This window comes from Sander vitreus, chromosome 18 (genome assembly GCF_031162955.1).
Source record: "Sander vitreus isolate 19-12246 chromosome 18, sanVit1, whole genome shotgun sequence".
Taxonomy (NCBI): Eukaryota; Metazoa; Chordata; class Actinopteri; order Perciformes; family Percidae; genus Sander; species Sander vitreus.
In genome coordinates, this window is record NC_135872.1 from 23,839,939 (window position 1) to 23,984,117 (window position 144,179).

The 144,179-nt window shown below is 39.6% G+C and overlaps 4 protein-coding genes and 1 long non-coding RNA gene across 10 annotated transcripts in view; 1 reads left to right on the plus strand and 4 right to left on the minus strand.

The window, feature by feature from the left end:
* The first annotated feature begins 13,697 nt into the window (after positions 1 to 13,697).
* On the plus strand, positions 13,698 to 14,699 carry LOC144533685 (trace amine-associated receptor 1-like). The gene has a single exon (XM_078275218.1). The coding sequence runs from the start codon at positions 13,698 to 13,700 to the stop codon at positions 14,697 to 14,699; it is 1,002 nt and encodes a 333-aa protein (XP_078131344.1).
* A 4,779-nt stretch (positions 14,700 to 19,478) lies between these two features.
* On the minus strand, positions 19,479 to 72,872 carry LOC144533010 (uncharacterized). Its single transcript, XM_078274024.1, has 51 exons — positions 72,819 to 72,872; positions 71,426 to 71,578; positions 70,611 to 70,781; positions 70,307 to 70,351; positions 69,924 to 69,983; positions 59,412 to 59,480; positions 59,141 to 59,197; positions 58,906 to 58,959; positions 58,733 to 58,801; positions 58,264 to 58,323; positions 58,056 to 58,124; positions 55,517 to 55,570; positions 55,338 to 55,406; positions 54,362 to 54,418; positions 54,126 to 54,179; positions 53,947 to 54,015; positions 52,962 to 53,018; positions 52,726 to 52,779; positions 52,548 to 52,616; positions 50,010 to 50,063; positions 49,834 to 49,902; positions 44,249 to 44,302; positions 44,068 to 44,136; positions 43,166 to 43,228; positions 42,885 to 42,956; positions 42,721 to 42,789; positions 41,702 to 41,755; positions 39,068 to 39,136; positions 38,164 to 38,226; positions 37,883 to 37,954; positions 37,718 to 37,786; positions 36,688 to 36,741; positions 36,548 to 36,592; positions 35,706 to 35,777; positions 35,564 to 35,602; positions 34,433 to 34,495; positions 34,152 to 34,223; positions 34,025 to 34,045; positions 29,011 to 29,117; positions 28,854 to 28,912; positions 28,626 to 28,765; positions 28,334 to 28,540; positions 27,713 to 27,922; positions 27,455 to 27,607; positions 27,176 to 27,351; positions 25,202 to 25,369; positions 23,681 to 25,081; positions 23,522 to 23,563; positions 23,232 to 23,291; positions 22,963 to 23,029; positions 19,479 to 22,885 (listed from the first exon to the last, which is right to left on the minus strand). Exons 2-51 carry the CDS (start codon positions 71,520 to 71,522, stop codon positions 22,815 to 22,817), a joined length of 5,238 nt encoding a protein of 1,745 aa, XP_078130150.1. The 5' UTR covers positions 71,523 to 71,578; positions 72,819 to 72,872; the 3' UTR covers positions 19,479 to 22,814.
* A 1,519-nt stretch (positions 72,873 to 74,391) lies between these two features.
* LOC144533011 (uncharacterized) lies at positions 74,392 to 97,565 on the minus strand. 6 transcript variants are annotated; one of them, XM_078274027.1, is made up of 27 exons: positions 97,476 to 97,563; positions 96,653 to 96,702; positions 95,805 to 95,882; positions 90,687 to 90,790; positions 90,533 to 90,584; positions 89,705 to 89,857; positions 87,162 to 87,326; positions 86,763 to 86,906; positions 86,502 to 86,672; positions 86,214 to 86,255; positions 85,910 to 86,059; positions 85,102 to 85,272; positions 84,798 to 84,842; positions 84,413 to 84,472; positions 83,014 to 83,166; positions 82,199 to 82,369; positions 81,895 to 81,939; positions 81,511 to 81,570; positions 80,121 to 80,273; positions 79,306 to 79,476; positions 79,002 to 79,046; positions 78,617 to 78,676; positions 77,223 to 77,374; positions 76,406 to 76,576; positions 76,102 to 76,146; positions 75,719 to 75,778; positions 74,392 to 74,478 (listed from the first exon to the last, which is right to left on the minus strand). In XM_078274027.1, the coding sequence occupies exons 4-26, from the start codon at positions 90,786 to 90,788 to the stop codon at positions 75,722 to 75,724; spliced, it is 2,538 nt and encodes an 845-aa protein (XP_078130153.1). In that variant the 5' UTR covers positions 90,789 to 90,790; positions 95,805 to 95,882; positions 96,653 to 96,702; positions 97,476 to 97,563; the 3' UTR covers positions 74,392 to 74,478; positions 75,719 to 75,721. The 6 variants fall into 6 exon arrangements, with proteins under 6 accessions (XP_078130153.1, XP_078130151.1, XP_078130156.1 ...); XM_078274025.1 differs by having other exon boundaries at positions 95,805 to 95,937; XM_078274030.1 differs by lacking the exon at positions 95,805 to 95,882.
* A 12,748-nt stretch (positions 97,566 to 110,313) lies between these two features.
* Positions 110,314 to 115,815, minus strand: LOC144533681 (uncharacterized). Its single transcript, XR_013503454.1, has 3 exons — positions 115,662 to 115,815; positions 111,275 to 111,402; positions 110,314 to 110,488 (listed from the first exon to the last, which is right to left on the minus strand). It is a non-coding gene; the product is annotated as an uncharacterized LOC144533681 (long non-coding RNA).
* A 760-nt stretch (positions 115,816 to 116,575) lies between these two features.
* Positions 116,576 to 144,179, minus strand: part of tnfrsf21 (tumor necrosis factor receptor superfamily, member 21) — a 64,684-nt gene continuing 37,080 nt past the window's right edge. Inside the window, exons 4-6 of the mRNA XM_078274605.1 lie at positions 137,603 to 137,868; positions 123,092 to 123,395; positions 116,576 to 119,101 (exon numbers count right to left, since the gene is read on the minus strand). Coding sequence (XP_078130731.1) covers positions 118,872 to 119,101; positions 123,092 to 123,395; positions 137,603 to 137,868 — 800 coding nt within the window. The 3' untranslated portion in view covers positions 116,576 to 118,871. The remainder of the gene's footprint in view (positions 119,102 to 123,091; positions 123,396 to 137,602; positions 137,869 to 144,179) is intronic.

Sequence of the window (144,179 nt, forward strand, 5' to 3'; positions counted from 1 at the left end):
TACTATCTAACTGGGACGTTTTGGGACCAATTGGTTGGGATTACTTTTCTCATATCTAGAATTCTGACCGAGTTTATTAGCGGTCCTAAACCATGACAACCCAGAGTTGAGACCAAGAAGCAGACACCACTCTGTGCTTCCATTGGAGCAGTTACCCACTCATAGTTCCATAACCATGGCGTCTGTCCCCCCGGCTCAGATCAATTAAATCAAAAGTAAACAAAAAAGGGCGGTATACACAAAAACCTAATAAAAATTAAAAGCACCACTGCAATAGTAGAACATAATTGGAGAATTAAATGTGGACATTTAAATATCAGATCTCTGTCTTCTAAAGCAGTACTAGTAAACAATTTGATATCATAACCATATTGATCTATTACAACTACTATTTCTAGTCATAGTTCCATTATTTTTATTGTGACTATAATTGCCACTGTTCATCACACCCCCAACCGGCACCGTCAGACACCACCTACCAAAAGCCTGGGTCTGTCCGAGGTTTCTCCCTAAAAGGAAGTTTTCCTCACCACTCGAGTTTCTGCCTAAAAGGGAGTTTTTCCTCGCCACTGTCGCACTAAATGCTTGCTCATGGGGGAATTACTGGAATTGTTGGGTCTTTGGAAATCATAGTGTGGTCTATACCTACTCTATCTGTAAAGTGTCTTGAGATAACTCTTGTTATGATTTCATACTATAAATAAAATTTAATTGAATTTAATTATTCTGTCTTACCAAAACATGGCTGTGTCATGAAAAATATGTTAGCCTTGGGAGATCACGTGACTGACGATCACATGGCTGCTCGAGGCTGAAGCTCCTCGCCCCATCTCCACATTTTCATAAAAAATCAGGTCTATTATTTTTTATTCAACGTCAATCATTTCATTTATTAAGACAGTGACTTAGTGGAATGCCTGCAGGAGCGAAAAAACAGGCGTTACTGCCGTTTAACTGAGCACAGAACTCTGCCAATTCTGCTAACATGGCGACGGCTAGCAAGGATTCTGATGCTAACGCGGACCTACGTATGGAAGAGGCTATGACCAGGGTCCTGGAAAAGCAACAAAGCGGGCTTCGGTCCGCATCTCAATGAAGGAAGCGTTAGCAGAAATTGACACCTCGCTACAACACATCAGGACAGAGCTTGAGAGGCAGGGAATTACAGTAAGAGACCTAGACAAGTATTGCAGGAAGGCCCAATTCGTGATTCCAACGCAACACTGCGCTTTAAGCCTGACTACAGCGCTTCAGAAACTGGTAGCTGGTTGGAACGTGGTGTGTGAGTTTGAGAGTCAAGCTGTGGAGAAATATTTAATTAGACTGAAAGAACATGATAAACACTTATCTTATAATCTATATTTACTACTCTTACATGGTTTGTTTCCCACACAGCCTATTTCAGAGCGTAATAGCTGGTCGAAACACAATGTATGAGCTTGGGAGCCGAGTTATAAGGAGCATTTGATTAGACTGCATTTTATAATCTATGTCTACTACTCCTACATGGCTGATTTGTTTTTCATACTGTTTATTTCAGAACTTAATAGATGGTTGGGACTTAGTTTTAAGGTTTTTTGTAACATTGTTCATGTTTAATATAGTAAACCTGTGACTTTAGACAGGAGGGGCAGTTTTGAGCTGGAGTTTTTGTGCGAGCTGCGTTTGATGCGGCCACGTATGTTACAGATGGGGAAGGGGGTCTGCGGTCTCGGAGGGCTAGGAGATTTATTTTATTTTTTATGTTTTCACCACACTGTGCTTAGCTCTAACAGCTCACCCTATGCTACAAATTTATCAGTGAATTCCGGTAGGGTACTCAACACATGTATACGTGTAAATTTTGAAGATGGCTGAACTTTCAATCCTTTCAGTTAACATCACGGGGGCTAAATGGGCCGATCAAACGAGCTAAATTCCTGCACTATTTAAGAAGGAAGAACATAGACGTGGCGCTTATTCAAGAATCACATTCATGTAAAAGAGATGTAAATCGTCTACAACATAAATATTTCAAAGATGCTGCTTCATCTAGTGATGACACCAAAACCAAGGGCTCTATTGTGTTGCTGTCACGGAAATGCGCACTTACCATAGACAAAAGTAGTAAAGACCTATCAGGCAGGATATCATATATATGTACTACGATAAGGAGTAGGAAAATAGTCTTTGTTTCGGATACGCGCATAGAAAGTGGCAATTTAATAATTCCCTTCTGCAAAACACAGCTTTTGATACAGAGTTTAGAGCCAAACTGGCAGAGTTTATATCAATGATTGTGGGATGTGGGAGGATTAGTGTCCAGGATTTATACTAAACTGATGCAAGTATCCGTAGGAGAACTCCCAATAGTAAAGAAATGGGAGCGAGAGCTGAACCCTGAGGGGAACACAATTAATTGGGAGACAGTTTGGGACAACATTTCCCACTGTTCCAAGAACCCAAATCACCAGCAGATCCACTTCAACAAATTTCATAGGACATGTGACATGCAAAATCATATCCATTACTTCCCTCCAAAAAGCCTGGATTTGTGAGCAGTCCCATAGGCAGTGATATAATGTGCCCTTTCTACCACATTTGTAGCACGTGTCTGGATTATTGGGGCTGAATTTATTTAGCTGAGTTGGTGTTACATATGTTCTCATTATCCACTTATACTGAAGTAATTTAAAATGGGTATTTGTTTGTGTTTGAGATTTTAAGCAAATCTGTAATTCCTCAGTTGAGATTGCAGAGTTTAAATCCTCACACCATGCCAATCTCTTACTCTCTGAGGAAACCTTTGATCCATCCATGATTATTGCATAAAAACTTGACGTCAATCCCCTCTTAGGGTGATGATTTGTTGCTATTTCTTCTATACAGCTTAGCGAGCCAATCTCAGTTTTCCATTGATCTTGTAAGACCTCCAGTTCCTGTCACACTCATGAACTCTAATCATTCTTTTGAGATTAATGCTTTGATAGATTCAGGGGCGGATGACAGCTTCATGGACGCCAATCTGGTGGAACAGCTGGGGCTCTCCAAGGAATGTCTCCCGGAGGCCATTGAAGCTACCACACTTAACGGCAAATTATTGGCACGGATAACTAAGAGAACTGGACTACAAGCATGTTAACATGCTGATATCAGGAAATCATTCTGAGGTCATATCCTTTTTCATCCTGCACTCTCCTCGCGCCCCTCTGGTTTTGGGTTACCCCTGGCTCCAAGAACACAACCCCACTATTGATTGGGTCACTGGCAAGGTAACCAACTGGAGTATTAAGTATCATGCTGTCTTAAAACTGCCTGTGCCCCCTCTGCTTCTAAACAGGATCTGCACTCACCACCTCCAGACATTTCCATGGTTCCCGACGTTTACCACAATCTTAAGGAGGTGTTTAGCAAACAGAAGGCCCTGTCTCTGCCCCCCCGACCGACCTTATGATTGTGCTATCAATCTTATACCTGGAGCTGCCTACCCTAAGGGCAGCCTCTACAGTATATCTAAACCAGAACGCGAAGCCATGGAAAGCTGCATTAAGGATTCTCTTGCTGCTGGCCTCATTCGTCCCTCCTCTTCACCCCTGGGGGCAGGGTTCTTCTTCGTAAGTAAGAGACAGTTCCCTGCGGCCTTGTATTGATTACCGTGGGCTTAATGACATAACCATCAAGAACAAGTACCCTCTGCCCTTGATGAACTCTGCTTTTGACTCCCTGCAGGGCGCTACCATTTTCACTAAGCTGGACTTATGCAATGCTTACCACTTGGTCCGTATTAAAGAGGGAGACGACTGGCTGACGGGGTTCAATTCTCCTATGGGCCACTTTGAGTATCTGGTCATGTCGTTTGGACTCACTAATGCCCCGGCAGTTTTCCAGAGTATGGTTAACGACGTTCTGAGAGACATGATCCAGTGTTGGTGATGATGGTTGATGATGTTATTGAGCCAATTCTCACGGTCTGTGGTCTGTTGCTGAGAAAGTTATGGATCCAGTGGATGAGAGGTGGGGGGATGTTGAGGTGATGTAATTTTTTGATGTGCTGGTGACGTTGGATTGTGTTGAAAGTGGAACTGAAGTCAATGAAAAGGACTGAGGCAAAGTTGCCAGATGTCGGTAGGTGTTGAAGGATGGGATGGAGAAGGCATGCCACGGTGTCCAGATGTTGTCTGCCAGTTGGCAGTATGAGGTGGGGGATTAATTTTTCCAGGCATTTCATGATTATGGGTGTGAGTGCAATTGGTCAATAGTGGTTGGGCTCTGAGGGGCGGGGTTTCTTTGGGATGGGGGCAATGGTTGAGGTTTTCCAGAGTGGGTATTGAGGCTGTCCTATATGATTCCCAGAAGATGGGCATCCGTGGCACAAAGCTTCAGCACCCTTGCTGGGATGTCGTCTGGCCCTGTTGCCTTGCCAGGTTTGCACCTGGCCAGCTCCTGTCAGACATCCTCCTCTGTGAAGGGGGGGGTATGTAGGGTCTTGGCAAGGGAGGGCGCTGAGCAAGTCCTCACATGTGGCAGAGTAGTCGTGGGTTTCAAACCAGGCAAAGAAGCTGTTTAGGGTGTTGGCAGAGGTTAATGGGTCTGGTGATGTGGTTCTGTTTTTATTCCTGTCTGGTTAATATTTTACTACTCTTTTGGAAAGCTTGTTTTGTGTTCATGTTACTAAATGCTCACTCCAGTTTATCTTTGTATTTCATTTTGGCTTTGATGATGTAGTTTTCTTTTCTGTCTATTGAGTAGTTTGAAAGTGGCCCAGTCCTTCTGCTTGAAAGCTTTCTGTTTTTCGTTGAGAGCGTGCTTGATATGGGTGGTGATCCAGGGTTTAGAATGTGGGTATCTGGTGATGTTTTTTGTCGGAATAGTGGTGGTGATGCAGAACTTTATGTAGTCCGTTATCAGTGAGATCCGCTCATCCAGACTTCACTGAAAAACACCCCAGTCGGTGCAGGCGAGAGAGCCCTGCAGCTGTGCGATAGTGTCCTCCGATCACTGGGTGATGCTGTGGGTTTGTAGCTTGATGCGTTTCAGTTCTGGTTTGTATTGCCGGAGGAGGAACACAACATTGTCGTCAGAGAAGCCAAGTGGAGGGTGAGCCTGAGCGCTGAAGGCATCAGTTATATTACCATAACACAAGTCCAGAGTGTTCTCTTTTCTTGTGGGAACATCCACGTACTGTTGAAAAGATGGCAGTACATCGCCGAGGCTGCAAGTCCCCCAAAATGAACGCCGGGGTACTTGGCCAGCATGGACTTAGCCATATCAGTTATTATCCCTGCAGCTGCCTTGGTGTTAGCACTAGGTGGGATGTACGCACAAGTGACAACCACAGCAGGGAATTCCCTCGGGAGGTGAAAGGGGCATAAGGACAGGGTCAGCATCTCCACGTCCTGTGTGCAGACCCTGTTATGGACATTGATGTTCTCACGCCACCTGTTGTTGATGTAGACACAGACCCCGCCACCGCTGGCCACTGAACTTCCTGCAGATTATCTCTCGCCAGTTTATTTGCATGGTACAACCGCTGTCTGAAACCATTTACAGTACATAATCTATTAAATTGGTTGGAGCCTCCTCAGCTTGCCAGTCATTATGTAGTGAGGCTAAAGGGCCTCTAACTTTGTTTGTGACCAAAGACCAGGTCATTAGAACTAAAGCCCAAACTCTCTTGAGACACCTCTCTGGCAGCTAACATTAGCCACGGTAACCCCTCCTCCCAGTCACGGTCCAGCTTAGTGCAATATGCACGGAGAAGAGACTATAGGGTTTGATGAAACCTTTCTAGAGCTCCTTGGCCCTGAGCATGGTAAGCGCTGGACTGAGAATGTTTGACATTTAGCTGCTTTAACACCTCTGCAAACAACTTTGAACAGAAGTTAGAACCCTTATCAGACTGAATAACCTTTCGGATACCAAAAAAAGGAACTGTGTCAGAGCTTTCACAACTGATTTAGCGGTAATGTTTCTGAGGGGATAAGCAGCAGGATCACGTGTAGCCTGACACATCACTGTAAGCAAAAAGGTATTTCCAGCTTTTGAGCTGACCAACACAATCAATGATCAGATGCTCAAACGGTTGTCCAGAAACTGGAATGGGATACAGATGGGCAGGCTTAATTACCTGATTTGGTTTACCAGTTAACTGACATGTGTGTCTTAATAAAAGCTGAAATGTCACTCTTCAAATGAGGTCAGTAAAAATGTCGCATAACTTGATCATAGGTTTTCCTTACCCCTAGGTGCCTGCCATGCTATCCTGAGCCATCTGAAGTACAGTAAGTCTTAATGTAGAGGGAAGAACAATTTGCACAATTTCATCCCCCACAAAACAGTCCCCCTGGGGAACCCACCTTCTCACCAAAAGGCCTTGGAGAAAATAACCACAGGCTGCACTCTCCACCTCATCATCTGGAAGAACCTGAACCAAAGTGTTGGGTCATCTCTTTGCTCTTTTAAAAGATAACTGCAAGGCAGAGGCACAGGAAATACAGGCTGTCTTTTCTTAACTGGGCTATCAAGACAGGAACCATCACTGGCTTGACTCATAGCTCGTGTCCCTGCACAATTGGAAAGTACCACAGAAATATTTTTGGGTGACTCAGAACCTTCTACCTGGTGAGTTGGAGTATTTACCGGAAGAGATGAAACAGGCCACATACGATTTCCAGCCAGGTCATTTCCTAGAATGACGTGTACTCCCCCCATAGGCAAGGAAGGGCACACTCCCATGGTCACTTCACCTTACACCAGATCTGAGAAGAGTGTCAATTTATGCTGTGGGACAGAAAAAAAAACAGTCAAACCCATCCCCCGGACAGCAACACTGGAACTGGTGTCTGTCTCAGAGGAGAAAGATAGCACAGAGTCCACAATAAATGAGTCCAGTGCCCCTGAATCTCTTAATATATTTACAGGAACTTTCCTGTCACTCCCAACCAGTGAAACATAACCATCAGCTACAAATGCAGCATAACCGGGATCAATCTCCTCATTAGCTGAGGAAATTGTCTGCAGTGGCTCCATCACAGGAACCTCAGTCCCCGACTCTGATAATGAAGATTTTGTGTGTTCCCGTACAGCAGCAATGACACGACTTTGCTCTGCACACAAAGATAGAGCAGCTGCAGATGATTTTGCTGGCGAATACCCAGGCTTCAACTTTTTCTTCAACACCGGGCACCCATTTCTCTAGTGACCACACAGTAGTTACAGACACAATTGGGGTCCAGCTTTCCCTGGAAACCCCTGTCTGCTTTAACTGAAAACATTTCTGTCCCTTCTGACAAACTCTTGTTAGAGTGGGCAGCATCTCCATGACCATGGTTCTAACCAACAAAAAAAACTTATGGGTCAAGACAAACTCATCTGCCAATTTAGCAGCATCTGTAACCTTGCTTACTTTCTGTTAATTTATGTAAGTTACAACATGGTCAGGCAGAGTATTTTTAAACTGTTCAAGCTAAATTAGTTCCTGCAAGTCCTCCAAGGTTTTTACCTGAGACACAGCACACCATCAATGAAAATGAGTGGCTAAATCATGAGCAAATTCAGTGTGAGACTGCTTCTCTTTTTTGTGTGATCTGAACCGCTGACGATATGCTTCCGGCACCAATTCATAGGCCCTAAGTACAGCAGCTTTAACCATTTGGTAACTACCACTACCACCTACCTTCTGTGGCTCAGGCTGAAGCTTTCCCTTACTTATAAGGTCCAACCTATAGTGCTCCAACTCTACCTGTTGTCTTGCCTGAACATGGGCTAGTTCAGCTTCCCGAAGACAAACATCTTGTCTTGCCTTTTCTAACTCCATAGCGTCCATGCTGCAATTGTAGCAGGAGTAGCTGTTTCTGCTCCTCAAATGACAACCCAGCCCCAAAACCAGTCAGAACAGGAGCCATGTTAGACACTTTAACGTTCCCATTTACATCAGACAAACTAGTCACTACCACAGGCACGCTAGCAGTCTCCACTAGGACAGGCAAAACATCCTGCTCCACTAATTTGGCCTTTTAAGGTGTCCAACAACTCATCTTTGTTTAACTTCTTAGAGAGATCTATGCTGTTATAGTCAGCCACTCTAAAGAGCCTTTTTTGTAAGAATTAAGCAAATCTTCACTTGGACTCTGAACAAAGTCCTCAATTGAAGCCATTTTCCCAGACAGAGAACCTTCTTACAGCAACAAATACTTTACCAACACACTACAGGTAGGCAAGAATACAACCAGAAACAAGTTTTCACCACCACTAGACAAGGATGACAGGCTGCTTTAATTATAGAACCTTATTCCTCTGGCTAACTGCCTAACCAATACAACCTCTCTCACTCAACCCTAGTCTTCATGCAGGCTAGCGGAGGGATACATTTAGCACGGGAGCGTGCCTATGTTCCCACATTTCTAAGATTGTTTTTTCAAAATTAAGCCCTATGTTCCCACATTTCCTTGTTCATAAATTTGTATCAGATTTTATCCCCCTAACCCTAACCCTAAAAAAATGTGGGAACATAGGGCTGTGGGAACATAGGGCCTAATTTTAAGAAACTGTTTAGAAATGTGGGAACATAGGGCTGTGGGAACATTGGGCTATGGGAACATAAGGCTTTGGGACCATTGGGCTGTGGGAACATAGGGCTGACCCCATTAAGCACAAGCCCAGTAACCCGGTTAACTTTCAGCATGCTGAAAATTACCTAGACAGCCATAGAATGCACCCGAGCAAAAAAAAAAGAGCTAAAACAAAAAAAGGGTCAATGGGGATAACGGGTGCCCCTCATTGCTTATGCCTATCAGGAATAAAGGTTCCAAACGACTTACCAGCCCTCAACTCTGCCTAGCAGTACAGGGAAACAAGTTAACATTAACAGGCCAAAGACACTAAAACACACCTACTGGAATATAGCTAGTCTAGCAACATAAAGTCAACCTGTTAACACCTACAGATACCAGAGCAAGTCAAAAAGCTGTGTGAAACACTCCCTAAATAGTAATATATATTTTTTACCAGTTTCCCAGTACTAACAATCCGGGACGAGCCCACATTTGTTACCGCCTGGCTCAAGGCCGACAAAAAAAGGGAGGTCACACACACATAGATTAGTCAAAAAGTAGTTTTTTTTAACGAAGTAGACTAATAACAGAAATTAACTCAATATAAGTGTAATAGTGGGGTGTGTAAGTGTAGAAGACATCAGTCGTGTTTGTAATGTGTGGATGAGTGAATGCATGGTGTGATGTGTGTTGTAAGGTGCAGCAAACCAAACAAAGAACAAAATGGTAAGATGGATGCAGTAGGCCCAGCTGAGAGAGAGTGAGACTCCCAGGAGGGCATCAGTTGTATTCTTCCAATCATTCAGTCCGTCATTTATTTAAGTTTTTAGAGGGGAAACATTTGCAGCAGAAACAAAAGATACTGTTGTTTTTGTATGAGTAGGTTAACCAACTTCTTTTGATCCTGTCCCTATTTATCTAGGTTCTGTTAAAGTAAGCGTGGTGGCAACTTCTTCCATCACCTCTTCTTGGAAATACTACATCAGGTTTTATCTGATAAAATAATGAAATGTCTTACGAAGAAAGATTGAGAAAATTAAGTTCACCGACTTCTGTATACAGGAGATACAGAGGAGATATGATTCAGGTGTATAACCTTCTACATGGCATGTATGATGTAACGGTTAAGCCTATCTTTCAGTTTCAGGGCAATAGGTATGATTTTATTTTGTTTTTTTAAAGATTATTTTTTTGGGCATTTCCGCCTTTAATGGACAGGACAGCTAGGTGAGAAAGGGGAGAGAGAGGGGGAAGACATGCAGGAAATCGTCACAGGTCAGACTCAAACCCTGCACTTCTGTATCGAGGCATAAACCTCTATGTATATGTGCGCCTGCTCTACCATCTGATCCAACCCGGCCACGCAATAGGTATGATTTACATGGGAATTCTTTAAAGCTTTACCCTAAAAACATGCATGTCTGAAAAGAGAATTTCTTCAGACTTCGTGCATGGAACGAGCTTCAAGAAGAAGTTGTTTCCCTTCAGTTAACTCTTAAAAATAGGTTAGTTACATTTTGTCTGTCTAAAGAGTTGTAATGTACAGCTATAAAGTAAAAAATAGTTTCTGTCAAGGACTGAAAGTTAAAACATTATGAAAATGCCGTGTTGTGAAAGCCGATAAGGAGTTACCGTTAGCCTTAGCCTAACGTTAGCCCTCCTCTTTCATTTTAACACCACAACTGCGTGGATTCACTGATTTATTTGCATTTTAACATCATAATGTTAGCTCCGACATTTGCCACACGCTGTGGTACTGCTCCCTCACTTGGGTGAGAGAGGTAGAAATGTGACAGTAGAGAGCGGAGAGCGGAGACCATATGAAGAAAAATACATATAAGCTGCATTGGCCTGGCCATAAGCAAACGGCACGTTACTTTAAATTTGAGATTGAATACATACTTGATAATCAAATATATAGCCTATCCATTCATCTTGTCAAAACATGTGCTTGTGTGTTTTGAGTGTTGTGTTGGTCAATGGTTAACATTACATTACAGGCTACCACTAAATTAGTTTGGTCTAATGTAACTAGTTTGCCAGCTGGTGCGCCCATTAACTATTATGTCTAAAACAAAGCAAAGGTCAAAAAAAGGAATGAAATTACATTCCTCTGTTTTTAGCAGTCTTCTCTTCATGTTCTTTTTTTCCAAATTAAGAGCCTGATGGCTTTTGCCTCTTTATTTTGAGTTCTTCTCTCAAGGTTATGATGGTTATGACGTGATTCTTCACTCACTCCACACATCACTGGCCGCCGCACGATGGTCTTGTCAATGATCTAAATATAATATTGCATTGTGACAGCCAGAACTAACTTGCACAGCGCAATGGTAGGCCCTATTGTGTTTTTGGTGTGTGACGCTGCAACTTACTGCCGCCGCATCCAGCGCCTGGACGCAATTCCGAGCAGAGTCGGGACTTTTCCAGGTGGGCCGGTAGTGTTTCGAGGCTGCGAGGGCCGGTCTGATAATAGTCGCTGTAAAAAGCTGTGCAGCTTCAGGTTTATTATGGATGCGCTCTGCTGTCGACATGCTGCGGCAGATGTGACGCGTTTGTGCACCGTGTATTTCTGCCGTAGTTTCGGTTTTCCACCTCCAATGTATGGCAGCGTTCAGCCACTTCCCTAAACGTTGTCTCATTCAGAGACCAGAGACCCAAACGGGGCTCTGTGTCTGTCAGGTCTGAGATCTACCGTATCAGTAGAGCAATCATTTAATGCACATCAGACTATGGTGCAGGTAGATTATTTTCTGAAATATAGTGACTTTATTCTTGTAATAGCCTATTATAACTTTATTTTTCTCAAAATATCACGACTCCAAATCTCAGAGAACACAGATGGGATGAGTTATATTTTGAATGAGACAAAGTTTTGAACATGAGCAGAAATCTTGCTCAAACACCTGAAAATGAGGTGAATACAATTATTCACCTCAATTATACATTATTCATTTTAATCTATTCATATATAATGCACATTTAAGGAGGTTATGCAAAAGAGGAGGGAGGAGTAAATTATGCCTAGGCTACATGTGTGCTGACTCAGATAATTAGAAAAGCCGATCCAAAGGAGAGACCAGTTATGATTAGGCCAAATGTTGGTGCTAACATCTACAAAATGGAAGCTAAAATGAACATACACTGACTATTAACAAGCTGCGCAAGCCGATCGCTGTTTTGCATTGCTTTCAGTTTATTTAAATGGGTCCGGGCTAAGCCCCGAACCTCCTCAAGTCCTAGAAACGCCCCTGCCCGGGGCCGGTGGTCTACGAAATTTCCCGGTACATTTTTTGGTCCCACTCCGCCCCTGATTCCGAGTGGTGCTCAACGCAGGGCTCCAGACTAACTTTTATTTTACTAGGACCACTGTAGCATACCGTGGAAATCCAGAGTTCTCGCGAGAGCACAATTTGAATTTGCTCAGCGAGTCACTCTGGCATTCAGTCATGATGCTCATTAACTATGCCCTTGTAGCCGAGCTGCACCAATCACATCAGTGTATCTGATATAGGCGGGACAGAGGCAAGCTAAACAGATGACAGTTTAATCTACCAGTTAGCTCCGCTGGTATCTAAGCGTATGGAGCTCTGGATACGTCACCCCGTGTATTGTTGTGATTGGTCATAGTGTTATCCAATTGCGTGCAGTGAGATTTTCAAATGCATGCTTGGTGCCGCCCCTCGAGTTGGGCCATTAGCCCCTAACTGATAATGCTTTGGGTATAAATACACAAACTACAATGCGCTTTTTTATTTTAGTTGACAGTAGGGCTGGACTGGGACAAAAAATCAGCCCTGACATTTTTGGCCCAGGCGGCCCACACCCACCGTGATTGGTCAGACACATTCCCTGCAGACAGTCCTCTTAAAATATGCGTGCATTCTATGATATGAGTTGCCTAGTGTTCTGCGTTCATGTGATAGTTTTGGATCCAAGCCCACCCACGACCTTTTCCTTAACATAACTGCGTCAAAAGGGACGGCAATAGTCCCGACCAAGCGCGTTTACTTAAAGCGCTAAAGGAGACTTTTAGCGTCAATAAGAACGACAAAGGCACCTGACCAAGCGTCCATATTTTACGAGATGAGTGTGTGAACGTGTTGAAAGTCAGTGCAGGCTGACCTGATGTAGCTCCTGTCCCCTGGCAGCAGCCGAGACTGGGTGACTGTGAAAGAAGCACGGTCCACCAGATGTCAGATCCATGAAAAAACTACGGCAAACTGGTTTGTAATTAATATTAAATATTTAAAATTAACTGGAACTGATTAACGGGCCCAGAGTCTATTTGTACAAGTGTAGTTCTGAAGGCAAGTTAAAAGTAAGTAGTGAAAATTGCTTTAATATTGGTGTAGGACAAACCAATCGCTGATCATCCCTTCAACTGTCCATCCCACGTGATTAAATACAAATGCACACAATATGATCCCGCAATCAAACTCACACAATTAGCGCCATTGCACATGCACCATTAGGATTCAAAAATGATAACACAGTCAATAGCACACACTGTGCAAGAAATGCTTTGCCATGTAAGTTGCAAGATCTGGCTTTAGGTTAGCTGGGTATTACAGCCATCATTTTCTTCAAAATGTTCAGAATTCATTTTTTTTACTGTTTAGGAAATAACTATATTTGTATCCATATATTCATTAATTCTGTGCCAGTATAATAGCTTCATATCACAAACTAATGATGTATAATGCTGCAATAAAGGAGACAGTATATCTTATTTCAGTCTATCTCATTTCAAAAACGTTTACACACACACACACACACACACACACACACACACACACAGTTTGCACAGTCACTTTGCATCTTTGTATCTCATGCAAACCCACATCTGATTGGATGACCACATTTTCTGTTGATTTAGGTAATGAGATAGGGGTTTATACATACTGAATGAAGTCCAAAACCTCAGCACAGTGGCAGGGAATAAGAACACGTAACACTGTCCTTGCATGGATTATATTGAGGTGTTACATTTACCTGGTAAGGGACACAAACTTAATGAAAAGCTCAAATTAACTGAAAATTATCATGTCTTGTTTTCTTGAAAAGGATTGCTGTTGCTGTAATTGTACATATATGCTGACTCAATAGATGTTAATGCTTAAATATTAAATAAACATCATAGATTATTATTTCAGAAATCAAAAAAGCATGGAACCAGAAGTGACTGTCAACGGGACTTACACTGTTAATAGCATACATCCCTGCTATGAATCAGATAATACAAGTTATGTATTTACAAGCAACCCTTCCATAGTATGTGTTTCATTATATATTTTCCTTGGTATACTATCTGTCGCCACAATATGTGGAAACCTTCTTGTAATAATCTCCATCATTTACTTCAAAGAGCTCCATACTCCTACAAACTACCTTATTCTATCTCTGGGTGTGGCTGACCTGCTTGTCGGAGTTTTAGTTTTTCCTTTTAGCATGGCATTCACTGTAAGCTCATGTATGTATCATGAACATGTACTATGTAAAATACGAGACAGCTTTGATGTATCGCTGTGCACATCTTCTATTCTAAACTTGTGTTGTATTTCGATAGACAGATATTATGCTGTGTGTCAGCCTCTGACCTATAAAACTAAAATAAATGTTCACGTAACTGTGGTTATGATCCTTGTGACTTGGGGGGTTTCTGTTCTAATTGGAATTGGCATCATAATTGCAGGATTCAGCCAAGGAGCATGTGAAGGGATATGCTCAGTTGACGTTGTAATGGCAAACACTATTGGACCTGTTCTCTCATTTTACCTGCCAGCGATCATAATGCTCTGTATCTACCTGAAGATTTTCCTTGTTGCTAAGAAACAGGTAAACAGCATCCAGAAAACAACATGTCAGAGAACAAAGTCTGGAGCAACTGTCAGTAAGAATGAGAGAAAGGCTACCAAAACTCTGGCTATTGTAATGGGAGTTTTTCTTTTATGTTTGACTCCTTATTTTCTTTGTATTGTCTTTCAGCCTTTATCTTATAATCCCCCACCAGTTCTTGTGATTGAAACACTCAACTGGCTTACACTGTCAAACTCCATGCTCAATCCCTTTATTTATGCTTTCTTTTACAGCTGGTTCAGATCAGCTTTCAAAATGATCATTTCAGGAAAAATATTTCAAGGTGATTTTGCGAACTCAAAATTGTTTTGATTATTTTAAGGTTTGCTAAAATATATCATTGCTTATTAAGATGGAACAATAGATTATACTTTACTTCTGAAGTGTACATTTTTAAGCATCATAATATTGTGCACTGACAACACAAAATAAAGCTAAAGTTTCACCTCTGTGTATTGATGCATGGTATGGGATAAATTAAAGGTTCCATATGGATACATCTTCAGTAGGAACAAATATTCCTCAGACAGGGAATGTTGTGAAGTTGGAAAGGATTTGTCAACAGTATAAAAACATAGACTAATAACCTTATTCTGTAATGCTTTAAGCATGTTTCTAGGCTATGTTTTTATTATCTAACTAAGTGTATTTGGGCTTTGAGAACTTAAACTTTAATAGAAACATCAAGGCAAAGATATGTAGTCGATTTAAGATGAGTCATAACGCGGTTCGTGGGCCATGACAAAAAAACGTGAACAGACACTTAATGCTAAATAATGAAGGATTAAATTTGACCGGTTCTGGTCTGGCCCCAGTGGCCAGACTCTTTCTGACTCCAATTGGTCACCTCAAAGACTGCTCCTTTAAGTTCTGTGTTCGTTGAACCACAAAATCAATACACAGGATTCGCTCAGTTAGTCTATAACAAACTGAAGTAAATGATATTGCAAGGTATAACAACTTACGCATAAGGATCAGATTCCCTTCACGACAATTCTTTCTCGCCCTAATGCCAACATGTCCTTTCGGGATCTGATCCCGTCCTGTTTTTTCCCTACTCTCTTATTCTCTCCTGGGCCCCCCTCCTGCAATCGGTGCATGTGGCTGTGCCAGTGCACCTGGTCCAAACGGGACGTTTCCCATCGCAGATCGCGCAAAACCATGACTGCATCTTTTGTTCTCTCCGCTTCTCTGGCCATGAGATTGTTTGCTACTGTTAATAATTATTTCACGGGCGCCTTCAATTCCAGCGCACCCTACATATGTCTTATCACTCACAGGCCTCATGAAACGGAGAGAGCAAGGTCAGCATGGCTTGAGGCTTTTTACTACTACTCTAACAAAATATATTCATCAATAATACTATCATGCTAATGAATAGCTAAAAATGTCAGTCTATGAGATTAATGCAGACTATCATGCTAAGCAATAAAATACCTAAAAATATGTCTGTCTATAAAATAAATGTAGACTATATACAAACTTGAAAACCATTTTATGGCTGCAGCCTGGAGCCTCCCATCTCATACCTGGTGACGTCCCCGTTCATGCTAATGAATAAAATACTTTCAAATATGATATCTAAAAGATAAATACAGATGGTAAACAGAGTAAGAATCCATTCTGTAATCATATCGTACTCCAGCAATCTGATAAAAAGATAGTATCAAATCCTGCTCAAGGTATTCCTATCCACTATTGTTACAGGATGTTGTATCTCTGTAATACTTATTCCGCTATGCAAATAGCTGGCAGGCTCTGTGGACTCCTGCCTGGCACTGCTGCTTATCTGCTGTGTATGTGCCTGTGCACACAGACACACAAACAACAGGATAAGTTATTGTATTTGCTTCAAGTTCCCTGTGAAGTGTGTGAACAATATAGAATAAAGAAATAAAAAGTAGTCATGGAAAGAGTGTCTCGTTTATTATTTTATTCTTGTGTGTACAGATCCTCATTATATCTCTCGTCATTGTCCTTTCCAGGAAATTCTGCACTTAATTGGCAGAAATGGCTGCAGAATCCAGGGTGGGGGTCTTTAAAATACTTCCCCCCCGCAGCTCACCCTGCCTTTCTCTTCCAGCAAAAACAGAACAAAAGCATATTCTTGATCTGCTATCATACAGTGTTTAGATTTTTTTTTTTAAGTAATTTTTTTGTTAGCAACAAGTAATCACTTGTTGCTAACAAACAGCCGTCCAGTTTCAAAGCACAGTATACAGTATAAATACCCGGCATGTTGCTCTTGTATGGACAATAACACTGGGAGCAGTTCAGCAATGAGTACATTTTCTGGAAGTCCTGCTTGTATTTGTTGGAGCACCTGCTCCAATCAGTCATACCTGTATTACAACAATTGGGATTATCAAATTGACGTTCAAATCGGCAACTATCATAAGCATAAGTTACTGTCAAGCCACAGAAAGTGAGCTCTTTTCCAGAAGTATTCATCAGTGACAACGTCTCTGAAGGAGGAGTAAACTAGGGCCAAGTCATCAGTGCCTGGTGGCATTTTGTTATAAAGAAATCTATGAAGAGACAAAAGCATTATTTTTTACGTTACGCATGGTTGTAGATTGAACCAGTTTGTCAATTTACCCAATGTGGCTGAGTCACAGGCGAGTGAGTTACATGTTCGCTACGTCACAACTTATTCGGCAAAGCTGTTTCCATCTCCCATGTTGTGCATTGGCTCTTTTTCAAAAAAGGCAAAACCACCTCAAGTGAGCATAAAAACTTTTTTGCTTTTTTCGAATTTTTCCGTTTCCGTCACCATTTTCTAATGTGATACTTCAAAATGCGCATAAAGATACGTTGATGGAAACATGACTATTGCCAAGGAGTGAAATTATAAAGGAAATACACAAATTACTGTTTTACAGGAAAGGGTCTTTCATATTCTGGGATTACTACTTAAGGGGACCAGTGTTTTAACCCAAACTACAAACTTTTTTCTATAAGTTTTCATAACATATAACATGAACCAGTTAATTAGTACACACACACAGTGCATGGCAGGATAACAGCGACTTCTCGATCTTTCCATAATGTTGTCAGACACTATAATAACAATCTGAGCCTGACAAATTCATGGTTCTCAGACTATTATTGGTTGGGGAAGGGCCAGGCTGCTCTCAGCATGCCAGGTATGCCTGAAGAGAAAGGCAAGGCAAGAATGTTATCTCAAAAAAACTATACCCAGCTCCACATAACACATTTGCCAGTTAAAAAGAAGAAGGAAAATCCGCCGTACATCATATTTTTCTATTGACATTTTAATGCTTATGTTTTGTCGTGAAACAGGGATGGCATTGGAATCTTTGGTTATTGTTGAAAATCCAAGCTGCCTACAACTGCTCTACTTCACGAAAGGGAAAGCTAAAAATCTTTTTAAGCCACCTATTATCATGAAGGCACACTGTTTTTGACTTCCTAGCTGCAATGTCAGCTTTAGAAATTGACATGACGGACATCATTCAGAATCAAAAAAAGTTTTATTGCCAAGTACGTTGTCACACATTCTCTAAGTATAAGAAGGTTAAGAAAATCAAGAAAACGTAACCCTTCTTAGCCCTTGCACAATAGTCCATGATAGTGGCTTTTTTAATTGTATTTATTTATAATCTTTTTTTTAAGATGTCTTTTTGTTGTTTTTTGGCCTTTATTAGATAGGACAGCTGAAGACAAAAAAGTGGGAGAGATGGGGGGGGGATGACATGCAGCAAAGGGCCACAGGTTGGAATCGGACTCGGGCCGCTTCGGTCAGGACTGAGCCTCAGTACAGTAGTTAGTTAGGTAACAGTAACAGTAGTTATTTTTGCAGTCACCATGTCATTGTTGTTATTACTCAGCTGCTCTTATTTTGTTCCAGTTTGTAACTTTGTTGGAAAAGTTTCACATATAAACATAACATAATCGGCTGGTGATAATTAGAGAGTTTGCTTAAAACGTACTGTACCTCAGGGAAAAGCACAGCCCTGTGCACCACCTGAGCCACTCAGAGACTAAAATCTCAACAGTCATTCACACCTCTAATGGGAGAGGTCTCTGTTTGCATAATATCATGGCAACACTTTAAAAACGCTAAATGTATAACTGTAAGTTAAGATTTTATGAGTAATTATTTAGTAATCTAACAATATATTGGGGAATCTGTGTGTGTGTGTGTGTGTGTGTGTGTGTGTGTGTGTGTGTGTGTGTGTGTGTGTGTGTGTGTGTGTGTGTGTGTGTGTGTGTGTGTATGTGTGTGTGTGCGCGCATGTGTGTCTGTTGTCTTTGAAATATCTCATGAACTGTTTATCCCATCTACCTCACACGTTCCTGGGTACCCTATGAACATGGCGTTTGGAATTTGGAACTTTTTGGACCATTTGGACCTCTGTCAGCATGATCTCCTTTTTTTCCATCAGTGTTGACTTCAGTAAGTCACTGTGTCAGAGCAATGGAATTCGTGGATGTGGGCTTTACCACTGCAACTGCAGTTAGGTAGCACTCTTTACAAACACCAGAAGCAAAATCCTTCAAATTTAGATCACAGTCAATGGTATCTGCCTACTCCTCTACATCTTTACTGGAAAGAAGCCCACAATTGTAAAGACTAGAGGACATTAACTGTATGTTCTTGTGTCTTGCACTGACAAGTTTCCCTGACATCTTCAGTTGATGCTACATCCCAAAATGCCCTTTGACTGCAGAAAAAGGAGGACGACACTTTGTGTGCACTTCCAGAAACTGTCCTGTATGTTCTTCCTGATGTCTGTTAGCAACCTCTAATGCATTTTCTTTTTCTGAAGAGTGATGGTTTGCCTTTTGCCAGTTGTCATTCAGTGTGTCAATAACAACGCCAAAGGCACCTGACCAAGCGTCCGTATTTTACACGATGGGAGTGAAAATGTGTTTTTCTTTCGATCATTACTGTATATGTTTACTGCATTTACTGTCTAACTGGGACGTGCTAGCAGTTATGAAAAAGTTTTATTTACCAAGCAAGCTTCAAAGCAATATGTAATAAAAGCAATAACATGATAGATTGATCACAGAAAACTTTTCACCCTCATACCTGCTTCATCATCTCAAATAAAAGAGTTGAAGTAGAGTCAAATAAAAACATTTATTACAAGCAAATAGTCATTGAACATGTGCAAGACAAAAGATAATTTCATATGTGATAATGCTATAAATAATTGGCAACTATCGGTAACACAATGGTTTTGTGTTTTAACAGGGTTAGCAATGCATTGCGTGTTATCTTGCATGTTATAGAGTAAAAACACATCCTAAAATGTATAACTCAAAAAATACAATTAAAACAAAAACAAAATGTAACTGCTACTGTTCATTCACATTCACTACAATGATGGCAATGCTTGTGAAATTACACATTGCTGCTACTACGCTAATGTACATTACTGAGCTACACTACTACCAAGACTCAATTTACCTTTCCATACCAATGTGCAAACTAGATTTTCTAGTACAAACTTACAGACTGATTTTGGCATAGTGCAAAGCAGTTAACTGACAGTGCTTTTCAAGCAATGTACATCCATACATGGAGAATATATCACAAGATACATCACATTTTGTCCCTAAAATAAGTTATAGATTTCAGCCTTCCATTAAATAGTGGTATTAGTGATACTCTGTTAAATCCTCATTAGCTACTTTTCAGATAGGAAGTATGATGCTCTACTTACTTAAGGGGATATAGGCACGGTAGGTAATGTCATGAGAAACCTAATAACTAGTCAGGACTTAAGTTTACGTACAAATATTTTATGATTACATACATTCGATTTTTGAGTCATCGATTCAGAGTTTTTCAGCATCGACTTGTACAACACTCTCAGCGCGTCAAAAAACGATGCTTGATCAGGGGAGTCTCTTTAGCATCTCAGTCAGACGCAGGGGGCTTTCAACTTATTCCAATGTAATCCCATCAGCAGCGATATTCGAGGCTCTGGTTACCCTCTACCTCTTTGGTGTCATTTACGACGCGCTTGGTCTGGACACTTGATGTCACTTTTTTGACGCTCTGGGTCGATACACAAGCCTATTAGTTAATGGTTTGTTCATCATTATTAATTTATTGTTCATACATAATTCATCATCAGTAAAGAATTTGTTCATATAGTTATAAATGGTTTGTTCATAATAAATAAGCCTATCTTGAAAAATGTTTGTAAGTACATGATTTATACTTAATAAATAATGAAACAGCCATTTGTAAATGAAATAATTTTCCCATTATAAACCAGTTGCAAACTATTACTAAATGCTTTGTTCATCATTTGTAAAGCATTGCTCCTATGCTAATTCTCATAAATAAAGCATTTGTATACACACTCATAAATGGTTTGTTCATAGTAAATAAGGCTCTCAATAATTATGTTTATAAATAGAGGTTTGACACTTTCTAAGTATTGCAAAAAACATTGGTAAATTAAATAATTTTAGTAATTTTATTGGTTTGTAAAGCATAGTTCATAGATTCATTCTAATCAGTAAAGCATTTGTAAATACAGTTAGTAAATGGTTGGTCTATAGTAAGTAAGCTCATGTAAAATGTTTATCAGTTGATGTTTATAATAATTCCAAAATGATGCATTAACCATTTGTAAATTAAGTAATATTACCATTATCAACTAGGTACTCAGGAACGTAAAAGGTTGTTTAAAACTAGGAAGTTAATGATTAACAGACTATCTACACCTACATTTGTTCATGTCTTAAATAAAAAAGGCCTGAACTAATAGCTGGGGTGTTAACACATCTGTTACAAATTCTTACCAATAATGTAATCCATGACTAATTCAGGAGTTACTGATGATTAGTTAAGTATATTGTGTGAGCCCATCTAAAATGAGTACCTTCTATGCTTTACTTACTTTAATTTATTTTGAATAAACCATTTATAAATATGTGAACAAATGCTTTACTGATGATGAATTATGTATGAACAATAAATTAATAATGATTAACAAACCATTAGCTAATAGGCTTATTTACTATGAACAAACCATTTAGAACTGTGTGAACAAATGCTTTACTAATGATAAATTATGTATGAACAATAAATACATAATAATGAACAAACCATTAACTAATAGTTAACTAATGATGAATTATGGATAGTTATTATAAAGTGCTACCCAATAACTTATAACAATAACTTATTTCACCAGTAAATTCCTGTTAAACTACAAAAACAACCACTGGATGGGAAAAGGGTATTTTACAACAACTTTGAATGCACCACGAGGCTGGCGAGGCAAGGCTGAGTCTGTGTTTTTCAGACAATGGCAGCTACAGTCTGGTGTTACAATCGTCTCAGGTGAAATACAGTCACACTTTTACACCGTTTAGATGCCAGCATTTTAACCGTGTTTAATCCAGCTGCTAGCTAACAGTAGGCTAACGTTAGCTGCTGTCGAGTGTAGTGTTAACTAACTAGCGTCCCGTGCGGCAATGTTTCAGTTCCCTCTAACGTCCGTTTTCGGAGCATCAGAGAGAAGAGCAGGCATTTAAGTGGCACCGAAATAAGGCACCGAAATCTGCGTTGCTATTCGGTCCAGTAGATAACGGTCGTTAAGATGCCGTATTAGCACTGGGCCTCCTCCCCCCCCAAATATAAACTCTTTGGATCTACACGATTCACGTGGATGACATTTTCCCATTCAAAACGGCGATTTTCGCCGAAAAGCGACTAGTTTGCAGGTATGTAACATGCTCTACACATAAAAACACACAAAAAACCCTAGTCTCCTGGGTGAAAAGTCCTGTGTTGTTTTGATTTTCGTTTTTTTGATACTACTCGCTACGGTTGTCGCTCTTCATACTACGACATCCCACAGCGCCATGGTTGAGCTGCTGCTATGCCCATCGCCCTCCCTACAGATGCTAAAGGATGAAAGTATCTGACGCTGAGAGCCACCAACCAAATGTCCGTATTAGACGAGTTGGGAGTGAGAATGGCTTCGACATTCATCCAGAGTTATTCAGGATCTACTTCTACGACATTCGTTAATTATAAGTTGCTTAAGTTGTCGGCTAACAAAGCAGCAATGGACTTCACATTTAAGAATCAGAAATAGTTGCTTCATGCTGCATGAAGCAACGTTTGAAAAAATACCATTTCAGTTACATTCACAATATAGTATATATGAACTTTTTCAGATATGCCACACTTGCTTTCCTAGGGCTTCTCATTACACAAATGGGAACAGTAACATTACCATGCAATCATTTTGTAATGCTGTTTGTTTTGAACCACACCATTTTCTTCTGATTTAAATGAATTAAAAGCTTTTACAATATCATCCCAGTAAGCTTTTTCATTTCTTTACTTTCTGATTTTATACTGAAAAATCTTACAATAACTGCCACATCTTTTGAATCAGTAATTAAATAACAGTTTGATTCGTGAATTCAGATATTGACGAATGACTCTGATGCACCAGTGCTGCTTGAGTTTGCAGCTTCTGACACACGATAGACATCTGAAAGACAAATAAATTGTTAATAAGACAGCTTATTCAAATAAACGGCAAAAAAGCCATATTAAATCGCAACTTACATCTTCTTCCACGCAGTCGATTTATCCAGTTTAGGCCACTGAGAGAGGAAATGCCTCCACTTGTACTCTATAGTAGAAAAAATAAATATGTGTAAAATAAAGTTATTGCAGGGAACTTTAATAATGTCTGTATATTTTCCATTCTTACAGTATATTCATTTCAGATCTGTAGATTCAACCAAAGGTAGGCTACCTTACAAACAAGGAAAACCTGCACAAACTCAAAATGTTTATGCAATGGTTTTGGGATATTAATAACATGCACTTACTCTTGTTGTATTTGAGCCTGTGCTTGGTGTAGGTAATTTTCTTGAGAGGATAGAACGGATCTACAGGCACAATAAAATGGATGTCAATGTCAAAATCATTTTGAATCCAGGAAATTAAGTTGTGAATGATTTGTTTTACATTGTGGTTCTGCTACCATTATTTAATAAAAGATTTAAATAATTTCTCCATTACTGTCAGAGTGATATCTATCTTCTCATCTACGGCAGCACTCTCACTGAAAAGCAAATAAGTATATTTCGCAACATGTCTTTCTTTGAAGTCAACATACCTTTGAATCGAATAGTGTCCCAAACACTAAAATGAAGAAACCCTAAGAAAAAACAGATGACATGCACATGTTTTATCATTGGAAAAACACAAAATGTTTTATTACACAAAATACTGCCACAAGTATTAAATAACTTTGTATTTCAATGAATGCAAATACCTGTAGTGAATTGAAGAATGCAAAAGCAATGTGGATTCCCTTATTTGATGACGATATCATGGTTCCCACTCCCAAAGCCCAGGTCAGTCCAAATAAAGGAGTCAAAATGGCTAAACACCTGACAATGACCACCAGCGTTTGCTTTTCATCTCTTTGGGTGGCGTCTCCTACACCTCTTCTCAGCATTTTGAATAATACCACGATCACGATTATAATGTTGATGAAAACTATAGTCAAGGCAGGTATCACTAAGGCCAGCAGTGCATGTGTCTCGATCCAGTTGAGCCAGCAAGCATTGTCTGCCCTGATGTATCCATTTCCTGGTGCTGTGACAGCAACAGTAATAACAGCTATAATCAGAGGGCACCCGTAGCCTAATAAGAAGCCAATGGCCAACATGATTGACTTGGACATGTGGGAGAAGACCATGACCGTGCGGTAAAAGAGCAGAAGGCCTGACACAAGCATCCAAAAAAACAGAGCAAGGTAGAAAAAGTGCATAAAAAATGTTGCTGTGCTGCATGGTCCTACTGGAACGCTATAGTCCTCCCCTGGGTTTTCAAGGGGGTTCTTGGCAATAGAAGCTCCGATGATGAAACAGATGTCAGCAATCAACAGAGACAGGGCAGTGTTAATGATGGAAACATGGCGCATGAAGGAAGTGCTATTTCTAGTAACGTCTTTCCACACGTATCCTTCGATAATGAGACATATAACTAAGCTTGCCAGAGATATCCCAACTCCAAAATAAGTGATTATATCCAAAGCTTCTCTCAGTTCTGGAGGGATGTCTGTTGCCATCAGAATTGAGAATGAGGTGAGATGGTTGCAGCTGCAGGTTACAATGTTGTTTATATCGGAAACAAACGTACAACCCTCATCATCCCAAAGCCCCAAATTATTAAAGAGTGTGAAGTTCCAGAAGACACACTGTGGGTTTAGTAACAGGGAACTGTTAAGCTTGTTGAAGCTCAGATTAACATTCTGAACTGTTGCATTTGTTTTGACTAGCACCACAGCAGCGTTTATTGCATTATCTGTGACAGTGTCATTGCTGGTGGTGTTGAAGCGGATGGCGTCAAAGCTGGAGTTCCGTGCTGGCATAACATTATTAAGGGTGGAGAAAGTGATGGTGGTGAAAAAGACATTACCGTTGATGTTTGGAACTTTTATGAAAATGCTGTTGTTCAGATTGGCCGTAAAGGAGTTGTTAAACGTAGTGATTCTGTTGAGCAAGATCCGTGGAGTCGCAAAGGCAATCTCCCCTACCAACCTATCAGACAGGGACTCCATTGAACTCAGTAGTGCTGAGCTGGCACTGCTGGTTCTATTTGCATTTAGAAATGTCCAGGACTGTCTTGATTCACCACCAATGATGACATCAACTGTTTCAAGTATATTCTGCAAATGAAGAGACATTTCATTATGAGGGTACAACCTCATCAAAAAGTCAAAATGTTTTTAATGACAAAACACACATAACCTTTACTAAAAGGCTACAGAGTGGAAGGTTTAGCCTACCTCCATGACAGGTGCAGTGACATCACCAGTGGAAACAGTTGCAATGTTGTTTAGGATGTCAACGATAGCTGATATGGTAGCAGATGACGTTGCTATTTTGTCTTTTTCTTTTTGGACCGTGCTACTTAGATTCCCCACAAAGTCTGGTACTCCCTCTTTATTCAAATTCTAAAAGATAAAATACACAGAACAGCATGACACCACATGTTAGCATGAGATTACAAACTATTCATGATAAATACAAAGATGTTTTTTCTGGCCACTAGAAACTGGCAGGGAAGGCTAAGAGAATGTGTTTTAAAGCAAAAGTGTAGAACTTTTACATACAACTAAATGTCCATTACATTCAAACCCTTGTCAAATGAGTTCACACAACGCTGCTGTCTGTGTTAACATTCCTGCGCTGGTGCACCGGAAGGATACTAATATGTGGAGAGAGAGAGAGAGGGGCAGTGGTGTACAACAAAGGTCTCTGGCATCAGAGACGCTGCGATCACAGCTTGAGGTTCTTGAGCATAATGTGACCAAGCAGCCTGCAAAATTGCTTTCTGAAGTTCAGCTGGAGCTTGCTATCTGAGTTTGCCATGTCGAAGGGGTATTAAAGTTAGTATTTTTGTTCATCCAGACTGTTTTCTTGCTGAGCTTCAACAGGGGGATATATGACCTAGCAGTTCCCAGGATAAAACATCATATATAGATCTACATGTGATTGCCAGCAGAGCCAGTTTTGGACGTAGCGGGGTTGGGCAGTAGGTTAGGACGCCACTAGCTGGAGGGCTGCTAAGGAAGAGGAAGAAATCATTTTATAAATTTACGATGCCAATTGCCCAATCAAACCAAGTCGGTCACACTGCTGTCCCAAGTGTTCAGCTTACTGCATATTGCTGCTTTTTTATGACACTGTTGTGTGAATCATGTTCCATACAAACATAATAAGCTTCGGGACAAGACCCCATAACAAGGAAAGTATGTCCCACTTTGTGCACAGGGGCATTTTCAATTCTCACAGGTCCGGTAACAAAAGATACAATGATAAACAAGGATCTACATCCTGAAATTAAAAATAAAGTAATAGTAAGGTATTGGCTATACATGTAACTGTGTTTTGGGTTTGCTCAAACAAGTGACCCGCTCAGCCAAACAATATATGAAAACAGCGGTCAGTTTAAATTAATTATATGACAGATATAAGCATGAACGATGTGAGCAATGTGGTAATTGTAAATCTTTTTTAGTGATGTGGAGTGCTGCTTTGTGTTCAGAACTTCAGTATTTTGTTAAGGCTGAGGTTAACAAGTGTTGAAATCCTGTCCAGGTCTTCCTGCAACAGATCCACACCAACATCCACTCTTAATAGATATTATAGAAAATACAATGGGCAATACAATTTTCTTGATGCAGAACTATTCAAATTGCTTCATCATTATAACGTCTGCCTAAAGTGTGCATTGTAAGTTGCATTATGTAGAAACATAAAATTTGGTCAGAACATCCACAACTGAAAGGCAGATACTGATACTACCTGCACCTCAGTACATAACAGAAACCACACATCACAGAAACAATCAGAAACCTGCATAATAGCAGAAACATACATGAAGATGAATAACCAGGTTTCATACTGTATGTTTCATCCACAACCTGATTAAAAGTGAGCGGCCGATTTATGACAGCAGTACAGAACAAATGTAGTGCAGTACCTGTCGTGTGTATGGCTTAGAGAAAGCAAAGTTCATCCTTTTGTAATCATGACTAAACACCCAAAATTAGAAGCCATTAAGGACCACAAGTAATCAACAAATTTGGCTGTTGAAAAGCCTGTGTGGCTGGGGGCCAAAAAAGTTAACTGCAGGCCCTGGTGACATGGCATTACGTTTTTGTTGTTAACTAATATTTTACCGTATGGTATATTGCATCTTCTGGGGAGTTCTAATGATTGATGATTGGATGATTTGTTTGCAAAAGATCACCTACCGTTGAAACAATTAACAAATCGTTGATTGCTGTTATGATGCAGGTGTCCCGCAAAAGCGTCCACCCTGTTTGCTGACAGACCGCAGTCCTGCTCCCGTCCTCACCTACATTACATCCTATGCTTGATATGTTGCCTACTTGTCCATCACCATACTGATCATCAACACATGTTGGAACTAAAGAATTACAAAAATCAATTAGTTTTACACAGAAAAAAGGCAAAACAGCTAACAGCTATTAGCTAAGCCAATATAATCACATTTCAAAGGTTGCTCTTACCTTCTGTGAAAATGTTCATTTCTGTTGTTTTATTATAATCCTTCAGATTATCTACCTTACAAACATACTTTATTAGCTGTCCTGCGTTGCATTTCCCAAGCACGTAATGATACGTGATGCAGGTTTTGTCACTATTGGAAACTAAATTGGAATCTGTAAACATTTAACAGTGTTGTTAATAACATAAACTGTTAATAGCTGTGTCCAGCTTTTCAGTATGGTCAGATTGAACTGTTTTCAATGTCACTTCATACTTACCTAAGAGTTCATCAGTTGAGCTAAACCACTTGACTGTATAGGGGGACTGCACGCAACACTCAAGTGATTGTTTCTGTCCTTCTGTCCCATTACAATAAACATTAACAATACTCTGTAGTTGTATAATGGGAGCTTGTTGGATTTTATTCATTGCATTTCCTTTTTGGTTGACATTAATGACTTCGCCTATTAGCGTACATTCGTAAAGTCCTGTGATGAAGAGAAGTAAATATTAATGATTGCATTAGTACACTGTAATATAAAGATACATTTATAATTTGCCACATGCCAGTATTTCACTTTAGCTGACTAAATATTTTGATGATACATTGGCAATATTTGTGTAGGAATAGGACTGCTGTTGGTGCTTTCAGTCCAACATTTATTGTGAGATGCAGTAACAATGAGCGATAGATAATGTCTCTGCTTTTTTCACAATATTCTGTTGAAATACAAGATTAATAAAATCCCAAACTGCACTATATCTGATATCACTTCACATAATCATGACATGTAAGACCCAGCTTTAGAAGTGTGTATATGACTGCATTGGTAACATTTCATAGTAGTTTCATGTTTACTGATGTCTTAGTAGTTCAAATCCAGCTATCTTTGACTTACCATTATCAGCAAGAATGACGTTGTGAACTGTAAGCATAGACACATTGCCAGAAGTATTTACTTTAATTCTTGCACTTTCTGTAATTTTTTTTCCATTTAATTTCCACTCAGAACCACTAATTTGTCCCACATTAATGTCAGGAGGCCCACATGTCAGCGTCATGCTTGTACCAGTATACGTGAGTGGTATGCTGATTGCATTTTGACCTTTAAAAAAAGTTAAAAAGAGATCAGTTGGGAATTCGGTCAAGCAAAAAATACGTAATTAGGTACTATTTTTTTTTTAACTTACTGTTGTAATCTGCAGTTACTGAACCAATGACTGTGGCAATAGACTTCATTGCAACAGGGAGATTTGTATTTGCTTCAGCCACTTCAGTCGGCTTAACTTGTGTTGTCTGAACAACAAAGTCTGTGATTATACTTCCTTTTCTGTAAGAACAAACAAAAGACAAAGTTGTGGTGTAAAATGTGTACGGAGTCCTGCCGGAAAATTTTTTTAAAGCCAGAAATTCCATACCTGAATCCGTTAACAGAAACACCGATAAACCCTGTGATTCCTTTATACTGCTCCTTTAACTGTGAGAGAGATATGTATATGATATCAACATTGTAACATGGAGAGCAGGAAATACAAGTTACTTACTAATTGGATATGGAGTAATCAATGCACTTACCACTGACTCAATCCTTGATTTAAGATCTTTGTATTCAGAACTTGTTGCATCATTTAATGTGGCTGTGAATTGCTTGTCTAGTTCCATTGACATCTCCACTTTGAAGACTGTTCATTTAAAAGAGATGAAAAATATGAGCAAAGCTATGGATAAATATTGTTCTGTTTTTTTCGTGATGTAAAGAAAAGGATAAACACCAGAAAAAGGTCAGGTAGACAGGACACAAAAATAAAAGAAGGGACAGTTGTAAATGATGGCTCATTTTAGTATTTGCATTACCAGTGCAGATCAAAGGTATATAAAACTATTTCTCTCAACAGTGTTCATATCCCTTTAAACTATATTTATGTCATGTGGCTGGCAGAACTAAGCAGACCAATATTCAAACAGTGTTTAGTGCAATGTATTGGATAATTCAACAAAATGCACTCTGATAGCTGTTATTCTTTTTGTACTAAGTCTCATATCAAAAGTCAATTAGGCAGTCTATTAAACATACAGTATCTTTTGTCTCCATTAAATGAGTTCACATCAAACTTCATATTTACAAAAACCTTCTGCAAGTTAAAAAGTCCAGCAAGCTTACATGACAAAAGTGATTTCTGAGAGGGCAAGTTGCACATCAAGCTATTTAAATGAAGTTAGTATAATTAAAAAATCTTCATAACAAAAAGAAAAGGTAAAAATGGGGGCAGTAAGTAGAAAAATGTACAGTACAGTATAAGACATTACAGCATTATGATATGTTTTTACATTTGCATGACAAGTGGTCTTACTGTCATACTGTAATAGAGCAGCGGCTGTCTAGCGTGGGCCTTGGCTGCTGCTCCCTAAACGTTAAGCTCCCTGTCTGTGTAGAGACAGAATCATTGTGACGGCTTGCTAACACAAAGGTCACTTCAGGGTGGACAAATGGCCATGTAAAATCACTCTCCAGAGAGATAGGGAGAGAGGTCTAAGGTGTTTAAATTAAGGTTTTTACGGTATACGACATTATTTTATTAGTTAATGTTGTAATGTGTATGTAGATCTTTAAAAAAATATATGTTTATTATTAGTTATGTCTACCATTGAATTGGTTTGATTACCTGTGTGCATAATGCCCACAAATAGATATTCAAATATATTCAAATTTATGTGTCTTTTAGGATAAATAATCAAACGTAATTTTGCTGCTTTTGACAGCCCTATACTGTAGGATATAGAAATTTGGAGCTTCACAGACAGGCTTAAGAACTGACAAAAGAAATCAATGCACTCTGAAGCCATATATGAGTTAATTATCTTTTTAGTGTATGTATTGGCTTTTTAGTGCCTGAAATTCTACTTTAAATCCTCTTATGTGCTTTTACTGTAGAGACACCGAGATGTAATTGCCATGTCATTGTTGTTAGCAATCCTGACATTTTTGAATTAGAAAGTTTGACCCTCAGTTCTGATGGCCACAAAACATTACAGTGTTACAATCTTACACCAAGACATCTTTTTTTAGTTTTAGTTTGTTTCTGTCAGTTGTTCAGTTGGCCGTTCAACTTTGAATGAAGTGTATGTTAAAGGTCACATATTATGCTTTTCCTTGTTTTCTGTCATATCTACAATGTTATAACGTTGGATTTTCATGTTAAGCATGGCCGTTCAAATAATGAGGTAAACGTACTTTAGACAAATCCCTGTGAGCTAAAACATTCAGATTTCCAACTATTCTTAACGCTCCAGTTTCAACACTTTTTTCTACTCTGGCTAAGTCTTACACAACTCTAAGCCGGCCTTCTATAATTGGTCATTTGCTCCAAGTAGGCAGGACTTGAGTGTGTGTGTGTTTTTTTTTAAGCCACTGCGGTGTTAAAATTGTCCCATGTAACTACATGCTAACGGCAGTGAACAATGTCACCTTGGCTGACAGTGTCGTTAAATTCTCTCCAATTCCGGGTCACATTACTCCTGAAATATTTTCTGTTAGTAGGCTAGTATTTGGTTAAAAAGCCTTTATTGGTAATTTCTGACTGTAGAAATTGCTGCTATATTCTATAAGGGTTTAATTCAGGGTCGGTTTTGAATCATTTACAATCCCGTAATTGTCTTCATCTGTTAAAGCGTGAGTGTGACTCACGTTATCGCCCGTTGTCTTTCACTTTCCCTTTTAGCTTTTAGTTGTTCTTTGTTTAATTCCCTTCTTTCCTGTGATGGCCCTGCCCCAGTATCAGCCATAACTACAAGAGATAACTTCTAAAAGCCTATATAAAGAAATCTCCTGCTTTCTTTTACCTGGCTCTGCTGGCATACGCTAACACACGCTAACACTGGCTTTTCCGGTGTTACAAAGAAATCTTTTTTTTAAGATTACTTTTTGGGCATTTAGGCCTTTATTTTGACAGGGGAGCGAGAGGTGGAACGACATGCAGCAAAGGGCCGCAGGTCGGAGTCAAACCCGCAGCCGCTGCGTTGAGGAGTAATCACAAGGTCAAGGAACACTGCATCAGAGACTGCACAAGTTACTGCTAAATTACCAAAAAAGTCCACATGTAACAAAAAAGTCTTCTCCTGCAAGCCTGATGTTAAAAAGATATGTGCGCACCACTTTCAATCTCTTGAAAACATCAGCAGTTAAGGACACTGTTCAAAAGCAGCAAAAGAAGCAGATTATGCGAAAGGAACATTAGGCCAAGGAGAGAGTTTTCATTTCTGGAGAATCTGTGTTGGCAAGGAACTACAAACGCGGACCTAAAGGACTGTTCGTTATTTATTTCAGGAGCCACCAGAGGAGTTTGGGGATCTTTAGTCAAAATACACTTGACCCTCCCTTCACCAGCAATTAATTTTGGATGACCCTCCAAAATGACATGGAAAAAAGGAATGACCCTATCCGGCAATTTACTGATGCCTTCTGTACTGGTTTGCACTTGGCACAGACTTACAGATAGCCATTGTTTTTTTTACTGCCATGATGTATGTAACTAAACCTCTGTATCTTCATCTTACGCATCACACTCCTCTGTTATGGTGTGGTGGCCATTTCAGTAGATTTACTCACATAGTTGTGGAAACACAATAAGCATGGAAACTAAATGCACACTTCCTGCATTACTTCAAATACTAAGTTACTCATCTAGTAAACTAGTATTCACATGACATAAAACAATAAAACATTGAGACCATTCAGCAAAGCACACTGGGTAATAACAAATTCAACACTGGTTGCTATGGACCCGTCTCATGCCCTCCTGGCTTGGTGCAGTCCGCAAGCTTTGACTTTTCAAAATAAAAGCTTGCGTCTGGTCGGTTACGTTTTCGTACGGTGTTTTGGATGTTTTTGAACTAAACAGTACGGCAATCATGCTAATGAATAACATTATTTTTTCATCACGTCTTAGTTACAACACAATGGAGCTAGCAAAGCTGTTTGGTGTTTATATGTGCGAGCGGGATTTATTCAGTTTGGGAAATCCCACGGTCTCTAAAGCTACAGTTCAAGTTGTCTGGCTGACAAAATAGGGAGGGACCCATCTGGTAGCGATAGGGGCCGAGACTGAGAGAGCTACATGGAGCTACTTGGATAAATATGCACCAAACAAGCCACTTTGAAATGTTGCTGTTCTCATGAATACAAAAGTTGGGTGACCTTCCCCCCTAGACAAAAAAAACGGAATGACCCTCCCCTCAACATAGAATAGACCCTCCCCTATTTGCATCCGGTGGTCCATTCCATAAATACCGAACGGTCCCTAAGTGGGTTCCTGCAACTGTTCTTGCACAAACTGGACTGTTTCCTATACAGTCCAAACCACTGTTAGTGTCTGGAGAAAGCATGTGAATCAACTCTGACAGACTCCTACAGCTCCTGCAGAACTGTCTTGTGGAGATTCTTCAAATGCACCTTTCAACACACCAGTTCACCTACCTACACAAGCACAAAACTCAACCACATCAAAGACAAACATTCCAGTTGCAGATGTGGCTAAAAATCTGACTGAGACACCTGAGAAACAAGTTTTCCATTTAAGAACAAAAAGACTGTTTCTGCAGACAACTGATACCCCACCAGAGAGCAGCGGCCTCCTGCACGCCTGAATTATTCGGCTAAATAGTGACTGACCCAAGTCAACGGGGCAGAATAATCCCCATGGGCACAGTCAGGAGCTTGAGGTAGTCTACACTCACCCTTAAAGTAGTATAGAGAAACACAATGTTGAGAATGTTGTAATGTTCATATTTTCAGTGAAATTGTGAATGTTGTGTTATAATAAGAGCTAAGAAGACGGTGACATGGCGATTCATCCCTTTTAAATGTGAATAAACTACAGTTACACTCACTGACAGCAAATGCTCGTTCCGTTGTGATTGATGGTATCCTGACAGCTTTCCGTTACCTTGTTTCCTACAGACTACGTTGATGCAACTTGTACATTACAGCCACTCAAACAGGACAGAGTAACTCGGCGGATATATTTTTTATGTTTTTTTTGACGACTTAGTTAAGGCAGCAGGCGCGTGTTGTTAAGGCGGCTGCCTTAACTGCGAAGTGCTGCGGGAAACCCTGGTATGTCACATAATCTTAATTTACACACTAACTGCTTTGTTATAATGAGGATGGACATCCTAACAATCAATGGTGTAACTGAAGAAGTGAGCCTATACTATTCAGAAGAACGCCAACATGTTATTGCTAAAATCAAAAAGATTCAAGCCCAGATTACTTGCTGTAATCTCTGCTACATTTCTAAATTCGGATAATATTTTTAGACGTTTATGTATAACAAATGTTGGTGTTGTGGCAGCTTTTAAGTGAATGTGAATTACTGAAATATTTCAATCAAATGGTAACCAGGGAAGTGTTAGCCCATGCCTTATTTCTGGAAACTCACTTTACCAACAACTGCAGTTACCAGTATATATATATATATATATATATATATATATATATATATATATATTGGACAAGTATGTCACTTAATTATTTCTAAGCACTTACTTGTTACAGTTGTTGGTGTAGTAGTAACTGTTGTTGTGTTCTCACCTGTTGTAGCAACTGTTGAGTTTGGAAAAAAAAAAAATCATAATTATGTGTGTTAAACAGAGAGGTAAAATGTGATAAACAACAACAACTAATTAAAGAATGCTACGCCATCTTTTGAAAAACGTACTGGTAACTGCAGATGTTGGTGATGATGTGGGTGTTGTGGTGCTTGGATGTGTTGTAGCAATAGGTGTTGAATCTGAAAAAAACGTTTTATAATGAAAAAATGGTGATCAAGTATAACAATATGAAAGGCATGGTCACATCCAAATGTAACGGCCATTTTGTTACCATATGTTATTGCTTGCAATACAAACCAAATCTATTCTAGCCCAAATTACTTACTATAAAGTTTTAATATATATTTTCTGGACAAGTATGTCACAAAATGTATTTTTAAGCACTTACTTGTTACAGTTGTTGGTGTTGTGGTAACTGTTGTCACACCTGTTGTAGCAACTGTTGTTGAGTCTGAAAAGATCATTTCACTGTCATAATTACATAATTACAAGACTCCTGTTAGTGAAATTTGGATTTTGAATGAGTGTGGTCCTCCATGTTTCATTCTTCAAACTTGCTGGGGCCGGGAAGCTACGATACCCATTAGCAGCATTAGCAGCACCTGTGAGTTTATCATGTGACGGCGAAAATGTAAAAGGCGGAGCAGTATGTCCTGTATGTCCCTTACCGGCCAACGTATTTCAAGATGGCGCATGAATTTGGAGTGCCTACCCCAGTTCATGCGAATGCAAATGTAAAATTTCAAACCAAAAGGAATACTTGGAATTGATGGTGGTGGTAAATACACATGAAAAAGTGAAGTTTGTGAACGGGCAACACAGATTTTGATAATGAACAACTAAACACGTTACACACTGGACCTTTAACATGTTATAAACCAGTCTGACGACAGTGATAACAGTACCAAGGTCATTTAATACGTTTTGGACAGATAAAGTTAGCTTTAGGCTAACATTACTTGTTACTTAGTCTGTCTTTGCCAGACCTTCCTCCACAGCGCTGCGGAGGAGGGTCTGGCTCGTCCACAGAGCATTCAGGCATGGGAGAAAAACGTGCTCTTGTTTATTGGCATTTCGTTTTGGTGGAACATGTGTACGTTCAAAGGTTGTTTTAGTCGTGCAACAGAAAACTCAGATTGGACAGATAGTCTAGCTAGCTGTCTGGATTTACCCTGCAGAGATCTGAGGAGCAGTTAACCATAGTCCTCATAAATCAACCAGAGTTTAAAATTCCAACACAAAGAAAGGTAATGGACATCCGGCCAACAAGTATGATCATCTGTTATGCTGATAATAAAAACCCAAATATATTATGTACTGTAAACCTTTACATTTTTCAGGTAAAACTATTTGACATTTCAATAATGTCAAATTTGGACTTTATAAAGATGCCATGAAGTGATTTCACTATTATATGCTTTTATAACTGTGTCATGAATAATTCCCCTGACCTCAAGTAAAGTGGAGCTCAGATCAAGTACTGTACTTTACAATATAATAGTTATTTCTAAGCTCTTACTTGTTACAGTTGTTGGTGTTGTAGCAACTGTTGTTGAGTCTGAAAAGAAAAATAATAATTATGTATGTTAAACAGAGAGGTAAAATGTAATAAACAACAACAACTAGTTATGAAATGCTACGCTATCTTTCGAAAAACTTGCTGGTAACTGCAGTTGTTGGTGACGTTGTGGGTGTTGTGGTGTTTGGATGTGTTGTAGCAACAGGTGTTGAATCTGCAACGGTCATTTTGTTACTCTATGTTATTGATTGCAATACAAACCAAATCTATTCTAACCCAAATTACTTACTATAAAGTTTTACTACATATTTTCTGGACAAGTATATCACGTAATTATTTCTAAACACTTACTTGTTACAGTTGTTGGTGTTGTTATTTTTGCTAGATTTTTATATTGTGACAATTATTTTTTAGGCATTCATGTGTAACAATTGTTACACTTGCTTACAACAAATCTGAACACCCACAATTCAAAATCAACTTTTGGCGTTTTGGTGTAAAGCGTTAAAGAATCAAGATTTACCTATATCACACAATAACACAAACTAAATAATAGAGACAGCAGGAGACCATCAACTCCTGTGTTCTGCATGGTATAATTAGTGTTTTTGTAGTACTTGTTATTGGTGTTGCAGCTGTTGTAGTGTTTCCATCTGTTACAACAGGTGTAAAATATGAAGAGAAATGGTTGCAGTTTAGTTAGTTAAATTAGTAAATGTCCTCATGACGAAAGTTGATTTAGAAATTGTGGGTGTTGTAGTGTTCAGATTTGTTGTAAGCAAATTGTGTTGAGTCTGCAAAGTCTCAATTGTATCATTATTTGACATCATATGATCATCTGTTACTGCTGACAATAAAAACCCAAATATATTAAGTATTGTTAACCTTCACATTTTTCAGATAAAACTCTTTGACATTTCAAAAAAGTCCAACCACTGACCTAATTTAAAATTGACAAAAATAAAGTTGTTTTTTAGTACTTACTTGTAACAAATGTTGTTGGTGTTTCAACTGTAGTAGTGTTAAAATCTGTTGTACCAGTGTGTGTTGTATTTATCATTTAAAAATGTATAACTTTTTTTTTTTTAAATGTGTTACCCATGCCTAATTTCTAAATCACTTACTGGTAACTGCAGTTGTTGGTATAGCTGTAGGTGTAGTAGTGTCAAGTGTTGAATCTAGAACAATAAAAACATTTACTTAATTTGTTTTGTGGTACAGCTTCTAGAAATTCTGTATTGAACCGACTATAAGACGTTTTAATCCCCCTATAAATAGGTTGTCCTATATTTTTTTGGTCTTGACTTTTAACCCTTGTGTGGTGTTCGGGTCTGTGGGACCCATTTTCAATGTTTGCTAAAAGAAAAATGATGCTATTTATTATTTCTTCCAACTCAAACTCATTGGCCTTGGCTCATTTTCTGTGAAGAACATAAAAAATAACTTATTATCAATGACTGCACATGGTACACCCCCCCTCCTACACATAACTATTACATATGAGGTGTTTGGGTCTCCGGGACCTGAGTGTATTTAAATGTAGGTGCCATGAAACTATGTTGTCTTTCTGCACCTGCTATTCCCACACAAAGTTACAAAATTGTTACATTTCAAGCACTTTCACCTGTTCTTATTAAGGTCTAAGAAATAAGGAGGGTGTTGCAGCAATAGGTGTCTGTAAAGATGACGTGTTATTACTTGTTATATGCTAAAAAATACTTAATGTTACATTAGGTGTGATTCGAAAAAATTGTGACATTTTTAATCCAAAGTTAGCATTGTTTCAGATGTTTGTGTTATACATTTTCACATTAACCTGGGCAACATAACTTGTCATAAACATGTCATAGCAGGCCTAATGATCAAACTTAAAGAAACTATTTAATTGTATGTGTTAAAATTACAATAAACTGTCATAATTGGTTGTTTTTTTTACATTGGCTGTCATGAGACCATTTCAATTATCATGAATATTTTCCTTAACCTAAAGTCAAGAGAAACAATTTGGACTTGTCATAAAGATGTCATAAAGTTTGATTTCACTAGTAAATGCTTTTATAACTGTGTCATGAATAATTCCCCTGACCTCAAGTAAATTGGAGCTCAGATCAAGTACTGTACTTTATACTATAACAATTATTTCTAAGCACTTACTTATTACAGTTGTTGGTGCTGTAGTAACTGTTGTTGTGTTCACACCTGTTGTAGCAACTGTTGTTGAGTCTGGGAAAAAAAATGATGTGTGTTAAACAGAGAGGTAAAATTTGATAAACAACAACAACTAATTAAAGAATGCTACGCCATCTATGAAAAACGTACTGGTAACGGCAGATGTTGGTGATGATGTGGGTGTTGTGGTGTTTGGATGTGTTGTAGCAATAGGTGTTGAATCTGAAAAGAATGTTTTATAATGAACAAAACGGTCATCAAGTATAACAATATGAAAGGCATGGTCACATCCAAATGTAACGGCCATTTTGTTACCATATGTTATTGCTTGCAATACAAACCAAATCTATTCTAGCCCAAATTACTTTCTATAAAGTTTTAATACATATTTTCTGGACAACTATGTCACATAATTATTTCTAAGCTCTTACTTGTTACAGTTGTTGGTGTTGTGGTAACTGTTGTCACACCTGTTGTAGCAACTGTTGTTGAGTCTGAAAAGATAAGTTCACTGTCATAATTACGTATGTTAAGCTGAAGGTAGACCTGACAAGTCAGTTAAGACAATAGCTGCCTTGTTATAGGAAGCGGTCAGTGTATCATAAACAGGTGTTAAAAAACAAAAAACGATTGGTTATTTGATTTTTGTTTTAAAATACAAAATTTGAAATTGAAATACGAGGCATTTTTCTTTGTCATGGTCATATATAACAAAAAAATAGAAAAATATAACAAAAAATAAAATCACTAAAAAATAGAAACGAAAAAAGGACTGTTTTTCATATTCAGAGACTGGATGTTGTCATTTCCAATGTAACAGCACCATCTGAACACCCACAATTCAAAATCAATTTTTGGCATTTTGGCGATTTACCTATACCACACTATAACACAAACTAAATAACAGAGACAGCAGGAGACCATCAACTCCTGTGTTCTGCATGGTATAATTAGTGTTTTTGTAGTACTTGTTATTGGTGTTGCAGCTGTTGTAGTGTTTCCATCTGTTACAACAGGTGTAAAATATGAAGAGAAATGGTTGCAATTTAGTTAGTTAAATTAGAAACTGTCCTCGTAACGAAAGTTTATTTAGAAATTGTGGGTGTTTTTTGTTCAGAATTGTTGTAAGCAAATGGTGTTGAGTCTGCAAAGTCTCAATTTTATCATTATTTGACATCATATGATCATCTGTTATTGCTGACAATAAAAACCCAAATATATTAAGTATTGTTAACCTTCACATTTTTTCAGATAAAACTCTTTGACATTTCAATAAAGTCCAACCACTGACCTAATTTAAAATTGACAAAAATAAAGTTGTTTTTTAGTACTTACTTGTTACAAATGTTGTTGGTGTTTCAACTGTGGTAGTGTTCAAATCTGTTGTACCAGTTTGTGTTGAATCTGAAAAAAAAAAAAACATAACAAAATTATAATATAGTATTTATTATTTAAAAATGTATAACTTTTTTTTTTTTTAAATGTGTTACCCATGCCTAATTTCTAAATCACTTACTGGTAACTGCAGTTGTTGGTATAGCTGTAGGTGTAGTAGTGTCAAGTGTTGAATCTAGAACAGTAAAAACATTTACTTAATTTGTTTTGTGGTACAGCTTCTAGAAATTCTGTATTGAACCGACTATAAGACGTTTTAATCCCCCTATAAATAGGTTGTCCTATATTTTTTTGGTCTTGACTTTTAAACCTTGTGTGGTGTTCGGGTCTGTGGGACCCATTTTCAATGTTTGCTAAAAGAAAAATGATGCTATTTATTATTTCTTCCAACTCAAACTCATTGGCCTTGGCTCATTTTTCTGTGAAGAACATAAAAAATAACTTATTATCAATGACTGCACATGGTACACCCCCCTTCCTACACATAACTATTACAATGAGGTGTTCGGGTCTCCAGGACCCGAGTATATTTAAATGTAGGTGCCATGAAACTATGTTGTCTTTCTGCACCTGCTATTCCCACACAAAGTTACAAAATTGTTAAATTTCAAGCACTGCACCTGTTCTTATTAAGGTCTAAGAAATAAGCACCAATAATGTTTAAAAAATCTTGTTTCTATTTTTTTTTACCCTTTTTTATAATTGAATTTCCTTATTTTCTCAAAAAAAAGGAAAATGATCACATGATCATAAATGTGATCTCACAGGGGTAAATGGCAAATATGAACCATAAATGATGTATATATCATTGGTCATTGAGCTAAAGTAAACATCTATTAAGTATTTTTAAATAAATTGTTATGGCTGTATTGATTTAAAAGCCTAATAATGTGGTGGGTCCACCAGACCCGGGAACATTGGCTGTGTAACAAAAAATATAAACCCACACAAGGGTTAAACACCAATACACATCCAGAGCAACAGGTGGCGCCAAATAGCAATGACCTCAATGTCTGGAGCCGTCAATCAAAACTCACAACAACACTTCTTGAGGCCGTATGGGTTGTGCAATAATAATATTATCATGGTGTTGTGTTTATGTAGCCTGTGGCTGTCATTGTTTTGCACTTTTCACTTTGTTTACTTGTTGATGGTTTTTGTTTTTTCTCTATTTTTTTAGTCTGTTTTTATTGTTCCTATTTATTAAATTTCTGTCTTATTGTTCTATTTATTGATTTTACTTTTTCGTTAACCCACTTTAAGATGACGGTGATAAACGCAGCAGAGTCATCAATCAACTGCCAAGCAGCAAATAAATATGTTGTCACAGAATGTAATGTATGAAGATGGATAGCCCAATAAGACCTTCTTTTTCCAAAAGATGAGTCTTGAAAAAAAAGGAGCGGGGGGGTTGCAGCAATAGTTGTCTGTAAAGATGACTTGGTATATAATATTAACAGTCTATGCTTTGGAACTCTACTCTGATGATGTTTGAGCGGACTTTTATTTCAAAATGTCACATTTATTTATTTTCCTCTCCCTGCCTCCCTCCTCCGACTCGCCGTCTCTTAGTACCGGCATTATGCAACATGACCCCACACAAATTGCAACAGAAACTCTTTCAACTGAACTAGTCTCATAAAAGTCTCCTCTATAACATAAAAAGTCCTAAGAAATCCAAGTGGTGGAAAGTATTGAAAAATACTGAAATCAGTAATGCCAGTTTCCGATTGCAGCCTATGTTAAAGAGACACTACAGGTGAATAGGGAAAATATTTAAACTAACAGATATCGCCATTAAACTTACCCAGTTGATGGTAATTTTTGCTAGATTTTTATATTGTTAATCATTTTTTTAGGCTTTTATGTGTAACAATTGCTTACAACAAATCTGAACACCCAAAATTTCAAAATCAACTTTTGGTGTTTCGTCGTAAAGGGTTAAAGGGTTAAAGGGTTAAAGGGTCCAGATTTCCCATTATCACACAATAACACAAACTAACAGAGACAGCAGGAGACCATCAACTCCTGTGTTCTGCATGGTATACTTAGTGTTTTTGTAGTACTTGTTATTGGTGTTGCAGCTGTTGTAGTGTTTCCATCTGTTACAACAGGTGTAAAATATGAAGAGAAATGGTTGCAATTGTAGTTAGTTAAATTAGAAAACTGTCCTCGTAACGAAAGTTGTATTTAGAAATTGTGGGTGTTAATGTTCAGAATTGTTGTAAGCAAATGGTGTTGAGTCTGCAAAGTCTCAATTTTATCATTATTTGACATCATATGATCATCTGTTATTGCTGACAATAAAAAACCCATATATATTAAGTATTGTTAACCTTCACATTTTTCAGATAAAACTCTTTGACATTTCAATAAAGTCCAACCACTGACCTAATTTAAAATTGACAAAAAATAAAGTTGTTTTTTTAGTACTTACTTGTAACAAATGTTGTTGGTGTTTCAACTGTAGTAGTGTTAAAATCTGTTGTACCAGTGTGTGTTGTATTTATTATTTAAAAATGTATAACTTTTTTTTTAAATGTGTTACCCATGCCTAATTTCTAAATCACTTACTGGTAACTGCAGTTGTTGGTATAGCTGTAGGTGTAGTAGTGTCAAGTGTTGAATCTAGAACAATAAAAACATTTACTTAATTTGTTTTGTGGTACAGCTTCTAGAAATTCTGTATTGAACCGACTATAAGACGTTTTAATCCCCCTATGAATAGGTTGTCCTATATTTTTTTGGTCTTGACTTTTAACCCTTGTGTGGTGTTCGGGTCTGTGGGACCCATTTTCAATGTTTGCTAAAAGAAAAATTATGCTATTTATTATTTCTTCCAACTCAAACTCATTGGCCTTGGCTCATTTTCTGTGAAGAACATAAAAAATAACTTATTATCAATGACTGCACATGGTACACCCCCCCCCCCCTTCCTACACATAACTATTACATATGAGGTGTATTTAAATGTAGGTGCCATGAAACTATGTTGTCTTTCTGCACCTGCTATTCCCACACAAAGTTACAAAATTGTTACATTTCAAGCACTTTCACCTGTTCTTATTAAGGTCTAAGAAATAAGGGGGGGGGGGGGGTGTTGCAGCAATAGGTGTCTGTAAAGATGACGTGTTATTACTTGTTATATGCTAAAAATACTTAATGTTACATTAGGTGTGATTCGAAAAATTGTGACATTTTTAATCCAAAGTTAGCATTGTTTCAGATGTTTGTGTTATACATTTTCACATTAACCTGGGCAACATAACTTGTCATAAACATGTCATAGCAGGCCTAATGATCAAACTTAAAGAAACTATTTAATTGTATGTGTTAAAATTACAATAAACTGTCATAATTGGTTGTTTTTTTTACATTGGCTGTCATGAGACCATTTCAATTATCATGAATATTTTCCTTAACCTAAAGTCAAGAGAAACAATTTGGACTTGTCATAAAGATGTCATAAAGTTTGATTTCACTAGTAAATGCTTTTATAACTGTGTCATGAATAATTCCCCTGACCTCAAGTAAATTGGAGCTCAGATCAAGTACTGTACTTTATACTATAACAATTATTTCTAAGCACTTACTTATTACAGTTGTTGGTGCTGTAGTAACTGTTGTTGTGTTCACACCTGTTGTAGCAACTGTTGTTGAGTCTGGAAAAAAAATGATGTGTGTTAAACAGAGAGGTAAAATTTGATAAACAACAACAACTAATTAAAGAATGCTACGCCATCTATGAAAAACGTACTGGTAACGGCAGATGTTGGTGATGATGTGGGTGTTGTGGTGTTTGGATGTGTTGTAGCAATAGGTGTTGAATCTGAAAAGAATGTTTTATAATGAACAAAACGGTCATCAAGTATAACAATATGAAAGGCATGGTCACATCCAAATGTAACGGCCATTTTGTTACCATATGTTATTGCTTGCAATACAAACCAAATCTATTCTAGCCCAAATTACTTTCTATAAAGTTTTAATACATATTTTCTGGACAACTATGTCACATAATTATTTCTAAGCTCTTACTTGTTACAGTTGTTGGTGTTGTGGTAACTGTTGTCACACCTGTTGTAGCAACTGTTGTTGAGTCTGAAAAGATAAGTTCACTGTCATAATTACGTATGTTAAGCTGAAGGTAGACCTGACAAGTCAGTTAAGACAATAGCTGCCTTGTTATAGGAAGCGGTCAGTGTATCATAAACAGGTGTTAAAAAACAAAAAACGATTGGTTATTTGATTTTTGTTTTAAAATACAAAATTTGAAATTGAAATACGAGGCATTTTTCTTTGTCATGGTCATATATAACAAAAAAATAGAAAAATATAACAAAAAATAAAATCACTAAAAAATAGAAACGAAAAAAGGACTGTTTTTCATATTCAGAGACTGGATGTTGTCATTTCCAATGTAACAGCACCATCTGAACACCCACAATTCAAAATCAATTTTTGGCATTTTGGCGATTTACCTATACCACACTATAACACAAACTAAATAACAGAGACAGCAGGAGACCATCAACTCCTGTGTTCTGCATGGTATAATTAGTGTTTTTGTAGTACTTGTTATTGGTGTTGCAGCTGTTGTAGTGTTTCCATCTGTTACAACAGGTGTAAAATATGAAGAGAAATGGTTGCAATTTAGTTAGTTAAATTAGAAACTGTCCTCGTAACGAAAGTTTATTTAGAAATTGTGGGTGTTAATGTTCAGAATTGTTGTAAGCAAATGGTGTTGAGTCTGCAAAGTCTCAATTTTATCATTATTTGACATCATATGATCATCTGTTATTGCTGACAATAAAAACCCAAATATATTAAGTATTGTTAACCTTCACATTTTTCAGATAAAACTCTTTGACATTTCAATAAAGTCCAACCACTGACCTAATTTAAAATTGACAAAAATAAAGTTGTTTTTTAGTACTTACTTGTTACAAATGTTGTTGGTGTTTCAACTGTAGTAGTGTTAAAATCTGTTGTACCAGTTTGTGTTGAATCTGAAAAAAAAAAAAACATAACAAAATTATAATATAGTATTTATTATTTAAAAATGTATAACTTTTTTTTTTTTTAAATGTGTTACCCATGCCTAATTTCTAAATCACTTACTGGTAACTGCAGTTGTTGGTATAGCTGTAGGTGTAGTAGTGTCAAGTGTTGAATCTAGAACAATAAAAACATTTACTTAATTTGTTTTGTGGTACAGCTTCTAGAAATTCTGTATTGAACCGACTATAAGACGTTTTAATCCCCCTATAAATAGGTTGTCCTATATTTTTTTGGTCTTGACTTTTAACCCTTGTGTGGTGTTCGGGTCTGTGGGACCCATTTTCAATGTTTGCTAAAAGAAAAATGATGCTATTTATTATTTCTTCCAACTCAAACTCATTGGCCTTGGCTCATTTTCTGTGAAGAACATAAAAAATAACTTATTATCAATGACTGCACATGGTACACCCCCCCTTCCTACACATAACTATTACATATGAGGTGTTTGGGTCTCCGGGACCCGAGTGTATTTAAATGTAGGTGCCATGAAACTATGTTGTCTTTCTGCACCTGCTATTCCCACACAAAGTTACAAAATTGTTAAATTTCAAGCACTGCACCTGTTCTTATTAAGGTCTAAGAAATAAGCACCAATAATGTTTAAAAATCTTGTTTCTATTTTTTTTTACCTTTTTTATATTTGAATTTCCTTATTTTCTCAAAAAAAAGGAAAATGATCACATGATCATAAATGTGATCTCACAGGGGTAAATGGCAAATATGAACCATAAATGATGTATATATCATTGGTCATTGAGCTAAAGTAAACATCTATTAAGTATTTTTAAATAAATTGTTATGGCTGTATTGATTTAAAAGCCTAATAATGTGGTGGGTCCACCAGACCCGGGAACATTGGCTGTGTAACAAAAAATATAAACCCACACAAGGGTTAAACACCAATACACATCCAGAGCAACAGGTGGCGCCAAATAGCAATGACCTCAATGTCTGGAGCCGTCAATCAAAACTCACAACAACACTTCTTGAGGCCGTATGGGTTGTGCAATAATAATATTATCATGGTGTTGTGTTTATGTAGCCTGTGGCTGTCATTGTTTTGCACTTTTCACTTTGTTTACTTGTTGATGGTTTTTGTTTTTTCTCTATTTTTTTAGTCTGTTTTTATTGTTCCTATTTATTAAATTTCTGTCTTATTGTTCTATTTATTGATTTTACTTTTTTCGTTAACCCACTTTAAGATGACGGTGATAAACGCAGCAGAGTCATCAATCAACTGCCAAGCAGCAAATAAATATGTTGTCACAGAATGTAATGTATGAAGATGGAGAGCCCAATAAGACCTTCTTTTTCCAAAAGATGAGTCTTGAAAAAAAGGAGGGGGGGGTTGCAGCAATAGTTGTCTGTAAAGATGACTTGGTATATAATATTAACAGTCTATGCTTTGGAACTCTACTCTGATGATGTTTGAGCGGACTTTTATTTCAAAATGTCACATTTATTTATTTTCCTCTCCCTGCCTCCCTCCTCCGACTCGCCGTCTCTTAGTACCGGCATTATGCAACATGACCCCACACAAATTGCAACAGAAACTCTTTCAACTGAACTAGTCTCATAAAAGTCTCCTCTATAACATAAAAAGTCCTAAGAAATCCAAGTGGTGGAAAGTATTGAAAAATACTGAAATCAGTAATGCCAGTTTCCGATTGCAGCCTATGTTAAAGAGACACTACAGGTGAATAGGGAAAATATTTAAACTAACAGATATCGCCATTAAACTTACCCAGTTGATGGTAATTTTTGCTAGATTTTTATATTGTGACAATCATTTTTTTAGGCTTTTATGTGTAACAATTGTTACACTTGCTTACAACAAATCTGAACACCCACAATTTCAAAATCAACTTTTGGCGTTTCGTCGTAAAGGGTTAAAGGGTTAAAGGGTCCAGATTTCCCATTATCACACAATAACACAAACTAACAGAGACAGCAGGAGACCATCAACTCCTGTGTTCTGCATGGTATACTTAGTGTTTTTGTAGTACTTGTTATTGGTGTTGCAGCTGTTGTAGTGTTTCCATCTGTAGGTGTAGTAGTGTCAAGTGTTGAATCTAGAACAATAAAAACATTTACTTAATTTGTTTTGTGGTACAGCTTCTAGAAATTCTGGTATTGAACCGACTATAAGACGTTTTAATCCCTATAAATAGGCTGTCCTATATTTTTTTGGTCTTGACTTTTAACCCTTAGTGTGGTGTTCGGGTCTGTGGGACCCATTTTCAATGTTTGCTAAAAGAAAAATGATGCTATTTATTATTTCTTCCAACTCAAAACTCATTGGCCTTGGCTCATTTTCTGTGAAGAACATAAAAAATAACTTATTATCAATGACTGCACATGGTACACCCCCTTCCTACACATAACTATTACATATGAGGTGTTTGGGTCTCCGGGACCCGAGCATATAAATGTAGGTGCCATGAAACTATAAGCTGTCTTTCTGCACCTGCTATTCCCACACAAAGTTACAAAAGATTGTTACATTTCAAGCACTTTCACCTGTTCTTATTGTGATCACATGATCATAAAATGTGGATCTCAATAGGGGTAAATGGCAAATATGAACCATAAATGATGTATATATCACTGGTCACTGAGTTAAAGTAAACCTCTCTGTTAAGCACTTACACATATTGTTATGGCTGTATTGAGCAATGACCTCAATGTCTGGAGCCGTCAATCAAAACTCACAACAACACTTCTTGAGGCCGTATGCTGTGCAATAATAATATTATCATGGTCTCTGTGTTTATGTAGCCTGTGGCGTGTCACTGCTTTTGCACTTTTCACTTTGTTTACTTGTTGAGGTGTAAAATATGAAGAAGAAATGGACTTTGCAATTGTGATTTAGATTCAAATTAGAAACTGTCACTCATGACAACTGAAAGTTTGATTTAGAAATTGTGGGTGTTGTAGTGTCAGATTCGTTTTGTAAGCAAATGGTGTTGAGTCTGCAAAGTCCCAATTTTATCATTATTGACATCTCTGAATCATCTGTTGTGCTGACACACATATATATATTAAGCATTGTTAACCTTTCACATTTTCAGATAAAACTCTTTGACATTTCAATAAAGTCCAACCACTGACCTAATTTAAAAATTGACAAAAATAAAGTTGTTGAGCACTTACTTGTTACAAATATTTGTTGGTGTTTCAGCTGTAGTAGTGTTAAAATCTGTTGTACCAGTTTGTGTTGAATCTGACATAACAAAGATTATAATATAGTATTTATTATTTAAAAATGTATCATTTTTTTGTTTTTTAATGTGTTACCCACATGCCTAATTTCTAAATCACTTACTGGTAGCTGCAGTTGATTGAAACATAGCTGTAGGTGTAGTAGTGTCAGTGTTGAATCTCTAGAACAGTAAAAACATTTACTTAATTTGTTTTGTGGTACAGCTTCTAGAAAATTTCTGCATCGAACCGACTATAAGGCGTTTTAATCCCCTATAAATACTGGGATTGTCTATATTTTTTTGGTGTGACTTTTAACCCTTATTATTGGTGTTCGGTCTGTGGGATTACATTTTCAATGTTGCTAAAGAAAAATGATGCTATTTGATATTTCTTCAACTCAAACTCATTGGCCTCGGCTCAGCCTTTTATACGAAGAACATAAAAATAACTTTATTTTCACGACTGCACACGGTACACCCCCTTCCTGCACACATAACCACATAATGAGGTGCTCATCAGGCCCTCCAGGACTGTGTATTTAAATGTAGGTGCCATGAAAACCAGGTTGTCTTTCTGCACCTCGCTATTCCCACAAAGTTACAAAGATAAATTGTTAAATTCGAGCACACCTGTTCTTACTAAGGTCTAAGAAATAAGCACCAATAATGTTTAAAAATCTTGTTTCTATTACTTTATTTTTTACCTTTTTGATAATTAGCTTTCATGATGCTTTCTCAAAAAGGAAAATAGTCATGATCGATAAATGTGATCTCTGAGAGTAAATGGCAAATATGAACCATAAAATGATGTGTATATATCATTGGTCATTGAAGCTAAAGTAGACATCTATTAAGTATTTTTTAACAACTGAGAGTGATGGCTGTATTGACGTAAAGCCTCATTAGTGTGGTGGGTCCACCAGACCGGGAACATTGGCTGTGTAACAAAAATATAAACCCGCGCACAGGGTTAAGCACCAATACACATCAGAGCTACAGGTGGCGCAGCAGCAATGACCTCAATGTCTGGGCAGTACAATCAAAACTACTGTCAACACTTCTTGAGGCCGTATGTGTGCACAATAATATTATCATGGTGTTAGTGTTTATGCCAGCCTGTGGCTGTCACTGTTTTTGCACTTTTCACTTTGTTTGCCTGTTGAAGTGGTTTTTGTTTTTTCTCTGTTTTTAGTCTGTTTTTATTGTTCCTATTTATTAAGATTTCTGTCTTATTGTTCTATTTATTGATTTTACTTTTTCGTTAAACCCACTTTAAGATGAGCGGTGATAAACGCGGCAGAGTCAATCAAAATCAACTGCCAGCAGCAACAACATGTTGTCACAGAATGTAATGTATGAAGATGGAGAGCCCAATAAGACCTTCTTTTTTCCCAAAAGATGAGTCTTGAAAAAAAAGGAGGGGGTTGCAGCAATAGTTGTCTGTAAAGATGACTTGGTATATAATATTAACAGTCTATGCTTTGGAACTCTACTCTGATGATGTTTGAGCGGACTTTTATTTCAAAATGTCCATTTCATTTATTTTTTCTCCCTGCCTCCCTCCTCCGACTCTCCGTCTCTTAGTACCGGCATTATGCAACATGACCCCCACATGAGTGCAACAGAAACTCTTTCAACTGAACTAGTCTCATAAAAGTCTCCTCTATAACATAAAAAGTCCTAAGAAATCCAAATGGTGGAAAGTATTGAAAAACTACTGAAATCAGTAATGCTAGTTTCCGATTGCAGCCTATGTTAAAGAGACACTACAGGTTAATAGGGAAGATATTTAAACTAACAGATATCGCCATTAAACTTACCCAGTTGATGGTAATTTTTGCTAGATTTTTATATTGTGACAATCATTTTTTTAGGCTTTTATGTGTAACAATTGTTACACTTGCTTACAACAAATCTGAACACCCACAATTTCAAAATCAACTTTTGGCGTTTCGTCGTAAAGGGTTAAAGGGTCCAGATTTCCCATTATCACACAATAACACAAACTAACTAACAGAGACAGCAGGAGACCATCAACTCCTATGTTCTGCATGGTATAATTAGTGTTTTTGTAGTACTTGTTATTGGTGTTGCAGCTGTTGTAGTGTTTCCATCTGTTACAACAGGTGTAAAATATGAAGAGAAATGGTTGCAATTGTGTTAGTTAAATTAGAAAATGTCCTCATGACGAAAGTTGATTTAGAAATTGTGGGTGTTGTAGTGTTCAGATTAGTTGTAAGCAAATTGTGTTGAGTCTGCAAAGTCTCAATTTTATCATTTTACATCATATGATCATCTGTTATTGCTGACAATAAAAACCCAAATATATTAAGTATTGTTAACCTTCACATTTTTCAGATAAAACTCTTTGACATTTCAATAAAGTCCAACCACTGACCTAATTTAAAATTGACAAAAATAAAGTTGTTTTTTAGTACTTACTTGTTACAAATGTTGTTGGTGTTTCAACTGTAGTAGTGTTAAAATCTGTTGTACCAGTTTGTGTTGAATCTGAAAAAAAAAAAAACATAACAAAATTATAATATAGTATTTATTATTTAAAAATGTATAACTTTTTTTTAAATGTGTTACCCATGCCTAATTTCTAAATCACTTACTGGTAACTGCAGTTGTTGGTATAGCTGTAGGTGTAGTAGTGTCAAGTGTTGAATCTAGAACAATAAAAACATTTACTTAATTTGTTTTTGTAGTACAGCTTCTAGAAATTCTGTATTGAACCGACTATTAGACGTTTTTAATCCCCCTATAAATAGGTTGTCCTACATTTTTTATGGTATGACTTTTAGCTGCCTGGTGTTAGGGGCTAAGGGACCCACAATGTTTGCTAAAGTAGAAAATGATGCTATGAAGCACTCACTTGCTGAAACTCAGTGTGGCCTTGGCTCATTTTCATGTGAAGAATATAACAGATAACTTATGTTTCAATGACTGCACATGAGTACACTTCCTACACATAACTATTACGAAATGAGCGTTGGGGTCTTTCAGAAGCGGGTGTATATTCAGCTGACATGGTGCCATGAAACCATGTTGTCTTTCTGCACCTGCTATTCTACACTAAGTTACATAAATTGTTACATTTCAGTACACTTTCACCTGATTCTTATTAAGGTCTAAGAAAGTTAGCACCATAATGTTTAGAAAATCTTGTTTCTATGTATCTGTACAAGCTCTCCTCTATGACATAAAAGTCTAAGAAATCTAGTGGTGGAAAGTATTGAAAAATACTGAAATCAGTAATGCAGTTTCCGATTGCAGCCTATGTTAAAGCGACGCTACAGGTGAATACGGAAATCATTTAAACTAACAGATATCAGCCATTACTTGCAGCTTTGATGGTAATTTTTGCTAGATTTTTATATTGTTAATCATTTTTTTAGGCTTTTATGTGTAACAATTGTTACACTTGCTTACAACAAATCTGAACACCCAAAATTTCAAAATCAACTTTTGGTGTTTCGTCGTAAAGGGTTAAAGGGTTAAAGGGTTAAAGGGTCCAGATTTCCCATTATCACACAATAACACAAACTAACAGAGACAGCAGGAGACCATCAACTCCTGTGTTCTGCATGGTATACTTAGTGTTTTTGTAGTACTTGTTATTGGTGTTGCAGCTGTTGTAGTGTTTCCATCTGTTACAACAATGAAGAGGGTTCGGTCGATAGTCGAATCTCAGGTTGAAGAGGAACAATGCGGATTCCGTCCTGGTCGTGGAACAACGGACCAGATCTTTACTCTCGCAAGGATCCTGGAGGGAGCCTGGGAGTATGCCCAACCAGTCTACATGTGTTTTGTGGATCTGGAGAAGGCGTATGACCGGGTGCCCCGGGAGATACTGTGGGAGGTGCTGCGGGAGTACGGGGTGAGGGGGTCCCTTCTCAGGGCCATCCAATCTCTGTACGACCAAAGCGAGAGCTGTGTCCGGGTTCTCGGCAGTAAGTCGGACTAGTTTCAGGTGAGAGTTGGCCTCCGCCAGGGCTGCGCTTTGTCACCAATCCTGTTTGTAGTATTTATGGACAGGATATCGAGGCGTAGTCGGGGTGGAGAGGGGTTGCAGTTCGGTGGGCTGGGGATCTCATCGCTGCTTTTTGCAGATGATGTGGTCCTGATGGCATCATCGGCCTGTGACCTTCAGCACTCACTGGATCGGTTCGCAGCAGTGTGAAGCCGGCTGGGATGAGGATCAGCACCTCTAAATCGGAGGCCATGGTTCTCAGCAGAAACCGATGGAGTGCCTTCTCCAGGTAGGGAATGAGTCCTTACCCCAAGTGAAGGAGTTCAAGTACCTTGGGGTCTTGTTCGCGAGTGAGGGACAATGGAGCGGGAGATTGGTCGGAGAATCGGCACAGCAGGTGCGGTATTACATTCAATTTATCGCACCATTGTGACGAAAAAGAGAGCTGAGCCAGAAGGCAAAGCTCTCAATCTACCCGGTCAGTTTTTGTTCCTACCCTCACCTATGGTCATGAAGGCTGGGTCATGACCGAAAGAACAAGATCCAGGGTACAAGCGGCCGAAATGGGTTTCCTCAGGAGGGTAGCTGGCGTCTCCCTTAGAGATAGGGTGAGAAGCTCAGTTATCCGTGAGGAGCTCGGAGTAGAGCCGCTGCTCCTTTGCGTCGAAAGGAGCCAGTTGAGGTGGTTCGGGCATCTGGTAAGGATGCCCCCTGGGCGCCTCCCTAGGGAGGTGTTCCAGGCACGTCCAGCTGGGAGGAGGCCTCGGGGGAGACCCAGGACTAGGTGGAGGGATTATATCTCCAACCTGGCCTGGGAACGCCTCGGGATCCGCCAGTCGGAGCTGGTTAATGTGGCCCGGGAAAGGGAAGTTTGGGGTCCCCTGCTGGAGCTGCTACCCCCGCGACCCGACCCCGGATAAGCGGATGAAGATGGATGGATGGATGGATGGGTGTTGTAGTGTTCAGATTTGTTGTAAGCAAATTGTGTTGAGTCTGCAAAGTCTCAATTTTATCATTTGACATCATATGATCATCTGTTATTGCTGACAATAAAACCCCAAATATATTAAGTATTGTTAACCTTCACATTTTTCAGATAAAACTCTTTGACATTTCAATAAAGTCCAACCACTGACCTAATTTAAAATTGACAAAAATAAAGTTGTTTTTTAGTACTTACTTGTTACAAATGTTGTTTGCGTTTCAACTGTAGTAGTGTTAAAATCTGTTGTACCAGTTTGTGTTGAATCTGAAAAAAAAAAACATTTCAAAATTATAATATAGTATTTATCATTTAAAAATGTATAACTTTTTTTTTTTTAAATGTGTTACCAATGCCTAATTTCTAAATCACTTACTGGTAACTACAGTTGTTGGTATAGCTGTAGGTGTAGTAGTGTCAAGTGTTGAATCTAGAACAATAAAAACATTTACTTAATTTGTTTTGTAATACAGCTTCTAGAAATTCTGTATTGAACTGACTATTAGACATTTTATCCCCCCATATATAGGTTCTCCTACATTTTTAATTAAGAAAATAGCTGCCTTGTTAGAGTAAGAAAGAGTAAAGTAGGAATTGTTTTGAAGCACTCACTTGTTGAAATTGTGAGTGTTGTATTGTCCACATGTGGTGTAACAGTAGGTGTTGAATCTGAAAAGTAATTTCACAACCATAGGTGACACTTTCTTTGAAGGGGTGTGCATAAGACTGACATGAAAACGGCCATGAACCTGGAGTCTTAATAAATGTTTATGACTGTTCCATTAAGTGTCATTCGGTAAATCATGACATTTTTAATGCAAAGTTAGCATTGTTCGAGATGTTTGTGTAATGACAACTTTTCCTTGACATGTTATAAAACTAGTCTGACGACAGTTATAACAGTACCAATGTAAAAGTTTTTTACAGATAACGTTAGCTTTAGGCTAACGCTACTTGTTACTGAAATCAAAATTAAAGTCCAGATTACTTACTGTAATGTTTGCTAGATTTTTATATTGTGACAATTATTTTTTTAGGCTTTTATGTGTAACAATTGTTACACTTGCTTACAACAAATCTGAACACCCACAATTTCAAAATCAACTTTTGGCGTTTCGTCGTAAAGGGTTAAAGGGTCCAGATTTCCCATTATCACACAATAACACAAACTAACAGAGACAGCAGGAGACCATCAACTCCTGTGTTCTGCATGGTATAATTAGTGTTTTTGTAGTACTTGTAGTATTGGTGTTGCAGCTGTTGTAGTGTTTCCATCTGTTACAACAGGTGTAAAATATGAAGAGAAATGGTTGCAATTGTGTTAGTTAAAATTAGAAAATGTCCTCATGACGAAAGTTGATTTTGAAATTGTGGGTGTTGTAGTGTTCAGATTAGTTGTAAGCAAGTTGTGTTGAGTCTGCAAAGTCTCAATTTTATCATTTGACATCATATGATCATCTGTTACTGCTGACAATAAAACCCCAAATATATTAAGTATTGTTAACCTTCACATTTTTCAGATAAAACACTTTGACAAAGTCCAACCAATTGACCTAATTTAAAATTGACAAAAATAAAGTTGTTTTTTAGTACTTACTTGTTACAAATGTTGTCGGCATTTCAACTGTAGTAGTGTTAAAATCTGTTGTACCAGTTTGTGTTGAATCTGAAAAAATAAAAACATTTCAAAATTATAATATAGTATTTATCATTTAAAAATGTATAACTTTTTTTTTTTTTAACGTGTTACCCATGCCTAATTTCTAAATCACTTACTGGTAACTGCCGTTGTTGGTATAGCTGTAGGTGTAGTAGTGTCAAGTGTTGAATCTAGAACAATAAAAACATTTACTTAATTTGTTTTGTAGTACAGCTTCTAGAAATTCTGTATTGAACCGAGTTTTAGACATTTTATCCCCCTATATATAGGTTCTCCTACATTTTTAATTAAGAAAATAGCTGCCTTGTTAGAGTAAGAAAGAGTAAAGTAGGAATTGTTTTGAAGCACTCACTTGTTGAAATTGTGAGTGTTGTATTGTCCACATGTGGTGTAACAGTAGGTGTTGAATCTGAAGAGAGCATTTCACAATCATAGGTGACACTTTCTTTGAAGGGGTGTGCATAAGACTGACATGAAAACGGCCATGAACCTGGAGTCTTAATAAATGTTTATGACTGTTCCATTAAGTGTCATTCGGTAAATCATGACATTTTTAATGCAAAGTTAGCATTGTTCGAGATGTTTGTGTAATGACAACTTTTCCTTGACATGTTATAAAACTAGTCTGACGACAGTTATAACAGTACCAATGTAAAAGTTTTTTACAGATAACGTTAGCTTTAGGCTAACGCTACTTGTTACTGAAATCAAAATTAAAGTCTGTAATTTTTGCTAGATTTTTTATATTGTGACAATTATTTTGTTTAGGCTTTTCATGTGTAACAATTGTTACACTTGCTTACAACAAATCTGAACACCCACAATTTCAAAATCAACTTTTGGTGTTTCGTCGTAAAGGGTTAAAGGGTCCAGATTTCCCATTATCACACAATAACACAAACTAACAGAGACAGCAGGAGACCATCAACTCCTATGTTCTGCATGGTATAATTAGTGTTTTTGTAGTACTTGTAGTATTGGTGTTGCAGCTGTTGTAGTGTTTCCATCTGTTACAACAGGTGTAAAATATGAAGAGAAATGGTTGCAATTGTGTTAGTTAAATTAGAAAATGTCCTCATGACGAAAGTTGATTTAGAAATTGTGGGTGTTGTAGTGTTCAGATTAGTTGTAAGCAAATTGTGTTGAGTCTGCAAAGTCTCAATTTTATCATTTGACATCATATGATCATCTGTTATTGCTGACAATAAAAACCCATATATATTACGTACTGTAAATCTTTACATTTTTCAGATAAAACACTTTGACAAAGTCCAACCAATTGACCTAATTTAAAATTGACAAAAATAAAGTTGTTTTTTAGTACTTACTTGTTACAAATGTTGTCGGCATTTCAACTGTAGTAGTGTTCAAATCTGTTGTACCAGTTTGTGTTGAATCTGAAAAAAAAAAAAAACATTTCAAAATTATAATATAGTATTTATCATTTTAAAATGTATAAGCCTTTTTTTTAAATGGGTAACCCATGCCTAATTTCTAAATCACTTACTGGTAACTGCAGTTGTTTGTATAGATGTGGGTGTAGTAGTGTCAAGTGTTGAATCTAGAACAGTAAAAACATTTACTTAATTTGTTTTGTGGTACAGCTTCTAGAAATTCTGTATTGAACCGACTATAAGACATTTTAATCCCCCTATGAATAGGTTGTCCTCAATTTTTTGATCTTGACTTTTAAACACCAATATACATTGAACAATATACAGAGCAATAGGTGACACCAGATAGCCGTAACCTCAATGTCTGGAGCCGTCAATCAAAACTCACAACAACACTTCTTGAGGCCATATGGGTTGTGAAATAATAATATTATTATGGTGTTCTGTTTATGTGGCCTGTGGCTGTCACTGATTTGCACTTTGCACTTTGTTTACTTGTGGATGGTTTTAGTTTTTTCTCTATTTATTAAGTCTGTTTTTATTGTTCCTATTAACTTGAAAATTGCTAACGACCATCTAACTGCGGCTGACAAAGGACTGGTCTCCGTACTTGTCTTATTAGAGCTTAGTACTGCATTCAACATTATTGATCATACCATCCTGTTACAGAGATTGGAACATTTAGTTGGCATTAAAGGAATCACACTAAGCTGGTTTAAGTCCTATTTCTCTGATCGATCTCAATTTGTTAATATTAACGATAAATCCTCCAGGTACGCTAAAGTTAGCCATGGCATTCCACGAGGCTCAGTGCTTGGACCAATTCTATTCTCCTTATATATGCTTCCTCTAGGCAATATTATTAGGAAACACTCAATTAACTTTCACCGTTATGCGGATGACACCCAATTATACCTATCAATCAAGCCAGACGAAACCAGTCAGTTAGCTAAACTTCAAATATGCATTAGAGATATAAAATAATGGATGGCCTACAATTTTCTGATGTTAAACTCAAACAAAACTGAAGTTATTATGCTGGGCCCTAAACACCTCTGAACCTCATTATCCAAAGATATAATTACTCTGGATGGTATTGCCCTGGCCTCCAGCACTACTGTCAGAAATCTAGGAGTTATTTTTGATCAGAATATATCCTTTAACGCCCACTTAAAACAAATCTCAAGAACAGCCTTTTTTCATCTTCGTAACATTGCCAAAATAGGCACATCCTGTCTCAAAAAAACGATGCTGAAAAACTAGTCTATGCATTCATTACTTCCAGGCTGGACTACTGTAGTTCCTTACTATCAGGTTGCTCAAATAATCCCTTAACAATCTCCAGCTGATCCAGAATGCTGCAGCGCGTGTTCTGACAAGCACTAAGAAAATAGATCATATTTCTTCTGCATTAGCTTCTCTGCATTGGCTTCCTGTAAAATCCAGGATTGAATTTTAAATCCTTCTCCTGACCTACAAAGCTCTAAATGGTCAAGCACCATCATAGCTTTAAGAGCTCATAGTACCTTATTGTCCCACTAGAGCACTAAGCTCCCAGAATGCAGAGTTACTTGTGGTTCCTAGAGTCTCTAAAAGTAAAATGAGAGCCAGAGTCTTTAGCTATCAGGCTCCTTTCCTGTGGAACCAGGGTTCGGGGGGCAGGCACCGTCACCACATTTAAGAGTAAACCTAAAACTCTCCTCTTTGATAAAGCTTATAGTTATGGAGTGAGGAATTGTAGTGTTTGCCTAGAACAGCGGGGGAGGGTGTGTATTTACAGTCACGGCGTGCCCTCTCCCTATCTCTGCTTCTCTGCAGCTCTTAGCTATGCTGTTATAGTTTTAGACTGCCAGGGGACTTCCTTTGACACACAGAGCTTCTCTCTCCTCTCTCTTTCCATTTGTGTGCATCCATGTCCCAGAAATGCATGTTACTAACCTAGCTCTGGGGAACTTATTCACTGGTGTCCTTATGTTTTTTTTTCGCCCAGCATGTTTCCTTGAATTAGGATGGCACTAAAATCATGGTTGCAGCAACCCCGTCAACCTGATGGGTATTTTACAACACCGCCTCTTTTATTTGAACGTGCGCGTCACTGGATTGGGAGACCCTGGGTTGATTGAACTAGTTGTTAACCACTGTCGTGACACAGCTTATGCGGGACAGTAGTTGTTAGGTTAGGTAGCTGGGTAACTGAAATAAATCCAGGGCATGTTGATCTTGATTCGTAGTACAGGCCTCTGGAGACGATCAACTCCTGTGTTCTGCGCGGTATAATTAGTGTTTTTGTAGTACTTGTTATTGGTGTTGCAGCTGTTGTAGTGTTTACATCTGTTACAACAGGTGTAAAATATGAAGAGAAATGGTTGAAATGTTGTTAGTTAAATTAGAAAATGTCCTCATGACGAAAGTTTATTTAGAAATTGTGGGTGTTAATGTTCAGAATTGTTGTAAGCAAATGGTGTTGAGTCTGCAAAGTCTCAATTTAATCATCATTTGACATCATATGATCATCTGTTATTGCTGACAATAAAAACCCATATATATTACGTACTGTAAATCTTTACATTTTTCAGATAAAACACTTTGACAAAGTCCAACCACTGACCTAATTTAAAATTGACAAAAATAAAGTTGTTTTTTGGTACTTACTTGTTACAAATGTTGTTGGCGTTTCAACTGTAGTAGTGATAAAATCTGTTGTACCAGTTTGTGTTGAATCTGAAGAAAAAAAAACATTTCAAAATTATAATATAGTATTTATCCCCTATATATAGATTGTCCTACATTTTTAATTAAGAAAATAGCTGCCTTGTTAGAGTAAGAAAGAGTAAAGTAGGAATTGTTTTGAAGGACTCACTTGTTGTTGAAATTGTGAGTGTTGTATTGTCCACATGTGGTGTAACAGTAGGTGTTGAATCTGAAAAGTAATTTCACAACCATAGGTGACACTTTCTTTGAAGGGGTGTGCATAAGACTGACATGAAAACGGCCATGAACCTGGAGTCTTAATAAATGTTTATGACTGTTCCATTAAGTGTCATTCGGTAAATCATGACATTTTTAATGCAAAGTTAGCATTGTTCGAGATGTTTGTGTAATGACAACTTTTCTGTCTGACGACAGTGATAACAGTACCAAAGTAACAGTTTTTTAGTCTCAATTTTATCATTTGACATCATATGATCATCTGTTATTGCTGACAATAAAAACCCATATATATTACGTACTGTAAATCTTTACATTTTTCAGATAAAGCACTTTGACAAAGTCCAACCAATTGACCTAATTTAAAATTGACAAAAATAAAGTTGTTTTTTAGTACTTACTTGTTACAAATGTTGTTGGTGTTTCAACTGTGGTAGTGTTCAAATCTGTTGTACCAGTTTGTGTTGAATCTGAAAAAAAAACATTTCAAAATTATAATATAGTATTTATCATTTAAAAATGTATACTTTTTTTTTTTAACGTGTTACCCATGCCTAATTTCTAAATCACTTACTGGTAACTGCAGTTGTTGGTATAGCTGTAGGTGTAGTAGTGTCAAGTGTTGAATCTAGAACAATAAAAACATTTACTTAATTTGTTTTGTAGTACAGCTTCTAGAAATTCTGTATTGAACCGACTATTAGACATTTTATCCCCCCTATATAGGTTCTCCTACATTTTTAATTAAGAAAATAGCTGCCTTGTTAGAGTAAGAAAGAGTAAAGTAGGAATTGTTTTGAAGCACTCACTTGTTGAAATTGTGAGTGTTGTATTGTCCACATGTGGTGTAACAGTAGGTGTTGAATCTGAAGAGAGCATTTCACAATCATAGGTGACATTTTCTTTGAAGGGGTGTGCATAAGTAAAATAAAACCATTTACTTAATTTGTTTTGTAGTAAAAACCTTTACTACATTTTTTCAGATAAAACTCTTTGACATTTACCTTAATGTACTTAACTACTGACCTTTAAAAAATGTACTAAAATAAAGTTTTGTAACCGTTTTTACTTGGTACTTACTTGTTACAAATGTTGTTGGTGTTTCAACAGTTGTAGTATTCAAATCTGTTGTACCAGTGTGTGTTGAATCTGAAAATAAAACATTTTCAAAATTATAAAATAGTATTGCATAATAGTAAGGACATTTTCTACTTTAACTATAATTGCAACCATGTTTTTCTTCATATTTAACACCTGTTGTAACAGATGGAAACACTACAACAGCTGCAACACCAATAACAAGTATGTACAACAAGAACACTTATGTGACTAAGAACTGTACAGTCCTTCAGAGCGTATTGTCCTTTGGCTTAGTCTGTGTATTTGGGAACATGCGTAAACAAGACCAAGACAAATTGCAGCGTTTGGTAAAGACAGCGAGCAAAATTATTTGATGTAGTCAGACAGCCAGGGGCGGATTTTTTTTATATATACAAATAAATTGTCTTTACAGGCCGACAGTGCAGAGGGACGTGTTTTTTATCGCTTGCACGATTTCACTATGGTTTATAATAATAATAATAATAATAATAATATTAATAATGATAATAAATATTAAGCATTTGGCCAGTCAGCAACGGCCGGGCTGGTCCCGAGATGGGCCGACCGACCCAATCAGAAGTTACTGAAATTGGGACATTCAGTCAAAATCAAGCACTTGCTCTGGGGGACCGGCTGAAGCAGCGAGAAGCTGCTGCTGATGAGCAGAGAGCCCCCGCCGAAGCTCTGATTGCTGTCCGTCCACGCGGCCGTCTGACGGCATCAGTATTAGATTGAGACAGTTTCATTACCGGTTAAAAATGTCTCGTTGTCGCGTTAAATAGTAGTCCAGTTCAGTGTTTTGGTACAGTTGATTTTAATGCCTGATGCGAAGTGTAGGCCTATAGGAGTACATATGAAAACCCTTAACAAGCAGTGTTGTTCTGCTCCGTCTTTCTGCTGTGCCCCATTCATGTTTTACATTATGTAGATTAAACACAAATGCAATTAATCCGCGGTTCACATGTATGCATGAACTGTGGTGGTCCATTACACTATAGTCTCAACATCACTGATCATTTTTGATCAATAGAATATAGAAAACATTACACTTCACAACGTTTTGTATCCATAACATGATTGTGTTATTGTACAATTTAGCAGAAAAGCAGTAGCCTCTGTAAGTCAATCCTACATTTTTTCAACTTGGGAGCAAAACGTGCTCTTTGGTGAAAAAAAGCCCATAAAGCTTTGACCATAAAGCCCTGTTCATGCTAATTAAACAACTGGACCTTGGGGTCAAGTGTTGTCGCATCCTGCCCATGTCCCGGATGTGAAAGCCCCCTTACTGGACTACTGAATATAATAATATTCCATTATATTTTGTATTTTAAATTGTTACCTGCCACCAGAATTTTGTGATTTCCTTGCCATAAATATAGACATTTTTACCATAAATTGGTGCCCAAAAAATTATCAGAATGCAGGAATTGAAGTATTTTACCCTCAAAAATTTTATGTGCTTTATGTGTTCCCCCAAAGGCCAATTCTGAGCAGGGGAAAAACCCTGAAGTATAATCACAGACAGCCACAAAAACATATTAAAATTGCAGAGTTAGAGAGTTGAAATGGATGAAAAGATGGAGAACCAGACGGACAATATGTACAATGTCAACAGAGAGAAACACGGACAATCAAACAGACAGACAGACAGTGACATCAAAGAACAACATACTGTAGAGGATGACAGTAACAGCATACAAACGGCATAAACAGACAGTATGTGTACATTTGTTATAAACGTGTGCTCTTTAAAGCTGTGGGCACATCCCCTCTTCTGCCCGCTCATAGCGGTGCATATGCCGGGCTGCTAACTCAGCAGCAGTCATTGTGTTGAGAGGGACCACACCAATGGGAGTGGAGGCTCCACCCTTGGGTGTCGCTTCAGCGAAGGACAAGAGGACAGACGGTGTCTACTCTTCTTCTCCCTAGGAATGTCAGTCCGCTCCTGGGTTGGGACGCTCTGGCATGAAAGTAAAGGATGGTGCCCTGGTGGCTCACCTGGTTGAGCGTGCACCCTAGGTGCTAAGGCTCAGTCCCTGCCGCAGCAGATCCAGGTTTGATTCCTGCGGCCCTATGCTGCCACCTATGGCCTCAGGGTCTGCTTTATGCCTCTCCTCCTTCCGCTCTCCTCCAGCCTCTTCTCTGAGAATTCAGGCTGACGGAGTGTGACTACATCTGGCAGCTCCTCTTTGGCCCCCCATGCTGTGGTTTTAGGCTATACCTCCCCTCTTGCACAGGGTGGCTTGGTGCCCCCGCCCCAGAGGGTCTTGCTGCTTGGGAACAGGTTCCGCCCCTTCCTGGCAGGGTGCTTGCCACATGTGTAAGTTCACCAGGTGGTTCCCTACCCGGCGACAGCAGCGTGCCTCCTGTCGTTTCTGCTGACTCAGCTGGAGGCAGGAAAATCAGTTGCAACCCTGCAAGGAATTTTGGCAGTGGTCTAGGCAGTGTGTGTTTGTGCTTCCACACTGCATGAGCATGACTGCTCCCTGATTTCTTAGAGGCTTCCTAAGGCTGGCTGTCATAAGTCCAGTCCTTTAGTCTCTCTTTGGGTTTGACCATGGTCCTTGGAGCACTTCTGCATCCTTCCTGATCTGAAGTGGCTCTCTCTTGACACTGGGTTACTCTGGCATACCTTTTCCTGAAGAGTAGGCAAGCTCCATGATCTGCCTGTTCAAATGTAGCAGTTAAGGCTGCCGGTTCTTGCAAGATGGGGCTGGTTTATTCTTTACCTCGATCCAGCATTCCTAAAAGAGGTTCCATCTGGGTTCCATCACTCTCCTCTTCTGAAAAAGCTTGGATGGTAGAGTGGCCCCAGTGGAATACATGAAGTGCACTTGGGCCCTCAGGAAGACTGTCCAGCAGTCATTCTGCTTCCGGTCGTCTGGGCATACCTTTGTCAAAGCCAAAGCTTTCCGACTGGGTTGTGGACACTATTGAACAGGCGTATACATTTTCAGGTGTGCCTGTCCCATCCTGGGTACTGGGGCACTCAACCCTTGGCTTTGCTACCTCGTGGGCTTATGGTGGCTCCTTTGTGAGTGTGTGCTGGTTGTGTCACGTTGATGGATTACTAAGCCTTGGTGGCTATGTGTTCATCTCACCGGTTTGTTGTCTCCCTGGTCAGCTGAGCACTTTACAGGCTGACCGGAGTGGCCTTTTGTTTAGTTGTCGGCCTTGAACAAAGAAAAGGTGCGGGCCTCTACAGTATGTGTTCCTTGGGTTGGTCTTGCATCTTGCAGCCTACTCCCAGCAGCCCCTCTGCCTCTCAGACTTGGCCTTTGCGACTTGCAGGGCTTTGACCTGGTTGATGGTTCATAGTGTTTTTTTAGAACAGTTCATTACTTTTTTTACACTTTCTGGGCTTGGGCAGCACTGTCTCCTCATGGGATGTCTTAAAGAGTTCCCCGTACATATGGAATATGTAACGGTGGAGATATAGTCTCGATACGATAGAGAACGCTCGGTTACGTTTTAACCTTGGTTGTCTGAGTGAATAGACTATCTCACCAGCTGTAGACGGTTCCGATCAAACTATCAGTGATTCCACGCCAGCACAGGTGCTTTATAGGAAATAGCATAGGGTGTGGCTGGGCAAGCCAGTGTGTCTTAAAGAAGTATCCATGTACATAAGGAATATGTAACGGTTCTCTTCACTCAGAGAACAAAGGTTACAACGTAACTGAGCGTTGTAGCAACTGTTGTTGAGTCCGAAAAGACCATTTCACTGTCATAATTATGTGTGTTTAGCTGAAAATAGATCTGACAAGTAAATTATGACAACAACGGCCTTGTTATAGGAAAGAAAAAGTACTGTAAGAATTGTTGTGAAGCACTCACTTGTTGTTGACATTGAGTAGTAGGTGTAGAATCTCAAAAGAACATTTTACAGTCATAGGTCACACTTTATTTGAAGGGGTGTGCATAAGACTGACATGACAACGGTCATCAACATGGAGTCTTAATAAATGTTTATGACTGTTACATTAAGTGTCATTTAGTAAATTATGACATTTTTAATCCAAAGTTAGCATTGTTTGAGATATTTGTGTTATGACAATTTGGCATCAACCTAGACAACATAACTTGTCATAAACATGTCATAGCAGGCCTAATGATCAAACTTAAATAAACTTAAATTTAAATGTATGTGTTAACATCTATCTAATAAAGCGGGACACCTCTGTGTGTGTTTGTGCATGTATGTATGTAAGTGTGTGTGTGCGTCTTTCTTTGAAATATCTCACGAACCGTTCATCCAAACTACTTTCCTGGGTACCCAATGAACTTGGGATTTGGATTTTGGAGCAATTTGGACAGCATTGGATATTGGATATTAAAAATTAAAATAAACATTCAAACAATAAGCTGCTGGTGCAGCACACAGCACGCAACATGCTCTTGACACACTCTGGACAGCAGGGGTGGTGTGGAGGTTAACCGGCTTGGGCTGCGCTTCACTTTTTGCTGCTTCTAGCATAACATTCTTCATGTTCCTGGAGCACGAGCAGATCGCTGCGAGAAACATCGCAAATGTTGTGTTGAATAAGGTTGGAATAAAAAGGCGCTACGTAACGCTGGCTTTTCCGTGTCTATTATTTCGCTAAGAGAAAACTCAATAAAAAACCATTTGCCGACAGTAACTATCAAACAAAAGCCAGCCACTATATTGTATTAAGTTACTGTGAGCTGTACACTCACCACTTCTAAACAGAGGCACAACATTTAACCTAATCTTGGAGGTTATTCCGCTAAGTTCTTTGGTTAAATGGAGAGAGGTAGCATTGCACAAGGGAACTGCACACAAGAATCACATTTTTTTTCGAAAAAGGCAAAAACCACCTCAAGCCAGCGTAAAAAACTTTTTTGCGAATTTGAGGACTTTTTTTTAATTTTGCCGTTTCCATCAAAATGTTCTAATGCAATACTTTAAAATGGGCATAAAAAATACGTTGATGGAAACATGACTAATGTCTTCCTCTGATGTAGACGTAGTCTACACTGTAAGTCAGTAGTAGGCTATACAGTGGAGTTGCATATTAAGTGGTTCAGGGTCCTTCTGTAAGTAATTTTTGGGGGTACAATTTGGTTTTGGAGAATACAATCTACAATCTACAAGCAGCAATACCACAGGCCAAGCAATCGGCCCGTGCACTGTACTAGTTACAATAAACTGCCATAAGTGGTTGGTTTTCTTACATTGGCTGTCATGAGACCATTTCAATTGTGTCATGAATATTTTCCTTAACCTAAAGTAAAGTGAAACAATTTGGACTTGTCATAAAGATGTCAGAAAGTTTGATTCCACTATTAAATGCTTTTATAACTGTGTCATGAATAATTCCCTTGACCTCAAATAAAGTGGAGCTCAGATCAAGTACTGTACTTTATAATATAACAATTATTTCTAAGCACTTACTTATTACAGTTGTTGGTGTAGTAGTAACTGTTGTTGTGTTCAAACTTGTTGTAGCAACAACAAATAAAATCATAATAATGTGTGTTAAACTCAGAAGTTTGATAAACAACTAGTTATAGAATGCTAGGCCATCTTTTGAAAAACATACTGGTAACTGCAGATGTTGTTGACGATGTGGGTGTTTTTTTGTTTTGCTTAAGGCCAATGCCCCAGAGACCTCCCCCAGTGACTTTGCCGGTCTCCGGTGCCCCAGAGACCTCCCCAGTGAGTTTGCCGGTCCCCAGCGCCCCTGAGACTGTCCCTGAGACCGCCTTTGAGACCGCCCCAGTGACTTTGCCATTGTTTTCGGTCAGACCCACTCCTGCCCCTTGTGCCCTGACGGCGCCCCTGTCGACCTCTGTTCCCGTTGCCTGTTTGGCGGACAGTAACTATCAAACAAAAGCCAGCCACTATATTGTATTAAGTTACTGTGAGCTGTACACTCACCACTTCTAAACAGAGGCACAACATTTAACCTAATCTTGGAGGTTATTCCGCTAAGTTCTTTGGTTAAATGGAGAGAGGTAGCATTGCACAAGGGGAACTGCCCATTTCTCCGACGCTCCATTGTTCCGACCTCTCAATAACACGAAAAAATTCCCTTTGTTTTGATAAAAATAAACCCACTGCTCCAACATCCCATTGTTCCGACCATACAGGCTTTTGTGGATCACCTCCCATAATCTAAAATCTGAATCAACAATAACAAGCAAAATTACTTTTCTCTAGCTTATTAACACATTTAAATGTTTATCTTTGAAAAACTGGAGAAATGACATGGCACCTCTACAAGTTGGCCACCTCTGCAGAACACAGGGTTGTGGTAGAGACATTTGGTGTCAGCGAGACAACCGTTCACTGCTGTGTATGCGCGGTGAGCAGGGCCATACGATTTAAGCTGTTGAACCAATTCGGCAATTTACCCAACGTGGCTGAGGCACAGGCTATAACGTTAAAGCGCTCCGCAACTCTACTGTGCACCTTGTGCTACAAGTGTACGGCACACTGGATGGGACCCATATGCTGATCCTTCCCCCATCCGATGGATACCGGGCTATGGTCATGTGAGTTACATGTTCGCAACTTCACAACTTATTCGGCAAAGCTTTTTCCATCTCCCATTTTGCGAATTAACTCTTTTTCGAAAAAGGCAAAAACCACCTCAAGCCAGCGTAAAAACTTTTTTGCGAATTTGAGGACTTTTTTTTAATTTTGCCGTTTCCATCAAAATGTTCTAATGCAATACTTTAAAATGGGCATTAAAATACGTTGATGGAAACATGACTAATGTCTTCCTCTGATGTAGACGTAGTCTACACTGTAAGTCAGTAGTAGGCTATACAGTGGAGTTGCATATTAAGTGGTTCAGGGTCCTTCTGTAAGTAATTTTGGGGTACAATTTGGTTTTGGAGAATACAATCTACAATCTACAAGCAGCAATACCACAGGCCAAGCAATCGGCCCGTGCACTGTACTAGTTACAATAAACTGCCATAAGTGGTTGGTTTTCTTACATTGGCTGTCATGAGACCATTTCAATTGTGTCATGAATATTTTCTTTAACCTAAAGTAAAGTGAAACAATTTGGACTTGTCATAAAGATGTCAGAAAGTTTGATTCCACTATTAAATGCTTTTATAACTGTGTCATGAATAATTCCCTTGACCTCAAATAAAGTGGAGCTCAGATCAAGTACTGTACTTTATAATATAACAATTATTTCTAAGCACTTACTTATTACAGTTGTTGGTGTAGTAGTAACTGTTGTTGTGTTCAAACTTGTTGTAGCAACAACAAATAAAATCATAATAATGTGTGTTAAACTCAGAAGTTTGATAAATAACTAGTTATAGAATGCTAGGCCATCTTTTGAAAAACATACTGGTAACTGCAGATGTTGTTGACGATGTGGGTGTTTTTTGTTTTGCTTAAGGCCAATGCCCCAGAGACCTCCCCAGTGACTTTGCCGGTCTCCGGTGCCCCAGAGACCTCCCCAGTGAGTTTGCCGGTCCCCAGCGCCCCTGAGACTGTCCCTGAGACCGCCTTTGAGACCGCCCCAGTGACTTTGCCATTGTTTTCGGTCAGACCCACTCCTGCCCCTTGTGCCCTGACGGCGCCCCTGTCGACCTCTGTTCCCGTTGCCTGTTTGGCGGACTCCAGCCCAGCTTCCACTTCTCCTGCTCGGTCTGCCTGTCCTCCTGAGGGGTTTTGCCTTTGCCGCAGACCTGCTCGGCCTTCAGAAGGGATTCACCTTCGCGGGCGGCCCCCAGAGGGTTTTTGCCTTCGCAGACGGCCTCCCGAGGGGATTTGCCTTCGCCGCTGGCCTTCAGAAGGGATTCGCCTTCGCCGCTGGCCTTCAGAAGGGATTCACCTTTGCTGTCGGCCTTCAGAAGGGATTCGCCTTTGCTGTCGGCCTTCAGAAGGGATTCGCCTTTGCCTCTGGCCTTCAGAGGGGATTCACCTTCGCCGCTGGCCTCCAGAGGGGTTTCGCCTTCACGGACAGCCTCCAGAGGGGTTTCGCCTTCGCAGACGGCCTGTAAAGGGGCCCTGCCCTGAGGGGTTCTATCTTCACCTTCGGCCTCCAGAAGGATTCTGCCTTCGCCACCGCCCTCCAGAGGGATTTTGCCTCCACACTCAGCCTTCAGAAGGGATTCACCTTCGCGGGCGGCCCCCAAAGGGTTTTCGCCTTCGCAGACGGCCTCCCGAGGGGATTTGCCTTCGCTGCCGGCCTTCTGAAGGGATTCGCCTTCGTTGCTGGCCTACAGAAGGGATTCGCCTTCGCCGCTGGCCTTCAGAAGGGATTCACCTTCACCGCTGGCCTCCAGAGGGGTTTCGCCTTCACGGACGGCCTCCAGAGGGGTTTCGCCTTCGCAGATGGCCTGTAGAGGGGCCCCGCCCTGAGGGGTTCTGTCTTCACCATCGGCCTCCAGAAGGATTCTGCTTTCGCCGCCGCCCTCCAGAGGGATTTCGCCTCCACACTCGGCCTTCAGAAGGGATTCACCTTCGCAGACGGCCTCCCGAGGGGATTTGCCTTCGCCGCCGGCCTTCCGAAGGGATTCGCCTTCGTCGCTGGCCTTCAGAAGGGATTCGCCTTCGCCGCCGGCGGACGGCTATCTTCGCGGACGACTATCTTTGCCGACCTGTTTCGGCCGCCTGAGAGGCTTCCCCTTCACCACCGGCAGTCTGAGGGATTCTGCCTTCGCCGCAGGCCGCCTGAAGGGTTCTGCCTTCGTTGCCGGCCGCCGCCTGAAGGCTTCTGCCTTCGTCGCCGGCCGCCAGAAAGCTTCTCCCGTCTGCGATGCAGCTCTCTGCTGAGGCCTCCCTGTTCCCTGTCCTGGGGCCTCTCTGTTCTATGTCCCAGTGGCCCCTCTCTGTTCCCTGCTCCCCGAGTGCCCTCTTTGCTCCCCTGTTCCCTGTGCCCCAGTGCTTTCTGCTTCCCTGTGCCCCTGTGCTCTCTGCTTCCCCGTGCCCTATTGCCCTCTGTCCCCAGTCCCTGAGTGACTCATCTCCCCACTGACTCTTGTGCCTTCCCTCGCCCCTCCGGGGTTGATTCCTTTTGTTTTTTGGGTCGTCCCTCCTCAGGGCCCCCTCCGCCCTCCCTGGGTTGTTTCTGCCTGTTTTTTGTTTTTGGACATCTGGGATCTGTCCTTTGGGAGGGGGGGGCTCCTGTTATGGTTTTGGTGTTTTGTCTTGTCTTATTGTAGTCTGTTTTCCTGTCATTTTGGTAGCCTGGTTTTCTGTCATGTCTTGTTTCCTTCTGTTTGTGTGATTTTCGGTCCTGTCTTGTTTTATGTTCTATTTCCTGTTTTATTTTGATATTCTGTTCTCTGTCTTGTCTTGTCTAGTTTTACTCCCTGTGTTTTCCTGCTCTTGTGATTGCCTGATGTTTTCCACCTGTTTCCCAGCCCTTGTGTCACCTGCCTCTTGTTACCTCGTTACCCTCTGTATTTAGTCTTTGTGTTCCCCTTGTCTTGTGTCAAATCATCGTGTGTGTCTTGTAGCCAATTCTGTATTCCCGTGTGTTTTGTCTCCAGTTTGTTTGTCTTCCTGGTCCATGTTAGAGTTTCTGTTTTTTCTTGGACTTTATTTTTCGTTTCCTGTTTTTCCTGCTTGTTTTTCAGGACTCTTTTGGGGTTTTTTTGTAGTTTTTCTTAGTTCATTAAAACATCAAAATTATTCTCAGTTTCCGCCTTTGCGTTTTGGGTCCGCATTTTCTCCAGCCATCCCTAACAGAATAAGGTTGTGATTTGTGCCACTTTCATATGTAGTCCAAATTCGTTACAGGTAGGATAATTAAAAAATGTGACCTGAGTCTGGACAGTCAGATCGGCATTCATGCGACTCTTTCGTCACTCCAGAGCAACCGTCGTCACAATTCTGCACCGAGAACAGCAAGCCCCCAGGAACAGCGGCAGGCTTTGATGCAGACATGGGCATAGCAGCCAATGGTGGAATTGCAACATTTTTACCATACTTTACATGGCAAAAGACAGTTCTATATATCAGCGAATAAATGTTTGAAGTACATCAACTTGGATGGTTATTTTTTTCTCTGTTTTTATTATTCATATTTATTTAATGTCTGTCTAATTCTATTTTTTGGTTTATTTTATTTGTTAACGTCCCGAACAAAACCCGTCATAAGTAGTGAAAATTAGCAAACAAATGGAAGTTTTGATGAACTTTTAGATGGTGATAAACACATTTGTCAAACTGCCAAGCAGCAAATTAATATGTTGTCATATTATTTTCCAATAAAAATATTTTCTTTATTAAAACAAGATTTCGTCCTCATTGAGTCTTCTTTCCAAAACATGAGTCTTAAAAGGGGAGGGGTGGGGGGGGGGTTGATGTTGTAGCAATATGTGTCTGTGAAGATGACTTTAGTGTTACATGCTTTTGTTGAATGCAAAGCAAAATTGAACCTTGATGATGTTATGTGAGGATTTGTTTGGTGCATTTTCAGGTAAGACTGAACTATTTCTTCACTGCAGATAATTCAACATATTATAACGCATTTTTTGAAAAATACTTACTTGTTACAATTGTTGTAGCAGTTGTGGTGTTTGAATCAGTTGTAGTGACAGGTGTTGAATCTAAAGAGAAAATTATACAGTTATTCATCTGCCACTTTCAAAACTAATATCCTTCAAATTAAGATGGTTTACTGAAAAATGCCAAACAAATGTCAAATAGAGGACCAGTAGCCATGACTTATAAATACTGGTTACAGTTGGTGGTATTAAATAACTATGTCCATGTTTGGACACAGTTATTTAGGAGTGATTTTTGACAGCGGGGAGATGGGGGTGTCGGAGTATGACCAAGGGTAGCACTCGGCTGATCTACCAGTATTGGCTTCCTTTTGCCGGCTCTTGTAAAGACAAAGCTAAAGTAAATATTGTCCATTCAGTCTTACTTGTAGGTGGTGGAGAGGGTGTCGTCGCATGACAAGCTGTGAAGTCTGATGGAGGACAAAGAGAGTAGACATTAAGTAGAACAGAAATCTTGCAAATCTGCTTTTCCAGATGTGAATTTTGCTCATTTGGTGAAATAATTGTTCATTAATTATATACAGTGCCAACCACAGATGTAATAAAAGACACTGTAAATTATGCACAATGCGAGGCTTCGGCCATGATTGCTATTAGAATTGTTGCACCATATTACATGTCAAAGTTATTAACTAAATTCTTTTAAAATAGTTGCTTAAACTTGCTTACTGTATTGATCAGCAGGCTGGCAGTATCGTCCATCAGGAGGAATGGTATTGATACATCCACATGTGTCATCAGTGATGTTATCACAGGATCCATACAGGAAACACTGGTCACATGGCCAACGATACTGATCCTCACATAAACAATGGTAACTACCACTGCTCGGATAGCAAACTGGAAACATGGGTATTCATCAGTGTTTTTAAAGAACAAAATACCAAGTGCCTTTTTGTGAAAACATTTGATGTAAAGCCAAACAAATGTTTTTGATTTAAAATGTTGTAATGTAAAAGCAAAGTGTGGGTAAGAAAGCACCGATTGTAAAATAACAGAAAAAACAGGGTTTCGTAAGTGCCCTACTTACACGGGACTAGTATTACCAAAGAACCTCATGTGATTCAGAAATTACCCTCCCACATCTTTGTTTTGTGCGGCACATTTTGCACAGGATAAGTGAAGTCTGTTTTTAGTTGAATTTACTGACATTATCCTGCACATATGACGTCAAGGCTTTCCTTTATAATTTCCAACGCAGCCAATACAACCCCGAATCACAGAGATGCCAATTCGCACAAGACTAATACTATCATATAACCACTGTGTTTAGCGAAATACGGTAGGTCATTTGCAGTAGAACTTTTGTTTGACAAATTACAGATATGGCAGATTCGCACAGATTTAAGATCACGACCACCTCTGCAATTATTACAAATATCTAGAGGCCCCCAGGTAATACTAGTTTGGTACCAATAGAGCTTTGAGAGAGCATACAAAATAAATGATGGTACAAACAAGTTGTGTACAGTCACTATTCCTACCTGTGGAAATGTTGGCCTCAGAGATTTGTATGCGGTTGTTGATGCTGAAGGGGTAACTGATGCTTCTCAGAATGGTCCTCAGTTGATTTATTAGCATAACATCTGTGGTGTTCAACTCAACAGAAATGATGTATTCATAAAGAACTGGAGGAGCTGCAGAGAGAGAAATTAAAAGACAGAAAGGAAAGATAGTCTCTTGTTTCACAATAAAGGTTGCTGGATATACCAAGCAAACTTTTCTTCATCTTCCTGGAGAACGAGCGGATCGCTGCGAGGAATATCGCCAGTGGTGGAGGAAGTACTGAATCTCAGTACTGAAGTAAAAGTACAAATAACCAGAGACATATTTATTTTAGTAAAAGTAGAAGTACCACAATGACAACCCTACTTACGTGAAAGTAAAAAGTACCTGATTTTAAATGTTCTTTAAGTTTTAAAAGTAAAAGTACTTGCATAACGATTTATTCGCTTAATCTTATTTGCATATTACCAGAAAAAAAAGTTGGTTAGTTGGTTAGTTTGCACCTTGGTCAGTGAGAGCACTGTGTCTAGTGACCCGTGATTTACAAAGGGGTGGTTCAGTTATTTTGATGCTGAGCTTCGACAGTATCCATACTGTCCACTACCACAAACAAGGCCTGGATTTAAAAAAAAGTTCCTTTCCTAACCAGCATAAAACGGAAATATGTTGTGGAATCGGAATGTGGTTGATTTTATTCATGGATGTATTTTAAGACGGTTTTTTCATTTTTATTTCACTGCAAATAAAGTGTGTGAAGTAGCGGCAATGGGGAGGCGGATGTGAAGAGGTCCATATATAGATATGAACGCGTCTTACGTGGCCTGGCGGAGAAGTAAACGACGCTGTGGACAGAAATAGATGGCAACTATGATTTATTAAATCTGTTTTTTATTGTTCCTATTTATCTAATGTCTGTCTAATTCTATTTTTTGATTTATTATTTTATTTGTTAATGTCCCGAACAAAGCACGTCATAAGTAGTGAAAATTAGCAAACAAATGACAGGAAGTTTTGATGAACTTTAAGATGGTGATAAACACATTTGTCAAACTGCCAAGCAGCAAATTAATATGTTGTCATATTATTTTCCAATAAAAATATTTTCTTTATTAAAACAAGATTTCGTCCTCATTGAGTCTTCTTTCCAAAACATGAGTCTTAAAAGGGGAGGGGTGGGGGGGGTTGATGTTGTAGCAATATGTGTCTGTGAAGATGACTTTAGTGTTACATGCTTTTGTTGAATGCAAAGCAAAATTGAACCTTGATGATGTTATGTGAGGATTTGTTTGGTGCATTTTCAGGTAAGACTGAACTATTTCTTCACTGCAGATAATTCAACATATTGTAACGCATTTTTTGAAAAATACTTACTCGTTACAATTGTTGTAGCAGTTGTGGTGTTTGAATCAGTTGTAGTGACAGGTGTTGAATCTAGAGAGAAAATTATACAGTTATTCATCTGCCACTTTCAAAAGTAATATCCTTCAAATTAAGATGGTTTACTGAAAAATGCCAAACAAATGTCAAATAGAGGACCGGTAGCCATGACTTATAAATACTGGTTACAGTTGGTGGTATTAAATAACTATGTCCATGTTCGGACACAGTTATTTAGGAGTGATTTTTTTACAGCGGGGAGATGGGGGGTGTCGGAGTATGACCAAGGGTAGCACTCGGCTGATCTACCAGTATTGGCTTCCTTTTGCCGGCTCTTGTAAAGACAAAGCTAAAGTAAATATTGTCCATTCAGTCTTACTTGTAGGTGGTGGAGAGGGTGTCGTCGCATGACAAGCTGTGAAGTCTGATGGAGGACAAAGAGAGTAGACATTAAGTAGAACAGAAATCTTGCAAATCTGCTTTTCCAGATGTGAATTTTGCTCATTTGGTGAAATAATTGTTCATTAATTATATACAGTGCCAACCACAGATGTAATAAAAGACACTGTAAATTATGCACAATGCGAGGCTTCGGCCATGATTGCTATTAGAATTGTTGCACCATATTACATGTCAAAGTTATTAACTAAATTCTTTTAAAATAGTTGCTTAAACTTGCTTACTGTATTGATCAGCAGGCTGGCAGTATCGTCCATCAGGAGGAATGGCATTGATACATCCACATGTGTCATCAGTGATGTTATCACAGGATCCATACAGGAAACACTGGTCACATGGCCAACGATACTGATCCTCACATAAACAATGGTAACCACCACTGCTCGGATAGCAAACTGGAAACATGGGTATTCATCAGTGTTTTTAAAGAACACAATACCAAGTGCCTTTTTTGTGAAAAACATTTGATGTAAAGCCAAACAAATGTTTTTGATTTAAAATGTTGTAATGTAAAAGCAAAGTGTGGGTAAGAAAGCACCGATTGTAAAATAACAGAAAAAACAGGGTTTTGTAAGTGCCCTACTTACACGGGACTAGTATTACCAAGGAACCTCATGTGATTCAGAAATTACCCTCCCACATCTTTTGTTTTGTGCGGCACATTTTGCACAGGATAAGTGAAGTCTGTTTTTAGTTGAATTTACTGACATTATCCTGCACATATGACGTCAAGGCTTTCCTTTATAATTTCCAACGCCGCCAATACAACCCCGAATCACAGAGATGCCAATTCGCACAAGACTAATATTATCATACAACCTCTGTGTTTAGCGAAATACGGTAGGTCATTTGCAGTGGAACTTTTGTTTGACAAATTACAGATATGGCAGATTCGCACGGATTTAAGATCACGACCACCTCCGCAATTATTACAAATATCTAGAGGCCCCCAGGTAATACTAGTTTGGTACCGATAGAGCTTTTGAGAGAGCATACAAAATAAATGATGGTACAAACAAGTTGTGTACAGTCACTATTCCTACCTGTGGAAATGTTGGCCTCAGAGATTTGTATGCGGTTGTTGATGCTGAAGGGGTAACTGATGCTTTCAGAATGGTCCTCAGTTGATTTATTAGCATAACATCTGTGGTGTTCAACTCAACAGAAATGATGTATTCATAAAGAACTGGAGGAGCTGCAGAGAGAGAAATTAAAAGACAGAAAGGAAAGATAGTCTCTTGTTTCACAATAAAGGTTGCTGGATATACCAAGCAAACTTTTCTTCATCTTCCTGGAGAACGAGCGGATCGCTGCGAGGAATATCGCCAGTGGTGGAGGAAGTACTGAATCTCAGTACTGAAGTAAAAGTACAAATAACCAGAGACATATTTATTTTAGTAAAAGTAGAAGTACCACAATGACAACCCTACTCACGTGAAAGTAAAAAGTACCTGATTTTAAATGTTCTTTAAGTTTTAAAAGTAAAAGTACTTGCATAACGATTTATTCGCTTAATCTTATTTGCATATTACCAGAAAAAAAAGTTGGTTAGTTGGTTAGTTTGCACCTTGGTCAGTGAGAGCACTGTGTCTAGTGACCCGTGATTTACAAAGGGGTGGTTCAGTTATTTTGATGCTGAGCTTCGACAGTATCCATACTGTCCACTACCACAAACAAGGCCTGGATTTAAAAAAAAGTTCCTTTCCTAACCAGCATAAAACGAAAATATGTTGTGGAATCGGAATGTGGTTGATTTTATTCATGGATGGATTTTAAGACTTTTTTTTATTTTTATTTCACCGCAAATAAAGTGTGTGAAGTAGCGGCAATGGGGGAGGCGGATGTGAAGAGGTCCATATATAGATATGAACACGTCTTACGTGGCCTGGCGGAGAAGTAAACGACGCTCTGGACAGAAATAGATGGCAACTATGATTTATTAAATCTGTTTTTATTGTTCCTATTTATCTAATGTCTGTCTAATTCTATTTTTTTGATTTATTATATTATTTGTTAACGTCCCGCATAAAGCACGCCATAAGTAGTGAAAATTAGCAAACAAATGACAGGAAGTTTTGATGAACTTTAAGATGGTGATAAACACATTTGTCAAACTGCCAAGCAGCAAATTAATATGTTGTCATATTATTTTCCAATAAAAATATTTTCTTTATTAAAACAAGATTTCGTCCTCATTGAGTCTTCTTTCCAAAACATGAGTCTTAAAAGGGGACGGGTGGGGGGGGTTGATGTTGTAGCAATATGTGTCTGTGAAGATGACTTTAGTGTTACATGCTTTTGTTGAATGCAAAGCAAAATTGAACCTTGATGATGTTATGTGAGGATTTGTTTGGTGCATTTTCAGGTAAGACTGAACTATTTCTTCACTGCAGATAATTCAACATATTGTAACGCATTTTTTGAAAAATACTTACTCGTTACAATTGTTGTAGCAGTTGTGGTGTTTGAATCAGTTGTAGTGACAGGTGTTGAATCTGAAGAGAAAATTATACAGTTATTCATCTGCCACTTTAAAAACTAATATCCTTCAAATTAAGATGGTTTACTGAAAAATGCCAAACAAATGTCAAATAGAGGACCGGCAGCCATGACTTATAAATACTGGTTACAGTTGGTGGTATTAAATAACTATGTCCATGTTCGGACACAGTTATTTAGGAGTGATTTTTTACAGCGGGGAGATGGGGGTGTCGGAGTATGACCAAGGGTAGCACTCGACTGATCTACCAGTATTGGCTTCCTTTTGCCGGCTCTTGTGAAGACAAAGCTAAAGTAAATATTGTCCATTCAGTCTTACTTGTAGGTGGTGGAGAGGGTGTCGTCGCATGACAAGCTGTGAAGTCTGATGGAGGACAAAGAGAGTAGACATTAAGTAGAACAGAAATCTTGCAAATCTGCTTTTCCAGATGTGAATTTTGCTCATTTGGTGAAATGATTGTTCATTAATTATAGACAGTGCCAACCACAGATGTAATAAAAGACACTGTAAATTATGCACAATGCGAGGCTTCGGCCATGATTGCTATTAGAATTGTTGCACCATATTACATGTCAAAGTTATTAACTAAATTCTTTTAAAATAGTTGCTTAAACTTGCTTACTGTATTGATCAGCAGGCTGGCAGTATCGTCCATCAGGAGGAATGGCATTGATACATCCACATGTGTCATCAGTGATGTTATCACAGGATCCATACAGGAAACACTGGTCACATGGCCAACGATACTGATCCTCACATAAACAATGGTAACCACCACTGCTCGGATAGCAAACTGGAAACATGGGTATTCATCAGTGTTTTTAAAGAACACAATACCAAGTGCTTTTTTGTGAAAAACATTTGATGTAAAGCCAAACAAATGTTTTTGATTTAAAATGTTGTAATGTAAAAGCAAAGTGTGGGTAAGAAAGCACAGATTGTAAAATAACAGAAAAAACAGGGTTTTGTAAGTGCCCTACTTATACGGGACTAGTATTACCAAGGAACCTCATGTGATTCAGAAATTACCCTCCCACATCTTTGTTTTGTGCTGCACATTTTGCACGGGATAAGTGAAGTCTGTTTTTAGTTGAATTTACTGACATTATCCTGCACATATGACGTCAAGGCTTTCCTTTATAATTTCCAACGCCGCCAATACAACCCCGAATCACAGAGATGCCAATTCGCACAAGACTAATATTATCATACAACCTCTGTGTTTAGCGAAATACGGTAGGTCATTTACAGTGGAACTTTTGTTTGACAAATTACAGATATGGCAGATTCGCACGGATTTAAGATCACGACCACCTCCGCAATTATTACAAATATCTAGAGGCCCCCAGGTAATACTAGTTTGGTACCGATAGAGCTTTTGAGAGAGCATACAAAATAAATGATGGTACAAACAAGTTGTGTACAGTCACTATTCCTACCTGTGGAAATGTTGGCCTCAGAGATTTGTATGCGGTTGTTGATGCTGAAGGGGTAACTGATGCTTTCAGAATGGTCCTCAGTTGATTTATTAGCATAACATCTGTGGTGTTCAACTCAACAGAAATGATGTATTCATAAAGAACTGGAGGAGCTGCAGAGAGAGAAATTAAAAGACAGAAAGGAAAGATAGTCTCTTGTTTCACAATAAAGGTTGCTGGATATACCAAGCAAACTTTTCTTCATCTTCCTGGAGAACGAGCGGATCGCTGCGAGGAATATCGCCAGTGGTGGAGGAAGTACTGAATCTCAGTACTGAAGTAAAAGTACAAATAACCAGAGACATATTTATTTTAGTAAAAGTAGAAGTACCACAATGACAACCCTACTCACGTGAAAGTAAAAAGTACCTGATTTTAAATGTTCTTTAAGTTTTAAAAGTAAAAGTACTTGCATAACGATTTATTCGCTTAATCTTATTTGCATATTACCAGAAAAAAAAGTTGGTTAGTTGGTTAGTTTGCACCTTGGTCAGTGAGAGCACTGTGTCTAGTGACCCGTGATTTACAAAGGGGTGGTTCAGTTATTTTGATGCTGAGCTTCGACAGTATCCATACTGTCCACTACCACAAACAAGGCCTGGATTTAAAAAAAAGTTCCTTTCCTAACCAGCATAAAACGAAAATATGTTGTGGAATCGGAATGTGGTTGATTTTATTCATGGATGGATTTTAAGACTTTTTTTTATTTTTATTTCACCGCAAATAAAGTGTGTGAAGTAGCGGCAATGGGGGAGGCGGATGTGAAGAGGTCCATATATAGATATGAACACGTCTTACGTGGCCTGGCGGAGAAGTAAACGACGCTCTGGACAGAAATAGATGGCAACTATGATTTATTAAATCTGTTTTTATTGTTCCTATTTATCTAATGTCTGTCTAATTCTATTTTTTTGATTTATTATATTATTTGTTAACGTCCCCGTACAAAGCACGCCATAAGTAGTGAAAATTAGCAAACAAATGACAGGAAGTTTTGATGAACTTTAAGATGGTGATAAACACATTTGTCAAACTGCCAAGCAGCAAATTAATATGTTGTCATATTATTTTCCAATAAAAATATTTTCTTTATTAAAACAAGATTTCGTCCCTCATTGAGTCTTCTTTCCAAAACATGAGTCTTAAAAAGGGGACGGGTGGGGGGGGTTGATGTTGTAGCAATATGTGTCTGTGAAGATGACTTTAGTGTTACATGCTTTTGTTGAATGCAAAGCAAAATTGAACCTTGATGATGTTATGTGAGGATTTGTTTGGTGCATTTTCAGGTAAGACTGAACTATTTCTTCACTGCAGATAATTCAACATATAACGCATTTTTTTGAAAAAATACTTACTCGTTACAATTGTTGTAGCAGTTGTGGTGTTTGAATCAGTTGTAGTGACAGGTGTTGAATCTAGAGAGAAAATTATACAGTTATTCATCTGCCACTTTCAAAAGTAATATCCTTCAAATTAAGATGGTTTACTGAAAAATGCCAAACAAATGTCAAATAGAGGACCGGTAGCCATGACTTATAAATACTGGTTACAGTTGGTGGTATTAAATAACTATGTCCATGTTCGGACACAGTTATTTAGGAGTGATTTTTTTACAGCGGGGAGATGGGGGGTGTCGGAGTATGACCAAGGGTAGCACTCGGCTGATCTACCAGTATTGGCTTCCTTTTGCCGGCTCTTGTAAAGACAAAGCTAAAGTAAATATTGTCCATTCAGTCTTACTTGTAGGTGGTGGAGAGGGTGTCGTCGCATGACAAGCTGTGAAGTCTGATGGAGGACAAAGAGAGTAGACATTAAGTAGAACAGAAATCTTGCAAATCTGCTTTTCCAGATGTGAATTTTGCTCATTTGGTGAAATGATTGTTCATTAATTATAGACAGTGCCAACCACAGATGTAATAAAAGACACTGTAAATGATGCACAATGCGAGGCTTCGGCCATGATTGCTATTAGAATTGTTGCACCATATTACATGTCAAAGTTATTAACTAAATTCTTTTAAAATAGTTGCTTAAACTTGCTTACTGTATTGATCAGCAGGCTGGCAGTATCGTCCATCAGGAGGAATGGCATTGATACATCCACATGTGTCATCAGTGATGTTATCACAGGATCCATACAGGAAACACTGGTCACATGGCCAACGATACTGATCCTCACATAAACAATGGTAACCACCACTGCTCGGATAGCAAACTGGAAACATGGGTATTCATCAGTGTTTTTAAAGAACACAATACCAAGTGCCTTTTTGTGAAAACATTTGATGTAAAGCCAAACAAATGTTTTTGATTTAAAATGTTGTAATGTAAAAGCAAAGTGTGGGTAAGAAAGCACAGATTGTAAAATAACAGAAAAAACAGGGTTTTGTAAGTGCCCTACTTATACGGGACTAGTATTACCAAGGAACCTCCTGTGATTCAGAAATTACCCTCCCACATCTTTGTTTTGTGCTGCACATTTTGCACGGGATAAGTGAAGTCCGTTTTTAGTTGAATTTACTCACATTATCCTGCACATATGACGTCAAGGCTTTCCTTTATAATTTCCAACGCAGCCAATACAACCCCGAATCACAGAGACGCCAATTCACACAAGACTAATATTATCATACAACCTCTGTGTTTAGCGAAATACGGTAGGTCATTTACAGTGGAACTTTTGTTTGACAAATTACAGATATGGCAGATTCGCACGGATTTAAGATCACGACCACCTCCGCAATTATTACAAATATCTAGAGGCCCCCAGGTAATACTAGTTTGGTACCGATAGAGCTTTGAGAGAGCATACAAAATAAATGATGGTACAAACAAGTTGTGTACAGTCACTATTCCTACCTGTGGAAATGTTGGCCTCAGAGATTTGTATGCGGTTGTTGATGCTGAAGGGGTAACTGATGTTTCTCAGAATGGTCCTCAGTTGATTTATTAGCATAACATCTGTGGTGTTCAACTCAACAGAAATGATGTATTCATAAAGAACTGGAGGAGCTGCAGAGAGAGAAATTAAAAGACAGAAAGGAAAGATAGTCTCTTGTTTCACAATAAAGGTTGCATGATATACCAAGCAAACTTTTCTTCATCTTCCTGGAGAACAAGCGGATCGCTGCGAGGAATATCGCCAGTGGTGGAGGAAGTACTGAATCTCAGTACTGAAGTAAAAGTACAAATAACCAGAGACATATTTATTTTAGTAAAAGTAGAAGTACCACAATGACAACCCTACTTACGTGAAAGTAAAAAGTACCTGATTTTAAATGTACTTTAAGTTTTAAAAGTAAAAGTACTTGCATAACGATTTATTCGCTTAATCTTATTTGCATATTACCAGAAAAAAAGTTGGTTAGTTGGTTAGTTTGCACCTTGGTCAGTGAGAGCACTGTGTCTAGTGACCCATGATTTACAAAGGGGTGGTTCAGTTATTTTGATGCTGAGCTTCGACAGTATCCATACTGTCCACTACCACAAACAAGGCCTGGATTTAAAAAAAAGTTCCTTTCCTAACCAGCATAAAACGAAAATATGTTGTGGAATCGGAATGTGGTTGATTTTATTCATGGATGTATTTTAAGACGGTTTTTTCATTTTTATTTCACTGCAAATAAAGTGTGTGAAGTAGCGGCAATGGGGAGGCGGATGTGAAGAGGTCCATATATAGATATGAACACGTCTTACGTGGCCTGGCGGAGAAGTAAACGACACTCTGGACAGAAATAGATGGCAACTATGATTTATTAAATCTGTTTTTATTGTTCCTATTTATCTAATGTCTGTCTAATTCTATTTTTTGATTTATTATTTTATTTGTTAATGTCCCGAACAAAGCACGTCATAAGTAGTGAAAATTAGCAAACAAATGACAGGAAGTTTTGATGAACTTTAAGATGGTTATAAACACATTTGTCAAACTGCCAAGCAGCAAATTAATATGTTGTCATATTATTTTCCAATAAAAATATTTTCTTTATTAAAACAAGATTTCGTCCTCATTGAGTCTTCTTTCCAAAACATGAGTCTTAAAAGGGGAGGGGTGGGGGGGTTGATGTTGTAGCAATATGTGTCTGTGAAGATGACTTTAGTGTTACATGCTTTTGTTGAATGCAAAGCAAAATTGAACCTTGATGATGTTATGTGAGGATTTGTTTGGTGCATTTTCAGGTAAGACTGAACTATTTCTTCACTGCAGATAATTCAACATATTGTAACGCATTTTTTGAAAAATACTTACTCGTTACAATTGTTGTAGCAGTTGTGGTGTTTGAATCAGTTGTAGTGACAGGTGTTGAATCTAAAGAGAAAATTATACAGTTATTCATCTGCCACTTTCAAAAGTAATATCCTTCAAATTAAGATGGTTTACTGAAAAATGCCAAACAAATGTCAAAGAGAGGACCGGTAGCCATGACTTATAAATACTGGTTACAGTTGGTGGTATTAAATAACTATGTCCATGTTCGGACACAGTTATTTAGGAGTGATTTTTTACAGCGGGGAGATGGGGGGTGTCGGAGTATGACCAAGGGTAGCACTCGACTGATCTACCAGTATTGGCTTCCTTTTGCCGGCTCTTGTAAAGACAAAGCTAAAGTAAATATTGTCCATTCAGTCTTACTTGTAGGTGGTGGAGAGGGTGTCGTCGCATGACAAGCTGTGAAGTCTGATGGAGGACAAAGAGAGTAGACATTAAGTAGAACAGAAATCTTGCAAATCTGCTTTTCCAGATGTGAATTTTGCTCATTTGGTGAAATGATTGTTCATTAATTATAGACAGTGCCAACCACAGATGTAATAAAAGACACTGTAAATGATGCACAATGCGAGACGTCGGCCATGATTGCTATTAGAATTGTTGCACCATATTACATGTCAAAGTTATTAACTAAATTCTTTTAAAATAGTTGCTTAAACTTGCTTACTGTATTGATCAGCAGGCTGGCAGTATCGTCCATCAGGAGGAATGGCATTGATACATCCACATGTGTCATCAGTGATGTTATCACAGGATCCATACAGGAAACACTGGTCACATGGCCAACGATACTGATCCTCACATAAACAATGGTAACCACCACTGCTCGGATAGCAAACTGGAAACATGGGTATTCATCAGTGTTTTTAAAGAACACAATACCAAGTGCCTTTTTGTGAAAACATTTGATGTAAAGCCAAACAAATGTTTTTGATTTAAAATGTTGTAATGTAAAAGCAAAGTGTGGGTAAGAAAGCACAGATTGTAAAATAACAGAAAAAACAGGGTTTTGTAAGTGCCCTACTTATACGGGACTAGTATTACCAAGGAACCTCATGTGATTCAGAAATTACCCTCCCACATCTTTGTTTTGTGCTGCACATTTTGCACGGGATAAGTGAAGTCTGTTTTTAGTTGAATTTACTGACATTATCCTGCACATATGACGTCAAGGCTTTCCTTTATAATTTCCAACGCCGCCAATACAACCCCGAATCACAGAGACGCCAATTCACACAAGACTAATATTATCATACAACCTCTGTGTTTAGCAAAATACGGTAGGTCATTTGCAGTGGAACTTTTGTTTGACAAATTACAGATATGGCAGATTCGCACGGATTTAAGATCACGACCACCTCCGCAATTATTACAAATATCTAGAGGCCCCCAGGTAATACTAGTTTGGTACCGATAGAGCTTTGAGAGAGCATACAAAATAAATGATGGTACAAACAAGTTGTGTACAGTCACTATTCCTACCTGTGGAAATGTTGGCCTCAGAGATTTGTATGCGGTTGTTGATGCTGAAGGGGTAACTGATGTTTCTCAGAATGGTCCTCAGTTGATTTATTAGCATAACATCTGTGGTGTTCAACTCAACAGAAATGATGTATTCATAGAGAACTGGAGGAGCTGCAGAGAGAGAAATTAAAAGACAGAAAGGAAAGATAGTCTCTTGTTTCACAATAAAGGTTGCATGATATACCAAGCAAACTTTTCTTCATCTTCCTGGAGAACGAGCGGATCGCTGCGAGGAATATCGCCAGTGGTGGAGGAAGTACTGAATCTCAGTACTGAAGTAAAAGTACAAATAACCAGAGACATATTTATTTTAGTAAAAGTAGAAGTACCACAATGACAACCCTACTTACGTGAAAGTAAAAAGTACCTGATTTTAAATGTTCTTTAAGTTTTTAAAAGTAAAAGTACTTGCATAACGATTTATTCGCTTAATCTTATTTGCATATTACCAGAAAAAAAAGTTGGTTAGTTGGTTAGTTTGCACCTTGGTCAGTGAGAGCACTGTGTCTAGTGACCCGTGATTTACAAAGGGGTGGTTCAGTTATTTTGATGCTGAGCTTCGACAGTATCCATACTGTCCACTACCACAAACAAGGCCTGGATTTAAAAAAAAGTTCCTTTCCTAACCAGCATAAAACGGAAAATATGTTGTGGAATCGGAATGTGGTTGATTTTATTCATGGATGGATTTTAAGACTTTTTTTTTATTTTTTATTTCACCGCAAATAAAGTGTGTGAAGTAGCGGCAATGGGGGAGGCGGATGTGAAGAGGTCCATATATAGATATGAACACGTCTTACGTGGCCTGGCGGAGAAGTAAACGACGCTCTGGACAGAAATAGATGGCAACTATGATTTATTAAATCTGTTTTTATTGTTCCTATTTATCTAATGTCTGTCTAATTCTATTTTTTTGATTTATTATATTATTTGTTAACGTCCCGTACAAAGCACGCCATAAGTAGTGAAAATTAGCAAACAAATGACAGGAAGTTTTGATGAACTTTAAGATGGTGATAAACACATTTGTCAAACTGCCAAGCAGCAAATTAATATGTTGTCATATTATTTTCCAATAAAAATATTTTCTTTATTAAAACAAGATTTCGTCCCTCATTGAGTCTTCTTTCCAAAACATGAGTCTTAAAAGGGGAGGGGTGGGGGGGGGTTGATGTTGTAGCAATATGTGTCTGTGAAGATGACTTTAGTGTTACATGCTTTTGTTGAATGCAAAGCAAAATTGAACCTTGATGATGTTATGTGAGGATTTGTTTGGTGCATTTTCAGGTAAGACTGAACTATTTCTTCACTGCAGATAATTCAACATATTGTAACGCATTTTTTGAAAAATACTTACTCGTTACAATTGTTGTAGCAGTTGTGGTGTTTGAATCAGTTGTAGTGACAGGTGTTGAATCTGAAGAGAAAATTATACAGTTATTCATCTGCCACTTTAAAAAGTAATATCCTTCAAATTAAGATGGTTTACTGAAAAATGCCAAACAAATGTCAAATAGAGGACCGGCAGCCATGACTTATAAATACTGGTTACAGTTGGTGGTATTAAATAACTATGTCCATGTTTCGGACACAGTTATTTAGGAGTGATTTTTTACAGCGGGGGAGATGGGGGTGTCGGAGTATGACCAAGGGTAGCACTCGACTGATCTACCAGTATTGGCTTCCTTTTGCCGGCTCTTGTAAAGACAAAGCTAAAGTAAATATTGTCCATTCAGTCTTACTTGTAGGTGGTGGAGAGGGTGTCGTCGCATGACAAGCTGTGAAGTCTGATGGAGGACAAAGAGAGTAGACATTAAGTAGAACAGAAATCTTGCAAATCTGCTTTTCCAGATGTGAATTTTGCTCATTTGGTGAAATGATTGTTCATTAATTATAGACAGTGCCAACCACAGATGTAATAAAAGACACTGTAAATGATGCACAATGCGAGACGTCGGCCATGATTGCTATTAGAATTGTTGCACCATATTACATGTCAAAGTTATTAACTAAATTCTTTTAAAATAGTTGCTTAAACTTGCTTACTGTATTGATCAGCAGGCTGGCAGTATCGTCCATCAGGAGGAATGGCATTGATACATCCACATGTGTCATCAGTGATGTTATCACAGGATCCATACAGGAAACACTGGTCACATGGCCAACGATACTGATCCTCACATAAACAATGGTAACCACCACTGCTCGGATAGCAAACTGGAAACATGGGTATTCATCAGTGTTTTTAAAGAACACAATACCAAGTGCCTTTTTGTGAAAACATTTGATGTAAAGCCAAACAAATGTTTTTGATTTAAAATGTTGTAATGTAAAAGCAAAGTGTGGGTAAGAAAGCACAGATTGTAAAATAACAGAAAAAACAGGGTTTTGTAAGTGCCCTATTCACACGGGACTAGTATTACCAAGGAACCTCATGTGATTCAGAAATTACCCTCCCACATCTGTGTTTTTTTTGTGGTGCATTTTGCACAGGATAAGCAAAGTCTGTATTTTATTGAATTTACTGACATTATCCCCCACACATGATGTCAAGGCTTTCCTTTATAATTGCCAACACAGCCAATACAACCCGGAATCACAGAGATGCCGATTCGCACAGGACTAATATTATCACACAGCTGTTTGGCGAAATATAATAGGTAATTTGAAGTGAAATATTTTTTTGACAAATTACATGGCAGATTCGCATGAATTTAAGATCATGACTACCTCCGCAATTATTACAAATAACTAGAGGCCCCAAGGTAATACTAGTATGGTGCCAATAGAGCTTTAAGAGAGTATAACAAATAAATAATGGTAGAAACAAGTTGTGTACAGTCATTATTCCTACCTGTAGAAATGTTGGCCTCAGAGATTTGTATGTTGTTGTTGATGCTGAAAGGGTAACTGATTTCTCTAAGAATGGTCCTCAGTAGATTTATTAGCATAACATCTATGGTGTTCAACTCAACAGAAAGTATGTATTGAAGACCTGGAGGAGCTGCAGAGGCATAACATAAAAATACAATTGTAAAACCTTAAATTAGTTTAATCACGTTTAGAGAAAAGAAAAGCACATTGGATGGATCCTAGGTAAACAAGATTCTTGGTCATGTGTTTTCTGATTAAACTCAGCAATGACTTCTGAGCTTTACCTGTTGATGGTGAAATTGTTGCTCGAGGACACACTGAAAAGTCTGTTGAGAGAAAGAAAGAAGAGGTGTCTACTTTTGTCAAAATAAGCATGCATGAGGTAAAAAAGAATAAGAAATACCCCAGTGAGGACTCACTAATACAAATTAACTTACAAACAAGAATATAGCAAAGGAGAGTCAATTACACACAATTTGTTTCATCATACCAAGTAGAAAAATGTTTGAAACATTAGGAACATTGAATTTGGGCTTTAAAACTGGGATTAGTGTGTGACCATAGCTACTCACTTTGATGGTGTATTGACTGACAGTACAGTCCATCTCTGGGAATAGCTTTGATGCACCCACATGTGTTGTTTGCACTACCATCACATTCCCCATAGGTAGCACACTTGTCACAAGGCCAAAGGTAGTCATCCTCACAGCGGCACTGGAACCCAGTGTCATCTCGGCTGCAAACTTTAAAAATAACACCATATTTTCTCTTATGAAAAGGTGAATTGTTTAAGAGAGACACTAAAACAAATTCTACCATCTATTTGTTCTCACCTGTAGTGATATTAGCATCTAAGATGGTTATTTGGCTGTTGATTTGGACGGGGAAAGGTATTATTGTCACGGCTTTTCTCAGTTGATCTACGTCTGTGGTGTTCACCTCAATGGAAATCTGGTATTCATACACAACTGGAAGTACTGTTGGAAAAAACAGTGTCATTAAAAAGTATTTTTGCTAAATGAAGACTGTGAGATTGAGGTGAAAGCTCTGAATAATACATTTTTCTCTTTTTTTGCATACTGTATGCTGTTCTGAACGCTCAAGAATGAACTGCCATGCTCATATTTGTTTGCATAAATTTCCACATAGAACGGAAACATCAAGATGCTGTTGAAATGTAAAGGTACACTATTAAGCATAAGCATAAAATAACCATTTAAAGTCTCTATTACCTTTCTTTGGCTGGCAGTATTGCCCATTGGTAGGGATACTGTTGATACACCCACATGTTTCGTCAGTGATCTCATCACATGCCCCGTATGTAAGACAGTTATTATATGACCAAACATACTGGTCCTCACATCTGCACTGGAAGCTGGTACCATTTGAATAACACACTAAACAACACAAAAACACAAGTAAGAAAAAAAAAGAAAGAGCACAAACTAGTCTGCAATTAAAGATATGCAGTAGTTTCAGACATCATTTCATATTTCACACTTGGTTGAAAACTATGAGGAAATGAAAGACACCTATTAGATTAATCGATTGCCCACATATGTTTGGTCTCTGCAGTCACTGGGATGGGTAGGTTCCCCTATGCTGCCCAGCGACTGCAGGATTTTATATGGTTGAACTTTTCTTGTCTCGTCTTTGAAGCTCAGGAGGAACTTTTTGTTGACATACAGTGCAGTTCAGAATTATTTGGACAGTACTGAAGTGTTGAAATACAACTCGTTCTCACTCCCAAGTGGTCACATGAGACTTGGCTTTCAGCGTCCAATATCGTATACAAAATAAGTATTGAGCGCGTCAACATTTTTCTCAGTAAAGATATTTCTGATGGGGCTATCGGCATGACATTTTCACCAGATGTCAGTAACAACCCAAGTAATCCATACATATAAAGATATCAAAACAAATAAGTCCATAAATTAAGTTGTGTGTAATGAAGTGAAATGACACAGGGAAGAAGTATTGAACACACTTGCTGAAATGTATTTAATACTTAGTAGAAAAGCCTCTGACAGCTTCAAGACGCCTCCTGTATGAAGAAACTAGTCTCACACATTGCTCAGCTGTGATTTTTGCCCATTCTTCCACACAAACTGTCTTCAAATCTTGAAGGTTCCAGGGGCATCTTCTATGAACTCTGATTTTCAGTTCTTTCCAGAGGTTTTCAATTGGATTCAAGTCTGGTGATTGACTGGGCCATTCTAACAGCTTGATTTTCTTTCTCTGAAACCAACTGAGAGTTTCCTTGACTGTGTGTTTGGGATCATTGTCTGGCTGAAATGTCCACCCTCATTTCATATTCAGCATCCTGGTGGATGGCAGCAGAATCTTATCAAGAATGTCATGGTACATTTCTCCATTCATCCTTCCTTCAATTATATTAAGTCTGCCAGTGCCAGATGCTGAAAAACAGCCCCACACTATGATGCTCCCACCTCCAAACTTCACTGTTGGTATGGTGTTTTTAGGGTGATGTGCAGTGCCATTTCTCCTCCAAACATGGTGTATGCTATGACAGCCAAAGAGTTCGATTTTGGTCTCATCTGACCAGATTATATTCTCCCAGTATGTTACTGGCTTGTCCAGATGTTGTGCAGCAAACTTTAAGTGAGCTTCCACATGCCTTTTCTTGAGCAGTGGTGTCTTGCGTGGTGTGAGTGCATAGAGGCCATGGCGGTTGATTGCATTACTAATTGTTTTCTTTGAAACAACTGTACCTGCTTCTTCCAGGTCTTTCTGAAGATCTCCGCGAGTGGTCCTTGGTTCTTCGACAACTCTTCTAAGTATTCTATAGACTCCTCTGTCAACAATCTTGCGATGAGCACCTGGTCGTGGCCGGTTAACGGTGAAATGATGTTCTTTCCACTTCTGGATAATGGCCCCAACAAACTCACTGAAACTTTCAGAAGTTTAGATATTCGTCTGTAACCAATGCCATCCGTATGTTTGTCTACAATAAGCTTGCGAAGGTCTTGGGACAGCTCTTTTCTTTTACCCATCATGAAATGCTTTTTGAGTGACACCTTGGTAATGAGAAACCTTTTTATAGGCCATCAATTAGGACTAATCCATCTGATAATTTTCATTAATAGGGGGCAGGATTGCTTCCTAAATAATGACAGATTTCAGCTGGTTTATTGGCTTCCCATGCATTTTTACACCCCTTTTTCTTCACGTGTTCAACATTTTTTCCCATTATCACTCCACTTTATTACACATAACTTGTAACAAATGTTTTGATTTCTTTGTATGTGTGGATTAATTGGGTTGTTACTGACATCTGGTGAAAATGTCATTCCAATAGCCCCATCGGAAATATATTTACTGGGAAAAATGTTATACTTATTTTCCCCGCTGTATACTTTTCAGCACCTACTGTATATGGGACGCACCAGCCATAGCAGCAGCTCGACTGTGGCGCTGTAAAATGACGTAGTATAAAGAGCAAAAATGATAGCGAGTAGTATTAAAGACTGAAAATCTGCATATGGAGGTAGGTTGGGATGGTGGATGGGTTAAACAATACAGGACTTTCACCCAGGAGACCAGGTTTGTGTTAAATGTTTTTAATCCCACCCACAATCTTTCCATTAAAACGTGACTTTAAACTTTAGATGCTGTATCACTTCTTCCAGACATTTGGAGTTAATAGGTTAGACATTACACAGAAAACACATGAACTGCAGTAAAAGGGCAGAGTACACTTGACTTACAAACGTAGCACTCATAGTGTTCTGACCAGAAGAAGCTCCATTCTTACCTGTGGTGATGTGAATGTCTGTGACATTTACAGTGGGACTCAAGGCCAGGGTAAAGCTGCCGTTGTCCAGGAGGCTCCTAAGGTAGTCCACCGTTTCGATATTGGTAACATTTAGCTCCACGTCCACTTCGTACTCAACCGGAGCCAACAGCGCTGGATGAAAAATACATCATGATGTATAAGGGACTTCATTAAGCACGGGAAGCCAGTTAGGGATCATGTATTTTTCACTACAGTAAAGACTCTTTCTGGTTGGTCGGACAACCTGTGCAGTGTAATGAAAAACCTCCACATTTATTTATGTGTTTATATAATTGTTTATACATTTATTTATACTTTTGTCAATAAAGCACAAGCTTTATTGACAAATTGTGTTTCTGTGTTCTGCTATCCATTATTATTATAAAAATACAGATTATAGCTGCTTTAAGGCACCTGTGGAGGATGAATATAGTTTGTCGAATTAAAGCAACAAGCATTGAATTGCACTAAATTGAATTAAAGGACAATTCCGGTGCAAAATAAACCTAGGGGTTAATAACATATGTGTACCGAGTCGACCGTTCTCGACCGTTTCATGCTAATCAAATGTGTCTCTAGCTTGAAACAAGCTAGCGCAAACCGGTGATTAGCTTCTAACACTAGCCTTCGGGGCAGAGGGTAAATCGCTATTTCTACACCACTAACTAGGCTCAAATTAGCACCATACTTCAACGGTAGAACAATGAGGGTCCCTACATGTAAACCGAAGCATTAAGAACTTTGTAAGTGTACAGAAAGTTTATTAAAAATATACTTTATAATATCATATTCATTAATCAGACTAACCACTCCTTTTCTCCCTGGTGTGAGGTAGAAAGTGTTCTTCTCCATAGTGTACCTGAGACAACAGATATCAGGTAATCAAATAATTGCTTTGTGTCATTATCAAAACCTCTGATCCCATATTTTCTGTTTAGAATTGTAAATATAATTGACCTACCGGTAAAACCAGACTTGAACATTCAATGAAGTTCCCTGTTTCCAAAATAGTAAGTGTCAGTAGAAGGGAAAAGATGGTCAAGCCATTCTTAGATATTGCCATTCCTTTGAAGAAAAGTTGAGAGGGAAAGAAAAAACAAGAAATTATACAGTGATACCATCAAGCTGTACTTGCTGCATACTAATTTGCAATTAGCCATCAATTTTGACCTCTACATAGTTGATTTCTCGCATAAAAAAGTCTCAGAAGTGAATTTAGTAATTAAATAGCGGACCTCTGGAAATCTGCGTGATCTAGCTAGATTCAGAAGACTAAGCTGACCTCAGGTCAGTGGTGTAGCCTATGCAAATGTTGGGGCGTGACAAAGACTAGGAGTTGAGGAGTTGACGTCAACTTTAAGCTTTGTTGAGATTCATCCGTTTTCAGCAGCAGTTCAAATTGTGAGATTTGCAGAGGAAAGAGGTGTCAATGGGATTTTGAGGTTCTATGTATGTCCTATTTACTGCGCCGTACTGCCCCTGCGCACCTACTGCCCCTGCCCACTAGTAAATACTTAATCAGATCTGCTAGACTGGTCGACGTAGTTAGGTTTAGGCATGAGGAGTGGGTTCAACAGATTGTCCATCTCCGGGGCTGTCATCGCTTAGGGTTAGGTCTCTGCATAGAAGTGGAGGGAACGAGCCGCCCACTGCGACCGCTGGCTAACGTTAATATTAGCTAGCTTGATAATTCCACCAACACTCGATACAGATAATGAGCCAAACAAAGTTGTTAGAGAGCACTTTGCTTTCCTATGCTGTGAGTGTGTGAATGAAACATTAAGTTGTTAAATTTTACTAATTTAGGGGCGGGTCAATGTGATTTTGACATAGGTCAACTGGAAGAAAAAGCCTTATTCTGAGCAGTTGTGCGTTGAGCACGTCTCCGAGCAACGTCTGCCCTAAGATAAATGCTTAGAATGGGAAACGTCCACTCAGAGGGCCAAAGCTAAGACATCTTTTCCACAAATACACTTTTCCTCAATCTAAAAGTGAGGAAAATTCAAGTCACAGTAAAAGATTGGTTGACCCAAACAGCAAAAAAGAAACATGTTCGCTGTTAGGCGGTGACCGCTCGTGGCTGTAGTAATTATCGCAGGACCAAACAAGGAAGTGATGTCCCATTTAAAACCAAAAGTCAACGGTCACTTTTTCAAAATAACCGACTTATACGGACGTTAGCCTGTGACACAGTGACGTCCATGACACAGTAACCTTTTTTGTAGTTTTACGTGACTCATTTTTAGGGGACTGCCCATTTCTCCAAAGCTCCATTGTTCCGACCTCTCAATAACCCGAAAAATTCCCTTTGGTCCTACAGCCCACTAGTCCAACGTCCCTTCGTTTAAAAAAAAACAAAAAACCTGTGCTCCAACATCCCATTGTTCCGACCATATAAGCTTTTGTGGATCACCTCCCATAATCTAAAATCTGAATCAACAATAACAAGTGAAATTTACTGCATATCTTAAATAGGTGTTCGGGGGAAAGCATACAGCCTGAAGCCTGATTGGACATCTAGTTTTCAAGTCTCATGAAAAAGCATGGTGGATTCAAATGATTCCGAAAAGTCGATGTATTGACTCGAAAATGGTGAACAAAATGATTTTGAAATTTTAAACCGACTTTAAAGTAAACGAAATCTAACTAAGAAAAGTTCTCTGTATAGTAAAGGTGAAAACAAACCATCAGTCACTGGACCGACATTTGGTTTTATTGAGGCTGCATTCTACAGAATATTTCAAGTTTAATATGTGTGACAGACTATTGTTTAGTTAAGGCAGGGAAAGGTAAGAAATAGGCTAATTGTAGGCTACAAACATCACACAAAGACCCATTTGTGTTGATTCACAGTGATGGCTTATTTATTTTTTGCAAGGTGACAAAAGCTGATCTGTTCATCTCTGTGTGTGCTCCACAAAAGCCTATATGGTCGGAACAATGGGATGTCAGAGCAGAGGGTTTATTTTGTCAAAACAAAGGGACGTCGGACTAGTGGGCTGTAGGACCAAAGGGAATTTTTCGGGTTACTGAGAGGTCGGAACAATGGAGCGTCAGAGAAATGACATGGCACCCCTTTTTAACCAATCCCTGATGATTTCCTAACCCTAATTAATTTTGTTGCCTCAACTTAACTAGTTCCATTTTACAACGTTAACTATGTGTTTAGAATAAGCCTATTAGCAAACTATTAGCATGGCTCAGTAACAATAGTGGTAACTGAAATTCCATGATACAGACACCTGACCAACTGTTTTTTATATGTTCTATAAGTGTTTTTTTCAAAAATCCTATGAAAAATCGAGGAAGGGATGAAGTGACCCTGCCCGGAGGAAGCCCGGGGCCCCCGTCTGGAGCTAGGCCCAGATGGAGGGCTCATCAGCGAGCGTCTGGTGGCCGGGTTTGCCACGGAGCCCGGCCGGGCACAGCCCGAAAAAGCTACGTGGCGGACATCTCTCCATCCCATGGGCCCACCACCTGTGGAAGGAACCGCTGGGGTCGGGTGCGCTGCCACATGGGTGGCAGTGAAGGTCAGGGGCCTCGATGGACCAGACCTGGGCAGCAGAGGCTGGCTCTGGGGACGTGGAATGTCACCTCTCTGTGGGGGAAGGAGCCGGAACTTGTGCGGGAGGTGGAGCGCTAACGGTTAGATCTGGTGGGGCTTACCTCTATGCACAGTCTTGGTTCTGGAACCATACTGGATAGGGGTTGGACTCTTTTCTTCTCTGGAGTTGCCCAGGGTGTGAGGCACCGGGCGGGTGTGGGGATACTCACAAGCCCCCGGCTGAGCGCCGCTACGTTGGAGTTTAACCCGGTGGACGAGAGGGTCGCCTCCCTACGCCTGCGGGTTGTGGGGGGGAAAACTCTGACTGTTGTTTGTGCATATGCACCAAACAAGAGTTCAGAGTATTCAGCCTTCTTGGAGACCTTGAGTGGAGTCCTGCATGGAGCTCCAGTCGGGGACTCCATAGTTCTGCTGGGCGACTTCAACACGCACATGGGTAATGATGGAGACACATGGAGAGGCGTGATTGGGAGGAACGGCCTCCCTGATCTGAACCAGAGTGGTTGTTTGTTGTTGGACTTCTGTGCTAGTCATGGATTATCTATAACGAACACCATGTTCGAACATAGGGATGCTCATAAGTGTACTTGGTACCAGAGCACCCTAGGCCAAAGGTCAATGATCGATTTTATAATCGTTTCATCTGATCTGAGGCCATATGTTTTGGACACTCGGGTGAAGAGAGGGGCGGAGCTGTCAACCGATCACCATCTGGTGGTGAGTTGGGTCAGGGGGTGGGGGAAGACTCTGGACAGACCTGGTAAGCCCAAACGGGTAGTGCGGGTAAATTGGGAACGTCTGGAGGAGGCCCCTGTCCGACAGACTTTCAACTCACACCTCCGGCGGAGCTTTTTGTGCATGCCTGTGGAGGCTGGGGGCATTGAACCCGAGTGGACAATGTTCAAAGTTTCCATTGCTGAAGCTGCGGTGAGGAGCTGTGGTCTTAGGGTCTTAGGTGCCTCAAGGAGCGGTAACCCACGAACACCGTGGTGGACACCGGTGGTCAGGGAAGCCGTCCGACTGAAGAAGGAGTCTTTCCGGGATATGTTATCCCAGACGACTCCAGAGGCAGTTGCAAGGTACCGAGCAAAGGGCCCCGAAGGGCTGCAGCCTCTGCCGTGAAAGAGGCAAAGCAGCGTGTGTGGGAGAAGTTCGGAGAAGACATGGAGAAGGACTTTCGGTCGGCACCAAGGTACTTCTGGAAAACCGTTCGCCACCTCAGGAGGAGTAAGGATGGGACGCTGTTGACCTCAACTGAGGAGGTAATAGGGCGGTGGAAGGAGCACTTTGAGGAACTCCTAAATCCGACTAATACGCCCTCTATGGTAGAGGCAGAGCTGGAGGATGAGGGGGGATTGGCATCAATTTCCCTGGTGGAGATGGCTGAGGTAGTTAAACAACTCCACAGTGGCAAAGCCCCAGGAATTGATGAGATCCGTCCAGAAATGTTTAAAGCTCTGGGTGTGGAGGGGTTGTCTTGGTTGACACGCCTCTTCAACATTGCGTGAAAGTCTGGGACGGTGCCTAAGGAGTGGCAGACCGGGGTGGTGGTTCCCCTTTTTAAAAAGGGGGACCAGAGGGTGTGTGCCATTTACAGGGGTATCACACTTCTCAGCCTCCCCGGTAAAATCTACTCCAAGGTGCTGGAAAGGAGGGTTCGTTCGATAGTCGAATCTCAGGTTGAAGAGGAACAATGCGGATTCCGTCCTGGTCGTAGAACAAAGGACCAGATCTTTACTCTCGCAAGGATCCTGGAGGGAGCCTGGGAGTATGCCCAACCAGTCTACATGTGTTTTGTGGATCTGGAGAAGGCGTATGACCGGGTGCCCCGGGAGATACTGTGGGAGGTGCTGCGGGAGTACGGGGTGAGGAGGTCCCTTCTCAGGGCCATCCAATCTCTGTACGACCAAAGCGAGAGCTGTGTCCGGGTTCTCGGCAGTAAGTCGGACTCGTTTCAGGTGAGAGTTGGCCTCCGCCAGGGCTGCGCTTTGTCACCAATCCTGTTTGTAGTATTTATGGACAGGATATCGAGGCGTAGTCGGGGTGGAGAGGGGTTGCAGTTCGGTGGGCTGGGGATCTCATCGCTGCTTTTTGCAGATGATGTGGTCCTGATGGCATCATTGGCCTGTGACCTTCAGCACTCACTGGATCGGTTCGCAGCCGAGTGTGAAGCGGCTGGGATGAGGATCAGCACCTCTAAATCGGAGGCCATGGTTCTCAGCAGGAAACCGATGGAGTGCCTTCTCCAGGTAGGGAATGAGTCCTTACCCCCAAGTGAAGGAGTTCAAGTACCTTGGGGTCTTGTTCGCGAGTGAGGGGACAATGGAGCGGGAGATTGGTCAGAGAATCGGCACAGCAGGTGTGGTATTACATTCAATTTATCGCACCGTTGTGACGAAAAGAGAGCTGAGCCAGAAGGCAAAGCTCTCAATCTACCGTTTTGTTCCTGGATGGATGGATAAGTGTTTTTTTTACAATAAACACAAACCTCATATTGTGTTCCAGTATACACACCTCTAATGGTTTGGCCTCTTCAAGTTAACTTTAACTGCATTGGACAGGGAAACTTCCACATTGTGTTGGCTGAGTCAACTGGATGGCACAACAGCAGAAGATAGTTTTTAAGATGATATTTAGATGTTCAGAACTGTAAGTGAGTGAGAAATGCATTAAGATACTTAAATGAAGATACTTGAAAATCTAATGACACACTATTTATTGTGCTTGTTTGGCTCAAATGTGCACTTAAAGACGACCCATAGTGCTGTAATTTAACATGGCACAAAGACATGATGAGGTGACATTTTAATAGTGATTTTTATAAGTTGTGAGTGTTTATTTGTATTGTTTTTTTATTTTATTGAACCCTTATTTAGCCAGGCAAATCATTAAGAAATAATTCTTATTTACAATGGCGGCCTGGCAAAAGGGGAGGGGGAGTAGGAACTAAAAGAGAAATGTCAAAAGTTTAAAAGACAGCAGCACACCTCCAAAATGTTCTAAAACATCCACTACTAACATACAATCATAACAAGCATTACATGTGACAACAAAAAATACATACATTACATACAGTCTAGCATACAAGCATACAACAACAGAACAAAAGTAGCAAAACAACAGCAGCAAAAGAAAATATGCATCAGACAAAAAAAGTGAACTAAAACAAATCTCATTCACTACTCGCTATATGATAGACACTGAATAGTTAACTCTAAAGTGTGCAGTAAATAGAGATTTTGGACACTTTCTAATCGTCATAATTTGTTAGTCCTAGCACTAGCCCGAGCCCTTTTTAGGGCAAATACCCTACATTTACATAACATTTCATTCAAATAAAATGTGTGTCATAGCTTACGTACCTCTTCAGTCTGGCGCCTTATCCTCTAAATTTTGCCCCTCGCTGCAAAGACTGTCAGACAGGGCCATAAAATGGCAACAAACATCACCATATTATTGAATGCTTATTTAGACCTATGAGGCCAATTTACACTTAATAGATTGTGTTACCGTCATTATAAGGCTTAAATATGTTTTCCTTGTCTACCCTACCTATCTCTTTAGTGTGTTCTTGTGCTGATATAATGCTAACTTTCCTTCCTTTGCTGGGGATCAGTAAAGTTATTATTATCTAATTAGTATTATTTAATTTCATTCTAGTGACAGCTTGTGATGCTGGTGATCCAGTCATATTATTATTACATTTTCACTGAGGATTAAGGAGCCAGCAAAGCATTGAAAAAAGTGTAAATACTATGAAAACAAATATATCTTAAGGTCAACCTGCTGAAATGTCACATAAATCAAACACTCAGTGAGTATATTCCTGCTTTTATATTTCTTCTTTTTAAATGGTATTTATTTTGACCCACTTTAAATGTCAATGAATAAGTGTGTATTAGTATTGCCTCAGTCCACAAAAGCATTGGTAACACAAAGTCAACAATATACAATAATTTAACCCAAAAAAGCAAATACTGCGCAGCCTAAGTCAACAAAGACGCAGATGAGTCAAAGCAAATAGATTGACTATCAGGGAAAACTATTTCACTTTAACTTCAATCATTTCACACAAATTTACAAAGCTATGGTTTGTTGAAAAGGCACCATATAACATTGTAAACATTCCTGAAAAACACCAACATTAAAAAAAACAAAAGTCCCAACACATAGGCATTTCCTTACCATAGCCTTTTACGATCCTCTCTCTTTAGCTGTATTCATCCACTCTGTGTGTAGAAAAAGAAACACTTCATTACAAGAAGCCTGCGTGTAGAGGCTGTCAACCTGCAAATGGAACTATGGGAAAAATGCTGCATGAATGACTTCCTGAAACATAGTAAGGGACACACATTACTGGCAGTGGCTCAACAGGTCTATTTCTTCCCTCAGCTTCCTTGTCCTTTATCAGCTACTGTATTTGTGAAACAAAGAAATAATCTCACAAGAAGAAAGATAGATGGATAAGAATGATTTTAAAGAACTTATTTTTTTATTTTTTCGCTAAATTCATAGGAGAGCATTACAGAAAGTTGCATTGGCAGCAACTTATAAACAAGGGTAAGATGATAACACAAATCACCAGGGAGACAGTGACTGTTTAACAAAGTGGCCTATTTAAATAAATCCACTGCGGGAGGTGTAACAGACTGAATGCAAGTTAATGCACAGGTGACTCACTTTTATTCTGAATACATGAATTACCTTATTATTATTATTATTATTATTATTATTATTATTATGATTATTTAGGTATAGCCAAGAACTTACACCTTCAAATATTAAGCCTGCTGGAAAACACAAAGCCAAGCCCAAACAGTCAGTGCACTTAAGCAAAACTCTTAACAGTTAACAGCCAACGGCAGACAGCACACCTCCCAAATCTCAGCAATGCAAACAAGCATGCACAAGTCTGAAGACTGAAGCGTAACACTGACTTACACTTGCTGTGTCCAAAATCACTGTCTTGTTCACTTTTTCAGTTCCACTATTTTGAGTTTTTGTGTTTCCTCTAGTCTGCGGGTTAATCGAGGTTTCAGACAGTTATTATCATTTTGTCATCATCATCACCGACCACTGTAGGTGCATTTCCCCAGCTATTTAATGGGTAACACTTCATTTGAAACGGTGTGCATAAGACTGACATGTATCTGCCATTACCATGACATGACACCCGTCATGAACATGGAGTACGTATGAATCTCGCAAGACTGTTGTCATTAAGTCTCATTCCGTCAATTATGTCATTTTTTATGCAAAGTTGACATTGTTTGAGATGTCTTTGTAATAAAAACTTGACATTAACCAAGACAATATAACATGTCATAAACATGCCAAAGCAGGCCTAGTTATAGAATTGAAAGGAACTACTTTGCTTTATGTGTTAACATTACATTAGTCTCACCGGATGTGAACTATTGGGATAAAGCCTGCCATTTGGCCTCCTAACTCAGAACTGTTTCTAGGTACCCGACCCTTGCTGATGTGTTTGTGTATAAGCACTGTAGGGCACTGCCAGGCCTGGGAACCACCTTTTACTGTCATTAGTTTCGCTGCAGTTAAAAGTTTAGGACGAGTTTAGACCTGTGTAAAATGGTGTGGCAAACCCCATTGCTTTGTCATCAGAAGCTGGGCTTTAAACTGCACTTATAATTATGTAGTTATAGTTTCTCTGTTACTTACATGCTCCTAGAGGTCACCATATCTGAGAAGGTATGTCTATGTTCAAGTGACAATAGCTGTAGCCACTGAAGCTGCAGTGGTGCTGTACACAGTGCACACACTGTACACAGTACACATCAACATAGCTAAAGGACACCAGTTAGCATCAAGCTGGAGAACTTGCTCTGCAGGTTTCGTTTCCAGTAAGAACTGAGTATTTAAGGTACTTAAAACATGTGTTTTTTTCCCCCCTGTCAGTCAGTGTATTTTATAACCAGAACAAGGTCATTACTTGGCCTTCTGGTAACTACAGCTTTGGACAGTGGTTTGAACAGTGCTGGAATTGTGAATACAAATGGTAAAACACAGGGTACCTTTTTTAAAAATCCTTTTGAAATTTTAAATTAGTTATCAAATATATATGATGCTACCGCTCACATTAACTTTCTGTAAATAGTCACTTTTTAAACTCTTTTCTTAAATACAGTCATGTGAACAAATTAGGACACCCATGCTAAAGTTGACTAAAAAGAGGAATAAAAAAATCATCTTTAGGAAATTGATCTTAATGCCTTAATTAAAACAACTAACCAACAACAACCAACCTTTAAGGACACCAATTTTCTTTGTGAATGAATAATGTATCGTAAATAAATAAATAAATGTTCTTCCTTAAAATACAGGGGGCATAAGTAAGTACACCCCTATGTTAAATTCCCATAGAGGCAGGCAGATTTTTATTTTTAAAGGCCAGTTATTTCATGGATCCAGGATACTATGCATCCTGATAAAGTTCCCTTGGCCTTTGGAATTCAAATAGCCCCCCCACATCATCACATACCCTTCACCATACCTAGAGATTGGCATGGTTTGATTTCAGTTAGCCTAATAGCTGGCTTGATTTGCATTGAGAGATGATTTTATGGAAAGTACCCCATGCCAATCTCTAGGTATTTTAAGGAAAAACATTTATTTATTTACGATACATTATTCATTCACAAAGAAAATTGGTGTCCTTAAAGATTGGATTTTTCCTAATTTTGATTAATTTTGGAAATTAAGATCAATTTCCAAGAGATGATTTTTTTATTCCTCTTTTTAGTCAACTTTAGCATGGGTGTCCTAATTTATTCACATGACTGTAAGTAACTAGATAGGCTAGTCAGTAATAGTAAGTCATTGATCGGTAACACTTTACAATAAGGTGCACAAAAAAATAGATAGTTAATGATTAGTTACCGTTGTTAAAAGAGTAACGAATGATTAGTTACTGTTTTTCAGAAGGGTAGTTACTGTTTTTCAGAAGGGTAGTTACTGTTTTTCAGAAGGGTAGTTACTGTTTTTTGAAAGGTTAATGAATGATTAGTTGCTGTTTTTCAGAAGGGTAGTTACTGTTTTTTGAAAGAGTAACTACCCTTCTGAAAAACAGTAACTAATCATTCGTTACTCTTTCAAAAACAGTAACTAATCATTAACTACCTATTTTTTTGTGTACGTTATTGTAAAGTGTTACCCATTGGTCCTCCAAAATTGTGCTTTTTACGGAAGTTTTATTCTTTAACTGGTTACTGGTTCACTCGTTCTGGAACAACAACAACATGCAGCCATTATTTACAGTCGGGAACAGCTGATCGCCCTCCGACTGCTGCTGCCAGCCGCTGACTCTACCCAGCTTATCCCAGGGGAGAACAAGGAGGAAGCCTCGGGGGTGAAGAGGTAGGGGAAGGAGGACAAGACAGTGGAAGACAGCGGCATGGAGGGAGAGAAGGAGATATAAACCCCAACTTCCCTCCGTCATCCTGGGGAATGTGAGGTCCCTGGGGAATAAAGTGGACAAGCTAACGGTGTTAGCAAGGAGTCAGCGGGAGTTTCACGAGTGTAGCATCATGTGTTTCACAGTCATATGGCTGCACCGGGACGTCCCCGAAAACATTGTGACCATCACCGGCTTTCAGACTGTTCGGGCAGACAGGGACTGCACCACGAGTGGTAAGCATAAAGGAGGGGGGCTCGCCATTCTTGTTAACAACAGATGGTTTAATCCTGGTCACATCAAGATCAATGATCGTGTGTGCTGCCCGTCCGGGCACATTCACACATTGAACTGCTGGCTGTAGGACTTATTATTGCAGGCCAGCAATAATATATATTATTTTCCCAGGGAAATTCCTCATGTTATTGTTGTGGCAGTTTACCTGTGAGTACATATAGACAATAAACTGTAAAAAAAAAAAAAAAACTCTGTAGTACTCGTAAGGGCCAGAGCCATTCGTACATACAGCTACGAAAAGTAATACACTGATTTGTATGTGTTCCACATATTTATTGCTGTAGGCACCCCATTGACTGGTGCTGTAGTAGGCAGGAGGTCAGGTTGGATGGTTGGAAGGTCAGGGAGTGGACTACGTGTCCCAGGAGTATTACCTAGGGGGACCAGTGTTTTAACCAAAACCACAATCTTTTTCTCTAATCTTAACTAGTCGTTTTACTGCATAAAGGTAATTGTCGTCGCAGGACAGTCACCTTTTGTTGGCTAAACTTAACTGCAATGGCTCTGTTAGAAAAGCCGTGATTGGCCTACGTATCTCGTCACAGGCTAGATTTTCTAAAGCCTGAAAACAGAGCCAAGAGGAGGTGCAAAAGTCTAAAAAAGAACTGCCTACAACAGCTTTAATTCGCTCTATTTTCTATTTCTTTGAGTTACCACTGCAGAGAGTGAAGCTGAGAACATGACTGCGTCTGTATAACATTTAACTGATCTACCTCACTTACTAGACCACTAGACTATCTTTTTATTGACTCTTTACACCGTTGACTCTTTACACCATCTCAGCAGTGATATAGACTCTCTGTTCATGTATATTGCATATCCATCGACTTACTTGCACGTGCCGGCATTTGTAATTGCCCACTTATTTTGCACTTTATGTAGCATATTGTATTCTGTGTTCTTGTACTGTATTGAATGTGGAACTATTTGTATACACGGGTTTCCTGTTTACAAACATTACAGGGTGTGTGCGCATACCAGGGGCAGAAAGCCAGATTGGTGAGCTACTGTAATAACCTGAAGTATTGAAGCTTTCCTTAATGTTTGTATATAATTGCTGACTCAATAAATCGTGATTTTAGTTGGATCTGTTTGTCTGTCTTTAATTTTGCAGTGTTACTGTGATATATATGTATGGCTAGAATTGTTGTTTTAGGCTAATGTAATAGCCAATGTTACTAGCAGGGTTACCCCTGAGTGTACCCCTATGGTTGGTTTATGCCTTAAAATAATGGCCAGGATTTTCCGGGAAAAGGTACGATATGTGTGTCTCCATTTCAAAACATCACTGCAGGTTGACTGTTTTTAGCAGCAGAGGTTGATTGTGGGCGAGATAGCGACAACACTGTCGTAGTTAGCTCGCCGAAACTCTACTGCCACTGTCTCGGCAACGTTAGCTAATGTCCGCCAGCATACGTACAGGCTAACTATAGCCAGTTAGCTTTGTGTGTAACGTAATAAAAACCCACCCATCTCGTAGGAGCGAAGCTTAATATTTTATTCAATAAAATTATGGTACAAAAGGAGCACTAACGCCACAGGTCTTATGTTGACAACGTGGACGCAGATATAAGAAACTCCGAAGGCAGTCGTAATATTTACCTAGCAGGCTAGGCTAACGCTGTTGCGCTAAAATTAGCAAAACATCGGCGTAGCTTTAGCTAGCAGTCTAAACTTATCTAGAGTCCGGAACTTTAACTGTCTATGGTACGGACTTGAGTACTACAGCCCTGACAGGTAGATATCACTTAGCTGAACAGCTGAACAAGCTGCAACTTTTCTGATTGATACAATGGGAGCCTGACTATTGCATATGACCCCAATCTGTCCTTCTTATGGCTTGAAGCCATAACCTCCACCGGTTTTTGGCAAAAGCATGTTTCCCCCTAGGTATGTTAAACATCAGGCACCCATCACTGGCTCTGTTTGTACAATTAACCACGCAACACCTCCTTGGCATTTTGACTTACGCTATGCTGCTACTACTACTAGCTACACGAAACACGTCTTCTTTCTGCCCCCCGGTTGCGTGCACAAGCAGGGATGAGGTTGTAGAGAAATCCATGTATTGAATGTGAAACTATTTGTTGTCTTGCAGGCCTACGCTTTTCTTGGCCAGGTCGCCGTTGCAAATGAGAACCTGTTCTTAACGGCCTACCTGGTTAAATAAAGGTTACAAAAAATTACAATCAGGGTCGGACTTGAGGGGGAGGGGGGGGGGACTGAGTATACAGGGCCCTAATGTAAGGAGGACCCACACAGATATGAGAATGAATAGCTGTCGATGGGACCTTTGTACAGTGTCCAGAATTGTGTGCTACACCCGTTTACAACATTTGGGTATGAAGCTCGAAGATACAGTACAACATTTGGATGTAAATGTATTAAGCAAAATCTCTGCTGGTTGGCTTGATTATGGTCAATCACTGGGATGATTCAGAATCAATTATATAACAAGTTGGAACCACATTGTAAAGAGTTGTTTTTAGAAACCAAAAAGAATAACAAGATTTTAAAAAAATGCAAGACACCTTTTGCCTTCGACCTCGAAATGTTTTTGCCTGAAGAAATGATCCTTCAATGAACAGTTATGTCTATTTTCTTTGTTTTTTTGTGCAACCTATTACACAGTTGGGATTAATAACTGAAATGAACACTAATTGCTAACAGAACACTTAAAGCACACATTGTATAGTTTGAGTAAAAATTACTTTTAAACTTGTTGACTGAAAATTGTTTCCATACAGTTACAGCATAAAGACATGAGGCCGTGCTGTTATAGCACTATAGATGTTTGATAAATAAGAAAGCCCAATAAATATGTACCATGTTACAGGTATGGCAAGCTCTCCATCACTAAAATGTTTTTGGTTGGAACACAACCAGGTTGTTAAAACCAGATTGGAACAGTTTGTCACAGGAATATGTAAACTAAAGGTTACACCTACAAGTTATAGTTGATTAACATACGAAAAGTAACGAGATGGATATCAGACAATGCTAATAAGAGTAAAGCTAGTTTGTCAACAGTTGGAGACATAAGGAAGACAAAAAACTGAGTTAATGTAGGGGTAATGTGGAAACATCAATCACACCACATCATATATCATCCCATATGCGGGTAATATCAAGGGTGTCAGTTTGTGTTGAAAGGTTGTGGGGACATAAGGGCTCTGATGAAAACATTTTTGCATTTGATGGGGGAAATCGGTATGAGATCAGAGTAGATAATTGGAGTGGGTCCGGAAAACAATTGCATAACGGCGCATTAAAAGGCAATAGAAAATACAAAAATAGGCCTTCCAACGTTGACTGCAACAGTAATTGTCATCCGTAAAAGTGTGCAGATTTAATTTAACATTAAGGGACACATGTTAAAATGTTTTTCTAATATGACTCTATGGCTTTACTGTCAGTTCCTCACACTCAAAATGATGAAATTTGAAAATTGTCATTGGAGTCAACCTGCTGAAATGTCACATACATCAAACACTCACTGAGTGTATTCTAGCCTTCAGAAACACAAAGGAATTTATTTTGACCACTTTAATGTCAAGGAATAATTATGTATTACTATTGCCTTTGTCAGTCCAATAAAAGCATTGGTAACAACCACACTAAGCCAACAATACACAATACATTCACACAAAAAAAGCACACAGTAAATACTGCACAGCCTCCAGTCAGCATCAAGCCTGGAGAACTTGCTCTGCAGGTTCCACACCTCTTCCTGGAAGAATCTGAGTATTTAAGGTATTTCTAGCTTTCAGAAACGAAGGAATTTATTTTGAGCCACTTTAACATCAAGGTATAATTATGTATTACTATTGCCTTTGCCCACAAAAGGATTGGTACCAACAACACTAAGCCAACAATATACAATACATTCACACAAAAAACACACAGCAAATACTGAACAGCCCAAGTCAACAAAGATGTCCTTACTATAGCTTCTTACTATTCTCTCTCTTCCGCTGTATTTATCCACTCTGTGTGTTTAGGAAACACACTTCATTACAGAAGCCTGCGTGTAGAGGCTGTCAACCCGCAAGTGGTAGTCTGGGAAACATAGTAGGGGACACACATTGCTGGAAGTGGCTCAACAGGTTTATAGTTTTTCCTTTAGCTTTCTTACCTGATTTTATCAGCTACTGTATTTTGACTTTGTACCTGTATGTATATGTGAAACATGATGATAACACAAAGCACCAGGGAGACAGTGTGTTCAGCAAAGTGGCAGCTGTTTAAATAAATAAATCCACTGCAAGAGGTGTAGCAGAATTAGTTAAAGGGGTGGTTCAGAAATTTGGACAAAGGACCTCATTTCCAAGTTAGCCAGTGTGTTATTTATCAGTGGAGACCGTTTTCAACACTTTTCATCCAGTCCTTCCAGTTGCAGAGTTCGCTGGTGCTAGGCTAGCGCAAGTCAACAGTATCTGCTAGCCTGCCACTAAAAACAGTCTTACCCACTCCACAGTACACTAAAGGCAAAAAAATTCTAACGCCAGACTATTGATGTATGTCTGTGTTGATAGAATAATGTTAGAAATAAAACTACCCTTGCATCTCAATGATCGCATTACATTTTGAGGGACTAGTTTCTCAGCAGCGGCGGAATTTTACTCTGCTTAGTAGTACTGCGCCGAAAAGTAAACCGAGTAAATTGATTTAAATGTCTGTGTTGATAGAATAATGTTAGAAATAAAACTACGCTTGCATCGCATTGCAATAGTTATACTTTGTTCCCTGTAGTTGGTAAAATAGGCTACAGCAGGAGCGGAGTGATATTACCTAGGCTACTGAGAAAGCCGGTTTCCATGACAAGTTTATTTACCTGCCGCTGCAATTTGTCCGAGCTTACATGACTTTTCTGTCAGCAATTACATAAAGTTAGCGGTTAGCCCAGCCAGATATCTACCAAGAGTGTAGCTATACCGTTAGCTAACGTTGTCACTCTCCACAATGCATTGAACTGTAACGTTATCTCCACTAAAGTTGTCAGTCTCAATCTATCAGTAGCAGCTAGGCTAACGTTATGAAAGAGGCTAGCTTTATTAGCTAGAGTAGCCTACCAAAAGTTATTACCTGTTCATCAGTAGCTGTTGGTGCAAAACGGTCTCCACTGATAAATAACACACTGGCTAAGTTGGAAATGAGGTCCTATGTCCAAAATTCTGAACCACCCCTTTAATGCACAGGTGACTCACTTATATTCTGAATACATCATTTAAAATAAATCAAATTATGTAGGTATAAACAAGAAATTACACCTTAAAATATTAAGACTGCTGAAAAAAACACACAAAGCCAAGCCCAAACAGTCAGTGCACTTAAGCAAGACTGAGTATGTTTACATGCACACAAAGGTTCCACTTTTATTTAGAATATGACAATATTCAGATTTTCATACTGTTCATGTAAACAGCATATTACGTTTAGATATTCCGAATTTAGTATTTTTACCACAGTTTGCAAGGCTGCGGTAGAGATGTATGTCCAAAAGAAAATGAGAAACACACCTACTTTTAAACATTGTAAAATACTTACTTGGATATAAGCATTTTTGGATATAATAACAATAAATAATAATACATTTTATTCGGAGGCACCTCTCAAAACACCCAAGGTCACCTTACATTAGATAAAAACATAATAAAACAGCAAGATGGGCAATGACAAAGACAAGACACAACATAACATGAGAAAAATGTGACACTAGTTTAAAAAAATGTGGTTGTAGAAAGGGAATCAGTGCAATTAATAAATTATAAGTTATAGTAAGTAAGCCAGTTTTAAAGGGGTGATAGAATGCAAAACCGATTTTACCTTGTCATAGTTGAATAATGACAGTTTGGTGGGTAAATAGGACATACATAGAACCTCAAAATCCCATTGACATCCTTTCCTCTGCAAATCTCACAATTTGAAACGGCCTCTGAAAACGGGCAAATGTCAACGAACCACCAAGTTGATGTCAACTCGGTGGCTCCTCCTTATTTGTTTATTTGTCACGCCCCAACATTTACATACATCTACACCACTGAGCTGAGATCAGGTAGTCTTCTGAGTAGGTCGCGCAGAGCTCAGAAATTGTACACATTGTTCATCTGCTATTTTTAAGATTTTTTTGTGGCATTTTTAGGCCTTTATTTGACAGGACAGCTGAAGACATGAAAAGGGGAGAGAGGGGGGGAATGACATGCAGCAAAGGGCCACAGGTCGTAGTCGAACCCTGACCTGCTGCGTCACCGTTTCTGGGTTACTGGACTACCAAACGCCACTGCCCTGACAGAGCTCCAGGGCCTGCAGCTCCCCTCTTCCTGCTAAATGGCCAGTGTGTGTGAGTGAGAGCGCGGTCAGCGAGCTTGTTATACCTGCAATCTCTTACCACAGGTTCCAGTTAATTTTATAATGGATGTGTGTTGAGTTATTTAAACAAACGATCGGGGAAATAAACGCCTCTTGTCTGCGAGTGAGCTGGGGAGCTCTATTAATGAGAGCTAGCTTGCCTCCTCCTAACGAGACCTCTGAAATTCACAAGAATGCATTAAATTGAAATCGGACAAAAGTGTTAGTTAAGATTTGTAAGACCTTAGGGTTTAACCTAGAGATTGGCATGGTTTTATGTCGGTTAGCCTAATAGCTGGTTTGATTTGCATTGAGAGATGATTTTATGGAAAGTACCCCATGCCAATCTCTAGGTATGGTGAAGGGCATGTGATGATGTGGGGCTATTTTAATTCCATAATGCCAAGGTGCACTTTATCAGGATGCAGACTATCCTGGATCCATGAAATAACTGGCCTTTAAAAATAAAAATCTGCCTGTCTCTATGGGAATTTAACATAGGGATGTGCTCACTTTTGTTGCCAGCGGTTTAGACATTAATGGCTGTGTGTTTACACCGTTATACAAGCTGTACACTTAATACCTTACATTGTAGGAAAGTGTAATTTCTTCAGTGTTGTCCCATTAAAAGATATAATGAAATATTTACTAAAATGTGAGGGGTGTACTCACTTTTGTGAGATACTGTACATGCCGTGACGAAATTTAAAGTGTACATATACTATAGTTATGTGTGTAGCGGTGATCTTTTCCCATAGGAATGAATGGGACACATAGCCTAGCTAGCAGCTCCTCCTAATGAGACCCCTCAAATTCACAAAAATGCCTTAAATTGAAATCTGACAAAAGTGTTAGCTTTGTAAGACCTTAGGGTAGCTGGAATATACATGCCATGACGAAATTAAAACTGTAAATATACGATAGTTATGCCGGCAACTGGCAGCCGGTCAGCTCCGCAGAGCCCCGGTAGTTCAGTAACCCAGAAACAGTGTCTTTGTCCTGGGTATTGAGAATGAGGACATACATCATGGTAGCTTGCTGTCACGTCACGATTTGGGAGGTGTTTCAGCCTGTCCACCATTTTGGCGTACCTACACTATTGGTTGCCAGGGGCAACAGTGTAAGAGCGCTGCATTTCAAAACACTGGACAAAATGGATGTGGAACTGTGAACTGTGTTGTTCAATTTTTTTTTTTTGAGATGGAGAAGGTGAATCAGCGTCAGTCTGCTTGCAGGAGGAGAATATTCTGTTGGCAACTTTGCCGCAACGTGCGAAGGTAGGTAACGTTACCGACACTGATAGGCAATAATGTAAGCAATAGCTAGTCGTTTTCTGTTATTTATCCCATGTCAATAAATTAAAAACTCGTGGGAATTCATGTTTGTACTTTGTAATTGTCATAACACTTACCGGTAAGGAGAATTGCATTAATTCATCTTAAAGGAAAATTCCGGTCGATTTCAACATGTAGCTCTGTTGTTTGGAAATGTGGAGTGCTGTCAGTAGCAAGAAAAACTAAAACAATCGGTGCTGCCTACTCCGTGTTATCCTCCTGCTAGCGTTAGCACCCAACAGGCTTAAACAGGGCAAGTTTTAAATGTGTTTTTAGCCTCTAAACATGCTCGAAATGTCATTACAAGTGCCTACCCATGTGCAGTGATTCCTTCCAAGGGAAAACAGCAAATTTGACTGGAATATTGGATTGTATGAGTTCGACAATCGAATAGTGTTGACTTGACCGGAAAACAGGAAATAAACAGAGGTATGTGCACTGGCTGGATTAACACAACTTCTACTGCAGTCGGATTTAGACAATTCGCACTTGTAATGACATTTCGAGCATGTTTAGAGGCTAAAAACACGTTTAAAACTTGCCCTGTTTAAGCCTGTTGGGTGCTAACGCTAGCAGGGGGATAACACAGTGTAGGCAGCACCAATCGTTTTCGTTTTTTTTGCTACTGCCAGCACTCCAAATTTCCAAACAACAGAGCTACGTGTTAAAATTGACCGGAATTCTCCTTTTTCACAATATGTTTATTGTCCTTTTCTTAGAACAACCCAACAGTAAAACATACAGTAACAATACAATTTAAGACTACACATATTCACTTTACCCAGACAAACCTACTCACACACATATACCCTCACCGGAATTCTCCTTTAATTACATTAAGCTTACAGTAGCTAAGAGTTTACATTAGCTTGTAGTTTACTGCATACATTAGCTCATTGTCCAGTAGCTTCTAGCTTTCAAACAAATGCGGTGCAAAAATATTATCAGCAACTAGAAGGTAAACGCTACCAGCTAACGGAGGTTGCCACAGGCAGTATGATATGCAGTAAACTGCAAGTGAGAAAGGTTAAATAGTACTGTAAACACACAAGCTACAAGGCTACAACCAACATATGAAAAGCCATAATAACACCATTGATAAACACCCACTAACACAGTAAAGTTAGCTAAGTGTAAGTGTGTTAAATGGTCAACAGTTGTCAGTTAAGACCATGATGAAGAAACTACACCACTACACAGTTACATGAAGTACCTTCATGTTACAGTATGCTTAAACATACTTGTGATACAATTGTTGGGTCTTTGTAAATTATGGAGTGAGATTTAGACCTACTCTGTGTCCTGAGATAACTCTTGTTATGATTTGATACTATAAATAAAATTAAAATAGCAATGACTCTCTCTGTACTTCTAACTTCCGACTTCCAGGCTTTTTTGTAGCTGGCTGTATCATTTATTGCGTCTAAATATGAATGTGGATAGCGTTAGTGATAGTGAGATGCTTGCTACAGTTGAATATCTAGTGATGAATTGGCAAAAACAACATTTTACTAATGTGATTCTTGGCTTTGTTCTAGACGCTCTCTCTCTTCAGTCACTCTCTAGCTCGCTCTGTTAAGGCTGTGGCTAAGACCCAGAACACAGAGGACCACGACACAGACACAGAGAGGACGTTTTAAGTGTCTTTTAATGAATGTTCACAAAAAAGGCAACAAAGGCAGGGACAGCTTGCAGCGCTGGTGGTGGGGACAGGATAGCAGGGATCCCAGCTGAGGGTGGCACGGCAGAGAGGCGAGGAGCTGGTAGAACAGCGGCAAATGGCAAACAGGTGTAGTAGTGTCGGTCTGAATCAAGAGAGGAGAAACAGATCAGTGCGGAGCACGAGGAACAAAAAGAAAGGCCAAAAAGCTTACAGGAGTTACAACGTAGTACAACAACTGAGAGCCAAGTTAACACTTTGGTAATCGTAACGATCTGGCGCCGAATGCAGGTTCCAACCGGGCTAAATACTGCAGCCGTGATTGGGAGAATCAGCAACAGTTGAGCAGATGAGATTGAAGAATCGCCAGCAGCATCACCAGTTTGTCTTGCTACTGACAGCACTCCACATTTCCAACTACATTTCTACTGCAGGTAGGTAGATCGCCCGGCCACGCCCCTTGACCTACATTACGCCGCTCCGGCGAAACAGGGAGGGAAAAGGGGGAGAGAGAAACAGACACAAACATCCCAAGGACAGCTGTCCCACAACACGCTCGACCACATTACCGTGTTCGCGGGCTCTCGTTGAGCCTCTGTCTGAAATTCTGCCATTTCGACCAGTTGACAGTTTGTAACATAGAAATAAAATGGATTACGGATCATTTTATTTCTATAGTTTGTAGCTGACCTTACAAGCTGACTTCGCTATTGGCTGTTGAAACAGGTGACGTCCCTTACGTTCTAAAACCAGCCACTGGCAACTTGACCAGCTGACCACCCTTCTCCTATCTTTTTGTTTTGGAAACTCAAAACTATTTTTTTTTTTTATTTGATATGGTCCTCTCTGTACAAATATTTTTCTTATTGTATCAGTTAAAACAGATGGCCAGTCTGCAGGATCTATGGGTGCGACCTTTTTTGTCACTTACTTGTGCAGAGGTGGAGGGAGAAGAGATGGATGCAGCATCACTTGGCTGTGCAGAGGTTGAGGGAGCAGAAGTGGTCACGGATAGCCCAGGGATAGCAGGGGATGGATTTAAATATTTTAAATGTGCATCTGTAAAGAAAGGATGAGCATTTGTGAAACAAGGGGTATTTATTTTACAATAGTGAATAAAAAAAGCTGCTGTGAAACCGTTAATCATTGCACATGAGCTTTACAGCCTATAGCATTCTAAACAGAAAAAATAATTACAGGGATTTCTTTAGCTTTCTGAATGCTGATGTGATGACTTTGCTGTTGACTAGAAATTTAGACAATATCTGGAAAAACTGGTAAATCTGCTCAAGATCATTTTGTTTCACTACAGAAATAGTTGTCATGACTACTCAGAAAAAACGTCATGCAAACTCCTGCAAGTTAGAGTCATGGATGTATTAAGAGAGTGCTGACTAATTAATAATTAAGTATTAAATAACGATAGATGCAACTAACCAACCAACCAATCCCCTCTTTACAATGTTGCATAATACACTTTACTGGGTTCATTCAAATGAATATTTGATATAGTCAGCATGCTATTTCATAATAACGTAAGTGAGAAAAAGCTTCATTCCAGAAATTCTGGATCAGTACAGAAACCTCAACGTAGTTTTTTTCAGCTTAGCCAGAACGTTTTAGTAAGCTTTACAACGCTAACGTTACCTACACACCATGCATAAATATCTATTTTGTGAGCACTTCTTGCATGCATGTTCTTTGACACGTAAAATGCAAGTGCTTTAAACTATCAATTACAACAGGTGACGGAAAGTCTATATTTGTATTTGACTAGGCTAACGTTACACAAAGATGTCAATAATAAGTTCCGTTATGATAACGTTAGTAGGCCTAACGTTACCTAACCTAACGTTATGTCCCATAGGCCTACACTTCACGAAAGAAACAATGGTTATTTTCTTAAAACATGAATAGCCTAATCGTTCCCTAATAAAAATACAGTGGCAGTAACTTAGCTAAATTAAACATAGAAACGACTATCACATAACAAGTTAACGTTAGCGGATAACTGTAACAGATAAAAAAAATAAATTCAAAGTAATTTTTTTCTTATATTCTTATGACAACTTGACATTAACCAAGACAACTGTCATAATGCCTAAGCGTGACTAATTACTGTACAATACTAAAACTATTGAGCTTTATGTGTTAACATCACATTAGTCTGACTCACCAGATGTACCATAGACTGCCACCTATTTCTCCTCAATTTCCGCTATCCTATTTATTTTTGCAAGGGCATCATTGCCCTTCATCATCACCCAAGGCGATTGGTATCCCAAGGTATTTTAGTTGTTTTTAAAGATAATTTTATCTTCATTTTGATAGAGAGGAAATGGGGGGAGAGAGAGAGAGGGGATGGCCCACACAGGGGGGATTCCAGGATTTTTTAAGGGTGGTGGCACAGGGGAGGACCAATAATCAGTCTGGGGGGGCCGGGGGGCATTTTATCAGAATACAGCATAGAAAATCTTAGAAATATAGGAAATACTGTATAGGATAGAACAACACAATGCAATTCTGCTAAATAAAACATTGCATTCATTATTAATCTCCACAGCGCTGCGGAGGAGGGTCTGGCTAGTCCACACAGCATTCTGGGATGGGAGAAAAACATGCTCTGGTTGTTTGGCATTTCTTTAAACCAATGACAATCGTCATGGGCGGCGCTAAGCACAGGACGGAGCCATGGCGCCGCTGCAAAATAGCCTCAGGAAGGAACTTGTTTTGGTGGAACGTGTACGTCCAAAAGTTGTTTTAGTCGTGCAACAGAAAACTCAGATTGGACAGCTAGTCTAGCTAGCTGTCTGGATTTACCCTGCAGAGATCTGAGGAGCAGTTAACCATAGTCCTCAGAAATCAACCAGAGTTTAGAATTAAAAAGAAAGCGGAAGGTAACGGACATCCAGCCGAAAAGAGTGAAATCCAGCGGAATTTCTGTCGGTAAGTGGAACGTCGTGGATATAGACTACATACCTGGTGACAGGTATGTAGTCTATGCAGCCGTTTCATCAAATACTTCACATGTAAATTTGCCAGCTTTCGCCAACCTCAAGAGCGGCCTTGCCCTGTGCGTGCTAAAGACTTTAGATGCATGCAGCACTTTAAACAACCAGCCAGAATAGATAAGCATCTTCAGTGTGTTATGAAAGATGAAAAAATGGTTGTCTGCTATGTGTAATTGGCTGCATCATATTGTGGGCAATGCATATGGTGTTTGGAGTTTGGACAATCAGGCTTGTGGCAAATTTAATCCCTCAGTGTTCCTAGTGGCTGTAAAAAAATACCCTTAGTCAGGGCACACAACCCCTATCTGATCCCCGATTGTGATTGGTCAATCTCAGCATCAGACTTCATGGCTGGATCGGTACTGTACACAGTGCTAATGACACATAGCTAAAGTAAACGGTAACACTTTATCTGAAGAGGTGTGCATAAGACTGACGTGACATCGTCATAAGGAGGAAAGTGTTACCACGTAAACAGCCACCACCGGAAGAATCTGAGACTTAACAGTACTTTTTTTTTCTTCCTGTCAGTCAGTGTATTTTATAACCAGAACAAGGTCATTACTGGGTCTTTTGGTAACTACAGCTTTGGACAGTGGTGGAATCTTGTATAACTGGTAAAAACACAGGGACCTTTTTCAAACATCCTCATAAAATTCTGAATTAGTTACCAAATATGTACATGTTTTTTAGTGTGCTTTGCCAGTACCAGCAACATTTTCTCTGCATCTCTGAAATGCATTGCGTATTGACACGTTTTATTGCATTTATTGACTCTTTATTTAGACTCTCTTTTGATCCCTCATCGTTTTTTGGGGGTTGCTTTGCAGTGTAGGCAGTTGTTGCCAATGCTGGAAAGGGAACTTTTCTTGCTGTTTTTTTCTTTTCTCTTTTTTTTTTACATTTTAAAGACAAAAATGTAATCCATGACAATGTAACTGCAATCTAATTTATTTTTTTTTCAAATATACTCTGGGCTGATTGTAGTTTTTGTTTTTATCTGATTGTGTAATCCCAGTGTCATGTAACAGTTACTACCCAACATTAGCTATGTTTCCATCCACTTCGTCAATCGTTTGCTAAAAACATTCATGCGAATAAAGCCGGTGAAAGTGTGTTTTCATCCAACGGCTTTAAAGCGTAATGACGTTGCATGCTGTTTTCCAGTCAAATTGGTATATGAAATAGATTTGACACATTTGAAGGTGTTTCCATTCATTTTCGCACTGAATCGCACAACATTCAAACATATGCCAACAAAGTTGGGTCGCGCTGTCTACCTACAAATGATGAATATTGTAGAAGTTGTAAAAGTGCTTATGTGCCAGCTGATAGCGTCGTTGTTGTCTTATAATAGCTTGATATGACGCTCAGCAAAACATTGCTATGACGATGCAGTTGCCCGTAAATGCCAGACGACAACGATCTAAAATAGCCGTTACATTTCGCTCGTGAATTAAATTTAAAAAGTCTCTCGTGTCCTTGTTCGTCCACTTATGTCGGTCTTTGTTGACACCCACCATTTCTGCAAAGAGAGTGGAAATGGCCCAAAACTTCTTCTTCGGTTTCTTAGCGGGTTCCAACCATAAAATGACCTCAAAGGTAATCACAATTCATTATTTATTCGTGCAAATAACGTGTCCGTCAGCTTTTATCGCACAAGCCGTTTACCGATTGAGAGAAAATCCGATGTGATCGAACGTACAAACTTTGTATCCATTTTCATGAAATTCAATCAAATTTTACTGTTTCCATAATTTAAAACTTAACTTGCATAAAAACCTGTGGATGGAACCGTGGCTACTGATTATGAGTTAAAAATACTATGACTTACTGTTGTCTGTTTTCTTTAGCTTTTTAACTTGCTACTAGCTAGCTATAGGAACATTGCTCACATTTATAACTAGCTTTTCATATAGGTATAAATGGTCAATTTACAATCAAAGAGAAGCACAGGAATTGTTAGGGTCTATTTAATTCAGTTGAGATGAACATGTTGTACAAACAGGAACGCATATGAACTGTGCTTGGATACTGTAAGACCTGCAATATGGCTGCCAGAGAATATGTTACATCTTCTGCACGCCCTCTATTCTACTCTGTCACATAACACATTCTTTGTCAATTGTTATTTGGATAAGAGACATCTTTGTGATTCCAACTCTTGGCAGATCATTGGCATGGTACAGTGACCTCCACACACCCACACACCCAAATACACATCCAGTAAACTCACACAACCCCACTACAATAATCTCGATCAAAAACTGAAGCTACCTCAATTCATGTAAACGGAGCCACACTGACCTTCTGTTGTAGGTAGTTAAATAAGTAATAATTCACACTAGAGACTGACTGGTTGTACACATGCATGCATTCTTAGTTATTGTAAGACTAGGAATCAGGAAGAGAAGTAACTATTAAGAAAAAAATGTAGGTAGAACCGTATCAGTGAATTCCTTCTTAGTTGCTTCAGTTTCAGGGTATTGTACATGCTGAGTCACTCTGCTTTCATACTGTGACAAGACAAAATGTCTGCCAGTATTTCTGTCAATATGCTTGTGTGTAAACATTTTTTTAGTTGAGCTCTAGTTTTTGGAAACTTGGAAAAGTCTGATTCTCACATACATGTGACAATACATAATAAACTTCAGAGGTGGAAGAAGTACTCAGATCCTTTACTTAGGTAAAATTACTAATACCACACTGTAAAAATACTCTGTGTGCAGATTGATGTTAATATACAAAAACAAAAAAATTTATTCAAATTGTTATTTTAAAGAGTTGGTTCAGGTTTTTATCACATACAAAAATGTGAATAAGTGACAACACACACAAGGTTATGACAAATGCTTTGAGCTTTAATTGGTTGATTTTAAGAGGTTACATAGTAGTAAACATACTGGTTACACACGTGAAGTTTGATGAAATCATCCACTCGAGCCACATGTGCGTTTCACATCTCACCTTCACTCTGTCAGACTTCCTTAGAAAATAAAGCACACACCCTACAGTTTTGAGCCTCCACAGCATCATGGAGAGCAAGCTCACACATTCTCAAATGCATCATTGTCAACATCCCAAATTTCCACAGCAGCACAACCTTCAATCTTCTTCACTCAGTCTGGAATATTTGAAAAGTAATTAGTCCGGGGTAAAGACCCCCTGTGTCAGGCCAACCGGTGAGAGTTCAAATCTAGCACCACAGGAGCTTTGACTGGCTTAGTGAAAACAGAGTCCATCATTTGCTGCTCTCATGGCGCCTGCAAAATCGTCTCGAAATGTTGATGAGTTTTTGGTGGTGCTTTTTAAGTTGTATTATTATTTTAGGAACGTTGAACTTGGAAGGAACTTAAGGAGTACATTATTTCTTCCTCATTTAAATCAAGTAACACAAGTAGACAGACTTCAAGTAGAGTATGGAGTATGCATCTTACATCCCAGCCAGTTCATCTTGGCACGCCAAGCGTGGGGAAATACACTACCGGTAAAAAGTTTGGGGTCACTTAGAAATTTCCATTCCACTCCATTACAGACAGAATACCAGCTGAGATCAGTTGCATTGTCTTTTTTAATCAGGGCAGCAGTTTTCAGATTACATTATGTGCTTACATAATTGCAAAAGGGTTCTCGACTGTTATAATATCATGTATATATAATATCTACATTGCCCATTATCAGCAACCATTCATCCAATGTTCCAAAGGCACATTGTATTTACTAATCTGATATCATTTTAAAAGGCTGACTGAGAAAACATTGGAGAACACTTTTGCAATTATATAAGCACATAATGTAATCTGAAAACTGCTGCCCTGGTTAAAAAAAGCAATGCAAGTGATGTCAGCTGGTATTCTGTCTATAATGGAGTAGAATGAACATTTCTAAGTGACCCAAACTTTTGACCGGTAGTGTACATCTGAATGCCCATGAAGGCATCAGATACAAATAAGTAAAAAAAAAAAGAAAAAAAAAAGGATAACAAAGAGATGCTACAAGAACATAATAAATCAAACTAAATGTAGAAAACGTTACAACAAAACCAATTGTTGGTTAACAGCATTTCAGAATAAAAGAAAATGAAGGACCCAGAAAATAGAATTAGTGCATCATTATTACATTTCAATACCAACTACATAGAGCATGTAGCAACATACCACTGCATGACAAAAATCACTTGTATTCTATTATTCTTACTATAGCACTGAAACACTCAAGACACCCAAACATGAAGCTCCAAAATGTATCAAGAACACTTCATCAAAGCTACATTTGTTGAGGCAAACAGGGCTAGCTAGCAGAGATCTGAATGTGCGTACTGGTAGAATTATTTATTCTATACTGTCCATGAGTCCAACAGTGACAGAGCTTCCAAAGCGACGTATCTAAACTGTTTTAGATATATGGCTTTGGTTTCAGAGAAGCAGGCAGGGGCAGTAAACACTGCACTCTTCCTGTTCAGTTCATTGTTCATTTTGAAGCCTTTGTCCAAAAGCAAAATGTTCAAAGACAAAGCCATATATCATAATAATAGATTAGGTAAATGTTAGTCCACTATTGTAATATTGGATTATTCTGACTTTTAATCCAGTATTTGTTGATATATGGCTTTCGTTCCAGAGCAGCAGATCAGCCTTCTAATCTAACACTGCCCCCTGCTGGTCTGGCAGAGTGCTGACAAAGAGACCCATGGATGATCTGCTCCAAGTACAGGCAACTGGAGGGGGTGGAAAGAAAAAATTAGTGGCTGAGGAAAGGGACCAGCTCAGGCACATGACTTAAGCGTCAAGTTATACCTCTGTGAATGTGGTCTACAAGAATCTTCAACCCCTACGAATAACATCAGTGTTATTTAGAGCGATAGCTTATTGACTATTTTCTGTGTGTAGTTTCCTTTGTTGCAATCATTTAGCAATATTAATTATTAATAATTTTTTAAACACTGAAATCACGTTAAAGGCAAGGGAAGCCAGGATAATTGGCGCAACCCACAAAAAAAGCTGGAATTACCCTTTAAAAGTGAAGGCATTGGCTAGTTAAGATAAAGAAAGTGCATTTTGTCATTCCATTTAGTCAGCTTCTCTTCAAACCAGCTTTTTCTAAATTTGGAGGCTGTTAAGCCTTTTTGTTAGGGTCACGATGCTATCATAATACCACCTTAACCAAAGTACTCCTTGGTATGACACTTAGAATGCTTTAATTACAATGAGCATTGACCCTGTATCAGGTAGAGGGTGGAAGGAGTATACACACAAGACAATTGAAGAAGATTGGAGGGTTAGGAGGAGTAAAGTACCAGTAAAGATTTGAAAAAGAGAGGGAGTAGATAGCCACCTGATCTATAACACCTAGCTCAAATGTGACAATGTGACATGACGAGTCCGACACTTATCAGATCAAATATCAAGCCAAGCTTCTTCTGAACAACATCAGATCTAAGTCATCCTTCCCACTAAGGCATTCCTTTCTATTTCTGTGCCAATTCTCATCCGTGTGGTTTCTTCCTTCCTTCCTCCACTATAACAGGTCCGGGAGGTGGCTGTAGACCGAGTCCAGCAGCGTCTGGCTGGCCTCCTGACTCTTGACTCCCGCGATCTCAAACAGCTGGTCCAGCTTGTCCTCGGCGGCCGGGATCTCCTCGATGACGTGCAGCTCCTCTGGGTTCAGGATGTGCAGCATGTCGTCGAAGATGGGCTGCAGGTCGCACGGGTCCAGACGCACCTGCCGGAGAACAGTGTCTTTCTTCTCTGGAGGGGAAATAGAGAGGGTAAACAGTCATTGTAATGATCTTAAAGCTGCTCCAATCAATACTTTTTATATCAACAATGGATCACACGACTATGTGAAAGGGGTTGGCTTGTGGCGATGAACACACATAGAATTATTAGTCAACTTTGTAGTTCACCTCAGCTCTACTAAGCTTTTTTTAACGTTTTACTGTTTTGGTTCATTCTCATGGCGTTCTCATTAACAATAGCCTCTTTCCGACCAAGTAGTTACAGGAACGTAGTTATAGGAACGGTCCACTTCTAAACAGTTCTAGTAACTACTCTTCCCCCAAAACCGGTTTTGCCATTTGCATTCGCACTGGCCAAGTGGCCATAGGAACTGGTAGGAGGGGTAAGGGAGTGACGCAAGCACGGCAACGCTACGTGTTCGAACGGCGGCGTTTAAAGACTAGGCTTGCAGTGATAGGGCAGGAACTGACACTGTGATTCAGTATGAGAGTGTGTGTCATGGTGGTAGTGCAAATAGGTCCAATAGTGCAAGGATAAAGTCTAGAGACCAGCATTAAATATGGACAATATAAGAGAATAATGTAAACATAGTAATATAAAAACTATAGCAGTGCAATGATAAACTTTAAAAAAGACAGCATTAAATATGGGCATTATAAGAGAATAGAGTAGACAGTAGGATAGACACAAATCAACAGTCAATATAAGAGGTTTGAAGTTATAGGGTTACAGCCATTGTTCAAGTAGACCTCAGTCCATGCGGGGGGAAGGAGGGAGGGAGGGGTTGTGCATATGGGCTAATATAGCCAGTAAACAGTGTAAACAGTAAACAGTGGTCCATGGACAGTCAGTACATAACTGTTATTATAGAGGTAGTGGAAGTGGTAGAGAGGGAGGAGAGGCAGACAGACTACGCAGAGAAGTCTCTCTCTCTCTCCTCTTCCCTTTTGTGAAGCAAATATAGGAATATCCCATAAATTGTGTCTACGGATTGCAGTTTTCTTTTATCATGAATTAAAATACAGCATTATTGCTTATACAATATTAGATGGAAGGAAATGCAGAAAACGGTTTTAATTTAGCAACAATAGCCAGAGTGACCACATGAGGGCAGTCAGCATCCACATATCCATGTTTAAACTGAGTGCCCTGTTGTCACATCATTTTCAGTAAGTGTGATACATAGTGAGTGTCTGAATAATTAGCCAGGGGTGTGAAGAAAGTGAAACTGCTGATACTCACTATCTAGACACAGTCCACTGCCAACAATCCAGAGTCTCTATCAAGCTGTCTTGGCTACCAGAAATGCCTTGTCAAGGTAAAAATGTAGGACATGTCAAAGTGAGTCTCCAGTGGAGAATTGGGATGCTTTTAAGTTAATTTGGAGATTATAAAACTTTTAAGTAAGTTTGACCGGCTTTAAATGTCATGATGAGTACTCTTGAATAACTGATAGGGATGCACCGATACCACTTTTTGCTCAGACCAAGTACAAGTACTTACATTTGGGTACTTGCCGATACCAATTACCAATATTAGTACTATGCCATTACAGTTCTAACAATGACTTTGAATTTATTTGCACCTGAATGCAGACAAAGGGAAGGCAAAACGTTGCCCCATGGGTGACTTCAGGTAAGCGGGAGGATTTTCCAGTTCTGTTGTTTCTCTGACATCTCTGACACTGGTGTCTGCAAAAGTGAAGCTGTAGGCTACCGGTAAGCTGCGCTGTGTCTTTAGCTACTGACTGTTGCACATTCCGGACCGTGACTCCTGGTGTTGGAATCCTTTCCAGTGAAATACAGCCACACTTTAGACCGTTTAGCTTTAAGCGTTTTAACTGTGTTTAAGATAGCTATTAGCTAACAGTAGGCTTACTGTATACCCGCTGTTTTGCGAATTTAATAAAAAAATAAAAAATAAAAAAAGGTAATTTGCATGACTAAGGAACTGAAATGAAGGTGGGTTCTTTTTTAATTTCTAATCTTGGAGCACTATCATGAAGAGGTGCCCTGTGTCACAATCTTGCTCTTTTTTTGTTTGTTTTTTGTGTATATGTTGCATAAATTAATGTATTTTACCAAACAGCAAAACTGGGTCCAGGTATGTAAAAATGAAGGTGCACATACACTGGATCCTTAGCATATGTGATGTCAACGGATCCTATTCATTTCTACGGAAGAGCAGGAGATCTGAGCGCGTGTTGCATGATGCCGACGGTCAGACGAATGTTGTAGCACAAGGAGACTCAGGAGGAGATTTGCAGATTTGTGGTTGGTTTATTCTAAAGAAGAAGCCTAGGGTAACATTTCAACTCAATTTTATAATGTCTGACAAACATCTTTTCAAATCTCTTCACCTCTTTTCACGTCTCAGACAGCCTTGCATGCAAACTTTGGCAATTGTTGTGTCTGTCTGACCTGGCTTTTGCTTGATATTAATTAATGACCCGTTCCCATTGTCCTCAGATTCTTGGCTTGATATTCTTCTCATTTCCAGTAAGTTGTTTTGTTCAAATTTCCCTGGAGACGGCTCTTGGAACTTCCTATTTGTTTGACTGAGGTCAGCTGAGGACATCTGAGGCCAGTATACATGACTTATTGCCACATATACTGTAAAGTCAATCTGAGGGTGTTTGTGAACTAGTCAAACACTACACAAGTTGACGGACTATTTGCCATATCTAAATTTGTACAATAACGACCTCAACTATATGCAAATGAGGTCCGTCCATCGCAACACACCAGGCTCGCGAAACTCAGATCTAACTGTAAAACTAGGCAGTGCTGATCAAATACGAATCAATATTCTGTTACTGCATTGATAGTCTATGTCCACGATGTTCCACTTCCGGGATTGCTCTGTTGCTGCCGGAAAATCTGCATGGTGTCACTCTTTTCGGCCGGATGACCGTTACTTTCCGCTTTCTTTGTGTTATAACTTCTAAACTCCGGTCGATTTCTGAGGACTATGGTTAACTGTTCCTCAGATCTCTGCAGGGTAAATCCAGACAGCTAGCTAGACTATATGTCCAATCTGAGTTCTGTTGCATGACTAAAACAACCTTTGAAAGTACACATGTTCCACCAAAACAAGTTCCCTCCCGAGGTAACCGTGCAGCGGCAACGTGGCTCTGCTCGGCGCTTAGCACCGCCCAAGACAATTGTGATTGTTTTAAGAAATGCCAATAAACCACAGTACGTTTTTCTCCCTTCCTGGAATGCTGTGTGGACTAGCCAGACTCTATTGAAGTTTAAAACTATTGGATCTGCCCAGAGCCAGTCTGGATCTGCAATAACCAATTTCTAACGTTTGGTCGTGACGTCGGCTTAGCATCGCTAGCGTTCGCCTTAGTCAACCCGTTCACCACTAACGGAGCGAGCTGGAAAATCTAACTTTCCCGAACCCCGTGGGGAGGAGGGCCACAACATCATGGCCACCAACAAAACTCAGCAAAGATTGTTCTTGCTCTGGCTTTAACTTCTGGATATTCGGCAGCATTGCCACAACGGACCGAGTGGCTTCGCTCGCATCTTTCTCCGCCGCCATTACGGAACTACAACTCAAACTAGCACACAACCTCAACGTCATTGTTCTCAGCCACTCCCTCTGTTCGCTGATTGGACCGCCAAAGATTTGCCCGGAGAAAACCCAAGAATATACCGAAAACCCAGACGGAGTACTGAAGGAAAATGAAAATTGAGCAGAATTAAGTAGGAGGGCGGAGCCAGGCTACTCCTCTGTGACAGTAAAACTGAATATCTTTGAACAAGACATTTGAGGACGTCATCTCGGGCTTTAGGAAACACTGGTTAACATTTTTTTTACCATTTTATAGACCAAACAACTAATCAATTAATTGAAAAAATACTAGACAGATTAATAATGCACAATGAAAATAAACGTTAGTTGCAGCCCTATTTAAAAAACCATGCTAACGTTATAGTCACACCAAAGACCGCATTGGTTTCTTGGCAAAGACACGGCTAATTAGCTCACCTTTGGTAATGAAGGAGCCGTTCCTGCTGAGGGCGGAGTCTTTGCTGGAGGTGGAGTCACAGCGAAGCAGGGGCTCCGATTCGTCGGGGAAGAAGCCTTTGCTACGGTCCACCGGCGACTGCTCCACGGCCATGCCGCTAGCGCCGCCCATGCTACCAATGGCCATGCTACCACCGCCCACGCTACCACCACCCACGCTACCACCGCTATTGCTGCCGATGCTGCTGGGAGACTCCAGCGGCTTGTGGACAGGGCTGAGGCTTTGGCTTACATTCACTGAGGTCATCAGCTGGTTGATGTCAAACTATAGATAGAAAGAGATGGGAGGAGTGGAGGGTGAGGAAAAGTAGAGGGAGAAGATTAGGAGGGGAAGCAAGAAGAGGAGAAAAACATGAGCGTGACAAACCAATATTCAATGGAGCACACAAGCTCCTGACCCACAGCGAGGAAACACTACATTTCACATCGTCCTGGGTCTGTGTTCTTAGCAGCCACAAAAAAATAATGGAACACAAGTTTTTTTCACCCTTCTATTTCTAAATGGTGTTTCCCGATATTGGTTTCCTAATTTAAAGGTGCAGTAGGTAAGCCTTATAAAACTAACTTTCTGTCATATTTGCTGAAACTAACCTGTTCCAGTAGAACTACATGAAGCAGGTAATTAAAAAAAGAAGATCTGGCTCCTCTGGCACCACCTACAGCCTGTAGTGCGATTTGCAAAAATCCACCGCTCCCTGTTCAGATGCACCAATCAATCAATCAATCAATCAATCAATCAATCGATCATTCTCCCTTGTGGGGGGGAGGGGATTCAGAGACGGTTTTGGGCTTTAGCGGAAAGGGGGGAGGGACTGAGAAGTTGTCGATGTTCAAATGCATTGGCTAAGTCCTGGATCTTCACATTCCTACCTACGGCACCTTTAACAAAGAAAAATCCGTTGGCTATCCTCACATCCTCCATCTCCCAATCTTTCTTTGTCCCTGTTTTCGTAATTTCTCCTCTTCTAATTACTGTATATCACTTTTCTCTTCAGGACTCTCACACCAAAGTTTCAACCCAACAAGTCCTCCAAACCATACAACCACGTAGGTTGTTGGTTTCTACCCTCTAATATGACGCATAGGTGTGTTTCGTAAGTGTGTAGTTTTTGTCCTCCCCATGAGGAATTCTAAGTATTGACAACAAAACTGTTGGCACATCCACATGATACAAGCCTTCTGTGGTCGCGCACCACCCCCACCCCTCCTCCACGCAGTTGCTAGTAGCCAAGGAGGACAGCGGATTAAAAAAAACATGATGGACTCTTCAGAAGAGGTAATTATCTTCACTTGATTTTCTGCGCACGAAAGTCGCCGGACGACACAAGTTTCTGGACATAGCCATACTGAGAAATACAGAGAGAGTTGTGTGGAGCTGATAGTCTTAATTACGTCCATTAATATCAAAAAGTTACGCAATAAAGCTTTAACATGCAATGGTCACAGTTTGATTAGGTTTAAGCACAAAAACTACTTGGTTCGATTTAGGCAACAAAACTACTTGGTTAAGTGGAGAAAAATGTTGAGGTTTGGTTTTACTTCCGGTTACGCACGTGACGTAGAACATGATGTACTTCCGTTTTCTAGGTAAAATTAAAACGACTCGCCATTTACTTTTTTTTTCTTCAAATGGGACACCAACCCCGGTCTCCTGGGTGAAAGCCCTGTGTTTGTCAGCCTGAGATACACAATATTTGGTGAACAAAAACACTTATTTAAATAAACATAAAAAAAAATATATATAATCACATCTACACACACAGCTAAATGCTTATACAGGAGGAGTCTGGAGAAATGAGAGTTCAATTTCCCGAAAGCAGCAAGGACGCAGAGCTCAGTGCACACCCAAGCCGTGTTCTTGCTGCTATTAAATGCCTGTATTTGTGCCAATATTGGGCATATTAAATACTCCCACTTTTTTGCATTAAATAGCTCCCGTACTTTCTTCTTAATGTCATTTTTTTTTTAAATCTCCTTGTTTCCCTCTCATCTGTTTAGCTACACATCCTTTCATATTTGTCTCCTCATCCATTTTTCATTATGCTTCAATTTCACGCTTTGTCCTCTTTCTTTCTTAAACCTTCCTTACCCCCTTTAACTTTATCTCTGTTTTTGTCCCTTTGTTCCATTTTTGACTCTTTCTCTAGCCCCAATCCTTGCTTTTTCCCTCGTCTTTTTGTCTTCTGGTCTTTCTCTATGTGTCTCATGTTCTTTCAGTTTCAGTTGTCTGTCTGTTGTTCTCGCTCTCCTTCCTCTAGCGTTGCAACCTCCTCTTCCACCCCCCTCCCCCTGTCTCTCTTTGGTGTGGTAATGAACCTGTGGTTTGAAACCAGTAGTGACTGGTTTGGGGGAAGAGATCATGAGAGCACGTCTTGTTTTTCACAGCGAGAGCCCAGTCTGGCCTAAAGGTTAGCAGCAGCAGAGAGGTCATTTCATTCAGCGCACACACTGGAAATGGAAAATGGAGCTGGGAGAAATCTGGACAGAACAACCAACAAACAAACAGACAAAAAAATAAATGTTCTTTTCTTTGGATGCAAATCCATATCCATGCAGTGGTGGATTAGGCCTATTAGGCCTAATGAATGCGTTCCAATAGGACATGACATAGAAACACTGGTGCTGTTCTCTTTTTTTCTTGTGTTTTCTTTTTCTATCTGATAATGTCTGGGTCACTGGGCTGCAGCGTGACACAACATACGTGATTCTGATAGAACAAACACGCTCTGTCTCGCTCACAAAGGCATGCATACATGCACAGAAGCACACGGACGGGTACGCACACTGTGACAAAGACACGGTAACTTTCATAAAGCAGCAGATGTAACTGGAACAAATTTTTTAGAGCAGATGCTGGGGTAAAAAACACACCAATGAGGGATAGCAAATTTACCAGCCTCTGGGGACAGGAAGTCAGTGGATATGTAAGAATAATCCTATACAGCACAGATCTAAACTTATTGCGGTTCTCTGCATTTTTGGCTGAATTCAAGTGAATTTCTATTACTATATAATACTTTTTTGTTTTTTATGTACCTCTTTGGTTACCTTATCTGGTTTATCATAGGAAAAAAAGTCAAAGTCTGAATTTACAGTGTGAGACAGATTATGTTATCAAAATGCACAGGTACATTCATATTTATTTGTTACTCGCTTCTCTGTTTAGTCCATCATGGATATAATAAATTACATTGGCCCAATCCCAAAGTCCGGACTCACAGGCTCAGACTTTGGTGCGCGTTCTCGCGAAATTAGTAAGGGCTCAGGGTTGTCCCAATATCGAATTTCAAAGGGCGTGAGGGTTTGAGTACACACTTACCGAGCCCTTGCCGTGAGTCTACATCGATGCAGACTTCACCAAAGGGAATTACCCACAGTTCAAAGCGTTGTGACTTTTACCGCGGAGACCATAGGGAAATCCGGAAATTACAATTACAACCTGTTGGCCAGCTTGTAAAAGAAAAAATGTTTGAATCAGGCAGCCGTCTCCTGTGCCTTGGCCGTGTGGAAAGCAACAAACTTAAATGAAAATTCCCAAACCGGCAAGTGTCAGCAACATCTTTGTTATTAAACGTCGCCAAGGTAACGTGTGATCTCGTGAAGTTCTGTCCCAATCCCATTTCTACCTATCTGAGCCCATGTGGCCTCACACACTCACTCACTTAGCACCTGAGATCAATTAAGTCTGTGAGTCTTTAGTCCTTAGTCCTCAGGGCTCACTTTGGGATTGAGCCAGTGCAAAGGGAAACATCTGCCTTAAAGTTTCCCACCACAGATGAAAAAAAGAGAAAGACAAACAAATCTGGAAAGACAGCAAATCAACTGAAGCATATACAAATATGCAGACCTGATTACAAGGAGTAAAAAAATGTTTTAACAATAATACCAGAAAACGTTGACTGATTGACTTGAACCTTTCTAGCAATATCTTGCTTCACATTCATCCAGTTCAAAATATTCACCTGCCCACAATAACTACAGAGTCTCTTCACTACTAGAAGCTACAGCCAAGCTAACCCTTACAATAGCTACTATAGCTGGATCAAGGACCTGCCTTCATTTGAAGTACCCATCAACCAAAAAGCTCAGTTTAAACATCAAGGAAGTAAGTTGAAGTTGTCAATGCCACTTTTCAATGCTGACACCTCCATTGTATTAGGGTGGGGGTAGTCTGGACCAACCCAAGTACATTTCCAGGATAATTGCCCATGTCCCTCATCTTCCGCTCTCTGTGTGTTGACGTCCTCAAACTCTGTTCGTGTCGAGAAATGACAACAAACTTCGAGCTAGAGATAGGTCTGGCAATGCGAGACGGGGGGTGGGGGGGTGGGTGGGTATAGAACAGTGTTTATTTTTACCTGAACCTTTTACATAATGTTCCTGACATTTACGTTATAAACGCTGCAATCATTGCATACAATAGATCACACTGTCAGTACACAAACTAAAGCTCTGTCCCTTCTGCCCACCCAGGTTGAGCAGTTTGCGTATGCCTGCCACTCTGTCTCAAACCACATGGAATCTGATTTCCTTACGCTGGCAGCCCTGAAAAGTTCAGAGCGGAGCTGCTTAGGACCGAGCTGGAGCACATGGGTCACTGCCAGGAAGAACAGTACTGCTGTTCCAGAAAGCTCCTGTGTGTGTGTGTGTGTGTGTGTGAGTGTGAGTGTGAGAGAGCGAGCGAGAGAGAGCGAGAGAGAGAGAGAGAGAGAGAGAGAGAGAGAGAGAGAGAGAGAGAGAGATAGAGAGGGAAAAGGATCAGGATGAGTTGCTGACTATTCCTGTCAGCACAACACAAGGCCCTGCTGGGGACAGTGACTTAGACGCAGAAACACACACACACACACACAGCCCAACGCTAATATGTACACACACACATACAGCCTGAGCCAGCTAGCCTCACTGGCAGAGTTAGCAGATTGCTGCAGAAGGGCACTGAGGACAGACACACACACTGGGGATATTTTGATTAATTGGATCAAAAATGTTACAGCAACTAATCTCACTCAGCTGTAATTACTCAATCTGTAAAGTAGAGCACAGCACCAACCCCACTGTTAATCTATGATGTGATGGTACAAATCTAACCTGACATGCCAGATGGTTTGATAAACAGAACCATCTAAGAAGCCGTCACAGAGGCTGAGCGCATTGCGTCGTACTCTGAAAGCCACGCCCACTGGACGGTAGAACAACTGGTGCCACAATATGCAACTAACGGCTAAAAAGCTAACAGAGTGCATGTGGCTAGCTAAAAACATCAGATTTAATAATGTCAAATGATTACTTTAGCAACCAGTGAGGACAAGTTAGCTGTTGGTAAGCTAATGTTGGCTAATGTTAGCAAGCTAAGGGTGTGTGGGAGATTCATGCAGAGATTCATGCAGAGATTGATGAGATTGATTCCGGAAGGAGGAAGACGGAAGCAGGACGCTGCAGGCTGAAGCTGGAAAGCCCCAACGCCACACGAAAAACACTATTGGAGAGAAAGACTTTCTGATTAAATAGACGTTTTCTTGTATTCCCACAACACAACTTTTGTAAATACACCTTTCAAAACCTGAACTACACACAAAAGAGCAGGCTGGTGGAGAAGTCAACAAGAGACGCTGAGAGCTGCTGATGAACGACACCAGCAGGCGCGGCTCTGAAACACAAACCGACACGGCGGCTGGGTGAGTCAGTTTAACACAGCACAACCCCTCCTAGGTAGGAAAGTATACACTCATCCAGGCCAGCTCAGATCTCATTCTCATGTTAAATGCAAACACGCAGGGAGCTGAGACAATATAATTAATGTTACGAACTAGGTTAGCCTTAAGTAGCTGTGGTTGTTTGTTCTACGAGCCTAGGTTAGCTTAGCCGTGTAACATAAAGCACTTGCAAACATACTACTATAGCTTTCTGATTTATTCACATCCCACTGTAACACAAATTGCATACTGTCAAAATGCTTTAGCTTAACTTACAGATATATAGTTATCCTAAAACTGATATTTGGATATTTGATTTGGTGACAAAATGTATGTGCAAATGTAACTTTTGGCATAACGTTAGCTTGTGTGTGTCTAACCATGTTATCTTCACAATCTTTCACAGTGTCTTTCCATTGTTCCTGCTGATTCTTCACAACTATATCCACTTGTGTCTTCCTAAAAGCACAGTTTTTTTCAGTTTGGCAGCTTATAAAAACTTAGTCATGAGTTCATGAGTTCTTTACTGTGTTGGTAGTGCATACCACCACAAAGCAGCTTTAAGGCATTTTTCGTGCAAATGTTGTTTGCTACCAGACAAAATTGACGAGGAGGCACCTTCATGCAATACAAGTCAATGGAGAATTGTTTTTCTCTCTTGGGCGGGACTTAAATGCGCTCTCTCTATTGGAAACTGTTTGGAAAAGGGCAGGCACTTTCAAAAAATACCTGGCAGATGATCAGATGAACCATCTGTCTATCACGCCATTTTTGAACACAAACCTAAACCATGCCTGCAGTTTCCAGTAGTTCCTCACCTAATTGGTTCGGTTTGCTGTTGTTTGGAGACAAAAGCATTTACTTGGAGCCTGAGCCTCGCATGAAACCAGCTACAGTGCAATTTCAAGTATATTCAACCTTTACCACTAGTCATCTTTGACATTTAAAGTACATCTTTAATGGATAAGCCTGCTCCCAGACTGCATTAAAGCATACTTAATGTCAGAAACACTTACAAACAAACAAACGTACTTGATTCTATTAAAGGTAATTACCTTTAATAGAATCAAAGCAGTTTCTGGGAAGAAATGTTGTGTTTTTCTCCAGAAAGTAATGGATGTGGTTTCATTTTATCATCTTATGGGGCTCTTTATGGAAGGGAAATTGCACTTGATTGTGCATCATTGTGGCAGGGGGATAATGACTACTGTGTGTTGTAGTTTTGTGTGCATTCCCTTCGCAGAGAAAAAGTATAAAGCAAAGAGGAGAAAAATCTACCCAGGTCCCAAAATTATCTTCGGCAGTGACTCAATTTACTTAGGCTTCTACTTTTAGTTAGGTGTTGGCCATTTTTGTTTAATTGTTGGTTTGTATGTAAGGGCTTGGTGGTGTGGCTCAACGCCCTGATGTTGGCCAGTTAGTCTGTATACATTGACATGTTATTGCACTTTATTTCGTAATGTAAGGTGTTCTTTCATTTAAATGTTCATCATATTACATTATCATCATCATATTGCCTATATCCCCTCCTTTTTAAAATATAATGCAGTAACGTTTACTCCTGTTTAGGGCTGTAACGGTTCATGTACAGAGGTTACAGTACAGTGCACGCAGCCGCAAACAGAATACACGATATGTAGTTCGATGCACATAATAAATAATAAAAAAAGTGTGAGCACATTAGCTACGATAGCTGACATTAGCAAACATAGCGCTTGTTCCAGTGGACCTCAGCGTAACATCAGTTAGGTTAACTTTAATCAGCACAGTTCTATGGGAAAAGACAACGGTAAAGAGAAACAGAATTAACATAACAGACTTGTTGTTTTAGAGTTTCAGGTAAACTCATGTAAGACATTAATGCACACTAGCTGCGTGGACACAAGAGGCTTCAGAGTGGGCTGTGGGTCTAGAAGACATGCTCTACTTGCCTCTCCTGTCAAACCACTCCACTCCTTGCCAAAACAGTGACTTTACACATAATACTATATGTGGTTGATGTTGGACGGTGACAGCATGTGGCTATGAGTCCAACATCAGGATAGGTAAATCAACTTGCCAGTCTCCTGTCGACTCTGCTAACCTCCTGCTGATTCTGCTAGTTTTCAAATGTAAACATCTATCTAATAAAGCGAGACGTATCTGTATGTATGTATGTATGTATGTATGTATGTATGTGTGTCCATGTTTGGGGGGGGGAAGGTAACCTGCACGTCACATGCAGACGCCACATGCAGAACGCTTTACAACAGGGGGACACTATATAGTATTAAGTTGTTGTGAGCTGTAGCCTACATTCACTTATAAACAGAGGCAGAACATAATGTAATCTCGGAGATCATTCCTTTACAGCGCTGTGCAATGCAAGAAAGTCTCAGAGCTGAACCGGGCAGACACAGCAGTGGGTCGGGTTAATTAAGTATACTGCTAACTTACAACACTAATAACATTACCGTCGCCAAAATACCCCCGCGAATCAAATTTTCTGAAGGACGTGCACAGATGAACGTGACTCTGCTTTGTGTTGATTAACAGAAAAGACAGGACAGCAAAAAAATCACCATCTTTTTAGGCAGAGAAACTATTAAACATTAATTTAATAAATGAATAAAGCATGCATGTTTTGTTTTTTTTACTTTACAGACAATAATCTCGAGTTACAGTGTTATTTGTAGATAGGAAATAAGATTAGTCAAATTCCTGTCAATTATTCACAATATATTTTGTTGCTTTCTAAGTGCAAAATATGACTTATTGTCTCACACACACACACACACACACACACACACACACACACACACACACACACACACACACACACACAGCAGTGTTTTGTATTTGTAGCTACGTAAGAGTAAAGGAGAGAAAGGGAGTAACACCCATCACCCTGTCTGGTTTCAACTCGCATGCGGCAGCAGAGATAAAAATAGAAACACCCATCAGACAGCTGACACTCAGTTGTTCCGATGGAATACCATTGATACAGTGAATGTGTTTTTTCTACTGTGTTCAAACATCAATGTCATATATTGATGTTATGTAACCGACGTATTGACATGCTTCCCATAAGTGAGTCACATTGACTTAGTGTGAAATGAGTGACAACGGTACATTCAATGAACCTGGCCTTTTTAAAGTTTCATACACTGCACACAACTTTCTTTTTTCTCTTTTTCACTCAATTTTTGTCTGCCTTCCTGTCTGTAATGATAGCCGTGGTTTCACCATTCTGCCTGTAATGTACTGTAGCTTCCCTCCTCAGTGGGGGGAAGGTCTGAAACCTCTTAATTTTAACAATAAAAATATAAGACTACGAAATAAATAAAGAAATAATAATTCACGTAAATTATTTATGAATGGATGGCGAGTTAAGCAGTGGATCAATCACCTTCGATGTGCCCAACGGCCATGTCCGAAAAAAAATAAAATAAAAATCCATTTGTGATTACACCTCTGCAGTGGACTCTGCTGTTGTGCCCCCTGCTGCTGTCCCCGAACCTGCCCTATGTTTCCCCCCCCCCCGCCCCCTCCCCAGCATGCTGGCCAGGGGCCTTACATGTTCAATTTACAACCTCAAAAGTTTAGCATCACCCACATCCTCCGTTTTCATCACTGTATTACTATTACTATACTATTGTTACTTATTATCTTCCCTACCATGATTCTCTCTCCCCTCATTTTTTTTTTTATCATCACTCAGTAGCCATCCTCATAACAAACAAACGTTTGCCTACCCATAGGAAGGTTGGTGGTTCGATCCCCGTCGACGTGTCCTTGACACGGAACCCCAAATTGGTCCTGATGCTGCGCCAACGGTGTAAGAATGTTTATATATTCATAATATGTAAAAGCATTTTGAGTAGTCAGTAAGACTATGAAAGCGCTACATGAATACAGTCCATTTTGTTCATGAATTGTACATAAAATGCATGTCGAAAAGAACACTAACAATGTAGATCAGACCGAGGTACATATTCAGAAATGTGACTTGGATCTAAAACTAGGGATGGTACGGGTGGGGGAAAAAATCGATACAGCATAGTATCGCGATATTTTCCGTGGCAATACTGTATCAATACACAGACGCAAAGTATCCATCTATTATTATATATGTGTTGGTCTGTTTGTCTGCTTGAAAATCTCATTTTGCAGTGAGATGAGCAAACAGAGAAAACAGATGTTGACAAAGTTTCCTTTTGGGGACATCATTTGAAATTGGGAAACATTTGAAGTTGGAAAAAAGGTAATACATTGCAATATATCGCTGAATATTGCAATACGTTTTAAAAATCGCAATAATATCGTATTGTGACATAAGTATCGTGATGATATCGTATTGTGAGGCCCCTGGTGATTCCCACCCCTAAGGGATGGTACCAAGGACAGGTCTTAAATTGGTACCGGTGCAGTCGATACTGCAGTCTGTACTTGAACGTCATTTATGAGGCACTTTGGCATTTTGCGTCCTTGCTCGAACCCCACACATCCAGGCCCCCAGGAAGTGCGCTGGTCTTTGAAGCAAATTGAACATAGCGGCAAAACGGTGGAATGCAACTCCCCGGCTGTCACATGATGACTTCTGACCCAAAAATATTTTATGTGGCGAAAGACACGCCTGTAAATCAGTGAATAAATGTTTTGGAGCGTCACCAGACGCGTAACTATCGGTAAGCAGGGTAGGTGGTTGCTTACGGGCCCAGACCAATCGGGGGCCCACAAGACTGGAAGATATTGATTGACAGCCGGGGCCCCCTATTGCATTTTCATTACTCGCGACAATCCCAGCAGTCCCACGTGCAGCCACTGACCAAGCGGGAGTGAGAAAGGGTCAAATTTCCTTGTTTCTGATATGAAAATGAGACCGTTCTCTTAATACATCCATGGACGAGACATGTGTGTGACTCTTACATCTCACATTTACCAACAAAACGTACAGCGAAAGACATCAATGTACGCTGTAACGATTTATCACCATAAAGTCACTGAAAGCTGCTGTTCAATCCTGTCGGCTCTCTGCAACGTGCGGGGCTGCTGCTCCGTTCCCCGCGCGCACACACACACACACACACACACACACACACACACGGTGGATGCAGGAAAAACCGCAGATGAGACGTACAGGATGACCTAAATTGAGGATAGCTACGCTAGTTATTGTAAGTGCAATGATAAGTTAAAGTCCAATAAGTACTTTATCAAACCGTATGAATGTGTGTCCCAGCCCAGGATAGGAAATTAACTAACAATTTAAAGATCAACAAGCCACTGACAGTGACAGATATGTTGATATTTGATTCATTCAATAAATTATTATTTTTTGTCTTAAATCCACCAGCCATTTTCATATTATACCAACATTTGCAGCATCCTAAGCCTTTTTGGTAAGGTTCCTAGGAAATCTCAGCCCAGAGTAATTAATTAATAGCAATAATTATTATTCTCCCCAAAACAAGTTTCCTTTTTAAAGAACTATACAAAAGAAATTGCAACTTTTTTTTGCAACTTTCACTGTCTCCCGCAACTTCATTGCAACAAACATGCAAAAGACATCGCAACTTTTATCGCAATTCTTTTCAAAAGCTCCCACGAAATCAGGCATTTTGGGCTGCAACAATCTCAAAAAAAGGCAGCGAAATCCTGGAGGGACTGCCCTTGTGTGTTTTTTCATGTGTTATGTTGCGCATTCACCAGTGTTTTTTGTTGTTGTGGTGCGTGTAGGCTACTCCTGATTTTGTCAGTCATCTCATCTCTTATATGCTGTGTCTCTATGATCCTATCCTGTTCTATTCATGGTAGCCTACTCGTGGACATTGCGCCATCATCACGTGCTGCAGTAGGGGGGCCCGCCTTGATAATCCTGCATAAGGGCCCGGTGTTCGCTCGTTACGCCACTGAGCGTCACAACTCCCGTGAAAGACTAGTTTCACTATCTGAATTTGATCCATTCGGTCAGATAACATGTGGAAAGTCTAGGAGAGCCGCATGATTAAATCATTTAATCTCCATTCAAGATAGCGGAGCACTACACCGAAGTAGCCGGCTCGGCTGGCAGAGGTCTCTAGTGCAACCGCTCTTTAGGCTGCACAGTGCAGAAGCAGTCCTGATCATCCGGGTATTTTTTGGCTTCGTGATGGCCTCATGCGCTTCACCTCGAATGTTGTTGTTATACATTCATGCGCCCATCTTGGAACTCGGCCTTCATTCCGATCTTGACTACACACCTGCAAAGTTTTGTGACTGCATCCTGCACCGGTAGTGACACCATCGCTGACAAAATCGCTCCACAGACAGACCAATAGACAAACATATGAACACCTGGCTAAGTGTTCAAAACCACCTCTGTGGTAGTTCCCACTACCGTATGTGTCTCCAGGACCACATGTTTTGCCATGATGAGACACACATGCACGCACGCACGCGCACACACACACACACACACACACACACACACACACACACACACACACACACACACACGAAAACAATACCAATGTTGCTGTCACGGCTGCCTCAAACCCCAAGTACACAAATTGGTGTAAACAGGCTGTCCACATACTTCTGGCCATAAAGTGTATCCATCTTAAATCAGGGTAAGGATGTATACCATCCTTAAATTGTTCCAACAGAACTGCTCCAACTTCCTGTGGTCCCTTTAACACAATGAATTCTCCATAATCACCATGCCTATCTCTTACCAAACAATTTCATATAATTTCATTATCTGCTATCTTATCCACGATCAATACAGTAAGACAGACAGAAAACTATAGCCGGATATGATCTGCTCATTATTAAGCTGTGATGAAAGGCCAAATTACAATAGATGACTAAGGAGCTGAGACACTGAGACGACGGGTGTGTCTTTAAAACCAGAACAAGGCTGTAACTGTGCAGCGCTGACCGCTGAGAGTGCAGTCAAGGACACTCATTTGACATGAATCACACAGAAGTAGGAAAGTGAATGGTGATGAAGGGTTCTGGGTGTCCCATGTTTGCTGTGTTTAAGGTTTTCTGTTTGTGTGTGTGTGTGTGTGTGTGTGTGTGTGTGTGTGTGTGTGTGTGTGTGTGTGTGTGTGTGTGTGTGTGTGTGTGTGTGCGTGTGTGGCCACTAGAGGGCGCCGTCACTATAAACGTAAATTTAGGTCTTAATTGCTGCTTGAACAAACGACTTATGTGGGCGTTTTTCAGGGGAGGCTCTTAGTTGTAAAAACATTACGTCAGAATACAACATAAAAAAACAAATAAGGTGAACACTGCCTTTCTTTGATATGAATTGAAACGATTAATGGGAAACAAACTGCATCAATGACATCACATGTGACGCTATCTTTCTTTGATCAATGTGAGACTTTTTAACTCGACTGAGCGGGAACACAATGTCAGGCTGAATGAATGAAGTGTACCAAAATGGAAATTCAGTCAGATTATCAGGCTACTTTTGTGGTAGCATTTGATTTTCATATTTTGGCATCAATGCAAGTACCATTAGTAACATTAGTAACATTCCTGATTTTCCAGAAAATGTTCTACATTACAATATATATCCATAATGTGTTAAAAAAAATATGACATCTTCTACATATCTAAAATATATAAAATATCTTTTTCAATTGTAATTTATATCAATCAACAGACTAATAACACAAAAAAACTGGTAAAAAAGGTCCCATTGTGCTGCCATGTAGTGTGCCATGAAGTTTGCTTTCTGCTGCCCACTTTGTCTCCGCCTCAGCTGCTGATGTCACAGTACCAGGGGCGGGACTAGAAGGGGGGCACTACCCTCCCCATTCCATTGGGCTAGAGTGCTGTCAATCTGACTGCCTGTTCTGCCAATTTTCCCAGCCCTTGTCACATGACCAATTAATTCCATAGTTTAATTCCTTAGTTTCCATGAAGACCATCCAAAATTCTGATACCATGGAACCAGCACTGGGATTGTTTTTAAAAAAAAAAGCAGACTGAGCTTATAGAAAATGTGTATTGTATAAGGGTTAATGCTGCTAATGTTTTAAAGTATGGCATTCATTTAGAACAGTACTGTCTGTTTCAATGGAACTCTTTTAGTAGGTGTCCTATAACACTTTTTTTATGGACACCCTGCAGCCAATCAGAATCAAGTATTTACCCAGACCATGGTATAAATTGTAATATAAAATTTATTGAAAATAAAAATAAGTGAAACTAATAATGAATGTGATATTTTATTTAGCAGAATTAAATTGTGTTGTTCTATCCTATTCAATATTTCTAAGCAGATTTTCTATGCTGTATTCAGAATCTCTTCCCCCCCCCCTCCCTGACTGACTATTGGTCCCCTCTGTGCCACCCTACTTAAAAAATCTTGAAATCGCCCCTGCATAGTACCTCTTGGGAAATTCACATTCTCAGACAAAAAGTCACACCACTTCCTCCCTCACTAACTCACTTATCCCAAAAAAACATTTTCCAAAATTCTGTAGGGAGAGAGGCTGCAACAGTGAGTGTAAGTAATGCTTTAACATCAAATCATTCTCCCAACGTGAACTGTTGCTTTAATGTGAGGAATGCAGCTAAACCACGGGGACCGGCTCCAATGGGACACACCAGACAGCTTTCCTCACAGATTAGATTTCAGTGGGAGAGAGATGCAAAGAACAGTGTGTACTACAGTGTGTGCCAGTGAGGTCGACAGAGCTGAAGAGGTCCAAAGTATTTTCCTGCTACACCTCTAAATAAACCTGGTTCAAAACAGGACCAAATTAGAAGTTGAACGTCTCGCCCACACATCCATCCAGCCTACCTGTGGGTTGTCCTCCATGACACAGCGGATCTTCTCCACCACGTCGATGCGCCGCTGTCGGTGCAGGGCGTTGATCAACTTGGCCAGGTTGGCGTCGCTGTCCCGGATGGTCCAGTGCTGCAGCGCGGCATACGCTCGCTCGTGTTCTGACGAGTAGCCATTAGAGAAGGCAGCCACCTCCCTCTCCGTGACGTTGGCCAGCGACTGATAGATGTCTATCCACTGGGTGCCCACATGGGCCGCCACCAGCTTCAGGATATCCACCCCTGAGCAGGGGAAGAGAAAGAAAAGTTAGAGAACCCGCACTTAAATTTGAAAGAAGAGGGCTTGTGATTAGGGTTGGGTTAAAATAATTTTCCAATTAAAATCGATCATTGTTTGAGTGATCTGATTTTTTAATACATGCCCTTTTCACCATGGATGTTTAAGGACATCACGTGACGGGCTAGGAGAAGTTAAGAGGAAAGCATATTTGTGTCCCGGTAATACTAAACTCAAAGAGACATGTTGTTTTTACCTAAACCACAATCTTTTTTTTTTCTAATCTGAAACTAAACGTTTTAGTGCCTAAACATAACTGTCGTCGCCGACAGTCACCTTTTGTCGGCTAAACTCAACTGCAACCCTCACGGTGCCCTTTACTTAGCTCACAGTCACCTTTGGTCGGCTAAAGTCCTACCTCATTGATATCAAATCAAAACTGTAAACATAATCGAATCGATTCGGGAAACCATTGGCGATATCCAGCCCTACTTGTGATCATTTGTTCAACCACAATACAAAAAAGAAAGAAAAAAAATGAGACTCCGATGATTGCTGGATTTCCTCTTAATTGAATAATGTAGGCCAGTAGCTGTGCTAGCTAACAGGATGCAGCAGCAAGCAATTGCCTCATTTCTGACTAATGGAGCCCTCATGCTATGTGCCACACAATACACCATTGTTCTCTTTCTGTCAATTACACTGAACTTCTATATGGTGTCTGTATGAGAGTGTGTCTGGAATTATACCGTTTCAGCTTGTGCAACTAGTGTGTCATCTTATGTGTGTAAATTGGTCCGTTTATTATGAACAAAGTTGTGACCTCCATTTCTGAGTTAGTCGGGCCTCAAGCAACCCTAAATGTGACATTAGAAGTTGTTATACAGAACAGTATAACAATAGTACTGCATTCTGTTGGCTTTCTTTTGCCGCTTGAAAAGTATAATTTACATATCTGTCAACTGTAGGCCAGAACTGGAAGATTTGTTTTGCCTCATTCAATGACAAGGCACCAGCCTGTTCCCTAGCCAAGCTAGCCAGTTTAACATGCTTTAAAAGGAAAAGATTTTACATGTCAAAGTCAAGTTTCCAGATGGAGAAGCCTGTGAAACAGTTGTATAATGTCTTCTGTAGCTCTTAAGAAGTTTGGAGAAGTTTGAGAAAATTACTCAAAAGACATCACTGTAAACTCATTTACAGAAAATATGCATTTCGAACTGTCAGCGCGGAGTATGAAACACAGGCCAAGTTTGAAGGACTACACAAAAGAGTCCATGGAGTTACATCTTGGTAATAGTTGAGCTTAACCTATACAAGAGACTAAAAGTCAGGATGTTAACCATATACATATACCATGAAATGTGGTACATATATCCATGGTCACCAGAGGATGAACACTTTTGAATTCGGTGATCCCCTGACTTTTCCTCTAGCTCCACCATGAGATTGGTGACATATGTGGTTTTGAGTTAAATGTTTTGATACTATTAGATGGATTGCCATTAAATATGATTCAGACATTCATGTCCCCTTCAGAATAAATTCTACTTGTACTCATGATTTTAATTTACTGCCATAATAAGGGTCTAATAAGTAATGGTGGTCTTAAAAATACTACAGAGAGCTGAAATATGGCTGTAGACTCTTATGTTGCATTTCCACTGCATGGTACAGCACAGCTCAACTTGACTCGCTTGGAACAGTCCTTTTTTGGTTTATCCATTGACAAAAGTTGTGGATGGTACACCTTGTACTTTATTTGGTTTCACCTCCGTTAAGGTTCCAAGTGAGTTGAGTCGATACTAAAAGGTGGAACCAAAACACTGCAGACCACTGACTGGTCAGAGAGAATCGTCACATGCGCAACAGAGGACATTCTGCACAACCCCGCCATTTTTAAATAGCCAAGCTACCATCAATAGCGACCACAATATTTTTATTTACTCAACCCAGATGGCAGCCCGCAGACATTACGCGGTTAGGTTGCCGATGAAAGGACTCAGTGAGAGAACACACTGTGTTTGTGTCACGTTGAAGATGATGTCACGGCGGTCTCGCGCTGCTTCGCTATGACGATCAGCTAAGAATCCTCCTACATTGAGGGGGAAATATCTGCAGTGGAAAACAAAATTGAAATCGGTACCTGGTACCAAAGGGAGTCGAGCCGAGCCGTAGAATGCAGTGGAAATTCAGCATTACAATAATCTTGTTAAAGGAGGTATAGTCTCGCTTTGCCAGACCCTCCACACGCTGCGGAGCAGAGGGGGGTCTGGCTACTCAACACAGCAATCTGGGATGGGAGAAAAATGTGCCCTGGTTTATTGGCTTTTCTTTAAACCAATCACGATCGTCATGGGTGGCACTAAGCTCTGCACAGAGCCGCTGTAAAATAGTTGTGCGAGAGAAAACTCAAGATTGATCAGATAGTCTAGCTAGCTGTCTCAATTTACCATGCAGCGATCTGGGGAGCAGTCAACCATAGTTCTCATAAATCCACCAAAGTTTAAAATTAAAGCCGAAGGAAACAGACATTCATGCATCCAGCGGAATGCATGAACGGTGCTTTCCCTATCAGGTTGTCCAGCTAAGTCATGAGGCCACTGGCACTCAGGGAGCTCAAAGATTCCACTCTACGCAACATATCCACCTCGTAACCAACACATCAGCTTTCCACACACACATGGTCAGGTTTACACACATACATACTAGAGATGCACCGATAGACCGGCCGGTGACCGGAATTGCAGGTCAGTCTGACATATGCCGATTTCATGCCGGTCAATGCTACAATTAACGGACAACATAAGTTATACGTGTTACAGTTTTCAAGGACGCACACACACACGGACGCGACAGCACAGTCTCTTTTTCCTTTCTCTCAACTTTTCCGCTGTGTCGCGCGTACCCGCTCGCGGTGCGAAGCGCGTCCTATTCCTATTATCCTATTAACCTGCAACATGTCACCTGTTTGGAAATTGTGTGCAGAAGATAACAAGTTTGCAATATGCAACACCTGCAAGGAAAAAGTAGGGCGTGGAGGGACGACACCAAAAACCAAAATCACATTTTTTTAGTTAGATATTAGATGTGAAAAGAAGGAAATGGTTCTAACATTGCACTTTAGAGGTGTGTGAATTTCCCGCACCAGGAGTAAGTTATATAGTTCTATTTTATAGTGATCCATTATCTGTTCAAAAAATTTTGAATGTTCTGTGTTATGTGCTATGTTCTGTGCAAAATATTCTATTAAAGAAAAGATAGAAAATAAATATTTGTGTGTGCTGTAAAGAGGTTAGACAAAATGAAATCGGAATCGGCTAAAATCGGTATCGGCTGGCCTAACTCAATGAAAATCGGAATCGGCCTAGAAAGTTGTAATCGGTGCATCTCTAATACATACACAGGGTGATGCAGAGGCAGCATGGCAGTCTTGGATCTCCCTGGATCAGCTTGGGCAATCTCTTATTTTAGTACGTAGACACACACGCCTGTTGTATGGTTGGAAGTGGTGGAATACACAGAGTCATTCATCTTGAAGACAGACAACTGTCGAGCCACTGCTGCACTGAAAAGAGAAGGATCTGATTCTCAAAAGCTTTTGTGACTACACCAAACATGTCAGGTTGGATCTGGTTCTAATCAATCACAGTAGAGAATCGATCCAACCTAAAACTGAATTTAGACAAAGGAGAGCTCACCATTCCCAGTGCTACAGTATAATTTATTAGCATGTTTCCTTTTTGGTTACATTTCATATTTGGTATTTTAAGTTCACACCACTGTCTTTCAAGGAAAACCAGGGCTTGTAAAAAGAGGTCACATTGACTTACAAACACGTAAAAACAAATACTGGACCTGTCAACACTAGTTAGTTATCTGGTGCTCATACAGTACCAGTTAAGTATAAGTGAAGTAATACTAAAACATGTGCACCAGGGAAGACTGCATTTTGCTCTTGAATCATTTTGTCTTTAGTCTTTTGGCTGACTATCAGAGGACAACTATATCTATCTAGTTATGCTTTTAAATCTACATGAACAACAGTTTAACTGCATATTTTAGCTTTTAAGGTTTTCTGCTGTTGTTTTGGATATTTCTTTTGAAAGAGCAAGGCCCATTTATATAAAAGTGGCTTACCCCCTATGTACACTGAGCTAATTAATGCATACTTGGGTGGATCCACTATCAAAAACCATTTTAAATTTGAAAAAAAATGGAGTCCTATTTGGCAATACGAAGGCAATGCTCTCAACACAAAATGATCCTTAGGTGTGCCCCTTACTACTGTATGGAAGAAAACAAACATCAGCCTTGACTACCTGTGTTTAAAGCTATAGTGCGTAGTTTCTGTCTCCCCCATGAGGAATTCTAAGTAATGACAACAAAACTGCCAGTGCGTCCACATGATACAAGCCTTCCGTGACCGCACACAGTTGCTAGTAACCAAGGAGGACACAGAGGATTAAAAAAAAAAAACATGATGGACTGGAGGTAATTATCTTCACTTCACTTGATTTTCTGCGTGCGAAAGTCGGCCATGTGAAAGTCGGACGACATAATCTTCTGAACATAGCCATACTGAGAAATACAGAGAGAGTTGTGTGGAGCTGATAGTCTTGATTAGCTTTGTATCAACTCATTTGGCAATGGCTTCAATGTAACGGACGTTCATTGATGTAAAAATGTTACGCACTAAAGCTTTAATTCAACATGGATAAAGAATTACAGCCGTTGCTGAACTTGTTGTCGATGCTAGCAGCTGTTGTGCCGTTACGTTCGGCATTTTAGAATGCTCCCACTGCCTACATGTGCAAGAGGCAAGCTATTATTCTAGTGACAATTCCTTTGGCTGCAAACATGCCTAAATCCAGGATGATTCAGAGAGATTAAATGGATGTAAGCCAGTGGTAGTAATTCATGGCTCGACAGACAACTACACACTCATGTGTACATACATATACAGACAGAGAAATGCAAGCACACACACACACACACACACACACACACACACACACACACACAAGCCGAGAGGGAAGGATGAATAGACACGTGAAGCCTGCAGAACACACACTACACCTCTACACTCATTCTTCTCTTCCCAATCGTTTGCATAAACCCTAATCACTACATGGTTAACCAGAATCTTTACCTAAACCTAATTCTTATTTTAAACCTGAACCAAGTCATAACATAACCATTACCCTCAATCTAAATAAACACAAAACCAGAGCCCCCAATCTTAAACTGTCCCTGAAGTGAAAACGGACTTCCTTTGACCTTATTTTGCAGTGTCCACACACACAACACACAACACACAAACACACACACAATCCCGTACTCCTCCTCAAGATTAATAAACATGTGTGTATCCTGGAGGGACCCAGAGGACCTCACGTGCCGAGCCAGAAGGCGACTCTTATCCACTTTGCTCGCCGTAACACACAGCGACAGAGGAGAAATCCCCCTGCTCTGCATGCCTCACTGCCACTGCTAGCTGACCACATTTAAATGACCTATATAAGTCTCGTGCTGATTCAGTATGTCAGCCTGCGGATGGGATTATGTGTTTGCATGGGGTAGTAGTAGGATGGAGTGTGTTTATTTGTGTGTATTAGAGTGTGTGCACATGCCCTTGCCTTATGTGAATTTATCCAAACTAACGTGTTTGGTCAAACCGTCAGATAAGGAGTGATACAGCTGCCTGGACGGGACAAACTGTGAGCTATCCTGAAGGTGCACATTGACACAAGTGTCATGTTTGCATATATTACAGCACGTCATGACACAGTGTTTTTTGTTAACATTTTTTGTGTTGGAAAGTACCAAAAAAAGTGTTGTGTCCCATCTAGACTTGTGTTGAAAAAGAGTCCTCCTATTCGGCAGTGCAGGTGATAATGACTTCTGTTGTGACACTATACACAAAGTAACTATCAAAAGTGCTTCCTATTGAAAACAATAAGAAATGGAGGTCAGTACTCAAAAGAAAGGTTCTCAGTGGAAACTGTATGTATCTTTGTATAAGTGAAACAGATCAACAGTTATTCAGAATCCTAATATGTTTAGTAATTCAATGCTCTTCACACTTCTTTGATATTTAAAAAAAAAAAACTAAGGTTAAGCTAGCTATAAAGAGTAGAAATATTTGTTATCTAGTATGATTTTGTCTGAAGTTAAAGTTGAGTCAATCAACAGAAAGTTAAATCAACATTGTTCAAGTAATTTATCAAGCAACAAGAATACATCCACAAAAGCAGCTCAGTTAAGCAAACAATGCTAACAGTGAAAATGTTAACATTTTAATGTTTAAAATTCTAGG

What these genes read in the sequence shown, in the direction of transcription:
- LOC144533685 (XM_078275218.1), top strand. Translation starts at nt 13,698, where the DNA reads ATGGAACCAGAAGTGACTGTCAACGGGACTTACACTGTTAATAGCATA.
- LOC144533011 (XM_078274029.1), bottom strand. Translation starts at nt 90,788, where the DNA reads ATGGCAATATCTAAGAATGGCTTGACCATCTTTTCCCTTCTACTGACA. An exon ending in TGCTACAACAATTGTAACGA is followed by an intron (nt 80,274 to 81,510) that starts GTAAGTATTTTT and finishes CTCTCTCTGCAG; the next exon opens with CTCCTCCAGTTCTTTATGAA. An exon ending in TGAGGCCAACATTTCCACAG is followed by an intron (nt 79,477 to 80,120) that starts GTAGGAATAGTG and finishes CCATGTTTCCAG; the next exon opens with TTTGCTATCCGAGCAGTGGT.
- LOC144533010 (XM_078274024.1), bottom strand. Translation starts at nt 71,522, where the DNA reads ATGCTAATAAATCAACTGAGGACCATTCTGAGAAGCATCAGTTACCCC. An exon ending in CCAGCCTGCTGATCAATACA is followed by an intron (nt 70,352 to 70,610) that starts GTAAGCAAGTTT and finishes GTCCTCCATCAG; the next exon opens with ACTTCACAGCTTGTCATGCG. An exon ending in ACCAACAACATTTGTAACAA is followed by an intron (nt 44,303 to 49,833) that starts GTAAGTACTAAA and finishes TTATTGTTCTAG; the next exon opens with ATTCAACACTTGACACTACT.